The 144179-nt window shown below is 36.1% G+C and overlaps 1 long non-coding RNA gene across 13 annotated transcripts; it reads right to left on the bottom strand.

The window, feature by feature from the left end:
* Positions 1-984: 984 nt before the first annotated feature.
* On the bottom strand, positions 985-84611 carry LOC127542582 (uncharacterized). 13 transcript variants are annotated; one of them, XR_007948732.1, is made up of 13 exons: positions 84266-84482; positions 82357-82454; positions 67880-79118; positions 65895-66032; positions 64977-65109; positions 63986-64119; positions 62847-62984; positions 61926-62066; positions 61237-61379; positions 59933-60073; positions 58515-58658; positions 57539-57679; positions 985-37908 (listed from the first exon to the last, which is right to left on the bottom strand). It is a non-coding gene; the product is annotated as an uncharacterized LOC127542582 (long non-coding RNA). The 13 variants fall into 13 exon arrangements; XR_007948734.1 differs by having other exon boundaries at positions 67880-82449; positions 84309-84492; XR_007948728.1 differs by having other exon boundaries at positions 67880-82454; positions 84309-84492.
* Between the last annotated feature and the right edge of the window lie 59568 nt (positions 84612-144179).

The following is a 144179-nucleotide window of genomic DNA, read 5'->3' on the forward strand; positions in this document are numbered from 1 at the left end:
ATTTCTTGAATTTGGACTTGTTACAGTAGGGCTCTGCTCACTTCCAGGGGGAATGACTGGCCTGAGCTTCTGTCTTGTGTGTCCTTCTGCTGCTTTCACAGCTCACTCTAGGGGCCTAAAAGTTTTCAATGTTTCCAAAGTAGTGTGATCTGGAAGAGAGGGAGCGGTCACTGTCCTCCTCATCTGTGCTCTGCAAATTCCTGACTGGATTTGAATCCATTTTCTTGTGTATGATTTGAGTGTGTGTAGACTGCTGATCAACTCAGTCTCAGCCTGTTAAGAGCTTCTGCAGATTCAGAGCCATTGAACTGCTGGCTCAATCTTGGTTGTCATCACCTAGATCTGATACTGCAGGCTTACGTAAGGGATCCTTTAAAATGTTGTATGAATTTACTTTTTTTAAATCATTAATTCTTCTTTTCATTGCTTTCCTTTTTAATCCAGATGAGGCATTTCCATTTTGGCTGTGTGATTCAGGATATGAATTTTAATTCAGAGGGTCACCATTATGCTTATAGATATTATATTGACATACATGTTGCATTTCAAATCATAAATATATTTTAAGTATTTTAAAATTTAACTTACCATTCCCATAACATGGACCTTTGAGCACATAAACAAGATTCTTCCTCAGCAATGATAATATGCATTCTCAAACTCATGGGAGCTCTGCTAATCTATGTTTTAAAAGCACTTTCAGAGATGATACTGTGTAGTTTTATTCAAACTAAGACCTAACATTGTGTGTTCTATAGAATTCCTGGCTCTGCTAACGCTTCTTCCAAGTGCCCTGTCTGCTCTGCCATTCTCTCTTCTATAGCTTCCCCCAGGCCCTTCATCCTGTATGCTCAAATCCTACATAATCAGACAATTTCTATTCTATGGTTCTGATCTATCACTACCTTTCTGTGTTCTAAAGTCTCCCCATGTTTGATATTCCAAGTTCTAAGGCCCCTGTAGGCTCAAACAGTCGGTGCTAAGTTGTTTCCAAGGTCATTCTGACATAATAGGACTCTGTGTGTCCCTGATCTTTGCGGGATGGACCTGGGTTAGAAAAACCCTGAATCTCAACCCTTCCAGGTCTCTAGGAAAATTCCTAAAATGATTCCCATCCTCCTACATGGTTCCCACGGGGAAACTCCCACCTCCAATTGATCTGGGAATCTGTTTGGCCTAGGAAACGATCACTACCCTTATTGATTTGGAAATTAGTCCCTCAAATTGTTCCCTAGCCCCGAGCCATAGAAAGCTAAATAAAATCAAAACTCTGTAACCCAATCTTTGCTATTTTCCTAATCAGAAAGGGGCCCACTGAGAGAAAGAGCTCAGTGAAAATAAACCCATTTTTGCCAAATCTTGCTTGGAGACTGGGACTGCAATTTTTTTCGCAAAACCTGCAATAACCTGCGATACCAGCCTGGGAACCCCAGTTGCTGTTAAGGTATTTCCCCCCTCAACAATTCTATGTTCTATATAATCTAGATCTGGTATTTTGGCTTTCATGTCAATTCCTTCTTCTTCTTTTTTTTTTTGGCTGAGGCAACTGAGGTTAAATGACTTGCCCAGAGTCACACAGCTAGGAAGTGTTTAAGTGTCTGAGATAGGATTTGAACTCAGATCCTCCTGACTTCAGAGCTGGTGCTCTACCCACTGCGCCACTTAGCTGCCCCTCAATTCCTTCTTTTTATACTTAGAGCAAGGGTTTACTTTCCCAGCACTGGAAATTGCTATCCAACTTGCAATATATTCTCTTGAAAGGCACCTCCAAATCAGACACTACTATGGAAGGATGCTTTCATCCATGTAATTTTATAGTCAAAGTCCCCTTCCTCTTCTGATATTCTTAAGGATATATAAACTTTTCACTTATTTCTTCAATTTTATTAAACTACATACATATGTATATAAATGTATATGTACACATAGTGTATATAAGCAATATAATCATTTGAAAATAGAAAATGTTTCTCTTTCAAATTCTGTGTATTTATTTTTTCAGCAAATACTGACCATTCATTAACAACAGTAGTGATATATTTAGCAGCCTTAAACCCTTCCATATACTAAATGCAATTATTGTGCAGTCTATTTTTTCTTTTCCTTTCTTTTTTAAAAATTGGCATCAAGTTCTATTTTTTTATGAGAACCAAATTAATAGATTTACTCTCTAATATTGACTATGTGATAACAGGACTTGAAAATTAATTCAGAGGCTTTCAATTGTGTTAATATCAGTTATAATAAAATATAAGTTTCGTGTCAAACTCTAAATATCCTTAGTTACTATTGTTTACAAATCCTATCTTTCCCTGTAAGTTGCAATTCTGAGCACAGAAATAAAACTTTTCTCTAGCAATACTTTTATGAGTTCTCTAGGATCATCACAACTCTTATAATTCTTGTTCCACGAGCCCTCCCAGCTCTGACACTGTATGTTTGGATGGCCCAAACTAGTCCTGAAAGAGTGTGTCCTAAGGCCTTTTCTGAATTTTCCAGCTCTTGCTCAAAGTTCTAACATTCCCTTCTCCATGGTTCTTCCCAGGTCCAACATTTTGTGGGCTCACATCTCACAACTAGATTGCACTCTCTTACCATCTCCTACATTTTGGGTTTTAAGGTCCTTCACTCCTTCAATATTATTTGTTCTACATGCCTTCCTCACTGTAATTCTGGCTTCTTTTTGAAGACGCACTTTTATGAAGTTAAGCTTAGACCATTCTGCAGCCACTAGCATATTCTCTTGCAATGGATCTCAAAATTTACATTTTGTTCTCTAAAACATTTATTAGCTATGTTATTTTAAATTCAAAGGCTTCTCATTTTGGTAATATTCAAGGGCTTTTAATTTTTTTCCTTTTCAATTATCTATTGTTTTATTAAATTATGTATGTCAGTATAATTATTTTAAATTGCAAATGATATCCCTATTAAAATTGTGTACTTAAATCCTTATTAAAAAAGAAACTACTCCTCATTCATTATCAATAACAGAAATATTAACAGCAGTCTCTCTCACACACATATATTTTGTTTTCTTCAGATTTTTCATCCTGCTGGGGTATTTTAGTTTTCCTCAGTGACTATGTTTTGGGATCTGACTTTTTAATCAAAACATCAGCATGGTACTAATAGGAATTATATTGAAGCATATATTATATGTCATACTCTAAATACCTCTTATATATTTTTAAAAATTTAAATCTATAATATTGGACCTCTGAGCAGAAACTAGACTCCATTGCAGTTTTATAATCACAGCTAGCCCTGAAATTACTAAATTTTAAAGTTTCTACTTCTGATATTCCTTCTTCGCAGTGCCCTGTCATTCTCTTCTGTCTGGCATCTGCCAGGCCTGCCATCATATGCGCTCACATCTCTCAGAATAAGACTTTTCTATTATCAAGCTCTGAACATCCCTCATTTTCTGTATTCTAATGTCTTGCCCAAGTTTGGCGATCCCAGTGAGAAAGTTTCATCCAGTTTCAGCCAGTAAGTTATCACCATACTCAAACATTCTACATTGGGCATACCTTTTCAAGCCTCACATTGTGACATATTCTATGTCAATGTCCAGTTCTGATACTCAGATCCTGGACTGCCATTCTAACCTCAACATTCTCCATTCTAAGCTCTAATTTTGAATACATTCTTTCAAAAGGCATCTCCAAGTCAGACATTTTATTTTCTAAACAGTTTCCCAGCCTAGTTATTTTATGGTCTGCACAGCACCTCCCTCCTCTGGATTCTAGAGTATTTTTTTTTCTTTTCACTTAATCAGTATTGTATTCCTAATAAACATCTGGCATTTAGTATGTTAATGCTTAGATCATAAACTATATCTTTTCTGATTCTTGTATCCTTATAATCTTTTAATAAACAAATAATGATCCATTCATGAACAATAATAGTATTATGTAATAACAGCCTTACTACTTGAAAACACTGCAATTACGTTTTTGGTCAGTTCTATTTTTTTCCATTTTCCCCTTTACATCTGGATTAAGCATGGTATATTTAAAGTTCTACTTTGCCTGTGTACTCAGGATGAGTTTTTATTTATAGATCACCACTGTGCATATAGGTATATGGATACATATGTTGTATTTCATACCATAAATATACTTGGAATTTTTTTTTAACTTAATGCTTCATCCCCTTAGCAGAGAAACAAGAGAAGGTATTCTCAGGATCATCAGAGTTCTGAAAGTATTCTAGGAGGCCTCTCAGCTCTATACTGTGTGGTTTGATGGCCTAGGCTAGTCCTAAATGTGTATGTGCTAAGGCTTTTCTTGGTTCTCCTAGATCTTAACCTTTCTGTCAGGTTCTACCCTTTTCTTTTCTCTAGCTTCTCCTAGGCATACCTTCTACATATAAATATCTCACTCTGACAATTCTCGTTTGTAGGCATGGAACATCTTCTAACTTCCATGTTATAAAGTCCCACACCTTTGATATTGCGGGTCCCAGGGACCTTACATTGTATCCAAGTTCAGACATTCTATATTTTACATTTTAAATATTCTTATATTTCTCATGACTGAGAGTCTACTTTTTTTTAAATAAAAACCAATTTCTAACATTTTGAGCCTGGACTGGCATCCCAGTATAGAAATCTTCCATTCTAAGCTCTCCAATCTCCAATATATTATCTTGAGATACATCTCCAAGTCAGCAATCTATGCACTCATCTATTTGCAAGCTCTGTCATTTTATGGTCAAAGTTTCCTCACTCCAGTGTTATTTGAGGGAATGTTTTTGCTTTTCACTTTTTTTGTGTGTTAATAAATTGAATGACATATATATGCAATGCAATTATTTAAAAATATAAAATGTTTCCCTGTAAATCCTGTATACTCACCAAGTTTTTCTACTAAATAGGCCCCACTAAGGAACAATGGAAATCCTTGGAAAAAACCCATGTTCTTACTTTTTGTCATTTTCCCTCCCACTTTTCAACATTTTTCTGTTAATCCAGATTAGGCACTTTGCCCACTTTGGTTGTAGGATTCAGAACATGAGTTTTAATTCAAAGGATCACCACTGTGCTTATTGATAGTCTACTGCCACATAGATGTATTTTATCCTATATATAAATTTTTAAAACTTAACTTGTTTTGCCCATAAATCCCTGAGCACATGATATGTGTTCTTGAACTCTCATCATCATTGTTCTAGGAGCCCTCTCAGCTCTGATACTGATGGTGTGGCCCAAACTAGTTTTGAAATTGTATAAGGACTTTCCTGGTTTTGATATCCTTTCTTCTAAACGTCTTGCCTCTTTTCTCTGGCTTTTCCCAGACTCACATATCACACAAAATCAAACAATTTCTGTTCTCTCCTTTTCTGTGTTCTAAATCCTCTCCCACTGTTGTCATTCCAGAATTCCATTCAGCTCAGGCTTTCTTGGTTCTGAATTGCTTCCAAACTCATTTATTTCTGTTCTATACTCTCTCCCAAGTCTGATATTCTAGCTTTTATGTTGACTATTACTTTTCACACTAAGAGCCAGGACTGCTGTCTCAGCATTGGAAGTTTCTATTCTGAGCTCTCTCCAATCTCCAACATATTCTCTTGAAAAGTACCTCCAAGTCAGACACTATTATTGATGTTCTCTCTCAGCTGGGGCATGTTATAGTCAAAGTCTCCTACTTCCTCTGATTCCAAGGTTTTTTTTTTTCTACTTATTTCTTCAGTTTTGGAAAATAAAATTAGAAATATGTACATAATGTGTATCAAATTACATGCATGTACGTATATGCTCTCATTTGAGAGCATAGATTTTTCTTTTGAATTCTGTGTTCTTTATTTTTCAACAGTATTCATTAACAATAGTGATATCTACAGCAATAAGATACTGTGCAATCATAATTTTCGGGTTTTTTCCTTCTTTTCTTTCTTTTTTGTTTTAATTAGACTAGGCACCATATGACTGATATAAAACATGTTTTAGCCACAAGAATCACCATTATGCCAAAATACTCTTGCTTCTCAAAACCTAAAGAAACTTTATATATCATCCAAAATTACTCATCTATCACCATAACTTTGCAACTGAGCTCAAAAACAAAACGCCTCAGCAATGTTATTATGTATTCTCAGGCCCATCTGATTGCTCTCATTTGTTGTAAGAGTCCTCCCAACTCTGACATTGTGTGGTTTGATATCAACTAGTTTTGAACTTGTATGTGCTAAGGTTTTTCCTGGCTGTTCTAGCCCTTCCTCTAAGCTCTTTGCCAGCTCTACCCTTCTTTTTTCTCTGGCTACTGCCAGGTCTGCATTCTGCATGCTCACGACTCAATCAGACAGTTTCTGTTCTCAGGCACAGAACGTCTCCCACATTCTGTTTTTTAAGGTACCTCACGTGTTGAAATGATTTGTTCTTTCTATCCCTTCTGAAGTCAGATATTCTGGTTTCTATTTGAAAACTTTTCCAATATCCTAAGTTTAGACTGCTATAGCTATCCAAAAATCCTCCATTCTAAGTTCTATCCAGGCTCTATATTCTCTTGAAATGTATCGCCAAGTAAAATATATCTTCTAAAGAGCGTAACAGCTGACTATTTTTAAAAAAATTAAAATCCTATCACTCCATTAATGTTTGTTTTTTTCCCTTTTCACTCATTCAATTTTATTAAATTATATATAGTGTCAGCAATATCACAAATGGTATCCATATTAAAATTGGATACTTACAATTTTGTTTAAAACACTCCCCATTCATTACAAGTAGTAGAAATTTCAATAATAATCTTAACAGAGTAAGGAAGTGCATGGAACTTTATGACCCTCAGCCTATTTTTTTTCCTTATTATCACACAGCTAAGGTAATATACTTTTACCTTTCCTCATTGGCTGTATCTCAGGACCTGACTTTTAAAATCAGAGCATTAGCATTGTATTGATAAAACAAACTGCATGAAAACATCCTTCACATGCCATATATATATATATATATGTATATATATATATATATAGATAGATTTATAAATTTAGTCACTACTCCTCCCAAATTGAAACTCTGAGCAGAGAAACAGGACTCCTTCCCAGCAATGTTATTATGTATTCTTCAGATCCATCCAAGCTCTTATAACCTACATTATAAGGGCTTTCTCAGCTCTGACACTCTGTGATGTTATGGCCAAAGTTAATCCTAAAATTATAATTTTCAGGGTTTTCCTGGTTCATATCCCCTAAGTGCCCTGCCTACTCCGTCATTCTGTTCTATCTTCTCCCAGGCCCTCCATCCTATAGGTTTACATCCCATAAAAATCAAATCACTTGGGGCAGCTAGGTGGTGCAGTGGATAAAGTACCAGCACTGAAGTCAGGAGGACTTGAGTTCAAATCTGGTCTCAGACACTTCCTAGCCATGTGACCTGGGGGCAAGTCACTTAACCCCAATTGCCTCATAAGAAAAAAAACAATCAATCACGGTTTTCTTGACCACTTCCCATTTTCTTCACCTCCCTTCTGACTTGAGGACTGGAGGGTAGAGTACTAAACCCCATCCAAAGTTACTCTTTAAAAAAGCCTAGACCTGGACATTATAATTCACTCTACATTGCAAACCTTAGTTCTACTTAGTATCAACTCCAGGGAATAAGGTTTCCCTGCCTCTTCCTGTTGCCTGTTCCCCTTGTAGTCCTCTGGCCTTCCCCTAGGTTCTGTCATCTTCCAGCTTCCATTATCTCCAGGTTGGAAGCTAATTTTCTTTTTTCTTATTTGTATCCCTAATGCTAAACAGAGTGCTTGGTACATAGTAGGTACTTATTATTATTATTTCTGTATGGAATGGAATCAACCTCAAGCCCTACTGATTCTAAGCAGCCTAAATTGTCTAAGTTTGGACATTCTCTATCGGACACACCTTCTCAAGTCTCGTATTCTGGCTACCATGTCATCTCCGGCCTGCCATCCCAGCCCTGAAATTCTCCATTCTAATTTCTAACCACACTTCAATATATGACCTTAAAAGGCACCTCTAAATCACACATTGTATTCACTAAAATTTCTCCCATCCTAGCTATTTTGTTTCTCTGATATACTAGAGCATTTTTCCCTCATTTATTTTTATGTCCAATGGCATGTTTATTACAATACAAATATTTAAGATCACAAATTATTTTCCTTATGAATCCTGCAAACTTACCTTATTCTTTCCAATGAACATAGCCCATTCATGAACAATAATAGTAATATGAACTGCAGCTTTACCCCTTGAAAACTCTGCATAATTCACTTTTTATCAGTTATTTTTTTCTTGTCATCAGTTTACTTATAATTTTGATCAGGCTCTGTATATGCAAATTTCTTCTACAACTGTGTGATATGAGATGTTTTATTTTAATTATGCTAATGTAATTATGCTGTATTATATAGTGCACCTCATACACTGTAATTTTTTATTCTTTACTTTTATCTGTATTTCCTCGTAAGTAGAAACTGAACCCAGAAACAACACCTATTCCCAGCAATGATACTGTGGGACCTATAATCCAAGTTCGGAGAATCTGTGTTCTAGTAGCACTCCTAGCTTGGACCCTGTGGTTTTTCAACTATTAGTTTAAAACTTGTATGTTCTATGAGCTTCCCTGGCTCTAACAGCACTTGTTCTATCCACTATACCTGGACATTCTTTTCTAGTTTCTTCCAGACTTGACATGCTTACTTCCCAAGGAATCTCACAATTTCTATTCTCTTCCCATGACTATTTTTTACTATTGTTCTAAGCTTACCTTTGATATTTCAGGTTTAAGCACTTTTGATTCTAAATTTTCTCCCTCCCAAGTTTGATAGTTTAGTTTTTATATCAACTGCTACTTTTCATACATAGAGCCTGGATTGCCATCCCAATACTGGAATTCTCTCTTCTACGCTCTAATTTCCAATACATTTCCTTAAAAGGTACCTCTATGTCAGACATTTTATTTTCTAAAGGCATTTCTAATCCTGTCATTTTATAACTAAAGTTGCTTCCTGACTCTGATATTCTAGCATTACTTTTTTGATTTCATTTATTTATTTAATTTTTACTATATTAAAACTGCATGTGCCAGCAATGAAATTACTTAGCACAATCTTTCTCATTTTAAGTCTCTGTATTTTTCAGACAAATATTTATTTATTAGTAATAGTGATATTTAAAATAGTTTTAACCTTTCCAAGACAATGCATATAACTACTGTTTTTAGTTACTTTCCCTTTTCTTTTTTTGGAGGGGTGGGTGGAACCTAATTAAGCATGATATTATCACTTTTCTCAGCAGTACTTAAGTTTTAATTCAGAGGATCAACATTGTGCTGCCATAAATTATACTGAATTATATATTAAACACTAAATATGTAATATCATTGCCGTTTACATTTCTGGTTATTCCTTATAGTCGAAACTCTGAACATAGAAACAAAACTTGCTACTACTAACAAGGACCATCTGAGCATTGATAATCCATGTTCTAAAATCCACCTAGCTTTGATACCATTTATGGCCACAAATAATACTGAGATAGTAACTTCTACAGACTTTAATTAGCTTTCACCACTTCGGCTTGCCTGCTCTGAAGTTCTCTTCTCTATGGCTTCTCCCAGATCTGACATATTCTGTGCTCAGACACCATGGAATCAAACAATCTCTGCACTCTGTTTATAATAATCTTACTTTCTGTGATTTAAAATCCCTCTCCCCAAGTTTGATATTCTAGGTTGAAGGGCCCTAGCTAGCTCTTGCCCCACTGATTCTAAATTGCCATTTTATATTAGACATGCCTTTTCAAGTCTCATATCCCACCTCCCTGTTCTGATATGCAATTTGGACTGCCATCCTAACTAATATTCTTCACTTTAAGCTCTATCCATCCCCCAAAATGTTACCTTGGAAGATAGCCCCAAGTCATACATTGCAGTTTCTAAAGCTCCTCAGAGCTCTATCACTTCATTGATTTCTTCGGTTTAGTTATTTTAAATTCAAGTTATTTAAGAGCATAAATTGTTTTTCCTTTGAATAATGTGTTCTTTATTCTTTCAATACATACTGAGTATTCATTAACAATAACAGTGATCTCTACACAGCCTTTAACACTAAAAATCAGTGCAGATAATTACTGTTTCCTTAACTTTTTTTTTTCTTTTGGAATCAGATCAGATACTTGCATGTTCACTTTTCTTCTCTGTGTGAGGCAGAACATGAGAATTAATTCTGAGTCATTATTATACAAATAAATTATACTGAAATATGTGTTGCATGTTGCATCTCATGGCCAAAATATACTTCCTTTTATTGTTGTTTAAATTTATCTGTTATTGCCCAGAAGTTATAATTCTGAGGGCAGAAACAAAGTTAGTTCCTGGCAAAGATTCTTGCATAATTTCAGGACCATCTGAGCTGTTAATTTCTATTCCAAGAGCTTTCCCAGCTCTGTCATGGCAGGGTTTGAAGGCCCAAGCTAGTCTTGAAATTGTGGGTGCTAAAGCTTTTCTGGTTCGTCTAGCCCTTTCTCTATGTTCTCTGTTAGCTCCATCTTTCTCTTCTCTCTGGGTATTTTTATTTTTTCAGATTTTCAGCCATAGAAGGTAATATGTTTAACCATTTCTCACTGACTAGACTTTAAAATCACAGTATCAGTATGGTGCCGATATAAATTACATTAAGATATGCTGCACATTATCTAAATGAATAATTTAACAATCCTTTCTCATAAATAGGAACTCTGAACACAAAAATAAAACTCCTCCAGAGCAAAAAAATGACTGAAAGCTCTTGGGACCATCTGGGCTCTGCTATATTCTATGAGTTCTCCTTGCCCTGATATACTGAGGTTTTAAGGCCCTTTCTAGAGATGTTGCTGAAGGTTCTACAGTCTTTCCTGGTTCTATCACTTTTTCTACCTGCCTTGCCATCTTTGTCATTATCTGATTTCTCCCAGTCTGCCATTCTGTTTACTCACAATCCATAAAGTTCTTTTCTGTAGAGTCCTTCACCTATTAGATAGTCCAATAGTCCCTGTCCCCATCCAGCTCAGGCATTCTTGATTCTAAATTGTTTCCAAAACCATTCCTTTTATATGACACATTATCTCCTAGTTCTGATATGCTACCTTTTAAGTCTACTCTCTATTCTGATACCCAGAGCCCAGTCTGTTATCCAAGCCCTGAAATTCTAAGTTCTACTCAACCTCCAATATATTTATTCTCTTGAAAATCAGACATTCTGTTTTCTAAAGATTGTCCCTGTCCTTTCATTTTATGCCAAAAATCCCCTCTCTCTTGATATTCTAGGGTTGTAATTATTTGAGAGCACAAATTGTCTTTTGAATTTTGTGTACTTGATTTTTTTTCAATAGTAACCATTCATTAAAAAATAAGTGGTATCTACAGTGTTTAACACTTCAAGAACCTCATGTGATTACTGTTACTTTTTTCTTTTCATTTCTTTTTGTTGGAACTAGATTAATATGTTCACCTCGCCTTTCTAAACTGTATGATGCAGGACCCATGAGAATTAATTTACAGGCTCACAACTATGCTTATATAAATTATACACTTTATCACCGTTAATTAAGATGACCTATCATTCATAAGTTGTAACTCTGAGCAGAGAAATATAACTTGTTCCCAGCAATGATCTTGTTTGTTCTCAGGACCATCTGAACTTTGCTAATCTGTTTTAAGAACTTTTCCAACTCTGGCACTGCATGATGTTATCGTGCAAGCTTGTTCTGAAATTCTATGTTCTACACACTTTGCTGGAGGCTATCACTTATCCTACATGCCTTCCCAGCTGACCTTTTCTTATTTATCGCTTCTCTCGGGCTTGGTATATTCTATGCTCACATCTCATGGAGATGATTTCTGTTCTCTGACTGATCATCTTTTACTTCGTGTGTCCTAAAGTTTTTCCCGAGTTTGATATTCTAGGTTGGAGGGCACCATTGATTTAAAATTCCTTCCAGCTCAGATGTTCTGTGTTGAACATACTCTCTAATCACATATTTTGTCTTTAAGTAAACTTCCAATTATGATATTCAGAGCTTGGACTGGCACTTCAGTCTTGAAACTCCATTATGTTGATATAACTTGTACTGAAATATATAATACATCTCTTACACTAACTATACCTAATTTTTTTACCTGACCATCCTCATTTAAGTTAGAACTCCGAGCAAAGAAACACCTTCCCTGAAATGGTTTTGTATCAGGATCATGAGCTCAAGAACATCTGTTCTAAGTTTCCTCAGTTCTGACACTAAGTTTTTAAGGCCATTACTAGTCCTGACATGCTATGCTCTATCACTTGTTCTAGCGGTCTTCCCAATTCTGACAATTCTTTTCTTCACTGATTCTCCCAAGGTTTATGTTCTACATGCTTAGATTCTACTGAATTAAGCAATTTCACTTCTCTGCCTCTGAGCCTCTCTCATTTTCTTTCTTCTTAAACCACTTCCAAATTTGAAATTCTAATTCAAAATATCCCATCTAGCTCCTGTCCCATTGATTCTAAACTGCCTTCAAGATCGGATGTTAGATACAACCTCTCAAATTTCATATTCTGGTTTCTATGTCAATTCATTTATGATCTTCAAGCCTGGATTCTCAACTTAGCACTGATACACTATTCTAGGATCCATCCAGTTTTAAAAATATTATCCTATGACATCTCCAAGTCAGACATCATTCTCTAAGAATCACTACAAACCTGTCATTTTATCGTTAAAGTTGTCTCCTATCTCTTTTCTGGGACTGTTTTCCTTTTCACTTATTCATTCAATTTTACTACATTAAATGTCTCTCTCTCTCTCTCACACACACACATAAACTATATCTATAGACACATATATTAGCAATACAATTATTTGAAAGCACAATTTCTTTTGAATTTTTTTATTTTTTCAATAATGATCATTCATTAACAATAATGCTATCTAAAGTAGCCTTAATTCTTTAAGATACTCCATGCAACTATTTTTGTCTTAAAAAAAAAAAAAAACTGGAACCAGGTTTGGCACAGTATGCTTACCCTTCCTCTTTGATTCTGTGAAGTAGAATATAAATTTTAACTCAGAAGATCAACTTTGTACTGACATAAATGATATTGTTATGTTTTAGCTCACATTATAAGTATACTTCATAATTTTTAATATTTACCCATTGAACCTCTGAGCACAGCAACAAAACTTAGTATGTTTCCTCAGGACCATCTGAGATCTGACAGTCCATGTCCTAAGAGCGCTACCAGTCCTGACATTGGGAGGTTTTATGGCTAAAGCTACTTCTGAGATTTTAGGCTATTGGAACTCCTTGACCTTCAATATCTTTTCTTCTACCTCCTGGGCCAGCTCTGACAGTCTCTCCCAGTCTGACATACAATATGCTCATATCTCACTATATCAGATAATTTCACTTCCGTAGCTCTGATCATCTCTTGTTTTCTGAGTTCTGAAATCACTCCTAAGTTTGATGTTCTAGGTTGGAGAGCCCCATGTAATTGAGGCCTCATTGTTTCTAACTGTCTCCATGCTGAGACATTCTATATTGGACATAACTTCTCAAGTCTTCTATTATGGCTTCTATGTGAACTCCCAATTCTGATATTTAGAGCCTGGCCTGCCATGCCAGCCCTGGAATTCTCTATTCTGACTCTATCCATCCTCCAGTGCTCTTTTGGAAGGTACCTTCAAGTCAGCTACCATAGTTTCTAAAGTCCCTCCCGTCTTAAGTATTTTATAGTCAAAAACCTTTCTGGGGACAGCTAGGTAGCACAAGTGGTTAGAGCACAGCCCTGAAGTCAGGAAGATGAGTTCAAATCTGACCTCAGACACTTAACACTTTCTAGCTGTGCGACCCTAGGCAAGTCACTTAACCCTAATCGCCTCAGCCAAAAAACAAACAAACGAACAGACTCCTTTCTGTCCCATTTAATTCAGGCCTTCTTGATTCTAAATTTCCTCCAAACTCATTAATTTAATGACATTCTATGTTTTACATATCCTGAACTTATATTCTGGTTTCCTTGTCAACTACAATTTTGTCATTCAGAGCCTGCACTTAATTTTATTTTTTCAATAAATAGTGATCATTAACAGTAATAGTGGGGCAGCTAGGTGGCACAGTGGTTAGAGCACCAGCCCTGAAGTCAGGAGGCCCCGAATTCAAATCTGGCCTCAGACACTTAACACTTCCTGGCTATGTGACCCTGGGCAAGGCATTTAACCCCAATTGCCTCAGTAAAAAAAAAAAAAAAAGAAAGAAAGAAAGAAAGAAAAAAAGAAAAACAGTAATAGTGATATCCACTGCAGCTGTAAACCTTGAAGATACTTATACACTTACTGTGTTTTCAAATATTTCCCCCTTTTTTAATGGAGCAAAATTAAGGCATTGTACCTGTAACTCTGAGTTGCAGGACACAAATTTTAATTCAGGGCATCACCACTGTACTAATATTAAATTATATTGAAATATGTATGTATATACATGTATATTATACTACATACCATAAATATGCTCTATTATTTTAAAATTTTTCCTGTCCTTCTCCATGACTTAGACCTCCGTTCATATTGAGAAGACTCCTTAACAGCAATGATACTTTGTGTTCACAGGACCTTCTCAGCCCTGTCAATTTGTGTCTAAGAACTCTGTCAACTGTGACACTTTTTAAAGAGTCTTGGTATGTTCTAAATGCTTTTCTAGTATTAATTTAATGTAAAATGTATAGAGCAGCTACCATGTTCTAGGCACTATGCTAAAGTGCTTTACAAATGTCATCTTATTTGATCCCCGCAAAAGTCTTAACTCTTTCATCCCTTCCTTTTAAGTTCTCTGCCAGCTTTGCATTTCATGGAATCAGACAAATTCTCTTTTCAAACTCTTAACATCTCACAGTTTCTATGTTCTAAGATCTTTCCCACTTTTACTATTCTGGCTTTCAGAGGATTCATATTAGGCATTCTTGATTTTTAAGTTTTCCTCCAAATTCAAACATTCTATGTCCTACCTTCTTTCCCAGGTCTGAAAGTCTATATTTTAGCTCTTTCCATACTCCAATAGTTTCTTAATATGCTTCTATATCAGACATTTTATGTTCTAAAACCTCCCAGTTCCGTCATTTTAAGTTCAGACATCTCATTCCTGTGACATTTAAGGGCTGTTTTTTCTTTTCATTTCATTAATTTCTTTTGCTTTATTATAGCAAATTAAACGTCTGAGCAATACAATGGTTTAAAATCTCATTTTTCAAAGGGAGTTTTTATTGAAACAATTTGTTTCAATAAAATTTCTCATTCATTGCCAATTAAAGCAATATGAAATATAGTCTTAATGAGATTTTCTTTTGGCAAAGAATTAGTCTGACAGGTTTGTTTTGTTTTAAGTAAAGTAAATCAAATATATTTTTAACTAACCGATTTGGTTGATTCAAGGACAGTTTAATTCAGAGCATTGTCATTGTCCTTTTGTAAATTATATGTATCTTATACTAAAAATATTCTTAGTGATTGTTTTTGAGATTTATGTTTTCCTCCTCATAGTTTGGAATCCTGAGCACATGAGTCAAACTCTTTGCCAGGGATGATATCGTATGTTCCCTGGACCACCTCAAGTATAATACTCTATGTTCTAAGAGCTGTCTCAAATCTGAATGGCTGATATGGCCAAAATTAGCCCTGACATTATATAATCTAGGGGCTTTCCTAAATATATACCCCTTGTTCTTTATGCCAGCTCTGACACTTTCTTCTCTGTGGCTTCTCCCAGGCCCTAAATTCTTTGCACTCACATCTCATAGAGTTTTTCAATTTTTGGTCTCTGGCTCTGACCAACTCTCACATTTTGTTGTTCTAAAGTCCTTTCCAGGTTAGCTATTCCAGCTTTCAGGGTTCAATCTGGCTCAGGCTAACTCACCTTCAAGTTCATTCATTTTATGATAATCAAGGTCTGATATTCTGTCTTTCCTGTTTTGATATTTGGAGTCTAGACTGTTGTCCCACAGTGAAATTCTCTGTTCTAAGCTCTCTAACTTCCAATATATATTCTTGAAATGTACATGCAAGTAAAAAGTTGTGTTCTATAAACCCTTTCAGATTTATGATTTTATTTTTTAAAATCCTCTCTCCTCAGATATTCTTGGGTCTTTTTCTTTTTTTACTCCTTTATCCAATTTATTGTATTATATGTGTCAGCAATAAAATTCTTTAAAATCAAAATTCTTTCCCTTTTCAATAGTGTGTACTTACCTTATTTTTTCAATAAATACAGTACTTTCACTAACATTAACAATAATATGCAATTCAAGAATCTGTATGAAATTACTTTTTTCATTTTTTGGGGGGGAGGGGTGAGATTAGGTATTATATGGTGACCTTTCCACTTTGATTTTGTGACTCAGTATATGAATTCTAATTCAGAGCATCTTCGTGAAACATTTGGTGCCTCATGCACCCTAAATATAATTTAAAAAAATATATCTGTCCCTTACCAGGAGCACATAAATCAAGCTATTTCCCAGCAATATGTATATTCTCAACAGCATCCCTTCTCTGACACTCTCCAGTTTTCTGGCTCAGACATCCCTTGCTTAATCTTCCCTGAGGGCTAGGATATTCTCTTTTCTATGGTTTCTCTCAGGTCTGACCTTCAAAATTCTCAGATCCCACCAAATTGAACAATTTTTAAGTCCTGATCTTCTCTCACTTGGTCTCATGCAGCTTAGGTATTCTTGATTTCTAAATTGCCTCCAAGCTCAGATATTTTATCTTCTAGATGGGCTCATGTAGCTGATATTTTAGCTTCTATGTCAATTTCCAGTTTTAACAGTCAGAGCCCAAATTGGCTTCCCAGGGCAGAAAGTCTCTATTCTTAGCTCTAGCCAACTTCCAAGATAAAAATTTTATTTTGTAAAGATCTTCTCAGCCTTGTCATTTTATCTTCAAAATACCCCTCCCTCTTCTGTTTTTCCCCCTTTATTATACTGAATTATACATAGGTCTCAGAATAATGACTTAAAATTGAAAAATTGTATCCTTTTAAGTTAACTTTTTTTTCTTCCAAAAAATACTCCCTGTTCATTAAAAACAGTTGTAGCTACCGTGGCCCTGACCTTTCAAAACACTGCATGAAATTTTCTGGTCAGTTTTTTTTTTCTTTCACTGTTTTCTTTTGGACAATATATGTTAATCTTTCCTCACTGGCTGGGTTTGGAAATGTACATTTTAATATGGAGAATCAGTATGATGCTGATTAACTGTGGTGTTCCTTGTTCTATGTACGTTCCCGGCTCTCGCATTCTCTATGGTTAGTCTCAGGTTTAATAATGTCTGTGTATTCTCAGGGTCAGTCCAATTGCCATTGTATTTTCTAAAGTCCCTTCTACCTCTGGTATTTCAGGTTTGGGGACTTCGTTTACCTCTGGGATTCTAAAGTCTAGATTTCCTGCACATTCATATAGTTTATATTCTATGTGTCCTCTCAGGTCTCCTATTCTGGCTTCTGTGTCAACTCCTAGTTCTGATATTCAGGCCTGGATCTGCTATCTCTGTGCTAATATTCTCTATCCTAAATCTATCCCACCTTCAATATATTTTCTTGAAAGGACCATTAAGACTAGACACTGTAAGAATATTTTATGTTCTGATGCTGCCCCCTCCTCTCACAATCTAGGATTTTTTTCCTTTTAATTTTGTTTATTCAGTTTTGTTACATTATGTTACATATATCTTAGCAAAAATAATAATTTAAAATGAAAAATGATGCCTTTTTGAATTCTATGTACTTACCTTTGTTTTGTTTGGCATTTGGTTTTTTAAAACAATAAATAGTCCCCATTCATTAACAATAATAGTAATATCAACAGTAGTTTTACCCTAGCAAGTCACTGTATGAAATTACTTTTTTATTAACTTTTTTTTTTTACTTTGCTTTTTTGGTTTTGTTTTTAAGCCCTATTAGGCTCAGTCTATTCAACTTAGCTCTTTGTGGAGTTCAAAATTTGACTTAGTTTCCAGTATCAATATTGTGCTGGGTAAAAGTAACATTGAAATATATGTTGTATTTAATTCTCTAAATATTTTTTGCTATTTATTGTTTTCTTTATTTTTCATCGAAATACCTTACCCAGGGGCAGCTAGGTGGCACAGTGGTTAGAGCACCAGCCCTGAAGTCAGGAGGACCTGAGTTCAAATCTGGCCTCAGACACTTAACACTTCCTAGCTGTGTGACCCTAGGCAAGTCACAACCCCAATTGCCTCAGCCAAAAAAAACCAAAACAAAACAAAAAACCTTGCCCCACTGAGCATCTAAATTTAAAAAAGCAAATTTCCTTCCTGGTTTTGATAGTCTATTTAAGAACCTTACCAGTTCTGACAATCTCTTCTCTAAATTTTCTCTGAGGTCCAACTTTTTTTTTTCCTAATGGCCCACTGATTTGCACAATTTGTATTCTCAGGTTCAGATCATCTCCTACTCTCTGGGATCTAAGGTCTCTTCAACTTCTGATATTCTAGGGCTCAAGGCACTGTTGTCTAAATTTCCTTCAAATTGAGCCATTCGATGTTCCAAGTGACTACCCTGATCTATATTATTGGCTTTTATGTGGTTAACTTCCATTACTGTCATAACGAACCCTTGACTGCCTTCTAAACTCTTTAGCAGTCACTCTATTTTATCGAAAAAGGCATATTCTATGTTCTAAGGGTCCTCAAATTTTCTGGTATAAGGCCACATCCTAGTATGACAGTCTATGTTGTTTTTTTCCCTCAATCTCATTTCCTTTTATTTTATAACACTGAATGTCTCTAAACAATATGATTCAAAAGAAAAAATGAGATCCTTTTTAAATACTCTGTACTTAACACCTACCTTATTTGTTTCAAAAATACTCCCAATTCATTACCAATAATACAAATGTCAAAAGCAGTCCTAACGAAACAAGACAGATCATGGAGTTAAATTTTTTTAACCAGATGTAGTACTATAGTTCACTTTTTCTTAGTACTATAGTACTAAAGGATGGGCTTTAATTCAGAGCAACATCACTGCACTTATATAAATGATGATCCTTACAATATGTGTTCTCAGACTCTAACCTACTTTCTGTATTTGAGGTTTCCTTCAAGCACTAAAATTCCAGGTTCCCAGGCCCCAAACAGTATATCTGATTTTAAACTGCCTCCACAGTCCATGCTTTTAGTCCCCTTCTAGGTCTGATATCCTGGCTTTTGTGTCAACACCCAGTACTGACATTCAGACCCAAACTGCCTTCCCAGTCTCTACCTTCTACTCAATACCTTAACCTGAAAGGCAACTCCAAGCTCAGCTATTCTGGCTTCTGAAGATCTTCCTTTCCTGATAGTTGACATTTTAAGTTTCCTCCCTCCTCGAATGGTCTAGGGGTTTTATTTTTATCAGTTACTTATTCACTTTTATTATAACACATATCTATCTTAGCAATACAATTATTGAAAATCTCAAATGATATTTCTTTAAAATCCTGTGTACTTACCTTATTTTTTTCAATAAATATTCCACATTTATTAACAATAATAGTAATATCAACAGCAGTCTTACCCCATCATGGCAATGCATGTAATTACTTTTTTTTTTCTTTTCTTTTTTTTATTTTTATTTTGAGCCAGATTAGGCACTGTATGTTCCCCTTTCTTCTTTGGTTGTGTGGTTCAGGACCTGAGTTTTAATTCAGAGTATCACAATTGTGCTGACAGAAATTATATTGAAATATATGTTGCATCTCATACCATAAATACACTTTGTATTTTTAAAAATAAATCTACCTGTCCCTCCCAATACTTATGTCATATGGCAAATAAAAAAACAACAACAACCCTTCTTCCCAAATATGGCATTATGTGTTCTAAGGCCCTTTTCATTTCTCAGAATCCCTTTTCTATGAGCTCTGCCAGCTCTGAAATTCTTGGCTTTAAGGAAGCTCCTGGTGCTAACATTCAGTATGAGAATGGCTCTCCTGACTCTAAGATTCCCTTCTTTTAAGACCTTCCCAGCTCTGAATTTCCTATCTCTGGGATGATATGACCACTTTCAGCTCTGGTCTTGGCTTTGTTAACATCCTAATGACTTGGACAATCTGTGTTTGTAGGCTCTGATCATCCCCTACTTTCTGTGATCTAAGACAGTGGTGACAAACTCACTAGAAATCAGGGTCTCTACTAAGGATCCTAGAGGGTCATATACGAACTTGATCTTAAATGCAATGTTACCTATGTTTTACTGTGTTTTCACTGATTTTGTTTTGTAGTTCTCAATTTCATTTTAAGCTAGCTAAGGAAGCACTTGGGAGTTTTGTGGGCATGACCAATGTTTGACATATTTTAAGTTTAAACTAACCCTAAGTCTAGCTTCCAGGGCCTCATCTAATTCAGGCATTCTTGATTCTATATTTTCTCCAACTTTTGAAATCCTATGTTCTAAGTACTCTTTCAAATCTGATATTTTGACTTCTGTGACTACTCCTAGCTCTATCATTTTGAGCCCTGGCTACCCTCTCAGCTCTGATATTCTCCATTCTAAGCTTTCTGGTCTCACAAACCCAGACTTAAAGGCCCCTGCTCCCTAAGCCTGGAATTCTATGTTCTATGGCCACAACTGATATTCTGATATTTCAGATTTTTTTTCTTTTTCTATTATCTACTTATTTTTATTTTGATAAACTGAATATGAGCTTGCCAACATAATGATTTAAAAGAGGAAATGCTATGCCTTTTAGATCCTATGCACTTACCACCTAGTTTCAATAATAGCAATAGCAGACTGGATTAAAACAGTACACTAAAATTACTAATTCTGTCAAGGCTTTTCATTTTTTTTCCCTAAGTAAGGTAAGGCAAGGCAATGAATGGCCTTTTCCCTTTGACAATGTGACAGAGAATCAGAATTTTAATATGGAGCACCATCACTATGCTGATTTAAATTATACTGAAACATATGTTGCCTCTCATAATATATATTTTATTACTGTTTAAATTTACATGCCCCACCCTATAACTCAGAAACCTAAGTACAGCAACAAAATTCCTTCTCAAAGATGTTATTGTATATACTCAGGATCGCTTCAATTTTGCCAATCCATGTTCTAAGAGCTCTCCAAGGTGTTAAGGGCACTCCTAGTTCTGACAGTGTGTATTCTAAGGGCCTTCCTAAATCTCATGTACTAAGCTTACTCCATGTGTCCTCGTGGCTCTAACATTCCCTTATCTCCTGCTATTCCCCAACTTGACATTCTGTATACTTTGCTTCCAGAGAATTAGATAATCCTGTTCTCACATTCTAATCCTCTCTTGCCTTCTGTGTTTTAGGATCCCTTCCATGGTTGATCTTCTAGGTTCCAGGTTTCCATTCAACATTCTGGATTCTAAATTTCCTCTGAGCCCATTCATTTTGTGGTCTACATTTTTTCCCAGGCCTGATATTCTGACTTTCCAATCAACAACTTGTTTTGACATTTTAAGTCTGAACTGCCAGATTGCCCAAACTTCAGTTTTAGAATTCTATATTCAAAACTTTCTCCAACCTCCAGTTTATCCTTTTCAAAAGTATATCCACTGCCAGATAGTCTATGTTCTTAGGTCCTCCTTCCTCTCATATTTTGGAGTATTTTAAATTCTAACTTATTTTTTAAGTTTTATATTCTGCTACATTATATGTATCTTAACAATACAATAATTTAAAATCCCAAATGATGTTGCTTTCACATCTTGTACACTTACCTTATATTTTCCAATAAATATTCTCCATTTACTGGCAATAGGAATGCTGATAACAGCCTAATCAGGTCAAGGCAGTGCACAGAATTAGTGTTTTTCAGGGACATTTGGTGGGGGTGGAAATAGGGGTAAGGGCTATTAAAGGCACTATCTTGTCACCTTTCCTCTTCGAATATGGACCCCAAGACCTGGGTTTTATTTCAGATGTCATTACTGTGCTACTAGAAATTAAACTGAAATAAATATGCATCTCATATCATAAAGAGAACTTGTTGTTGCCTTTTAAATTTACCTGTGACTCCCAATATCTTGGACCCCTGAGCATATCAACAAAGCTCCTTCCCTGGGATGATGCTGTGTGTTCTCAGGTCCAATTCCAATCTGCTAATATGTGCTCTAAGAGTCCACCTTCCCGGCTTGGACACTCATTTCACTTGGTGACTGTTGCAAAGTGTCTCCTCACTGATATTCCCGAAAGTCCTACCTGCTCTAACATTATGTTCCCTCTGGTTACTCTCAGACAAGACATTCTATAGGCTCAGATCCTATTAAATTAGACAATTCAGGTTCTAAACACCCTCCCCCTTCCATATTCCAGACTGGAAGACCCATTCCAGGTCAGGCACTTAATCTAAACTTGCTTCCAAGCTGAGACAGTCTCAGTGCCTTCCAGATTAGATATTATAGCTTCTATTTAAACCTCCAACATTCAGATTAATAACTACTATCCAAATGTCGAATTTCTCTACTCTAAGCTTTATCTAGATGCCAGATGTTCTCCTGAAAGGCCAAACACTACATGTTCTAAAGACCCTCCCAGCTCTGACATTTTGGTTCCTGACTTTTTTTGGATAGTCAAGGGTTTTTTTCCCCTTTCATTTATTGGTTCAGTTTTATTACTTTAGATACAAATCTTAAATATAAAATTATTTAAAATCCCAAATATTGTCCCACTTAAATCCTGTGAACTTACCTTATTTATTTTTCAATAAATACTCCCCATTCATTAAGAATAATAGGAATAACAACAGCTGTCTTACCCTTCAAGGCACTGCATAGGATTACTTTTTTGTCGGGGTTTTTTCTTTTTCTTTTTTTTTTTTTTTTAGGGGGGGAGCCAGATTAGCACAGTATGTTCACGTTTCCTCTTTGTGTGGTTCATGACCTGAGTTTTAATTCAGAGCATCACTATTGTGCTGTTATAAATTATATTCAAATAAATGTTGCATCTCATGCCACAAAAGATACTTCATCATTTTTAAAGCCTAATATTTTGAAAAAAAACATCGAAACCTCCTTCCCATCAATGATGACACTGTGTTCTAAGTTGAAATAATCTATGTCCTAAGAGCCCTCACAGATTTTAAAGATGTTCCTCCTCCTGACATTGTGTTTTTAAGGCTTTCCTATTTTTCAAAGGTCAACCTGGCACTGATATTTAATGTTCTTCCTCTGATATTCTAGGGTATTTTTTTTTTGTTTAGTTATTGGGTTTTATTACATTACTTATATGTCTTATGGTAGAATTATTGCAAGTCACAAATAGTAAGTACCTTTTAAACTTTTTATATCCTGTGTACTTACCTTAATTTTTTCAATAAATACTATTTCTTCATTTACAATGATAGTAATAATCATAGCAGTCTTTTCCTATTTCTGGCATGGGATTATTCCCCCTGCTTTCTTTCCTACATTTTTTGGGAGAAGTCAAAATAAGCTCTGCGTGGTTGAGGACCTAAGTTTTTCATTCAGGATATCATCATGTTGCTAATAGATTGCATCTATACTCTAAGTAAACTTGATTTTAAATTTTACCTAACCTTCATAACAGCTTGGCCACTGAGAACATTAAAAAAACAAAAAACAAAAAACAAAAAACACTTCCTTTCCAGAAATGATAGCGTCTTCTAAGGCCCTTCCTAGCTCTGTCATTTTGTGGTTTTTAAGGTCATTGCTGGTTCTGACATTAAAGAGCTTTCCTGCCTCTGAGATTGCCTATTGTAAGGATCCAAGTACCTCTGACATTCTCTTCTCTAGTTACTTTCAAGCCTACATTCTGTGTGATGTCACAATAAAGAGGACAGTTTGTATTGTGCCTATGTCCTAAAGGCCTTACCACATGTGATATTCTAGGTCTAAGGCCACCCATCCAGCTCCTGACTTGAATTACTTTTTTTGCCAGGTTCTTTTCATTTCAATCCTTTGTCTGGACCTAGATTAGGTTTGTCTTTTGACTGGTAGTTCCAAAAATGAATTTTAATTCAATGTATCCCCATTGAACTGCTATAAATTACACTGAAATATATATTGCATCTCATATTATACTTTGTTATTCTTTCTGTGTATATCTCTGTAATATATCTATCTCTTTTCCATCCAAAACCATGGCCCACTGAACATATTTAAAAGAATAACAACAACAACAAAAAAAATTACAATCACAAAGAACTTCTTACCAGAAATTTTATGTGTTTGAAGAGCCCTCCCAATTCTGCCATTCTGTGTTCTAAGGGTTCTGGCTCTGAGATCTTCGTTTTAAGAGTCCTAGTTTTGACATTCTCTTCTCTCCCAAACTCCCAAGTTTGACATACTGTGCGTGAAGGTCACAATGCTAGGGCAACTTGTATTCTCAGATTTGTCCATGTTTCTCTGTTTTCTATGATTCCCCTCATATTTGCTACTCCAGCTTGGTGGGTGCCAATTAGCACAGGCATTCTTAATTCTGAAGTTGCTACAAGTTTGGATATTGAATAAACCCTTCCAGAACTGATAGAATGTCTTCCCCATCTACTAAAATTTCTGAATTTGGAGTTAAGACTATTCTCCAAATTTTGTTATTCTTTATTTTAAGCTTTCCTCTAAATTATTCTCCCTTGAAAGGAACATCTAAGCCAAGAAATTTTATATATTAAGTATTCTCCCAGCTCTAACATTTTAAATTCTAAGGTCCACATCTCTTATAAAATGTTAGTGTTCCTCCTTATTTGTTTTTCTTTTATTACACTGCATATTGGTGTTAGCAAAAAATTGATAGCACAAACGGTCTCCTTTTAAATAAAAACTCTTCAACTTTTAGTAATAATGATAAATCATATCATTAGTAATCCTACCTAATCAAGAAACTATGAGGAATCGTGTGTCTTGCTTTAATTTTTGGAGCCACATCTGGGGCAAGATTTTAAATTCATGCCTTTTATCTCTATGATCCAGGACCCAAGTTTTAATTCACCTAACCAACATTGTCTGATATAAATTATATGGAAATAAATACTGCATGCCTTAACCAACTGAGCACATAAGAATAATCTCTTCAAAAATTATACTACTCAGCACTAAAAATCTACTATAACCCCTCACTTTCTCAGCTCTGACATTTTTTTAAGGTTCCTCCCAAGTCATTGAACATTCTATGCTCTGATAATCCTGGCTTTAGATACCATCCCATCTCTCACACTGTCTTCTCTATGCCTACTATCAGTGTACTATGGTACACTGGTTCTTATCATTTCTGTTCTCAGCCTTAGATCATCTTCCATTTTCTGTGTTTTACTGCCCCTTTTGCCTCTCATATTATAGGTTCTAAGACTCATCCAGATCAGGCAGTCTGGTTTCCCAATTTCTTCCAAGCTCAGATATACTGTATATTATTACATCCTCTCCCAGGTCTGATATTTTTAATCAATGTCTACTCCCAGTTGTGACATTCAAGGTCCAGACTACCTTCTTTGTTCTTAAATTCTCTATTCTATCTTCTCTCTCACCTCCAGTATTCTCCCTTGAATAGTACCTTCCAACCAAGATTTTTTCTGTGCTAAGGCCTCTCCCAGTTTTGACAGTCTCTGTTCTAAAGCCCAGCCCAGCTCTGTCATACTAGTCTAAGCTCTGACATTCCCTGTTCTACAGTCTCTCTCAGCTCTGACATTCTGTTTTTATGTCCCATCCTCTTGTAACTTGTTTTTTCTCTGATTACACTGAATGTTGCACTATTAAGACAGTAAGTGAAAATACAAGTGGTTTCTCTCTGAAATGGAATGAACCTAATATCTTACAGTAGTCAATACTCTCCATCTATTATCAATAGCAGTAATTTCAACAAGAGTCTTAACTGATCAAGGAATCACTTTAAAAAAAAATAAGTTGTTTTTGGTTTTTTGAGTTTCATAAGAGAATAAGCATTTATATTGTGCCAATCATGTACCAGGCATTATGTTAACACTTTTACAAAAATTGTCTCATTTGATCCTCAAAACAATTCTTTGAGGCAGATGCTATTCTTATCCCTATTTTACAACTGAGAAAACGGAGTCAAAGTGAGGTTAAGTGATTTGCCAAGAATCAGAGATAGTTTAAGTGTGCTCTAAGGCATCTCCTACCTCTGATATTCCAGCTTCTAAAACCCCATTCACGATAGGCATTTTTCATTCTAAATTTCTTGGCAGTTCAAATACTGTATACCACATTCTGTTTTCTTCACTGTTCATTCTCAGTTCTGCTCAATTGGCTCTAATAACTCTGTATTCTAAACTCTTCTCTAGCTACATTTTTCTTTCAATAACACTTAAAGGCGCGAAGAAAGTTAAACTAAGTTGTATTTTAACTCTGTTGTTACATAATCCTCCCACACCCCGCAAAAAATCAAAATCCTATGTGCTCTCTTGTTCTGCTATCCTTTGTTCTAGGTGCCCTCTCATTCTCTCATTCTCTTCTCTGGTTTCATTTAAGATCCACAGTCTGTGCAAAAAGGTCCCAATGGTTCAGATCATCTTTATTCTCTGGCTCTATCTCCCATTTATATCTTCTAAAGTAACTCTTCCCTCATATTCAAACCAGATCTGGCAGTCTGAATTCTAAATTTAATCCAAGTTCAGATATTCTATTTTTTTCACAAACCTTCTCTGGCTGATATTCTGCCTTCAGTGGCCATTTGTGACATTCTGTCTATTCTTGTTCCAAAATTCTTTATGCTATCTCTCACCACTCTCTGCCATGACACTTTGTGTGCTAAGGACTCTAACAGTCTTAGAATATTCTATGCTTCACCTGGCTCCAAAATTCTAGGCTTTTTCCCTCATCATTTTTTTATTTTTGCTGGTTTAAGTAGACTGCGAACGTATGTTAGCAATATGATTCAAAAAAGAATGTCTTTTTAACACATTGTCCTTGAAAAGTTATTTTAGGCAAAAAAGGCTTGCTATTCATTACTGATATCAATCTTATGTCATCAAGAATCTGCATGAAATGAAATGGATGACCATTTTTTTGAATTTTACTTTTTCTATCATGCTTCTATCATACCCTTCCAGCTCTCCTTTTCTATACTCTAAACTGTCTTCCACCTGGAATATCTTTCTTGAATGGCACTTTCCAATCAAGACTTTCCATGTACCAAGGACTTGCATTCTCTGATATCTTATATTCCAAGGACAGATATTCCTGTGACATATTCTATTCACTTACTGGTTTATTTTTCTCTTCTTGCACTATCCATGGATTTTAGTATAAAGTAATAGCAAAAATGGTCTCCCTTTGAAATGCATTGTATTTCATATTCATGTATTTCACAGAGAAGGTAGAGGTAAGGGGGAAGGGAGTAAAATTTGAAACACAAAATCTTACAAAAATGAATGTTGAAAACTACCTTTATATGTATTTGGAAAAATAAAATACTACTGAGGAAAAAAATGCACTGTACTTAGCACCTTACAGCAATCAATCAATCCTCTCTATCCACTTCCAATAATAGTAATATAAATGGTAATTTGATCTGATTAAGGCTCCATAAGGAGTCATTTGTTTAGTAGGGAGGTTTGTTTTAAAATTTTGTAAGCCATTTGAGGTATTTATCTTAAATTTATACTTTTACTGTTGTGATCCATGACATGAGTTTTAATTCAGACAACTGCCACAGTCTTGATATAAATTAAACAGAAATAAACCTTATATTCCAAATAACAAATATCCCTTTTGGTTCTAAGGTTTCAGTGAACCTATTTCTTCCCATACAACTGCATCCTGAGGAAAAAAATCCCCAACTTCTTAAGGATGATAACATAGAGTTCTGCTACTCCTACTGGTTCTGAATATCTAAGTTCCCTGGACTCTCCTCCTACATCAGCTATTTTAGTTTTCTATGAACTGCCTTTTAAATGTACTATTCTTCAAAGATTATTATAGTCAATAAATATCCAAAGTCATTATCAATAACAGTACTAAGTAATCAAGGAAATGCATTGAATAAAAAGTGTTGACTAATTATTTTTTTATATTGTGCTCTTCTTCACTGTTAGGTCTAATATTCTGTTATTTAAGCTCTTTTCTACCTGGAACATTCTCCCTTGAATGGTGCCACCCAACCAAGAATTTCTATGTACTAAATTAGAGGCAACAAGGTGGCTCTGTGGGTATGGAGATGAGGAGACCTGAGTTCAGTTATAGGCTCAGACACAAACAGTCACTTGACCTCTTGTTTGCCTTAATCCACTGGAAAAAGAAATGATGAGCCATTCTAGGATCTTTGCCAAGAAAATCTCATGAATAATATTAGTGTATTATGGTCCATGGGGCTACAAAGAGTTAGACAAGACTGAACAACAACAATAAATGCAGCATTTGAAGTAACAAATATACTTCATTATTCAAATTTCAATTAACCTGTCTCTCTTCATTCCCTGGTGCCCTAAGAGTATAAAATAACTCATTCAAGGATGCCACTGAGAATTCTGTCTTCCTAGCTCTAATGAGAGTATTCTAAGCTCTCTTCTCCTTGGAAAATTCTCCCTTGAATGGCATCTCCCAACAAAGCCTTTCTATGTGCTGAAAGTTCTCATAGCCCTAACAATATATGTTCCAAGGGCAAGCCCTCATATGAGATTCTATCCATTTGTTGAGTTAGTTTTCTCTCACTGCTTTGTTCATGGGTTTGAGTTATAAAATCAAATAGCCTTTCTTTGAAATACTTAAAAGTTTATAGTAGATACTAAATATTTTCCATCCATATCCCCAAAAAGGAAATCAATAGTAGTCTTATTTGATCAGGGTACTACAAAGAATAAGGTGTCTTGTCAGGGACTGTTTTTATTTCGTGGAGCCATGTAAAGTACTAGATTATAAACTTACACCTTTAGGTTCTATGATCTTGGACTTGATTTTAAATTATGGCACTCACTTCTCTCTTGATATAAATTATTTGGACATAAATATAGCATATCAAGCCTCCAATTTCATTTGGAAGTAGGGTTTTAAATACCCCTGTCCCTCTCTATGTTTTGGTATAAGACTTACTAACTCTAGATTATTAACCTAGGTTCTATCACACCTTCTAGCTCTGTTCTTACGAAAGCCATTCATACCAGAAATTCCATGGTCTGTGTGCCCTCTAGCTCTGACACTACTTATTCTAAATGCCCTTCCAGCTCTCATGTTCTCTTCTCTATGGCAACTCTCAAGTTCCACACTCTTACTAGTAAGGTCCTACTGGCTCAGAATACTTTTGGTTCTATGGGTCTGTCCAGCTATCACTTTCTATGTTCTAAAGTCTCTCCCATTTCTCGTTCTAGGTTCTACAACTCATCATGATTGGGTAGCCCTGATTCAGTATTTCCCTGGAATATTCTCCCATGAATAGCACCTCCTATTTCAGACTACCTATGTGCTAAGGATTGTCCTAGTTCTGACATAGTTTGTTTTAAAGGTAAACACTCCTATGAATTCTATCCATTTCATAGGTTACTTTTCCTTTACTGAATTGCCCACATGTTAAGTTATGATAGTGAATAAATACTATCAATTACTTCCCAATAACAGGATATTGAGAGCAGTCTTATCTGTCACTGATATTCTTTGTTTTAGGTACCCTCCTGGATCTCACTTTTTCTCCTTTCTGGCTAGTCTCATGATCTATGTTCTATATATTGCTGCCTTCTGGCTCACACTATTTTTCATTCACTGGCTCTGTCCATCTCACAACTTTTTTCTTCCAAAGTCCCTTCTAACTTTGATAGCTCAGGTTTAGAGCTCATCTAGATCCAATAGTTTATCCTCTAATTTTTTTCTAGTTCTAACTGGAGAAAAGAGAATACTTTCATATTCTATCCATTTATCAATTTAATTACTTTTTTTTCTTACTGCATTGCCTATCGTAGCAAAGTAACAGTATAAATGGCTTCACTTTGGCATTCCTTGGACTTGAAACCTTATGGTAATGAGTACTACTAATTAATTCCCAATACCAGGGATATGAATAAAAGTCTAACCTGATCATTATGTTTCTAGGAATTATTTATCTTGGGGAATTGTTTTTATTTCTTGGAGGCATATAAGGTAATAGGTTATAGACTTATACGTTTGGCTATTTTATGTTTGGAGACCTGAATTTTAATTCAAACGATTACCACTGTCCTTATATAAATTTTTTCTTTTTTGCGAGGCAATTAGGGTTAAGTGGCTTGTTCAGGGTCCCACGGTTAGAAAGGGTTAAATATCTGAGGCCAGATTTGAACTTAGGATCTCCTGACTCCAGGATGAGTGTTCTATTCACTACACCATCTAGCTTCCCCCTCCTTGTAGAAATTATCAGGTAATAAAGGTAGCATTTCAAGCCATAAATATCTTTTGCTCCTAGAGTTTCAATTAACCTGTCTCTCTCCATGCTTTAGTGACCTAAAAACATAAGAAATCCATCTTCTAAAGTTTAAGTTACTTTAAAGTTCTAAGGCATCTTCCAGCTCTGAAAAATATTAGTTCTAGCTATATAGGGAGCTAGGTGGCACTGCAGTAAATAGTGTATCAGTCAAGGAATTAAGTAAGACCCAGCTTCCTGTGTGAAAATTTGACCTCAAATAGTGTGAACTTGTGCAAGTCACTTGAATGCCTCAATTTCCTCATCTGTAAAATGAATTGAAGAAGGAAATGGCAAACTACTCCAGTATCTCCACCAAGAAAACCCCAAATAGGGCCACAAAGAGTTGAACACAATAGAAATGACTGAACAACAACAAATACAGGTTCTGAAAATAGAGGTTCTATCATGTTAGCTCTGAAAATCAACATTCTATAGTCCCTCTTACCTCTGTAAGACTCCTATATCGTGCAGTTAGCATACATAATGTATATACTCTTTTAAAAGCAATGTACTTCAATGGTTATTAGTGGTAACTACTCCCTAGTCATCATCAATATCGTATGAAATAATCAAGGATCCACAAGGTTCAGATTGATGATCGATTTTTTTTTTCTAGTTTTACATGGTGCAGTTCTGGCCTCTCAGCTCTAATGGTATGCAATCTCTGTTCTACCTGAAATATTCTGCCTTGAATGGCACCTCCAAATGTCCAGCCTTTCTATGTGCTAAACAACTTCATAGTTCTGACACTATATGTTCTAAGGGCAAACCATTCTATGTTATTTTATCCATTTATTGATTTGATTATTTTTCTTTTACTGCACTGACCATGGGACTTAGTCATAAAGCGACATAGTCTTAGTTTGAAGTTCCCCAATCATTGATGCTTTATGGTGTACCTTAAATATTTTTCATCCATTTCCAGTCATAGAAATATCAATTTTAAGTCCAACACTTAAGGGCACTATAAGGAATCATTTGTATTAGCAGATTGTTTTTATTTTTTAGAAATATAGAAGGCCCTTGATAATAAATTTGTAAATCTGTGTGGTCTGGTACCTGAGTTTTAATTTAGAAAATTATCACTCTCTCTATATATATTGTGTGGAAATAAAGGTAGCATTTCTAGTCACAAATATCATTTTAACCAAGGATTTCAGTTAACCTATACCTTTTCATGTCTTTTCCATTTGAGAAGATGAAATAATACATATTTTCAAGAATGTCACTGAAAATTCTAAGGCCCTTTCCAGCTCTGAAAATCTAGCTTCTCTCACCTTTTAGCTGTGTTCTTTCTGAACAGTTCCAAACAAGAAATTCAATATTCTTTGTGTTTTCTTGCTCTAAAATCCCTAGTTGTAGATGCCCTCCCAATTCTAACATTCTCTTTTCTATGGCTACTCTAAGAATGCCTATTCTACATATTAAGGCCACACTGGCCCAAACTATATTTCTTCTATGGCCAAAGCTTTCTCCCACACTTTGAAACTCCCTCCTACCTTTCATATTCTAAGTTCTAAGGTTCATCTAGATCCTGCAGTCTTTCTTGAGCCATTAATAATAATCTTAAGTAATGAAGGAACTGAAAGAAGCAAAATGATGACCACTGTGGGGTGGGAGGTAGAGAAGAGGATTTTTTTTTCTTATTTATTTATTTGTTTGTTTATTTGCTGAGGCAAAAGGGGTTAAGTGACTTGCCCCAGGTCACACAGCTAGGAAGTGTTAAGTGTCTGAGACCAGATTTGAACTCAGGTGCTCCTGACTTCAGGGCTGGTGCTCTATCCACTGTGCCGCCTAGTTGCCCCAAGGATTCTTTTCTTATTTTTATATCATGTAGTTCTCCCCTGACAAATCTAACAGTCTTTACTCTAGGCTCTTATTTATACCTGAAAAATTCTCCCTTGAATGACAACCCAATCAAGCTTTTCTATGTGCTTGGATGCTATATGTTCTAAAAGCAGACCCTCCTATGTTGTACATTCATCAGTTTATTTCTTTTTCTCTTATTGCACTGCCTGTGGGTCTTCCTTATAAGGCAATAGCACAACTGGTCTTTCTTTGTTTCAAAGAGTAAGTACCTAGTACTCAGTCTATACTCTTGTTCCATTCTGAATAAAAGGAATATGTGATCAATACAAAGAGTGACTTGTGTTGGTGGATTGTTTTTACTTTTTAAAGTTATATAAGAATCTCAATGACAGACTTCTATTTTTGATTGTGTGATCTAGTACCTGAATTTTAATTCAGACAATTATACTCTCCTGGTATATACTATATATAGAACTAATGGTAGCATTTCCAGCCACAAATAATTTTCTTACTTGACCTTCAAGTAGGAAATAACTCATTTTTATAAAGGATGACATAATGTTCTATGGCCCACAATGCCTCTGAAAATCTAAGTTTTATCCCTTCTCTTTCCTCAAATTTCACACCTCTGTGAGATCAGACATTTAGCATTCCAGGCGCTCCATTGTAAATGTATCATACTTCAAAAGTTATTGTGGACAGTAACGACCCCTATTCATTACCAAAAGCAGTGCTGAACAATCAAGGATCAGCAAGGAATTAAATTGATGATCATTTTTCTTGTTCTTTTTAATATTGTATAGTTCTGAACTACCAGCTCTAATACTTTATACTCCAAACTCTCTTATATTTGGAAAATTTTCTAAGGGATAACACCTTCCAACCAAGCCTTTCTATGTGCTGAAGAATCTTATATCTCTGACATATTAATTTCTAAATGCCATTTATTTTCTCTTACAGCCCATTTAAGTCTTAGTAATAAAATGACAGTAGAAATGGCCTCTTTTGAAAAGGCTTGTACTTAAAACACTAAGGTATTTTAATTTAAGGAATATCAATAGATGTCTAACTTGATCAGCATCACACTACAAGGAATCACTCGTCTTGAGGAATAGTTTTTATTCCTTAACGGTACATATAATACTTGATTATAAACTTATACCTTTGGCTGTGTGATTGGGGACCAAAGTTTTAATTCAATTACTACTCTCCTGATAGAAATTACATCTTTACATGCTTTGGTGTCCTGAGAACATAAAAATATCCATCTTCTGAAAGATGCCATTGAGAATTCTAAAGGCAACTTCCAGGTCAGAAAATATAGGTTCTATAGTACCTTATAGTTCTGTGCTTGTGAAACTCTCTCACACCAGAAATTCCACATTCTATGTGCTCCCTTCCCTGATATCCTTTGTTCTTCATACCTTTACAATGTGAGAACATTTTCTCCTCTGGCTATTCTCATGACCCATGTTTTTTATACTTAGATCCACTGGCTCCAACTATTTTTTATGCTTCATTCTGTCCTTTCAACTTTTTTTTCCCCAAAGCCTCTCCAAATAATTGATATTCCATAATTAGGATTAATCCAGATCCCAAAGTCGGCCCTCTGAATTTTGTCCAGCTCTACCTTGAATTATATATATGGCTCCTTGAGTATATTAAAAATTCATCTTATCAAGAATGACATTGAGATTTCTATGGCTCATGTTGGCTCTGAAAATCTAAATTCTATTGTCCTTACCTCTGTAATTTCAGACACCTCTTATATCAGACATTCAGCAGTCAATGTGTTCCCTTTTAAAAGTACTGCACTCAAAAGTTACTGTGGGCAATAAATACTCTTCAATTGTTGCCAACAGCAGTAGTGAATAAATAAGGATATGCATGGAATCAAATTCATGACCATCTTTTTATATTTGTGTTTTTTAAATTGTGCCTTACCACCTCTAAAAGTCTCTATTTTAAGCTCTCTTTTCCCTGGAAAATAATCCCTTGAATATCACCTCCCAAATAATCCTTTCTTTGTACTAAGGCTCCTTATCCTAGACTTTATATGTTCTGAGGGCAAACACTCCCATGATATTCTATTCATTTATCTTTTTCTAAAAAAAAATTCTCTTATTGCACATGCCCTTAATCACAAAGTAACAGCACAAATCTCTGAAATGCCTTGTACTTAAAACCTCATAGTAGTGAGTAAACATTCTCCAACCTTTTCAAATAACAGGAATATCAAAAGAAGTCTTATCTGATCTTGGAACTACAATCACATGTCTTGTCAGGAACTGTGTTTATTTCTGGGAACTAAATAAGCTACTCAATTGTAAACTTATATATTTGGCTCTATGGTCTGAGACCTGAGTTTTAAATCAGACAAATCATCACTCTCATAATATAAATTATAGTTCCCTATAACTATATATACACAACTAAATATACCAATTTCAGTACTAAAAGATCAATTAACCTGTCTCACCCCATGCCTTGGTGTCCTGACAACTTAAAAAAGTTATTATCAAAGATGAAAATGAGAGTTCCAAGGTCCCTTTTGCTTTGAAAAAGTTTCTATTAAACATTCTAGCTCTGTTCTCACAGAACAATTCCAAACCTGAAATACCACTTTCTGTGTGCTCTCCTCTTCTGACACCCATTGTTCTATGTGCCCTTCCAGCTCTCACATTTCCTCCTTTTTGGATACTCACAGATCTCAGAATCTACTTAATAAGATCCCATTTGCCTCATCCTATTTTTGTTCTATGGCTGAAATTCTGCTACCTTCTGTCTTCTCAAGACCCTCCTGCTTCTCATATTCTAGGTTTTAGGGCTCACTGCAATCACACAGTCAGGATTCTAAATTTCTTCCATGTTCTTAGTGGAGTTTAAATTAACTATACTTTCTCTATTCCTTGACCTACTGGGAGCATAAAACTTTTCATTTTCTCAAGGATGACAATGAGATTTATATTGGCTGTACTAACTCCGAAGATGTCTTATCACCTCTCCTTCCTCTCTAATTTCAGACTGTTCTGAGGTCAATCACTATTCCACATATTCTCTTTTCAATGTTCTATACTTCAAAGTTATTGTGAATAATTAATGTTCCCTAGTCAATACCAATAGCATTTTTAAGAAATCAAAGATCTGCAAGGAATCAAATTGATAATCAATTTTCTGTTTTTCTTTTTTTTTTAATATAGTATAGTTCTTCCTTTCAAGCTGTAACAGAGTATACTTTACTCTCTCTTCTACCTGAAAAATTCTCCCTTAAATGGCACCTTCCAGTCAAGCCTTTCTATGTGCAAAAGACCTCTTAGCCAAGGGCAAAATTTTCATATTTTATCCATTTATAGGTTTGTTCATTTAACATTTATTGCCCTGCCCATGGAACTTAGTCATAAAATGACAGCCCAGTCTCTCTTTGTTAATCTTTATGATAGTGAGTAAATATTCTCCATCCATTCACAATAACAGGAATATGAATAGCAATAATATGCGAGCAGAGCAGTACAGGGGATGACTGGTCTTATCAGGAGATCACTTTTAGTTCTTGGAGCCATATAATGAACTAGATTGTAAGCTTATACCTGTAGTTCTTTGTTCTGCAATCTGAGTTTATGCAGGGAGGCAATATTCTCCTGATTACGATTATGTAGAAATAAAGAAACCAATTCAAGTTACAAATATTTTTTCTTTTTTAAGGTTTCAATTAACCATACCTTGGTGCTCTGAGAACACAGAGAAATCCAGGTTCTCAAAGACGCTATTGAGTATGCTAAGGCCCCTTTCCAGATCTGAGAATCAAGGTTCACCTTTTAGGTCTGTACTTTCAGAACAATGGGCTCTCATGCACTGTGTTTCAGGAGTTCTTTCTTCTATGCTTCTCTCAGATCCCATAATCTAGGTACTAAGATCTTATTGTCTTAGACTATTTTGTTCTATGGCTCTGTTCTCCCCATTTCATTTTAAAAGATTCCTTCTGATCTCTCCTATTTCAGGTTCTAGGACTCATCACAATCAGACAGTCTGGATTCTAAATTTCTTCCATGATTTAATGGAGTTTCAATTAGACTGTGTCTCTCTATTCCTTGCCCCACTGAAAGCATTAAAAACAAACAAAAACAAAACACATCTTCGCCAGGATGACATTGAGATTCCCTTGATCTGTGCTGACTGTCAAAACCTAAGTTCTATTTACCCTCTTACTTCTCTAATTTAAGACCCTTCTTATATGACACAGCATTCTATGTGCTCTCTTTTAAATGCATTGTTCTTCAAAAATTATTATGGTTAATACATATTCTCTAGTCAATACCAAAAACAGTCTGAAGAACTTAAAGGAATCAAAATGAGGACCCTATTTTCCCCTATATTTATATAATGAAGCTGTCTGTGCTCTCCCAGCTCTGTTTTTGAATAATACCTCCTAGTTAAGATTTTCTGTGTTACATAAGGACCTTTAAGAGCTCTGACACATTATTTTCGACTCTCTTATTCATTTATTAGTTTATTTTTCTCTTAATTCATGGCCCATAAGTCTTGATAACAAAATCACAGCTCAAATAGTCTCTCTTTGAAATTCCTTGTACTATTTAATGGTACGTGAATCAATACTCTTCCCTCTATTCCCAATAATGGGAATATCAATAACAATTTTAACTGATCAGGGCACTGCAAGAAATCCCATGTCTTGTTGGGGGGTTCTTACTTGAACCCATATAAGGTCCTGAATGAGAAATGTATACATTTAGCTCTTTGGTCTAAGACCTTAGACAATTCTTTGCTCTTTTGATGATATAAACTATATGAGAATAAAGATAACATTTCAAATTATAATTATCCTTTGTTTCTGGGATTCCTTTAACCTCTTTATGCCTGCTCTGGTGCCCTGAAAACATAAAACTAGCCCATCTTCTCAAGATAACACAAATAATTCTGTGGCCCACAATGCCACTGAAAAATCAAAGATCAATCACTCCTTTTACATCTCTAATTTCAGACCCATATAAGAGAAGATATTGAGCATTCTATGTGCTCCCTTTTAAATATATTGCTCTGTAAACGCAATTGTAAGCAATAAATACTCTTAGTCATCACTAATATCAATCTTTAGTAATAGAGCATTTGCAAAGAATAAAATTGATGACCTTTTTCTTTTGTTTTTCTTTTTTGATAATATGTGTGGTTCTCTCCCTCTTCCCCTAGCTTTAATATTCTGTACTCTAAGCTTTCTTCTTCCAGGAAAATTCTCTCATGAATTGTGCCTCCCAAGACTTTGTATGTGATAAAGACCCTCCCAGCTCTGATACATTCTCTTCTAAGAGCAGATCCTTCTGTGATAGTCTATCCATTTAGTGCTTTTATTTTTCATGTTTTGCTCTGCCCCTAAGTCTTACTTGTAAAGTGACAACACAAATGGTTTTTCTTTGACATGACTTGTACTTAAAATGTTATAGTAGGGAATAAATCTTCTCCATTTATTCCAAATAAGAGGAATATCAGTAGCAGTCTCAATTGATCAGGGCACTAAAAGGAATTATTTTTTTGAGGGTGACTGTTTTTACTTACTCAAGCCATATATGGTACTTGATTATAAACATACCTTTGGCTGGTAGTTTGGACCCTGGGGTTTTTTAAGTACAACAATCTCCTCTCTCCTGATATAAAATATCTGGTTATAAAGGTAGCATTTTGAGCCACAACTACCCTTTCTTAGTAGTGCTTCAATTATCCTGTTTTCATGCCTTGATGGCCTGAGAACATAAAGAAAACCATGTTCTCAATAATGTCATTGAGAGTTCTACTCCTTCCAGTCAGAAATCTAGATTCTATAACAACTTCTATCTTCTTTCAGAACATTTCCAAAACCAGAAATTTAACATTCAATAATAGACTTTCCTACTCTTGTCTTAGATCTCACTTGTCCTGGCCACCCAGATATCACATTCTATTTCTTATGGTTACTCTCAGGTCCCAGTGACTATATATTAAGGTCCCACTAGTTCATACAATTGTTTTAGGTATATATGTCTTTCTTCTACTTGCTGTGTTTTAAAACTCTTTCCTACCTCTTATATTCCAGGTTCTAAAGTTCATCCAGATCATTCAGCCTAGACTTCAAGTTACTTTAAAGATCTTAAGTAGTCTGACTTTTGCTATTTCTTGGCCACCTATTAACAAAAACCCCCTAGCTTCTCAAAGAAAACCTAAGTTCTATCACCTCTCTAACCTTCTAATTTGAGAGCACTTTTTTATTAATAGCTTTTTATTTTTAAAATACATGCAAAAATAGTTCTCAACATTCACCCTTGTAAAACCTGGAGTTTCAAATTTTTCTCCCTTCCTCCCTTCCACCCAACCCCCTCCTTTAGACAGCAAGTAATCGAATATAAGCTAAACATGTGCAATTCTTTTAAACATATTTCCACATTTATCATGCTGCACAAGAAAAACCAGATCAAAAAGGGAAAAAAATGAGAAAGAAAAAAAGCAAGCAAACAACAACAAAAAAGGTGAAAATACTATGTTGTGATTCACATTCAGTACCCATATTCTTCTTTCTGGATGCAGATGGCTCCCTCTATCACAAGTCTATTGTAATTGACTTGAATCACCTCATTGTTGAAAAGAAGCAAATTTACCATAGTTAATCATTACATAATGTTGTTGTTGTTGTGTACAATGTTCTCTTGGTTTGCTCACTCTTACACTAAGTACTTAGCATTCTCTGTACTCCCTTTAAAGAATTATTCTTTTAAAATTATTGTAAGCAATAGTTATTTTGTAGTCATTACCAATAGTGGCATTGAGTAATGAAGGATCTGGTTGGAATAAAATTAATAAACATCTTTTTGTGTTCTTTTTTATTTGTATGAGGTACAGTTTTCCTGTTCTATTTTGAAATAGTCTGTACTCTAAGCTGTCTTCTACTTGGATTGTTTTCCCTTAAGTGTGACATCTCCCTGAAAAGATTTTCTGTATGCTAAGAATCCTCATAGGTCTGAGATTATATGTTCTAAGAGCAGATGCCTATGATATTCTAGCCATTTATTGGTTTATTTTTTCCTTATTGCATTGTCCATGCATCTTAGTCATAAAGTGATAGGACAAGTGATATTTCTATAAAATGTCTTGTACTTAAACCTTATGGTAGCGAGTAAATATTCTGTATATATATTCTGAATAAGAGGAATATGATCAGGGAACTACAAGGAATCACTTGTTTTGTTGGGGCACTGGAGACACATAAGGCCATTATCAGTTCCAATAGTCTATGTACTAAGTTCTCATTGGTTCGGACAATTTTATTCTATGGCTATGTCCTCTCTGTAATTTTAGACTCTTTCAACATCAGATATTTAGCAATGTATTAACTCGTTTTTAAATTCGCTGTTCTTCAAAAGCTACTATGGCCAATAAATACTCTCTATCCACTCCTAACAGGAATAGCTATAGCAGTCTTCCCTGTTCAAGGCACTAAAATGAATTATTTGTCTTGTCAAAAGGTTTTTTTTTAAAAAATTCTGGGAGTCATATAAGACTCTACATGTTAAACTTACATTTTCCACTCAGACTTGAATTTTGATTCAGATAATCACCACTCTCCTTAGTAAATTATATGAAAATAAGAGCATTTCGGGACAAAACTATCCATTGTTACAAGATTTCATTTAACCTGTTTCCATGCCCTGGGGCCCTGAAACTATAAAATAATTCTTATTTCTTAAGGACTGAAAGGAGAGTTCTATATTCTGTGTCTCTGAAAATCTAAGCAGCAGCATCCCTAATTAAGAGCAGACCCTTCTATGATATTCTATCATTTCCCTCTGAGATCAGACATTCAATATTCTATATGCTTCCTTTTAAATGTATTGTTTTTCAAAAGTTATTTTAGGCAATAAATGTCCATAGTCATTGCTGGTATTAAGTAGTCAGCAAGAAATCAATTTAATGACCAGTTTTTTGTTTTCTTTTTTAATATTTTGCATTTCTTTCTTCCTAACTCACAGTCTATACTCTAGACTCAATTATAACTAGAATACTCTCTCTTGAATGGCACCTCCCAGTCAAGATTTTCTATGTGCTATGGGATCTCCTTAGCTCTGAATCAAAATATTCTAATTCTGTGATATTATATCCATTTAGTGGTTTATTTTTTTTTTTTATCGCACTGTCCATAGGTCATAGCTTTAAAGGGACATTACAAATGGTCTCTCTGAAATGTTTTATATCTAATATTTTATGGTAGTGAATCAATATTCTCCACCCATTACCAATTACAAGAATATCAATAACAGCCTTACTTAATCATGGCACCAAAAGAAATCATGTTCTCTTTGTGGATTGTTACTTGTAGCTGTATAAAACACTTAATGATAAACAACTATCTTTGGCCATGTGGTTCAGGATCTGAGTTTTAGTTCAGACAATAACCTCTCTCTTGATATAAACTATGTGGCAACAGAAGTAACATTTCAAGCCATAAATAGCTTTTGTTACTCGAGTATCATTTAACCAGTCTTTCTTCATGCCCTGGTGACCTGAAAATACAAGGCCCTGATGAAAAATGTATACCTTTGGCCCATCTTCTAAAGGATGATATGGAGGGTTTGATAACTCATATTGCCTGTGAAAATCTAAAATATATGCCCCCTCTTACTTCTCTAATCTCAGACCCTTTTGAGATGAGACATTCAAGCATAAATCTTAGTAATTATCAAAAGAAGTAATTAAGGATCTGCAAGGATTCAAATTGATGACCTTTTTCTATTTTGTCATTTTTATATCATGCAGTTCTATCCTCTCGGTTCTAATATTTTGTATTCTCCCATGAATGGAACCTTCCAACCAAGCTTTTCTAATGTGCTAAGGACCCTCAGTTCTGACACATTATTTTTAAGGAACACATGACTATGATATTCTAACCATTTATTTATTTGTTATTTTTTCTTTTGTTGCACTACCTATCCATCACTCTTATCTTAAAGTGACAGACCAGGCCACTCTTGAAATGCTTTATATAACTATAAAATTATGGTAGTGAGTAAATAATCTGGATCCACTCCCCAAACAGGCATATCATTAGCAACCCAATCTGACTAGGCATACAATGAACAAAAAACTAGAAAAAAGAACAACTTAAAAATCCTTAATTAAACATCAAATTGGAAATCTTAAAAAAAATTAAAATTAAAGATTAAGAAAATTGGATGTAAAAAAACCTCACATTGAATTAATAAATAAAAGTGTTGGTTTTATGAAAAACTATAAAATAGATAAAATATTAATTTGGTTTAAAATAAGTAAGAAGAAAACAAAATTACCAGTATCAAAAATGAAAAGGATGAATTCATTATCAATGAAAAGGAAATTAAAGGAATTATTAGGAGCTATTTTGCTCCATTACATGTCAATAAATCTAAATAATCTAAATGAAATGGATGAATATTTACAAAAATATATATCGCTCAGAGTAAGAGAAGAGAAAATAGAATATTTAAATAACTTTGTTTTAGAAAAAGAAATTGAACAAGCCATCAAAGATCTCCCTAAGAAAAATCACCAGGACCAGATGGATTCACACATGAATTCTACCAAACATTTAAAGTACAATTATTTCCAATACTATATAAATAATTTGGAAAAATGGCCAAAGAAGTCCTGTCAAATTGTTTTTATGACACAGATATGAGCTGATACCTAAACCAGGAAAGGCAAAAACAGAAAAAAGATAGACAATTTCCCTAATGAATACTGATGTAAAAATTTTAAATACAATACTTGCAAGGAGATTACAGTAATATATCATAAAGCTCATACATATATTATGATCAGGTAGAATTTATACCAGGAATGCAGAAGCAGTTCAAGATTAAGACAACTATCAACATAACTGACCATGTCAATAACAAAACCAACAAAAATCATATTTCAATAGATGCAAAAAAACTTTTGATAAAACAACACTCATTGCAATTAAAACACTAGAAAAAATAGGAATAAATGGAGTTTTCCTTAAAATGATGAGTAGTATCTATGAAAATCATAAGCAAATATTATCTATAATGAAGATAATCTAGAAATTTTGCTAATAAGATCATGGGTGAAGCAAGGATATGCATCATCACTACTATTATTCATTATTGTCCTAGAAATGCTAGCTATATGGTGAGGAGGATACTCTTAAGGAAAAAAAAAACCTGGAAAGTTCTCCATAAACACAAGCAAAATGAATTGTATGTATACAAAGTAATAGCAATGTCCAGGATGACCAGTTGTGAATGGCTTTGCTATTCTCATTAGTATAATCATCTAAGACTATTCAGAAGGACTTATGATGAAAAATCCTATCCATTCTCAGAGAGGGAACTGATTGTGTCTGAATATAGAATGAAGCATTCTCTCTCTCTCTCTCTCTCTCTCTCTCTCTCTCTCCCCCTCTCTCTCTAACAATTTTTCTTGAGGATTTTTATTTCATTAGGGTGAGATATCTATGTTTTTCCCCCCCACAACTTGATTTTTATGGAAATGTTTTGTATAACTTTACAAGTAGTTTCTTAATTGTGGGTGGGGATAAGGGAGAGAACCTAGAATTCAAAAATTTTAAAAACAAATACAATTTTTTTTATTTTGACTATAACTGGGAAAAATATTAAATAAATAAATAGAAATGCTAGTTATGGTAATAAGAGAAGAAAAAGAAATTGAAGGAATTAGACTAAATAATAAGGAAACAAAACTATCACTCTGCAGATAATGATGGCATATTTAGAAAATTCTAGAAAAATCAACTAAAAAAACTGGCTGAAATGATTTAACAGCTTCAGTGGAGCTGTTGAATTTAATACAAACCATTAGCAATTTTATATATACATAAAACCAACAAAGTCCAGCAAAAAGAGATAGAAAGAGAAATTCCATTACTTAAAATAACTACAGACAATATAAAATACTTGGGAGTCTACCTGCCAAGACAAACCCAGAAGTATATGAACACAATTGTAAAACACTTTTCACACAAATAAAGTCAGATAAACACAAATGGAAAAATATGAATTTCTCATGAGTAGGCCAAGCCAATACAATAAAAATAGCTATTCTATCTAAACTAATTTACCTATGCAGCACCATACCAATAAAACTACCAAAAATTTTTATAGAGCTAGAAAAAAATCATAACAAAATTCATCTGGAAGAGCAAAAGGTCAAAAATATCAAGAAAATCAATAAAAAAAAGTAAAGAAAGGTGGCCCACCTGGCATCCCAGATTTCAAAGTGTATTACAAAGTGGTAATCATCAAACAATCTGATACTAGCTAAGAAATAGAGTAGAAATAGACTAGGTATGCAATATATAATAGCAAATTACCATAGTGTTCTAGTGTTTGATAAACTCCAACTTCTGGAACAAAAACTCACTATTAATAAAAATTGCTGGGAAAACTGGAAAGAAATTTAGCAGATATCACACATACGGTACACTAAGATAAGCTCAAAATGTGTACATGATTTAGAAATAAAGGGTGATATCATAAAACCATTAAGGAAGCATGGAAAACTTTACCTGTCAGATCTATGAATAAATGAAAAAATGGAATTAGGGAATGAAAAAGGCATAATTTTGATTATATTCAATTAAAAATGTTTTACATAAACAAAATCAATGAAGACAAGATTAGAATGAAAGCAGAAACTGAGGGGGGAGAAAATTCACAGTAAGTGTCTCTGATAAAATTTCTCACAGAGAGAAATTAATCAATTTAAAAGAATGCCTATTATTCTTCAATTGGTAAATGGCCAGAGAAAATGAAGAGACAGTTTTTAGAAGAAATCAAAGCTTTCTGTGGTTATATGAAAAAAAAATGCTCCAAATTATTACTGAATAGAGAAATGCAAATTAAAACAATTCTGAGGTACCACCTCACACATATCAAATTGACTAGTAGGACAGAAAAGGAAAATGACAAAGAGGTGGAGGGAATGTGGAAAAATTGGGACAATAATGCACTGTTGGTGGAGCTGTGAGTCCAACCATTCGAGAGAGCTACACCCAAATCAAATTAAAAGGAAAAGTGGTGCCAAAGAATTGGAAATTGAGAAGATGCCCATGAATCTGGGAATGGATGAACAAGTTGTGGTATGATTGTAATGGAATACTGCTGTGTAAGAAATGATGAACTGGATGGTTTCAGAAAAAATTGCAAAGACTGACACAAAGTGAAGTGAGAAAAACTAGAAGAACATTGTACACACTAACAGCAACATTGTATGTATACCTGGGAATGACTTAGCAATTCCGAGCTTTACAATGATCCAAGACAATTTCAAATGCTGTTTGATAAAAAATGTTATCCACTTCCAAAGAATGAATGTGATGGAAGCATACTTTTTTTTTTTTTGCTCTCTTTTTTCTTTGTCTTTTTTTTTTGTCTGTGTTTTCTTTGGCTAATATGGAAATGTTTTGTATGACTTCACATGTATGATCTATATCAAATTACTTGCATTATCAAGGAGAAGGAAGGGGATGAATGGAAGGAGGGACAGAATTTGGAACTCAAAACTTTTAAAAAACAAATGTTAAAAAAAAAAAAAGTACAAGTATTTGAGAAAAATAAAAAAAAATAATCTAACCTGTTCAAGACGCTATTAATTTCTTGAAACAAATAAGATACTTGATTGTAAACATATATCTTTAGCTGTATAGTTTGAGACCTGAATTTTAATTCAGACAATCTCCACTCTCCTAATATAAATATGGAAATCATGGTAATATCTCACATTTTCTTTTCTCAAAAGTACTTCCTCCCTTTCATAATTCAAGTACTAGGGCTTATCCAGATCCCACAGTCTATATTTTAAATTTCTTTCAAGATCTCAGTGGAGTGTCTATTAACCTGTCTCTCTCTCTCTCCTTTGGACAACTAAAAACAAACCCCAAACAACCTCACATTCTCAAGGAAGACATTGAGAGTTCTATGACTCATCCTGTCTCTGAAGTTCTGTTGCCTCTTTTACCTCCCTAATTTCACATCTACTAATAGCTAATTTAAGTCATAAAAGAATTGAACAGAATTAAATCGATGAAAAAAAGTTTTTAAAATGATATTGTTGTGACCTCTCAGCTCTAAGAGTATATATTCCATAGTATAAATACACTATACTATATACTACAGTACATTATGTAGTATAGTATAAGATCAATTCTATCTGGAAAATTCTCCCTTGAATGACACCTCCCAATTGAGACTTTCTTTGGGCCAAGAGACCTATGATCATAACTCTGATACTATATACTCTAAAGACAGATTGTCTTATCATATTCCATACATTTATTGGTTTAGTTTTCTCTTATTTCACTGTCCAGGGATCTTACTTGTAAAATGACAGCACAAATGGACTCTCTTGAAATGCCTTGCACTTAAAAACTTATGGTAGTAAGTAAATAATCTGAGTCCATTATGAATAACAGTCACATAACATTAGAAATTCAATTTTTACTTCTTAGAGACAAATAAGGTACAGAATTATTAACTTGTACCTTTGGTGATATCAAAAAAACCTAAGTTGAATTAAAACTGCTACTCTCTCAATATAAATAATATGGAAAGAGAGGTACTATTTCAAGTCATGATCATTCTTTGTTAGGGTTTCATTTAATCTGTCTCTTTTCTCTGGCCCTCTGAGAACATAAATATGGTTACCTTTTGAAAAGTGACATTTAGATATCTAAGGTCTATACTGACTGTGAAAATCCCAATTCTATCATCCCTTTTCCCTTATCATAATTTCAGACCTCATCAACATCACATATTCAGTATTTGATGTGGTAAAATTTTATTGGCAATAAACAATTACCAGTCAATACCAATCATAATACCAAGTAATTAAGGATCTGCATAGAACAAAACTTATGACCATTATTATAGGTTTTTAAAATATGGTTTCTGTCTTTCTACATGTTTTGTTGACTTAAGAAAATAAAATAACCTATGTTCTCAAGGATGCACTGAGAATTCTAAGGAACTGAAACTCTGAAAATCTAGGTTCCATAAGACTTCTCTATTCCAAACAGGAAATTTAATATTCTATTCTTCTTATTGCTTTGATATCTTCCTGAGTTCAAATCCAGACTCACTTACTACTTGTGTCACCCTGTCATTTAACCCTGTTTCCCTGTTTCTCCATCTGTACAGTTAGACACAACTAAAACAACTGAACAACAACTCCAAAATGTATTGTAGGCCATATATACTCCCTAGTAATTTAAGGAAACTGAAAGGAATCCAATTGATGACTGTTTTCCTATTTTTCTATTGGGTACTTTTGGTCTCCACCTATAATGCTCTAAGTTATCTCATGCTACTAAAATTTTCCCTAGAATATTCTCCCCTGAATGACAGTCAAGGTTTTCTTCTCATTTTCCATGACACATCCTAAGGGCAGAATCTCACTATGATAGTCTATCAATTTATTGATTTGTTTATTTTTCTCTTCTTGTACTGTCAATAAGTCTTAGTCATAGAATGACAGCACAAATGCACTTTCTTTGACAAGACTTGCACTTACGGTAATGGGTAAATATTCTTGATTCATTTCAAATAACAGGAATGTTAAAAGAAATCTAACCTGATCAAGGCACGACAAGGAATTACTTGTCCTATTGGGAGATTGTTGTTACTTCTTAGTGCCATATAAGGCTTTTGAAGATAAATTTATATATTTGGCTACATGGTCTGCTGCCTTAATTTTGATGAAGATAATAAACATTCTCCTGATATATATTATATGGAAATAATAGTAACATTTCAAGTCATATAATTTCCTACAAGGCTTTAAACCAATTTGTCTCTTTCCATGACTTTCTGACATGAGAACCTAAATGTTCTCAAGGATGCCATTGAGCATTCTGAGTTCCCTTCTAGCTCTAAAAATCTAGGTTCTATTATACTTCCTAGTTCTATCCTTTCAGAATAGATCCAAACCAGAAATACAGCCTTGGAGTGGGCTCTGCTATTTTGTCATTCCTTGTTCTACATGCTCTACACATCTACCCCACTGCCAATCTCATATCTCTTAACTCTGAATACTTTAAAATCCCATCATTTGTGTACTAAGTTCCCATTGACTCAAACCATTCTGGCTCCCTGGTACTGTCCATCTCCCACTTTCTGTCTCCAAAGTCCCTCTTGCTTCTCATATTCCAGATTACTATGGCTTATCTAAATCCCACAATCTGGATTGTAAATTTCTGCCAAGAACTCATTGGAATTTCAGTTAACCTGTCTCTATTTGCCAGTGGAAAACAACAACAAAAATTCTGGAGTCAGAAAGACTCTAAATTCTGCCTCAGATATTTATTAAGCTGTGTGACTCTGGACAAGTCATTTTACTTCCATTAGCCTTTATTTTCTTATCCATAGAATGGGGATAGGTAATTATTACCTACCTCCCAAGGCTGTTGAGGATAAAAATCAGTTAATATTTATAGAATTTTTTTTGCAAACCTTGATATGTTATAGAAATACTAGCCATTATTATTGTTTTGGGGCCTCAACAGTTTCTTATCACAGAGATGACACTGAAAGTTCTATTACTGGGGCAGCTTAGCAGATAGAAGACCAGCCCTGAAGTCAGGAGTACCTGATTTCAAATCTGGCCTCAGACACTTTATACTTCCTAGCCGTGTGACTTGTCACTTAACCCCAACTGTCTCAGCCAAAATAAAAAAAAAGTTCTATTACCCATATTGCCTCAGAAAATTTAAGTTCTATTTTTCCTCTTCACTAATTTCATTCATCTCCCACTGAGATGAGACTGTATTCCCTGTATTTCCTTTTAAATGTACTAGTCTTCAAAAGTTATTGAAGGCAATAAATATTTCCTAGTTAGTCCCAAATAGAATTTAGTAATTAAGTATCCATATGGAAGGAAACTGCTGACCATTTTTTTGTAATTTTGATTTTTTTTAATGGTAAAGTTCTGCTCTCCCAGATTTAAGAATCTGTACTCTAAGCTTTTTTTTTTTTTTGTCTCCCAGGAATAATCTGCCTTGGAGGGCAACTCTCAAACTAGTCAGTCTCTCTATGTGCTGAGGACTACCACAGTTCTGACTCTCTATGTCCCAAAGGTATCTTTCTAAGATGTTCCATTTGTTTAATTGATTTGCATATTTTTCTTTGATAAGAGGAATATCAAAAGAAGCCTAACCTGACAGGTCACTACAAGGAAACATTTGTCTTAAGGGAATATTTATACTTTTTTTCTTTTTTTTTTTAATTTTATTTTATTTAATAATAACTTTGTATTGACAGAATCCATGCCAGGGTAATTTTTTACAACATTATCCCTTGCGGGAATATTTATACTTGATAGACACAAATAAGGTATTCCATTATAAACTTCTACCATGGGCTCTGTGGTTCAGGAGCTAAGTTTTAATTGAGACAATCATCATTCTCCTGATATAAATTATATGGAAATAAAGGTAGCGTTCTAAGTCATAAATATTGTTTCTTACTCATTTTAACTATTCTGTTTCTCTTCATGCATGTTCTCAAGAATGTCACTGAAGTTCTATCCCTTAGCTCTATTCTTTCAGAACATTCTATGGGTTTTCTCTTGTTTTATGTGCATTCCCAGCTCCAATATTATTTTCTCTATGGTTTCTCTCAAGTCTTCTAGAGTGTTTACTAAGATCCCACTGGCTCAAAGTAGTTTTATTCTAAGGCTCTGCCCTTCTACTTTCTTTTGGTGAAATTCTTTCCTACTTTTCATTCAGAATCTGCAGTCTAGATTAGAAATTTCTTCTGTGATCTTCATGGCAACTCAATCTGTCTCTCTATTCCTGGGTTAACTGAGAATATATTTTTTTAAATTGATCTTCTCAATGACGACACTGAGATTTCTAAGGACAATGCTGGCTCTGAAAATCTAAGTTCTATTGCCCCTCTTTCCTCTTAAAATTCATACTTAAAAATTTATTATAGGCAGTGAGTATTCCCTACTCATTAACAATAGAAGTAGAATAATTCAGGATATGCACAGAGTGGAATTGATGGCCACCATTTTATGTTTTTCATTTTGTTTTTTATATGGTGTGGTTTCTGCTCCCCCAGATTTAACAGTTTGTATTTCCTGGAAAAAAATCACCAATAGATGGTATTTCATAAGCTTTTCTATGTGCTAAAGATCCCTATATTTCTAACAAATTACCTGCCAAGGGTGAACCTTTCTTTGATAGTCTATCTATATTTGTTTTTCTCTTATTGTACTATACATAGATATTAGTCATAAAGTGACAATACAAATGGTTTATCTTTGAAATACCTTATATTCAGGACTTATGATAGTGAGTCAATACTGTCTATCTATTCCTGACAACAGAAGGATCAGGGCACTACAAAGAACCACTTGTACTGTCAAAAGGTAATTTGACATCATATAAGATACTTGATGATAAAATTATATCTTTTGCTTTATAGTTTGGGACCTGAGTTTTAATTCAAACAACCTGATTAAGTAGCATTTCAAGTCACAAATATCCTTTGTTACTAAGGTTTCATAAATGTCCTGTTACTCTGAGTACATAGAACAATTTTCTCAAGGATAAAATGAAGAGCTCTTTGGCTCAAACTGCCTTTGAAAACTGAGTCATATCAATCTCCTTAGCTTTCAAATTTGAGATCCCCCCCCACAAGACCAGATATTCAGTATTCAATGTGCTCCTTTTTAAATGCACTCTTCTTCAAAAGTTATTCCTAGTTACCAATAGTAGACTTAACTAATCAAGGATCTGCAAAAAATCAAATTGATGACCATTTTGATTTGGTTTTCATTTTAATTTTTTGTTAATTTACTACTGTGTAGAGTTCTACCCTCCCAACTTGAATATTCTGTAGTCTTAGCTCTCTTTTTCCTGGAAAATTCTTCATAAATGGCACTTTTTGGTCTAGATTTTTTTATGTTTTAAGGATCTCCAGAAGAACCCTCTGATATTATATTCTAAGAGAAGACCCTTCTATTATATTCTATTTATTGATTTTTCTCTTATTGTACTGACCATAGGTCTTAGTCATAATATTGCAGCACAAATGATCTCTTTTTGAAATTCCTTTACTTAATACCTTATGGAATTGAGGCCGCATTTGAATCATGTCAGAACTGGAATAGTATTAGATATATTATCAGAAATCTAATCTGATCATGGCACAACCAAGAATCATTTATCTTGTCAGAAAATTGTTTTTACCACTTAGAAATATATAAAGTCTTTGATGATAAACTTACACATGAAGCTGTGGAGTTTGATAGCTGAGTTTCAATTCAGATAATCACTACATTCCTGAGATATATTATACAGAAATAATGATAACATTTCAAGCCATAAACATAATTTAAGGTTCTGATTATCTTGTCCATGCCCTGTCAACCTGAAGACATAATGTAAGTCATGTTTTCAAAGATGCCACTGATCATTCTAAGGCACCATCCAGTTCTGAAAATCTAGGTTCTACAACACCACCTAGTTCCAAACCCCAAATTCAAGATTCCAATGTATTACGACCCCATTAATCCAAATTATTTTAATTCCTTGGCCCTGTACATCTCCCATTTACTGTCTTCAAAAATCCTTCTTCCTTCTTATATTTCAGGTTCTAGATCTCATCTAGATTCCACAGTATGGATTCTAAATTTCTTCTAAGCTCTAACTTGAATATTTATTAACTTGTCTCTATTCATTGTCCAACTGAGAATAATTTTTTTTAAAAAAATCTATGATATCAAGGATAATATTCAGAATTCTATGGCCCATACTGTCACTGAAAATAAAAGTTCTATTGCCCCTTTTTATCTAGTTTCATTCCCTTCAGAAATCAGATATTCAGCATTGTAGGTGTTCCCTTTTAAATGCACTATTCTTCAAATTATTGTAGGCAATAAATATTCCCTAGTTATAACCATAGCAATCTTAAGTATTCAAGAACTAAAAGGAATCAAACAGATGGTCATTTTTTATTTTGGTCTAACCTGATCAGTGTACTACAAGGAATCACTTGTTTTTATTTTTTAGAGTCATACAAGGTACTCGGTTATAAACTTAACCTTTGGTTATGTTGTTCAGAAGTAAAGTTTTTATTCAGACAATCACCACTTTCCTGATATGAATTATGTGGAAATAAGGATACACTTCAAGTCACAAATATCATTTCTTACTAGGATTTCAATTATCTTGTTTCTCCCAATGCTTTGTTGACCTGAGAACATAAAATAACCTATATTCTAACGTTCCTCCTATTTCTGAAAATCTAGGTTCTATGACAGCTCCTAGCTGTTCTTTCAGAAGAGTTCCAAGCAAAACACTCAACATTCTATGGGTTTTCTTGCTAAGATAGATATTTTCTTGCTAGGAGTCCTCCTACCTCTCACATTCTCTTTATTCTATGGCTACCTCTCAGTTCTCAGATTCTACATACTAAGGTCCCACTGGCTCAAACTAAATTTTGTTTCCTATGGCTCTATTCTTTTCCCACTTTCTTTCTGTGAAATTCCCTTCTAACTCTCATATTCCAGATTCTACAGGTTATACAGATCTAAATTTCTTCCAGGATCTTAATGAAGTTTCAATTAATCTCTCCCTATTGTTTAAAAATAAAATATAAAATACACATCTTTTCAAAGGTGAAATTAAGATTTCTCAGGCCCATTCTGCGAAATCCTATTGCCCCCTTACCTCTAAAATTTCAGATACCTGTATATTCAGCACTTGATGGGCACCTTTTTAGAGAAACTTCTTCAAAATTTATTGTAGGCCATAAACGTTCCCTAGCCATTGTGTACTGTGTAATTAATAATTTTCAGAGAATGCCATTAATAGCCATTATGTTGTGGGTTTGATTTTGTTTTTTATATGTGACTTTCTGAAATTTCAGCTCTAATAGTCTATACTCTATATTCTCCTCCCATGAATAGTACCTCTCAATCCAAACTGTCTGTGAGCCTCAATAGTTCTGTCACTTCATATTCCAAAGTAATCCCTCCAATGATGCTCTATGTATTTAAAGGTGCATTTTTCTCTTATTGCACCACCCATGGTCTTAGTTGTAAAGTGACAAGATATATTGTTTCTATTTGAAAAACTACTTTGTATTTAAAAACTATGATAGCAAGAAAATACTCTTGATCCATTCTGAATAACAGGAATATTAATAGAAGTCTAATGTGATCAGTCCACTAAAAGTAATCAGTTCTCTTGTGGGATTTTTTTTTAACTTCTTGGAGCCATAAGAAGTACTTGACGAGAAATTTATACATTTGGTATGTTGTTCAGGAAGTAAATTTTAATGCAGACAATCACCACTCTCCTGATATAAATTATATGGAAATAAAGGTAGCATTTCAAGCCAAAATGTCCTTTGTTACTAGAGTTTCAATTAATCTGTCTCTCAGCATGTTTTAGTAACCAGAACATAAAAAAACCATGTTCTCAAAGATGTCACTGAGAGGTCTGAAGCCCCTTCCACCTCTGAAAATCTAGGTTCCTGAGGGGGGAGCCCTGAAACTCTCTCTAAAACTCCTTGAAGGAGAGATTCTCCTTGAATTCTGGTTTCTGTAAAAGACCCTACGCAAGGGAAACAGGACAAACAACTTTATTCTGTTATTGAGGTGGGGCTAGTTGAGTCCAGAGCTGGAGAATCCCAACCCTATTAAATTAAAAGATAAGCTCAGAGACTCATTCAGTTCTATTCAAATTCCAGCTCAAGCTGAACAGCCCCCATCAAGGGCAAACCGCAGCTTGTAGCCATAAAATGAGCCAACTTGGGGCTCAGTCCTTGCAGAGGACCTAAGATGCCATGCCATGCATAGCAGCAACCTCTGCCCACTGAAATGATATTCTCTTTCAGTGTTACCCTCTTTATCTGTCTCACTTATTTCCCTAACAAGACTTTATACCTCTCTGTTGGATTTCTCTACTAGAAACTTTACTTCTCTGCTGGGATCTTGCCACTAAGGAATTCAGTCTTTCTATTCATGCATAGCAAAGGCAAACTTCCCAATGCCAATAATAAACTTCTTTTTATCAATCTAGCTTTTCGGGTTCGTAAATTCCTTTATGAAGGACCTCTGTGCCGCCAGAAGGGGATTCCTACAACTCCCTGCCCTGTGCCGAATCCTAAAAAAAATCCTAAAAAAAAAAAAAAAAAAAGATTTAGGGGTTTAGGGGAGCCAAACTTCTTCATTTGGTTCCCTGAACCCCGAACATGCCACTAACCTCATCATTTAACTCCCTGACCACCAGAAACCCTAATCTCATCAATACTTCCTTTTTTGTTATCAGTTCCAAAGTAGAAATTCAGAATTCTATCTTCTCTCCTGATGTTATCTCTTGTTCTAGATTCCCATCCTCCTCACTCCTTTAATCTCCTTCTCCCCCATTGGCTCAGATAAGCTCTTATTTATGTCTTCCTTCAAGTATCAGAGTCTATGGACTAAGATCACATTGGCCTGGAGGATTTTAGTTCCCTGGCACTGCCCCATCTCCCACTTTCTGTCTTTGAAAATTTTTCCTCCTTTACAAATTCATGGTTCTAGAGCTCATCAAGATCCTGTAGTCTGGATTATAAATTTCTTCCAAGATCTCACTGGAATTTTTACTAACCTACCTCTCTCTCTCTCTCTCTCCATTGGTCATCTGAGAATAAAACAAAACAAAACAAAAATAAAACAACCAAAAAAAACATATTCTCAAGAAAGACATTGATTCTACTGCCCATACTGCCTCTAAAAATGCAAATTGTCACCCCCTTGGCTCTCTAATGTCATTCCCCTCAGAGATCAGACACTCAGTTTACTATGAACTCCCTTTTAATTCATTATTCTTCAAAAGTTGTTGTGGGCAATAAATATTCTCTAGTTATTACTACTACTGGCAGGCTTAAGTAATCAAGGAACTGATTCATTTGTCTAACCTTATTAGCATACTACAAAGAGTTGCTTGTATTCAGAGTGTTTTTATTTCTTAAAACCACATAAGGTACTGGATTATAAATTTTTGCCTTTGGCTGTGTTGTTCAGGGGCTGTTACCATGCTTTGTATATACATTATGTGGAAATAAAGGTAGCATTTCAAGCCACAAATATCATTTCTTACTAAGGTTTCACCTACCTTGTCTCTCTCTCCATGTCTTATCAACCAGAGAATATAAAACAACCCAAGGTGTACGATTTAATGTTCCAAGGCTCCTTTCAGTTTATAAAATCTAGATTCTAAGGCATTTCCTAGTTCTGTTCTTTTAGAACAGTTCCAAACCAGAAAGTCAACATTTCATGTGCTATCCTGATACGATATCCTTTGTTTTAGGTGCCCTCCCAGCTCTCCCATTCCCTTCTCTATGGCTACTCTTAGACCCGTCAGTCTATTTACTAACGTCCCAATGATTAATACTATTTTTTCCTATCGCTCTATCTTTCTATCTAAATGGGGGCAAAATGCCTTCTAAAGTCTCTCTTACCTCTTCCAGGGTTCATCCAGATCCAACAGTCTGGATTCTAAATTTCTTCCAAGCTCTTACTGGAATTCTAATTATCCTGTCTCTCTCTTCTTCAGTCTCCTAAGAATATTACAAAAAACTGATCTCAAGGAATTCATTGAGAGTTCTTAGACACTTTTCAGATCTGAAAATGTTGGTTCTATATAAGCTTTATTTTTTCAGAACCCTCTCACACTAAAAATTTAGAACCCATTGACTGGCTCAGTCAAGTGGCTCTATCTCTCACTCTCTTTCTTGTAAATCCCTTATACCTCTCATATTATAGGTTCTTGGTCCCTATTGAGATCTGGTAGTCTAGATTATAAATTTCTTTCAAGTTCAGTTATTTTATAATACCCTCTCTGATCTGATATTCTGTCTTCAATGTCCATTCCTATTTGAGATATTCAAGACTGCTTTCCCTTTTCTGAAATCCTCTTCTCTGTCCCCTTCACTATTCTGCCTTGAAAGACTATGATGCTCTATGTGCTAAGAACCCTAATAACTCTGACATTCTATGTTCTATTGCCTACTCTACTCTAAAATTTGAGGGTTTTTTCATGTTTATTTTTGTTTTTTCATATTGCAAATGTCTTAGAAAATTGATGACTGATTTTTCAGTCACCAATGTTAGATCTTTTAAACGTGCAAATTCACAATTACCATTTTACTATTACATATTCTCTATGACCAATAGCAATATTATGTAATTAAGGAACTGTCTTTAATCAAATCAATGCCTCCCTTCTTTAAGTAGTTATAACAACATTATCTGATTAATGCCCTATCACTTCTCTTGTCAGGAGATTTTTATTTTTTGGAGCCATACAAAGCTCCAAGATTTTAAACTTATACCTTTGGCTCTATGGTCTAGGACCTAAATTTTAATAAGTTCTGCATTTAAACAACAAATATCCTTTATTACTGGGTTTTTAGTCAAGCTATCTCTGTTCATTCCTTGGCCTTCTAAGTACATCAAAAAACTTCCAAGATTACACTGAAATTTAAAAAAAAAAAACTCCACATGTTTTAGTTCTCTCTCATTTCCAACATCTATTTTTAGTTTTTTAAAAAGCACTTTTTAGATGAAACATTCTGTATTCTTTGGTTACTCTCTCATCTGATAGTCTATTTGTTAGGCTTCTATCAGCCACAATTTGTGTTCTCAGCTTCTCACCGTCTCCCACTTTCTGCATTCTCAGTCCCCTTCCAACCTTAAAAAAAATCTATATTTCAGGTTACAGTACCTCATCCACCTTGGATATTCTCTATACCATTTATCCATCTCCATTTTTCACTCCCAAATCTGCTTAGCCAGCTCTAAAAATCTGTATCCAAATGTCTTCTCCACTGCCAACAGTTTTCCTTAAATGACACTTCCCAGGCAAGAGTCTCTCTCAGACCTGACAATCAATGTTCTATATCACCATCTTCCTCACAAATTTGGATCTTTTTCTTTTCATTATTGAATTTATTTTTATCTTATTGCAGTCTAAATATTTTAGCAATGGGATTATTTAAAAGCAATTTCTATTTTAGCTTTAAGTACAGTACTTAACACATGATGGAAATTGGTGAATATTTCTCCTTAGGAGTAGTCATTTCAATAGCAATCTTATTATATCAAAAATTGCATGTAATATTTTTTTTTTGCCTTTCTTTTCAAGCCACATAAGACACTTGTATTTTCATCATTTCTTTTTAGCTATCTGGTTTAAGATTTTAGTTTCAATTCATGCATCACCTTGACCTTAATATAAATTATGTTTAAATAAATATTCCATTTTATAAGATAAACTTTTGGTATTCTTTTGTAACTGAATCTCTCTCTCCCTCCTACCTTTGTTCACTTTGTCTCCCTGAGGACAAAAAACATTCTTTGAAGCTCTACTATGTGTTTTAAGGTGCCTCTCAGCTCAGAAGAGCTACTATGTTTTAAGGTTCAAGCCAGTCCAAGTATTCTGAGATTTGGGGGGCTACTTCTACTTTAGACATGTTTTAGTATAATTTATCAGTGTTTTTAAACTTAACCTGGGTTGCTCAATAAGTAGGTCCACTGAGTACTTTTATAAAAACAAACTCTCCATCCCAGCTATGGTACTGTGAGCCTCGGAAGTCTGAAGAGATATTATAAAGGCATTGTCGTCTGTGATATTCTGTGATGTCCCGGCCATTCTTACTTTTAACATCCTCTGTGCTGCTAGCTCTGGTTTCCCTTCTTCTCTATAACCCTAATGGTTCAGATATTTTCTTCCCTATGCCTGACATTCTCTTTTCCTACACCCTGATAATATGTTCTCTTAAATTCACCATCACCTACTTTCTGTGTTATAGGGTTCTCCTGAAAGCCCACTTCTAATATTCCAAATTCTAGACCCAGTTCACACATTCTGCACTGGAACATTCCTCCCAGCTCACAGGAGCTCCCTTCTGAATATTCTCCCTGCTTCTGTTCTGACTTCTCTGTTTGCCCCTTGTATATACTATCACCAATCTACCAGCTCTCATAATCTCTATTCTAAGCTCTCTTTCTTACCGCTAACTTTCTCTTTGGAAATACACCTCCCATCTTAGGCATCTATGAGCTAAAGCCCTATATCCTAGGAATTTTTTTCTATTAATTTTTTTTATTTTATTACAATACATATATGTATATGTATGTATATATGCATATATATATATATATATATATGCATATATACACACATATACACACACTCAAACATGTTTTAGCAACACAGTAATTTAAAAAGACAGATGGCTTCCCTTTTAAAACTTAGGTACTTAACTCTTTATTGTTCTTAACAAAGACTTATCATTCATTATCAATTAAAAGTAATATTAATCAGAGTCTTACCAGAACAAGGCACTTCTGCAATTACTTTTTTGCCCGTTTTTTTTCTTTTTGTGGAACAAAATAAGGCACTTCATTTTCACCAATCCCCTTTGGCTGTATTGGTTCAGTCCCTGAGTTTTAATACAGAGCTGCACCACTGTGCTGAAATAAATTATATGAAAATTAATTTTGCAGATAATATCAAAAATATAGCAGTTTGCTATTTTTAAACTTTATTTGTACTTTGCAATATATAGACCCATAAAGCATATAAAAAACTTTTCCCCCACTATGATGCTGTTTCTTCTAAAGCTCATCACAGATCGAAATGTTATAAAAATCCATCCATCTGTAATATTCTATGTTTTGAAGGCTTTCTTTGTTCTGACATCCCTTCTTCAAAATGCCCTAGAGGTTCTGACATTCTAGTCTCAATGCAACTCTCAGGTCTGACATTTGGAGTGCTAATAAGGTTGCCTTGGCCGTGACAATCTGAATTCTCAAGTTCTGACCATCTCCTACTTTCTTTGTTGTAAGAATCCTTTAGTCTCCCTCCCTCTGTCCCAGACATTCCAGGTAATGGGTCCCAACAAACTGTGGATTTTAAGATACAGTTCAGATCAGAACAGTTTTGTTCTAAATATTTTCCCATTCAGAGCCGGAGTTCCCCTCTGCCTCCCCTACCAGCACATAAATTCTCTATTCTAAGCTTTCTCTCATATTAAAAGTTTGTTTTTACAGGTACCTGCCAAGCTAAACATCCTAGGTTCTAAGGACGCTCCCAGCACTGTCATTCTTTATTTTGAGGCCCCACTCATTTCTGATATCTAAGGCTATTTTTTTTCATTTATTTTTATTATGTTCTATCACACATGGGACTTAGCAAGACAATGCTGTGAAAATATAAATGCGGTCCCTTTTAAATCCTATGTACTAAACATTTTTTTTTTCATTAAACAGCCCCCATAGTAGCAGTTATCAATAATGGTAGTCTTACCAAATCTAAGCGCTGCATGGAAATAATTTTAATACCCGTTTTGTTTCCTCTTTATGGAGCCTGAGAAGGCACTGCATTTCCCCCTCTCCTCTTTGGCTGAATTGGTTTAGTACCTGAGTTTTAATTCAAAGGATCATCACTGAGCTGAAAGAAATTATACAGAAATTAATATCATGACACCACTGTTTTATTGTTTTTCAATTTATACTTTAACACACGAAGCACACTAAAAAATTTCTTCCTCTATACAATAGTTTGTTTTGCAGTCCCTCACAGGCCAGAAGATCTGTGTTCTAAGGGCTCATTTATCTCTGAATTCTTTGTTGTAAATACTCTCCTATCTCTGATACTTTTGTGCATGCCTACTCCCAACCTAAAGTGTCCTCACGATTAGCATTCATAAACTCTGCCTATCACTCCCTTTCTGTGTTACAAGGTGTTTTGAATGTCCACCTCTAATATTCCATGTTCTGGGCTCCATTCTAGCTCAGACATTCTGGATTTGAACATAACTCCCAGTTCACAAATGCTGGTTCTAAATGTTCTTCCCATTCCACTATTCTGGCCACTCTGTGTTACACATGCATACACTTTCATTTAGAGGTAGGGCTGCACTCCAGTTCTCACATTCTCTATTCTAAGTTCTTTCTCATCTGCACCATTCTCTTTTGAAAGGTACCTCCAACCTAGAAATCAAGAATCCTTCCCAGTCTGACATGTAGGGATTTTTTCTTTTCATTTTGTAATATTTATTTAAGTACACTGCATATGTATTTTACTAATACAGTATTTTAAAAGCACAACTGATATCCCTTTTAAAACCTACATTTAGAAAAACCTTATTTTTAAGGATTAAATATGAAATGCTCTGGCATATGAAACACTTCATAACCTAAGCCCTTCTACATTTCCATCTTCTAAAATCTTATACTCAAACATGAACTCTTTGAACTAGTGGTGCCAGCTTCCTGGCTGTTCCATCACCAAACCCTCCATCTCTAGTGCCAAGGGATGGCACTAGACATTATCTCTGATTGCTCCCCCAGGTTTAAAATGGTCTCCCTCCTAGGCCCTGACTCCCAATTTCCTTGGCTTCTTCTAAGTCCCAACTAAAGTCTCACAATCTATAGGAAGTCTTCTTTTAACCCTTCTTCATTTCAGTGCCCTTCCTCTGTTAATCATTTCCTATTTATCCTACATAAAATTTCCTTTGCTTACATGTATTCATCTTGGCTCCCCCAATAGATTTTAAACTTCCTAAGGGCAGATACTGTCTTGTGTCTCTTTTTTTATTCTCTTAACTTAACTCAAAACTTACAACAGTGCCTAGTACATAGTAGGCATTTAATGTATGTTTACTGATTATTTTTCAACTCTTAATTCATTATTACTAACGATAATATCAATAACATTCTTACCAGATAACGGTACCGCATGAGATTACTTTTTTGCCTGATTTTTCCTTATTTTAGAGCCACAGAAGGCACAGCATTTCCCTCTTTGCTCTTTAGTTGTATTGGTTTAATACCTGAGTTTTAATTCAAAGGTTCACCACTGAGCTGAAATGAATTATATGGAAATTAACATTAAATAACATGGCATGATTATACTTTCTAATGATTTTTCAATTTATTTGTATTTCCCAATACCCAAACCCCACTAAACACATTTAAAAAATAAAACCAAAAAACGTGTTCCCCAGTATGATATTCTTTCACCTCTGATCACAGAGCTGTCCTGTGGATGAGACATTCACTCTGGCTTCTGATATGCTGCATTCTAAGGGCTCACCTAGCACTTCTATTCCTTGCTCTAAGCATGGTCTTAGTTCTAACATTCACTTCTCTGCAACTTGCAGGCCTGTCATTGTTCTAAGCTAAGGTCCCCGTAGCTTTGACAATCTGTTTTCTCAGACTTGAATAGTCTTCCACTTTCTGAGTAATGTTGGAGGAGACTGAATTCAGTCATTTCAGTTTTGTCTACTCTTCATGACCTCTTTTGGGGTTTTCTTGGCCAAGATCCTTAAAGTGGTTTGCCTTTTGCAGCTAAGGAATTAAGGCAAACAGGGTCACACAGCTAGTACCTGTTTGATAATGGATTTGAACTCAGATTTTCCTGATTCCAGGCCCAGAGCTCTATCTACTTTGACACCTAGCTGTCTCTTAAAGCACACATGCATGGGCTGGATAAATAATAAGGTTGAATAAAATGATACCTTCCCCCTCCAAAAAACAAAACAAAAAAATCCCATCACTTCTGATATCTGAGGTTCTAAGGTCCCATCCAGACCCAGCATACACACACACACACACACACACACACACACACACACACACACACACACACATGCATGCTATGAATACTGCCTATTCTACCATTCATAGTCCAGAGCCCTCACAGCTATCAAATTCTCTTTTCTCAATTTTCTCCCACATTTAAAATTTTGTGTTGAAAGGCATTTCCCTCCCTTACTAACCTAGACCTATTAAGTTCTACAGAACCCTGTTATTCTATGTTCTAAGGTTTCACCCTTTTCTAATATCCAAACGTGGGTTTTTTCCTCCCATCTATATTTTATTATGTTCCATTGTACGTGGGACTTTACGTAAGACAATAATCTAAAAGAGCCAATGATGTCCCTTTTAAATTCAATCTACTAAACAATTATTTCACTTTCATTAAGCACTCCCCATAGTAGCAAAAGCAATAATATCAGTCTTACCAAATCAAGGCACTGCATGGAAATATTTTAATACCCGTTTTGTTTCCTGTTTATGGAGCCAGAGAAGGCACTAAATTTTTTCCCTTTCTTCTTTGGCTGTATTGGTTTAATACCTGAGTTTAATTCAAAGGTTCACCACTGAGCTGTAAGGAATTTTATGAAAATTAAAGTTACATACCATGGCATAATTTCACTTCCTTATTGCTTAAAAATTTACTGGTGCTCCCCAATACCTTAACCCACTGGGCACATTAAAAATAAACACCTTTCTTCAATATGTTATCTGTGTTCTAGAGTGCCTCCCAGGTGTTCTAAGTGTTCGCCTAGTTCTAATGTCTTTTGTTCAAAATATCCTAGAAATTCTGACATTCTTCTTTGCATGCAACAATCAGGACTGATATTCAAAGTGCTTAGCTTGCCTGGGCTCTGACAATTTGTGTTGTCGTCTCCTACTTTCTTTCTGATAAAGTTCAACTCATTCTCTCCACCTCTGACATTCCAGGTCCTTGAATCCTATCCCCAGGTCAGGCATTTTTTGTTAAATTTTCACTTATTCTTGATATTCATATTTTAAAAATCTGAGTTCTAAATTTCCTCCCATTCTTCCACCACCCCTCCATTGAAAAGGCAAGCAACATGATATCAATTATACATGAAAACTCATGCAGTATTAAGAATGGCAGTCTTACCAAAAAAAGGCACTGTATGGAAATAATTTTAATACCCGTTTTGTTTCCTAGTTATGGAGCCTGAGAAGGCACTGCATTTCCCTCTTTGCTCTTTAGTTGTATTAGTTTAATACCTGAGTTTTATAATTCAAAGGATCACCACTGAAAGAAATGATACAGAAATTAATGCTGAATATCTTCACAGAATTGCACTTTCTCATTATTTTTAAATTTCCCGCTTCCCAATACCTCAACCCAATGTGTACATTAAAAAGATACTCCTCCTCCAACATTACAGTTTGTTCTAGAACCCCTCACAGGTCAGCTGCCCATCTCTTACATTCTGTGATTTTAAGGCCACTCCTATCTGAAATTCTCTTTTCTAAGGACTCTCCTTGCTCGTCCATCCTCCTATCTATTCTATTCTCAGACTTGATATTCTCTGTGCTAAGGTCTGTAGATCCTGACAATCTGAGTTCTCAAACATTCACCACCACCCCCCCCTTTCTGTTTTATAGGGTCTTCCTGAATGCCCATCTCTGATAGTCCAAAGGCCACACACAGCTCATACATTGTGCACTGGAACATTCCTTCCAGCTCACGGTGCTCTCTTCTGAATGTTCTCCCAGCTTGGTTGTCCTGGCCTCTCTGTGTGCCCCGCTGCATAAGCTGCCATTCAGAGGCAAGACCATCTACCAGTTCTCAAATTCTCCATTCTAAACAATCCCCCACTCTAACATTCTCCTTTCAAAAGCAGCTCCCAAATGATCATCTAGGATCCTAGGGCTTTTTTCTTCTCCTTTCTTGATATTTATTATATTACGTTACTTATGTTTCTTAACACAGTATTGCTTTTAAAATCTACGAACTTAATATCTCATTGTTCTCCACAGATTCCTCATTTATTATCCAATAATAACTCCATTTCAACTGCAGACTTACCAGAACAAGGCACTGAATGGGATTTTTTTGCCTGGTTTTCCTTATTTTAGAGCCACAGAAGGCACAGCATTCCCCAGATTTCCTCTTTGGCTGTATTGGTTTAATACCTGAGTTTTAATTCAAAGGTTCACCACTGAGCTGAAATGAATTAGGTAGAAATTAATGTTGCATATCATGGCATAATTTCACTTTCTTATTTTATAAATTAACTGGTGCTTCCCAATACCAGTACTTAACCTATTGAGCACATTAAAAAAAACAACAGAAGAACATTTCTCACTATAATATTGTGTGTTCTTTAAATCAGTCCCTCATAGGGCAGAATATACATATAGCAAGTGTTTAATAACTATTATATTTATTATATTAACTATAATTTCAACAATAATGTTTATTGATTGATTTGGAAGACCTATGTTCTGGGAGCCTCATCTATGCCATTCTGTAATTTTTCAAGACCACTCTTTACTTCTTACATACTGGGTTCTAAGGGCTCTTCTAGAGCTTGTTCAAAAGGTCCTAGAGGTTCTGACATTCTCCTCTCTAAGCAACTCCCAAGCCTGACATTCTCTGTAGTAAAATCTTCTGAGTTTTCTCTGTCAGTTTGTGTTCTCAGGCTCTGACCCCCTTCCACTTTTTGTGTTATAAGGTTTCCTGAATATGTCTGACATTCAAGGTTCTAGGACCCCATCTAGTCCCAGCATTCTGGATTCTAAGATATCTTCCAGATCAGAATATCTTTGTTCTAAATGCTCTCTCAGATCTGATATATTCTGGCTGTTGTGGCTATTGCCTATTCTGCCATTCAGAGCCCAGAATCCCTCCAGCACACAAATTCTCTGTTCTAAGCTCTTTCCCACATCTAAACCTTCTGTTTAAAAATACCTGCCAACCTAGACATCCTAGATTCCATGGACCTTCCCAGCACTGTCATTCTTTGTTCTGAGACTCTACTAATTTTGATATCCAAGACTTTTTCCCATTTATTACTTTTCATTATACTTCACTACAAAAAGCAATGTTCTAAAAGAACCAATGATGCCCCCTTTTAAAATTCTATGTACTAAATTTAAATCCTACGCATTTGGCTTTCATTAAACTGTTCCCCATAATAGCAAAAACAATAATAGCCATCTTACCAAATCAAGGCACTGCATATTTTACCCGGTTTTTTTCCACTTTATGGAGCCTGAGAAGGCACTGTATTTCCCCCTTTTTTCTTTGGATATATTGGTTAAGTACCTGAGCTTTAGTTCAAAGGATGACCACAGAGCTGAAAGGAATTATACAGAAATTAATGCCATATATTGTGGCATCACTTCACTTGTTTTCAAATTTACTGGTGCTTCCCAATACCTTAACCCCCTGAGCACTTCCCCCATATGTATTATTTATGCTAAAGTTCTACGCAGGTCAGAAGATCTTTATTCTAAAGGGCTAGCCCATCACTGATATTCTGGTATTTTAAATTCACTCCGACTTGATTCTAAGGGCTTCATGAGCTCTGTTATCTGTGTTCAGAGTGCCTTTGTAGTTCTGCCATTCTCCCCTCCAAGACTAGCTGCAGGTCTGATGTTCTAAGTATGAAGATGCTGCAGGCGCTATTATTTTGTTTCCTCAAGATGGTCACCGTCTTCTACTTTCTAAGTTACAGGTTCCTCTAAATGCCCACCTCTGATATCCCAAGTTCCAGGGCCCCACCCAGCTCAGTCATTCTGGACTGGGACATACCTCCCAGCTCACAAATGTTATATCCTAAAGGCTCTGCCAGATTCACCTGAAGACCACTCCAAGTTTCAACATTCAAAGGCAGGACTACCCTTCAGCTCTCACATTAGCTATTTTAAGCTCTTTTCTACCTCTACTAATATCATTTGAAAAGCACCTCTTTGCCTAGCTAGTTAGGATATAAAATCCTATCAACTTTTAACATGCTCAGGATTTTTTCATTTTTCAGAGTGTGTGTGTGTGTGTGTGTGTGTGTGTGTGTGTGTATCTTAGCAACACATTAATTTCAAAGACCACATGCATAAGGTATCTGTTTTAAGCAGATGTACTTAACTATGTATTGTTTTCAATTAAGATTCCTGATTCATTATCCAATAATAATAACATCAGTTGTGGACTTACCAGAACAAGGCACTGCATGGGATTTTTTGCCTGGTTTTCCTTATTTTAGAGCTACAGAAGGCACATCATTTCCCTCTTTGCTCTTTAGTTGTATTAGTTTAATACCTGAGTTTTATAATTCAAAGGATGACCACTGAAAGAAATGATACAGAAATTAATGCTGAATATCTTCACAAAATTGCACTTTCTCATTGTTTTCAAATTTCCTGCTTCCCAATACCTCAACCCAATGTGTACATTAAAAAGATACTCCTCCTCCAACATGACAGTTTGTTCTAGAACCCCTCACAGGTCAGCTGCCCATCTCTTACATTCTGTGATTTTAAGGCCACTCCTACATCTGAAACTCTCTTTTCTAAGGACTCTCCTTGCTCTTCCATCCTCCTATCTATTCTATTCTCAGACTTGATATTCTCTGTGCTAAGGTCTGTAGATCCTGACAATCTGAGTTCTCAAACATTCACCACCACCACCACCCCCTTTCTGTTTTATAGGGTCTTCCTGAATGCCCATCTCTGATAGTCCAAAGGCCACACACAGCTCATACATTGTGCACTGGAACATTCCTTCCAGCTCACGGTGCTCTCTTCTGAATGTTCTCCCAGCTTGGTTGTCCTGGCCTCTCTGTGTGCCCTGCTGCATAAGCTGCCATTCAGAGGCAAGACCATCTACCAGTTCTCAAATTCTCCATTCTAAACAATCCCCCACTCCAACATTCTCCTTTCAAAAGCAGCTCCCAAATGATCATCTAGGATCCTAGGGCTTTTTTCTTCTCCTTTCTTGATATTTATTATATTACATTACTTATGTTTCTTAACACAGTATTGCTTTTAAAATCCACGAACTTAATATCTCATTGTTCTCCATAGATTCCTCATTTATTATCCAATAATAACTCCATTTCAACTGCAGACTTACCAGAACAAGGCACTGAATGGGATTTTTTTGCCTGGTTTTCCTTATTTTAGAGCCACAGAAGGCACAGCATTCCCCAGATTTCCTCTTTGGCTGTATTGGTTTAATACCTGAGTTTTAATTCAAAGGTTCACCACTGAGCTGAAATGAATTAGGTAGAAATTAATGTTGCATATCATGGCATAATTTCACTTTCTTATTTTATAAATTAACTGGTGCTTCCCAATACCAGTACTTAACCTATTAAGCACATTAAAAAAACACAACAGCAGAACATTTCTCACTATGATACTGTCCTTCACAGGTAAGATCTATATATTAAGATTTTCAGGCCATTCCTATTTCTGATCTGCTCTATTCTATGTGTTCTTCTAGCTCAGACATTCTCCTCTCTATGCACACACTTAAGCCTGACATTCTGACAGTCTATTCTAAGATTCAGATCATCTTCTACTTTTTGTGTTGGAATGTATCCCATACCTTACCCAGACACTCCGGGTGCTAGAGTGCTAAGTTCTAAATGCATGCTCACATCTGATATTCTGGCTTCTCTATCCCCTTCTTAGTCTGCTATTCAGGCCCAGGACTTTCCTCAGTGCTCAAAGCTCTCTTCCACTTCTAACAACCTAGAGCTTGGGCTACCAAATGTACCTCCCAGCTTAGTGTATTATTTAAGGTCTTACCTCCTCTGACATGCTAGGAACTTATCTTTTCATTTCTTAATATTTATTTTATTTTATTACATTACATATTGTCAGTCAATAAACATTTATAAAGTGTCTACTTGACTATGTGCCAACTCGTACTAAAAAAACCCAGTTCCTTTCCTCAAGGAATTTACTATCTAACTAAGGACAGTAAGCAATCTGATACATACAAAGAACTGTATACAGAATAAATAAGATGTAATTGAGGGTAAGCACTAGAATTAAGAGAGGCTACAAAAGATATCCTGTGAAGATAGGATTTTAAATTGGACTTAAAGGAAGCCAAAGAAGCCAGGAGGTGAGGATGAATGGAAAAAATAGGCATTTCAAGCATGGGGGTTAGTCAAAGCCAGAAAAAATTCTCAGAACCATGTTTTGTTTATGGAATGGCAAGGCGAGGAATGTCACTGAACTGATTTACACCAAAGTGTAAAAAACACTGAAAGGCAAGAAGGGCGAGGGGAGATTGTGAAGGGCTTTTGGCATTAAACAGGATTTTGTATTTGATTCTGAGGATGACAGGGACCTACTGGAGTTTATTGAGCAGAGAAGTGACATGGTTGTATCTGACCTTTACCACAGACACTTTTGGTGACTGAATGAAAGATGGTTTGGAGTGGGGAGAGGCCTGAGGCAGCCAGATCAACCATCAAGCTACTGTAACAGTCCAGCCTTTGTCAGAGTGGGTACAGAGGCAGAGGAGAGACATGTATTTGAGAGTGCAAAAATGAAATTGATAAGCTTTGTCAATGAATTGAACTTGGGGGGTAAAAGAAAAGGAAAAGTTCAGGATAACTCCAAGGGTTTAATACTGAAGGACTGGGAGAACAGTGTTATACTCTACATCAGGGGTCCTCAAACTATGGCCGCGGGCCAGATGCGGCAGCTGAGGATGATTATCCCCCTCCCCCAAGGCTATGAAGTTTCTTTATTTAAAGGCCCACAAAACAAAGTCTTTGTTTTTACTACAGTCCGACCCTCCAACAGTCTGAGGGACAGTGAACTGGCCCCCTATTTAAAAAGTTTGAGGACCCCTGTTCTACAGTAATAGGGAAGATGGGAGGAAGAAGAGGAGGAGGAGTAAGGGGCAAAGATAATAAGTTCAGTTTTAGATATGTTGAATTTAAGATGTCTAACTGGACATCCAATTGTCTTATCAATATGGTATTTTAAAAGCCTAAATGGTGTCCCTTTTAAATTTTATGTACTTAACACCTTATAGTTTTCAACAAAAACTTGTCAATCATTACCAGTAATAATGACATGAATAGCAGTCCTTACCAGATCAAGGCACTGAATGGAATCACTTTTTTGCCCTTTTTTTTTCTTTTATGGATCTGAATAAGGCACTACATTTTCACCAATCCCTTTTGGCTGTTAATTCGGTCCCTGAGTTTTAATACAGAGCTGCACCACCTCACTGAAATAAATTACATGAAAAGTAATGTTTAATATTTACCATAAACAAACTTTTTAATTGTTTTTTTTTTTTAAATTTACTTGCAGGTGCCAATACAATGACTCACTGAGCACATTAATAAGAAAAATACTCTTCCCTGCTATACCACTGCTTCTTTTAAAGTCCCTCGCAGGTCAGAAGTTCTATATTCTAAGGTTTATTCCATCACTAATATTCTGTTATTTTAAGGCTCCTCCTTCTTTTGCTATTCTCTGTTCTACATGTCCTAACAGCTCTGATGTTTTTGTAGGCTCTGACCACTGTCCACTGTCAATGTTATAAGGTCCCTGAATGCCCAGGCTCTGATATTCTAGGGTCCCATTCAGCTCAAGCACAAGATCTGAACATACCTCTCAGTTCATAGATGCTTCCTTCTAAATACTCTCCCAATTCTGCTATTCTAGTTTCTCTGTGTGCTCACAGTATATCTGCCATTAAGAGGCTCTCAAATTTAGCTCTCTAGCTCTCAAATTCTCCATTCTAAGTTCTCTCCCACCTTCAACTTTTTCCTTTGACAAGCTCTTCCAGCCTAGACATCTAGAATCTACTCGGCTTTGACATTCTAGGGAGTTTTTCTTTTCATTTCTTAATACTTATTTTGGTGTACTGTATGTTTCTTAGCAATACAATATTAAAAATGCACAACTGGTGTCTTATTAAAACCCAAGTACTTAACACCTACTTTTTCCCCAAAAAAGATCTGTTGCTTCTTAATAATAACAGTAATATCTTGCCAGATCAAGGCATGCCATAGAATTACTTTTTTCATCTTTTTTTTTTTTTTGGGGGGGGGAAGGAGGAGGTCAAATAATGTACTACATTTTCCCCAATCTCATTTGGTTGTTTAGGATCTGAGTTTTAATACAGAATACCTCATCAAGTATGGAATTTCAATATGGAAATTTTATATAACAAATCAAAATATGCTTTTTGGTTTTTAGATTTACTTATGCTTCCCAATACCTTGACTCACTGAATACATTAAAAAACCAAAACCACAAAAAACCTTTCTCAGATCTGTATTGTCTGTTTTAATGCCATTCACAAATCTAAGAATCTTTAACTCTCAGCACTCTAAAATCTTCCTACCAATGCCCACTTCCAGGCTTCAATCTGTGTGCCACAGTTCTATCAGCTCAGTCTATCTCCCATTTTCTTCTAAGACCTCTCTCGCTTCATTCACTTCCTATATTCTAGTATTCTGGACCTCATCCAGCTCAGAATTATTCTATTTTAAGACAACATAGAGCTTGTTCTAAGGGAGCTACCAACTCTGATATTTTGACTTTACTTCAAACTTTCTTTCTGATACTCAATACCCAGAAAGAACTCCCAGCTCTGAAATTCTGTATTTTAAATCATCTACCAAATCCAACATTTTCTGTTGAAAAACACCTCTTTGTCCAGGCATCCTATGTGCTAAGTAGATCCTGGTCTTTTATGCTTCGATACCCTATCCAGCTCTGCTCTGCCAGAATTTTTTCTTTTATTTGATTTTATTCTATCATAACACATTAACATTGTTTAATAAAATAATAATTTAAAAGGCAAATGATGTTCCTTTTATGTCTTATGTATTTTTCCAATAAATACTCCCCTTTGTCAACATCAATAATAATAATATCGATAGAAAATCTTATTGGATCCAAGCATTGCATGATTTTTTGTAAGGTGTTTTGTTTTTGCCATATAAAGCAGTATATTTTCACTTTTTTTTTTTTTTTTGGCTCTGTGGTTCAATACCTGATCCTAATTCAGAGCATCAATCTTGTGTTGATATGATGCTGAAACATTTAGTTGCATAAAGCATCACATACATTTCAATTATTTTACAAATTAACCTGACTATTGCATTATTTTCACTTACTGACCCCCCCCCCAAAAAAAAAAAATCAACGAAAAAACTCTCCATTTCTAGCTGTGGAAAGTGTTCTAAAATAGAAATGTCAAACTCAAGGCAGTAAATTCCTGAGCATAGAGCCACAATCAGATTCAAATGTCACTAAGTCAGTATGTGGCCAGCAGAAATTAATTTTTGCATTTGGTGTCACTGCTCTGAAGAACCCCACAAGTTTAAAGATCTACATTCTAAGGTCCATTCCAGCTCTGCCGTTCTGTGGTCTAGCTCTCCTAGCTCTGATATCTCTAGTTCTAAGCACCTATCAGTCTGACATTCCCTTCTTTCTGGCTAACTCTAAGACTTAAATTCCATGATCCAAGCTCCCCAGACTCAAGGTGTGTGTTCTCAGGCTCTAATTAGCTCATACATCATGTTACAATTGCCTTCTTACCTCTGTAGGGATCTAGCTAATCACACAACTTATTGATTCTAAAACAACTCCTCGCTCAAATATTCCCTATTTTAAGTACCCTCCCAGATCTGATATTCTGGCTTCTTTATTCATTCCTATTCTAACACTGAGGTGCTTGGATGGGAATCTCAGCTCTGAAATTCTACATTTTAAGTTCTTTCCTCCTTCCAACACTCATTCTCCCTTGAAAGGTTCCTTTCAGCTCAGTCATTCTTGATTCTAAGGGAAGTTTTGTTAAGTATCTTTTATATGCCAGTCATTTTGTTAAGGGCTTGACATATCTCATTTTACTCCATTTGATCCTTACAACACTCCTATCAGGTAGCTGCTATCGTTAATCAAACTGAGGAAACTGAGGCAGATATTGACTTTGCCCAGGATTGTAAAGCTAGGAAGTTTGTGAGGCTGTATTTGAACTCAGGTCTTCCTAATTCTATCTAGTTGTCTCAGTTCTGATAATCTAAGGACCCTCCCCATTTTGACAATCTTATTTTCTACGTTCTAATCTTGCTCTGACGTAGTAGGCTATTTTTTTCTATCATTTTTATACTGAATATTTCTTAGCAATAAATTGATTTAAAATAGTTTTAATATCCTATGTAGTTAAAACCTTTTTAAAAAAACTAATAAATACTGCTTCTTTATTACCTATAATAGTAATATCATTAGCAGTTTTCCCAAATTAGGACACTTCCTAGAAATTGCTTTTTTGGAGCTTGTTTTGAGCCAGAAAAGGTACCACACACCTTCTTTTCCTTTCTAGCAGTGTGGTTAAGGACCTAAGTTTTGATTCAAAGAATCTCCAGTGCACTGATATAAATTCCGTAAAAATAAATGTTGCAGAGATACCACAATGTGTTCCCAGCTCAGAACATCTGAGTTCTAATACCCTTCCCATCTCTTGCATTCCATGCTTTTTAGGTCACTCCTACTTCTGACAGTCTTCATTCTAAGAATTCTGATATCCCATATTCTAAGTGCCCTTCTAGCTGGCACATACTGTATAATAAACTTTCTCCCAACTTCAACTTTCTTCTTTGAAAGGCATTTCCCATTCTCTGTCTCATGACCCAACCTGCTCAGGTCTTCTAGGAATTATTTATTTTCTTGTATTTCATAAATATCTTAGTAATATAATATCTTAAAAGTGCAAATGATGTTCCTTTTAAATCCTAACTTAGCACTAACTAACTAGCACTACTTTTATTTTTCCTTTCTTATGTGGTTCATATTTATTGTTAATTTGTAGCATGAATATTGTACCAATATAAATTATACTGAAATGTTGTATATCACACCATTGACTTTATCGTCACAAAATTAAACAATTCCTTGCAATACTTTAGGCCAGGGGTCCTCAATTTTTTTAAATAGGGGGCCAGTTCACTGTCCCTCAGACTGTTGGAAGGCCAGACTATAGTCAAAACAAAAACTCTGTTTTGTGGGCCTTTAAATAAAAAAATTTCATAGCCCTGGGTCAGGATAAACATCCTCAACTGCTACATCTGGCCCGTGGCCGTAGTTTGAGGACCCCTGCTTTAGACCACTGAGCAATTTTTTTTTTTCTTTTGCTGAGGCAATTGGGGTTGAGTGACTTGCCCAGGGTCACACATAAAGGAAATGTTAAGTATCTGAGGCCAAACTCAAGTCCTCCTGACTTTAGGGCTGGTGCTCTATCCACTGTGCCACCTACCTACGCCCATTAAGCAAATTTTTTAAAGACTTCTTCCCATCCACAATATTGTATTCTCAGGCTCCTCCCAGCAGTTATAAAAGCCTATTCAGCTCATATTCTGTGGTTTTAAGGTCATCCCTAGAGCTGACTGTTTTTTAAGATCTCCTATCTATGATATCCCCTTGTTCTAAGTGACCCCCCAGTTCTTGACATTCTTCTCTCTAGAAATATGCCTGAGTGGAATACTTTGTATGCCAAAGTCCCATGGGGACAATTTAGATTAGTATAGAAATATGATCTAAATAAAGCATTAGATCAAATTAAATACTTGCACAGTACCTGGCACAAAGCAAGTCGAAAAAATAAACAATTTGTTTCCTTCCTTGCAACTCTGGCCATCTTTCATTGGCTATATTAAAGGGTCCCTTCATATCAGTGACAGTCCCTACTACTACTGTTTTGCAACAAGGCACAGTATGAATTTAAGGTACTTCATTTTCTGACTGACTCAACACCCAAGTTTGAATTCAGACCATCACCACCTTGCTGGTATGATACTGCCTTTAAAAATTATATAATACTCATACTTTAGCACACTGAGCAAATTTATAAAAACTTCCCAGATAACAGGATATATGCTAAAAGTCTTAGTACTGTCATTGAGGTTTTAAGATCATTCCTGTTCCAAAAATTGGGTAGGAAGGGCTCTCCTAGTTCTGACAGTCCTATTCTAAGTGCCCCTTTGACATTCTATTTTTGATGGCTATTCCCAGGACTGACACTCCATTTACCCAGAACCCACTGATAATTTATTCTTTAATTCTGATCATCTCCCATCTCACAAGATCTTTGCTATCTAGGGCTCCATTTAGTTCAGACATAGTTGTTTCAGAGGACTTCTGATTTGAACATTCTGTAGGTTAAGATCCAAAGCATTTTGACAATTTATAACCTTTTCTACCTTTGTTTTTTGCATTCTTTCTCCCACTGACATTGCTAAAGCAGCTCCTTCCAGGTCATGCAATCTTAATTCCTCGATGCCTCTCAGCTAAATTCTGTTCTAAATATTCTCAATTCTGATATTCTGGATCGGGTGGCTCACTCACATTCTGGAATGCAATTCTAGATCTGAATATTTTCTCCTAAGAGCCAGCATTTTCCAAATGAAGCTTTTGTTCTTTGCATTTTAAAAAATAATGCTGTAATGACTTAAAAGCACAAATAGTGGTAGCCCTGATAAATTTTGTATTTTTTCCAGTAGATATGGCAAATTTATTATTAATAAAATGAAAGATCAACAGCTGCCTTACCTCATCAAGGAAGTAAACAGAATTTTGTTTGGTCTGAATGAAGCTCTTTATTTTTACCTCTCCTCTTTATATGATTACAGAACGCAAGTTTTAACTCAGCATCAAAACTATGCTGATAAAAATTATACTAATAAGCCTATCTATATCATATATTTAAAAACCCCATAACTCCTTCTCAGCCATGGCACTGACTTATAAAGTCCCTTTCAGCTCTGACTACATTCTAAGGGCTTTCCTAACTCTTGACAACCTGTGCTTTTAAGGCTACTTTAAATGTTAACTCCTGCTCAAAGTATCCTCAGCTCTGATATTAACCTATTTAAAGCTATGCCCAGACCTGATGTTCTGAATTCTAGGTCCCACTTGGTCCACTGAAAGCAAGATTCTGGATACTCTTTTTTCAACATCTGTTTTTTGAGCTTTAAGGTACCTCCACACTTCTACCATCGAGGTGGAGTTCCTTCCAACTAAGGCATTCTAGATGCCAGGATACCTTGGACATTGTATTCTACCGATTCTGAGATTCTGACTTCTTTGCCCATTCCTAGTTCTATTTAATGTCTGGATTTTTACATATATGAAAGTCTATATTCTAAGTGCTCTCCCACTTCAACATTCTCCCTGTATTCAATAAACTTGTCTCTGCTCCAATCTTATTTTTCCCTTTAAATTTAAAAATTTTATTACACTCCATGTAATTTAACAATCCAATTATTTAAAACACAAATGAAGCTCCCCTTGAATCTTGTTTATACTCAATTTTTTTCCCTCAATACAGCCAACTCATTAATAAGCCTATTAATGGCAGTGTTACAGTTAAAAGGCACTGCAGTTAGTTTTCTTTGGGTATTCAGTTAAGACTGCATATATCACCTTTTCCTTTGTCATTATGGTTCAGGATCAGATTTGTAATTCAGTTTAAGATGGTGCAATAGTGCTGACATAAATTATATTAAATATTTAATATTAAAGAAATAACTTGCCCCACCCAGTACTTTGGTCTATGAATTAAACAAAACCATTCTGCCCCAGAGCCCTCCCAGCTCTCACACTGTGAGATTTTAAAGTTATTCCAATCTCTAATATTCTGTGTTCTGAGGGCTCCCTTAGACTTATTGTCTCTTGTTTTAAATGTGGCCTCAACACCGAGACACTCCCTTCTCCAGAGTTTTTTCCTTGCTTAAAAATTCTTTGTTCAAAGGTCTCATGGGCTCTGACAGTTTAGATTCTCAGAGTGACCATCTCACATTTCCTGAGTTATAAGGTGCCTCCAAACCATAGGGTTAAGGGTTCCATCAGCCCATTTTTGTTGCTAAAAGACAATAGATATGCTATTGTCTCCTAAGGTCCTATAAGCTCTAACAATTTCTGTAACCAGAGGAAGATCTTCCTACCTTCTAATAATCCCTGTTCTACTGACAATTTCAACTTAGTCATGCTGTACTAGAAGATGCTTCCTAGTTCATACATTCCTAAGTTCCCCTTTGAAATTCTATATTCTTCAAAGACACCTCCCAATTCTCATCTTCTAAGGCCCCATGAAGCTGGGATATTTTCTGTTTATTTTGTGACATTAAATATGGTTCACAGTCATCCAGTAATATAAAAAAGCATGTTCCTTTTAAATTTTGTGTACTTAATAGTGATTTGCTCTAGCCAGCCTGTCCTGGATTGTGAAAGCCTAATATTAAAATCTTTACTGTAATCATTTACATCTTGGAAACTGATAAAAGCTAAAAATTAAAGCTTCATTTATTTTGTTTATTGTCTAGATTTAAAGTGATAGAAAAAAATGCTATTAAAGCAGATTAAATGTGTCATGTGTCAACCCCCCCCCCAGTCTACTGTTAAACATGCATAAATACACCCTTGCTTAACATTTTATTTCTTCAATAAATATAGTCAATTAAGTACAAATAACTATTTCTCTCAAGAACAGTCTTATCTAATCAAGAATCCACATGACACTATTTTTCCCTGGTAGCCAGATAAGGCTTTTCATTTTATTTTTCCTTTTAGCATGGTCCAACCTCTTTTAATTCAAAACATTATAACTATTCTGATATAAATTATATTGAAATAAATGTTGTATACTATGCCAAGAATGGACTTTATTAATTTTTAATTAACCTGTTCCTTCCCAATTATCTTAGATGATGTAATACAAACAAAAGTTGTTCCCAGCTATAATAGCATTTTAGGGCCTCTTCTAGCTTTGATAATTTGTGTTCTAAGTCTGTTAAGGCATTGCGTGGAATCATTTCATGTGTGTGTTGGCAGGGGCGGGGAAGAATACAACTAAGGCATTATATTTTTCTCCTTTAATTTTGTGGCCTGAATTTTAATTTGGAACATCATCATTCTTTACTGATATAAATTTTATTGACATCAATATTTCTTATCATTCTATCACTGCTTTTTTTAAAAACCCACCTGACTATACCTTGGTTCAATGAGATTAGAACAAAACAAAACATAATGCCTTCTCACCTTTGCTATTGTATGTTTTGAAGATCCTACTTACCTCTGGATTTTAAGCATTAAGAGCAATCCTATCCCTGAAACCTTCTGGTTTATGGCCACTCCTAGTTCTAATGTTCTGTCTTGGAAGGGTTCTCCTACCTCTGTGATCTCTTTTGTGTTTACTCCCAGACTTGGCATTGCGTGCTAAGATATGCCAAGCGCTTGACAATTTTATCTCTGGTCCTGAACATCTCCCACTTTTATGTATTATAAGGTCCTTTCTACATCTGATATTCCATGTTCTAGAGACCCATCCAGCTTAGGCATTCTTGATTCTAAGATGTTGCTTTGCTCACAAACACTGTGTTCTAAGTTTCCTCCCAGATCTGATAGTCATTCTTCTATGTCAATTCTCAGTTTTGACTGTCCGAACTCTGAAACTCTGTATTCTAAACTCTCCTACTTCCAAGATACTCTCTTGAAAGATACCTAGGACATCCACACGTTCTGTGTTTTAATAATCCTTGGTCTCATCTGGATCTGACGTTGGAGATTTTTTTTCCTTTTTTTATACCTATGCTGCACATGGATCTCAGTAATATGATTCAAAAGCACACAAAATGTCTTTTAGATCTTGTGCAATTAACATCTTTTTGAAGAAACTCTATATTCATTACCAAACACCTTTTAATGACACCAGCAGTCTTTATGTAATTAAAATACTGCATGAACTAGTCCTTTTTATTTAGCCTAATAAAATAACTGAATTTTCAAATTTTAACTTTAGTCAAATGCTTTTATATTCTCTAAGAACCTCCCAAACTGGACATTCTATATTCTGAGGCCTCTCTGACCTCTTAGGGGTTTTTCTTTTCCTTTTTTTTGACACTGCATATGTTCTTTGGCCATACAGTGATTTAAAAGCACAAACAGTGGTGCTTTTAAATACTGCTTACTTCATACTTTATGTTTTCAATAAAAACAACCAATTATTGTCAACAACATTATTATCAATTTCATTCTTACCCAATCAAAGCAGTGCACAGAAATAATTTTTGAGCCTCACTCTAACCTTGTCATCCCGTGTTTCAAGACCTCCTTAATTCTGGTATCCTTTTGTGAAAGGGCCTACCAAGCTATGGGATTCATGTTCTAAGGTCCTACTAGCTTTGACATTCTGGATTCTCACCTGCTCTTCATTTCCTACTGCATGATCCCTTCCACCTTTAAAATCTACCCTCTTCTTAAGATCCTTTCAGTTTCTTAATTATAGGAGGTTTCCAGGCTCAGACCTTTTATATTCTAAGTGCCCTCCCAGTTCAGATATTTTGACTTCTGTGGCCAAAGTTCTGATATTCAGTATCCAGACTGCTCTTCTGCTCTAACATTCACCCTTCAAAAGGCACATCTAGTACAGACATTCCATGCTCTAAGGACCTTCTTGCACTAACAGTCTAAGTTTCACTGCTCCACCCAACTCTGATCTTCAAGACTTTTTGTTCTTTCCATGTAACAATTTAAAAACACAACTTGGGTCCCTTTTTGAATCTTGAATATTTAAAACTTTATTTCCTTCAATAAATTCAACCAATTCATTTCCAGTAACACTGGTATCAATAGCACTCTTACCTGAACAAGGTCATATAGAGAATTACTTTTTTTTGGCAGCCAGATATAGCAAAATATTGTTACTATTCTTCTTTGTGTCTGTGGTTCAAGCCCTGACTTTTATTCAGAGCACCAAAACTGTGCTGACTTAAATTATGTTGAAATGCATGATAGATCACATACATATCATAAATAAGCTTTGTTGTTGTTCTTTCTAAATTAATCATTCCCCCCCAATGATTTAGCACTGAGCAAATAAAAAACCCACTGTACTCAACCTTTTGAGACTGTGTGTTTTAAGTCCCCCTTCAGCACTGAGATTCTCCTCTTTAGTGCTATTTCCAGATCATATATTCTATGTCCTAAGATCTTACAGGCTTCCTATGTTAGAAAATCCCTCCAAACTGGGATATTCCAGGTTTCTGGATGCTAAGATGCTTCCATCATGTTCCATCATGTTTTAGTCCCTTCCTAGGTTTGATATCCTAGCATCTGTGTCCAATCTCAATTTGATCATGCAAATTAGGTTGTAGCGTAAACTCCCATCTGTGAAATTGTTAGCTAAAACTATCTCTCACCTTCAAAATTCTACCTGTCCCTTACTCCTTCCACAGTATTCTGGACTATGACCCAAACTCCGACCTTCTAGGACTACTTTTCTTCTCCTTTGCCTATTTATTTTATGATATTGAATATGTTTACAATGATGTTAAAGCACAAGTGGTGTCCTTTTAAGTCTTGTGAACTTAAGACTTTACATTATTCAATAAAACTAATTCATGTCCTGGGTCACACAGCAAGTAATTGTCTAAGGCCACATTTGAATTTAAGCCTTCCTGATTCCAGGTCAAGCTCCCTATACACTGCAGTATGTAACATTAACATCCAGAGCAATCTTACCTGATCCATACTTAGAATTTTTTTTGGTATCCAATTAAGGCATTATGTTTGCCTTTCCATTTTGGCAGTGTTGTTCAGGACCTGACTTTTCATTCAGAGCATCAAAATTACGCAGAAATAAATTATATCAAAATAAATGTTATCTCATACACATACCACATATTATCTTTAAAAATTTATCTGTCCCTTCCAATACTTGGGGTCCTCTGAACACATCAAAAAAACTTCTTCCCAGTCTTCCCAGCTCTGACAATCAGTTTTAAGGGCTCTCCTCACTCTGACATTCTGTGATTAAATCATTTCCACCTCTGAAATCCACCATTCTAAGTTATATCCAGCCTTCAGTGTATTGTCTTGAAAGGCACCTCCAAGTCAGACATTCCATATTCTAAAGAACCTCATGATCCTGTTCCTTCTCTGATAACATAGAGTTCTCTTTTTACATTATTTTTTCATCTTTATTACATTGCATATATTTAAGCAATACAGTGATTTAAAAACACAAATGATGTCCTTTTTAATAAAATCTCATATATTTAACAATTTATATTTTTCAAAAGAATGCAACCAAATCATGTCCTGGGTCACACAGCAAAGTAAGTGTCTGAGGTCAAATTTGAGCTTAGGTCTTCCTGATTGCAGGTCCAGTATTCTATGAACGGCATCACACAATATTAATATCCATAACAATCTTACCTGATCCACGCTTATAATTTGGTTTTTTTTGGGGGGGGTCCAAACAATACAACTGTATGTTCACCTTTCCACTTTGGCGACGAAGTTCAGGACCTAACTTTTAATTCAGAATGTCAAAATTGTGCAGAATTAAATTATATTGAAACATATGTTAATAGTATAAATATACATTGTTACCAGTTTTTTTTTTTATTTACCTATTCCACCCAACACCTTTGCTCACTTTCTTTCCCAATACATTGACCCATGAACATATTTTAAAAAGCTTCTTCCTTGCTATGATATTATGCAATGGAAGGCCCTTCCCAGCCCTCACAATCTATGTTTTGAGAGTCTTCCCCACTCAGACATTCTGTGATTCTTAGGTCACCCCATCTCCAAAATTTGTTATTTTAAACTATAGCAAATTTCTGGTGTATTCTCTTAAGAGGCATATCTCCAAGTGAGATATTTCATGTTCTGAATCTAAAGAATCTCAGCCTTGTTGTCTTAAGCCCCTCCTCACTCTTTTAATATTCTAGGCTTCTTCTTTACCTTTAATTTACATATTCATTTTAATTTTTATTAAATTATATATGTCTTAGCAATACAGTGATTTAAAATCCTGTGTACTTAAAAATCTAAAAAAAAAAAGCAATAGGAGTTTTTCCAGGTGAAGTCACCGCATGGAATTATGTTTTTATTTATTCATTTTCGGTTTGATGGGAAGCCAAAGAAAGTTACTTCTGCCCTTTGGCTACATGATTTGGAACATGTTTTAATTCAGAATATCACTATGTTGCTATAAATTCTAATGAAATAAATATTTCACCTCATACCAAATAAATCATTTGGTACTGTCATTCCTAACACCTTGCCTCTCAGTAAGCACAGTAAAAAGCAAAAAGCAAAAACAAAACTAAACACCACACTAAAACCCTTTCTTCTAGTTATATTTCCTGTTCTCAATACCTTCTTAACTCTGACAAGTCAGTTATAAGGGCCTTCCCTGCTCTAATAGTCTGTGATACAACTTTCTGTGTTCAAAGGCCTCTCACTGTTCTAATATTTTTTCTAAGATTCTATCAATCTGGGTTCTCAGGCTCTTACTGTCTTCTGTTTGATTAGTTTTATAGCTCCTTTCTATTTCTGATATTTCCTGTTCTCAAGATCTTTTCAGTTAAAATCAAGTATCCTTGATTCTAAGATGCCTCCAGACTCAAAAATTCTACTTTCCAAGAATAGAGTCACGTTTGATATTCTGTTTTTTATAGTCACTCACATTTTTGACAGTGTCTCAACTATTTTCTCAGTTCTAAAATTTTGTATTCTAAGCATTCTTCCACTATTTTCCCATACAGCGCCCTTCAAAAGAACCTCCCTGGGACTTTACCCAGCTTGGATCTATTAGGGATTTTTTTTTTACCCTTGATATTTATTTATTCATTTTGATTTTATCACAATGCATATGTGTCTTAGAATTATCATGATTTAAAAATATGAATTTTGAAGATTTTTATTCTTTATTTCCTTCAATGGTAGCCTTATCTGATCAAGGTCACAGAGGGAATTATTGTTTTTGGCAGTGAGATAAAGAACCGTATTTATTACTGTTCTTGGTCTCTTGAATCTCTGTGATTCAAGATCTGGCTTTTGATTCAGAGCATAAAAACTATACTGACATAAATTATGTTGAAATGTTACATCACACCCAACAAATATGCTTTGTAATTCTTTTTTTAAATTAACTAATCATTTCCAATAATTCACTCAATGAAGCAAATAAAATAATCTTTAGTCCAGCTAATGATACTGTGTATTCTAAGTGTCCTACCACCTCTGAGATTCTCCTCTCAAGGGCTAGCCCCAGGCCTATCATTCTATCTCTTAATGGGTTATGGGCTCTGATAGTTCTGATGATTCTCTGATTAGCTTCCCCTTCCTTTCTTATAAGGTTCCTCTAAATTGATGTCTCCTAGGTCAGAAATTTTATGTTCTATAGTCCCACTGGCTCTGATAATTTTTGTAATTAAACTATGACCATCTCCCTACTTTCTGTAACATAAAGTCATACCTACTTCTGACATTCCCTTGTCTAGAACCCCTTTCAGCTTAGTCATTTTAGATGCCAAGATATCTCCCAACTACAGAAGGAACATGTATATTCCATGTTCTAAGTCCCCTCCCAAGTCTAATATTCTGGCTTCTATTCACTCTCAATTTAGCCCAACTCTGAGATTTTCTATTGTAAAGCGTTTTCTCACCTGCACTGTTTTACTCTGAAAGGTACTTCCATTCTTCAAATTCTATGTTTAAAAGCCTCACCAAGCTCTGTTTTTTTTTCTTTTCTATGACAGTGTAGATTTTTCTTAACAATCCAGCACAAATGATGACCCTTTCAAACATTAATTCTTTATATTTTAAAATAAATATAAACAATTCATTATCAATAGCATTAATATCATTAAAAGTGTTAACTGATCAAGGCTAAGCTAGGGAAATTTTTTTTTTTTTGGTATTTAGAGAAAGCACTAGACTTTTATACACCTTTCTTCAAGTTTAAGAGCTGCCTTTGAATTCAGAATATCAAAACTGGGCTGGTATAACTAAGTGAAATAAATTTTGCATATCAAAAAATGTACATTAGTATTTTTAAAGGAACCTATCCCTTTCAATAACTTGCTAAGCAAAATTATACTGTGTATCCCGAAGGTCCTTCTGACTTATTTAAAGCTCTGATATTAAATGGTTTGAAGGACACCCTTAGTTCTGACATTCATTGATATTTGAAGGTCCCACCAGCTCTGTCATCCTGGCTTCTCAGTTATGATCTCCTACTTTCTGAGTTTTAATTTTCTTCCTATTTCCAATTCTTCTTGTTCTCAAGATCCTTTCAGGGCTGACACTCTAGATTCTAAACATCTACCACCTCAGAAATTTTAGGTTATAAGAGTCCAACTGGATCTTGTATTCTGGTTTCTATGTTCATTCCCAATTCTGACATTTTAAGAGCCTCAATTGCCTTTTCAGCTCTGAAATACTATATTCTAAATTTTTCTCTTCACACTCTAACATTCACTACTCAAAAAACACCTTCCAGCTCTGATATGCTATGTTCTAAGGATTTGTCAGAGGTCCCACTCAACTTTAATTTGCTAGGATGTTTGTACTTTTTAATCTATTTATTTTTATTTTATAGCACTATATATTTTTCTTAGTAATCCCTTTAGATTGCTAAAAGCACAAATGATATTTCTTTTAAACCTCATATATACTTTAATATGACCCTCCCCCCCAATAAACAGAAATTAATTATTAATTAAATCTTACCTGATCAGGGCCATGCAAATAATTACCTTTTTTTCCCCCCAACATATGACAGTGCATTTTCATCTTTCCTCTTTGGCTGTGTGGTTCTGGAACTGAGTTTTAATTCAGAGCATCACCCCCTGTGCTGATACAAATTATATTAAAATAATGTTTCATACCAAAACATCTTTTATTATTTTTCAAAATTAAGGCGTGAATCCCAATACCTTGTCCAATTCAGCACATTCAAAAAAAAACACAATACAACCCAGCTAGGAGATTATGGGTTTTAAGGACCCACCCTGCTCTAACCTTTCAGGGTTTTCCCCTTTTCAATTTTTATTCATTTTTATCTTATCACATGGCTCATATACCAACAATCCAATGATTTAAAATCACAAATAGTATCCCTTTTAATTCCTATGTGACACCCTTAAGAAAAAAAAAAGTCCTCAATTCATTCCCAATTATAATAATAATTATCACATTAAGGCTGTCCAGAGAGTTAAATTTTCGTTTTCTGAGATGTAACTAACGAAGGCGCAGTTTCTCTTCTCCCACCCAAGCAGTTAAAAGATGCTTTACCTCAAAGACGACAAAACTGACTCTAGGTTCTGATTGGCTTTTGTCTCGGCCTCACCTTCCCCGTTAGCTCTCTTCCACCTTTGCAGGTAATATAGGAGATAGGCCAAGGACTCGGAGGCTCCTACGACCTGATTGGTCTTGGATTCTATGACATAATTTCCCCGCCCCCCTCTCCAAGCTCCGCAACAAATACTGTATAGGCTGAAGACTCTGCCCCTCCCGCGTTCAGATTGGCCCCGGATTCTATGACGTAACTTCCTTCACCCTTTCGCAACTTCGCTGCAAACACAGACAAGGTTTAGAATAAAGCTGCCACTCTTCCCCCTCTCCCTCCCCCTCTGCGGCAAACACTGGCTAGGGCGAGGACAAAACTGTCTCTGAAACATGATTGATTCTGGATTCTCTGACGTAAATTCTTTCCCCTCCCTCCTTCCACCTTCGCAGCAAACACTGTCAAGGACTAGAACAAAGCTACCTGAAGGACTTGACAGGCTCAGGATTCTATGACGCATTTTCTTCCTCTCTTCCCTCCCTCCTTCCTCCTCCCTCCCCCAACCCCCCGCTCCGCCACCTTCCAAGTCCGCAACGAACATTAAAATAGACCTAGACTAAAGCTGCCTCTTAGGATTTGAGAGGCCTCGGAGTCTCCAAAGAATTTTCTTTCCTTCCTTTTACCTCCGCAATGAATATTAAATAGGCCTGGAATAAAGCTATTTCTGGGATCTGACAGACCCCGGATCCTATGACGCATTTTCTTTCGCTTGCTCTCCTTTCCCCTCCGCGGCCAACAACGGCTAAGTCTGGGTTTAAAAAAAAAAAAAAAAACTGTTCCCGAATTCTATGACGCACTTTCCTTCCATTGCTCTTCTTCCACTTCCGCGGCCAACACAGGCTACACGTCTGGGGAAAAAAACTGACAGGCCCAGAATCCTATGACGCACTTTCCTTCCTCTGCTCCCCTTTCCCCTCCTCGGCCAACACCGGCTAGCTCTAGCACAAAACTGAAAGGCCCCGAATCCTAATGATGCACTTTCCTTCCCTTGCTCTTCTTCCACTTCCGCGGCAAACACCGGCTACACGTCTGGGGAAAAGGAAAAAAAAAAAAAAAAAACAACTGACAGGCCCAGAATCCTATGACGCACTTTCCTTCCTCTATTCCACTTTCCCCTCCTCGGCCAACACCGCTAGGCCTAGCATAAAGCTGCCTGTGAGACCTGATTAGCTTCCGGCTTTCTTGGCAAAGCTTACTTTACCCACCCACCTTCCAATTTCACAGCAATAAGGCCGTGGACAAAACTGCCTCTCAGACCTGATTGACGCAGATAAGTGGCGCAGATTCCTTTCCCATCCACCTTCCACCTTCCACCTTACCAGCCAACATGGGATAGGCCGAGGACAAAGCTGCCCCTGGTACCTGGCTGGCCCTGGATTCTCTGCTGCACTTCATTCCTCCCCCCCTCCACATTCATGTTGGATAGGCTGAGGACAAAGCTGCCTCTGGGACCTGACAAAAGCACATCAGAGGAGCTGAATACTAGCCCATCCACCTTCACAGCAAAAACTGGTTAGGCAGAGGACAAAGCTGCGTCTGGAACCTGATTGGTGCAATCGGTGCTGCAGTTTCCTACCCATCCACCTTCCAACTTAGCAACAAACAGGGGATAGGCCAAGGACAAAGCTGCATCTGTAACCTGATTGGCGCGGTCAGTGCTGCAGTTTCCTACCCACCCACCTTACAATTTAGCAATAAACATGGGATAGGCCAAGGACAAAACTGCGTCTGAGACCTCCTGATTGGCGCAGTCGGTGCCGTAGTTTCCTACCCATCCACCTTCCACCTTAGTAACAAACATGGGATAGGCCAACAATAAAACTGCGTCTGGGATCTGATTGGCCCTGGATTTTCTGACGAGTTCCTTTTCCCACCCCCTTTCTGCCTTCAAAGCTAACATGGCTGCCTCTAGGATCCGATTTCCTTTAGCTTCCTTTCCCCACTCCCACACCAACCTCTGATAGGCTAGGACAAAGCTGTCCTTGGCAGTTGATTGTTTTTCTCCCACTAGGTTGGTCTCTCGCTGACCCTGTTGTTTTCCGTGAGAGCGAGGGAGGGGAGGCAAAAAGAAGCTGTATCCAGGGAACCGATGCCCCTTGGCCTTGTTGCATGTTCTTGTATTAGGGCAAAATCAGATCCTTGGGTCGCTGGTCGAATGGGGTTATCGCTGCCTTCTCTAGCTTGGGGAACTCTTTGAGATTCCACTTTTATAATCAACTTAAATTACCAGAGTTTCCAGCCAGGAATGCACTTCGTCTTCTTTTAAGTGACTAAGATGGAGATATGTTTGCACTTTTAAAGATGAATTCCCATTGCAGCTGTTATGCCACAGTTCTCTTTAACTGTCCTGACTCAGTTTCCTTGTACAAGTTTCCCTTATCTCAGTCTCCCTAATTACTCCCCTAATCTGTAAATATCCCTCTGGTCTATTAAGGCTGAGGACCATTTACTCTAAGGTTATAAATTGTTAGTAAGATAAACAAGAGAGCAGACCTCCTGACTCTTTTCTGTCCTCAAGAATTTACAACATCCCTCTAAAATATTCCAAGATATTTCACTGACATCTTTATCTCTGTGTATTCAGACATCCTGTCTCTGGGTTTTTTGGGGTTTATGGCCTCTTCCATCCTGACAGTTTTCCTGCGCTTCTCACCCCTTTCTTTGTTCAGAGAAAAGGGATTTAAGAAGTTGGGCTTCCTACATTCATGGCTGGAGGCTGGACACTGGATTCTTTGGGATGACAGTCTCCTCCAGCGCTGGGACCAACATGGATTCCTTGGTCCCAGTATATCTTTATCTCTGTCTGGATAATTTGAGATGAGAGTGCTGTCCAGTCAATCTTACTCTCCCATTAATAAAATATTAAAAACTCTCTAATCTCTCTCCTGCCTCAGTTTCTCTGGCATTACACAGTAAATTCCCCCATCTGCATAGGAGGGACCCAGTCAATAAGCATTTATTAAGCACTTAGCTTATGCCAGACTTAGATGGATACAGTTTCAGCTTCCAAGGAGCTTACTACATAATGAAGGAAAACAATACAAAAGAAAGATGACAGGAGTAGAGGGTGGTAGAATCCAGTCCAAGGAGTACATGCTGATAGAAAATGAAGATGAAAGGGATGACGTTTTAAAAGAAATGGGCTTAATAATTTAGATTTATGAGGTTCTGCCCCCCCCCCAAACAGCTTGCAGCCCAATAACACTTCAGGCTCAATGTCAGTTAGATCTGGGTAAAGCTGTACCTTAATGGTTTCAGACTTTAGCCATGGATTTCCAAGACAAGCAATCATGCAAGTGTGGGCTGATCAATTGGTGACATTTGAGCAGGAAGTTGGGACAGTGGTGGTTTAGGTAAATACTGATGTTATATGAAACAGGCACTATGGGAATAGAGAGAGGGGTTACATTTAACCAAACATTTAGCTGTTTGGCAGAAGGGAACAAGCCTTTATTGAGCACCAAATATATGTGAGACACTGCTACGTGATTTATAAATGTGATTTAATTTGAACCTGACAACAATACTATGAGGTAGATATTATATATGATCACTGTTTGACTTGCCCGGGGTAACAAAACTAGTGTCGGAGATAGTATTTGAACTCAGGTCTTCCTGACTCTCACCTGTAAGGAGTTAACACTTAAAGAACACCCATTTTGCCTGTTTAATCTATGGTTCTGCTGAACCAAAAAGGACCCTGTAAGTTTCTCATGAGAAGCTGAACTTAGCCTCACACACTAGATCAAAGTGACAAGCATAACTACAGAGTGACCTTGCCTATTTCTGTTCTTCTGCTTACTTGGGCATCACACCTGTGAGGTGCTTCTACAGATAAGATCAATTATTGTTCTCCTAAAATCCTGACCCTGGAAGGTTCCCTTAAGACCATTCCCATCATTGTATGCATCCTGTTATTCCCACCATTGTATAGATCCCAAGCCCATTCCCATCATTGTATGCATCTGGTTATTACTTTAGGCTTTGCTAGTTACAATCCTATATAAACGCTGTGCCACAGTCACTCTATACTATATGTTTTGAACATGAGTTCCATTTGGTTGGCTAGTCTAAACTCTCCACATTAAAAGAGTAAAAACCAATCTCTATCTTGCCTCAGTTTCTCTGGCAGTTCTACCTGCTACAAGAGAGAAATATGCAATTGGAGTTCAATTTCCAATAATCCAGTAACAAGGTGTGGTAGGACCAGTGATTTCCCTGCCAATTTCCTTCAGCCTCAGGTTCCCAAATGTAGTTTCCTCCCCTCAAACGACCTGATCAATCCCAGCATTCCTCATGGACCTTTTTGGTTATAAAGCATAAAAAATTCCAGCTGCATGTAGTGTGGACTTTTGGGACTTAATGGGTGCCCAAGACCATGAGAATCACTGTATCCTGAAGACCTGCTATCAGATATTGGGGAGGCCTCTTCTACCAAAGCTAGAGATAAGTGCCATTGTATCCCTCCTATATATCCTTGCTTGTTTGGCAAAGTAAACTTCCTTTGATAAATTTTCAGTGATTTGCAGTGCCTCATCTCATTCTTAAATTGAGATTGAAATATGTACTGAAATTGGAGATATACCTAAAATATGGGAGATAGTCAAGAGAATGGGAGTCCTGGCAAGTCCTTCCAGTGGGTGGAATTCCAAGCTGTATACTAGACATCTAAAAGCCTTGAGGTAAGGAGCATAGAAGATCTTCATCTGTAGTAATTCCGGGGCAGGGGCCATAGGTCTGGCCAATTAATCTGGGATCTAGATCATACAGGACTGTCTACTGAAAAGCCGCCCCTTTGGGATTGACCAATGGAAGAATTATTCTGATGCCTCACAGTGCATGTGCTTATTTGTGGGGCAAGTCAAAGAGCATGTTGAAACTGTTTCAAGAACAGAAGTTTGCTTCTGCTAGTCAACAGCTGCATCATTATGCATCTGATAGTCCAGATGAGCTTCCAACTTTATAGAATCCATGTCTGTGACAAATCAATGCCACAATGGGAAGGGAAAGGGTTTTCTAATCTAGTGGTTTCTGAGATCATCTCCAGTTAGATTTATCTGATAAGAAAGTATTATTTTTGGATATAGTTATAGCTGATCCTCTCTAGCCATTTCATTTCTTTTGGCAATGCAGAGTTCCCTTAGCTTAGAAACATCCCCCCCCCCCCCCCCAAAGGGCTCTATATGCTCTGGAGAAGTATCTGAGGTTCTCCACAACTGGCAAACTTCCTTTCTTTTGGGATAGTTGGGACAACTTCCACAAAAGGGATTGGGGAATCAAAAGGCTGTATTGTTGGAAGGTGCCTTACTTTTTAATTGCAAGGGAGAAAAAGAGCTATCACTATATAATTGTGGTGGGCTTTTTTGACCTGAAAGACAAGGGATTTCTTAGTTTAGTTCATAGTATTTCTGAGTCACTGGATGATCATGAGAAAGAGTCTATAAAACCCCTGTGGAAGAAAAGGTCAGCCCTTCCACAAAGGTTTCTAAAGGGGCAGATTTTGTATCATTCCACTGATGTGGTTTTCAGGAAGGGGATAGTTTTGGCATGTGGCCAGGAAATGTTCAATGGATAATTGCTCAAAAAAAGTCTATTTAGATAGGGACCTGGACAGGTTGAATATAAGAATACATTGAATACAATGACCTCTTAACTAGATATGTGAGGAAGAACTGCTGACTAGGACCAAAAATGTCAATGATGTAATTGTTAGAAAGGTACTTGATTCTTATTCTCCACAATCTTGTAGGTTTTTTTTTTCTCTTTTCCACTTTCTACCCTTTGTACTCCCCATTTCAGCAGGACTGTCAGCCCTGTAAGCATTTAAATTGTGGAAGGTCTGATATCAGATCTTTAGGATCTTGCCAACAAAGGGTGACAGGTGTTAAGCGCATTTCCCTAAGTCAGTTTCTTTCCCCCATTCATAACATTGGGAAGATTTACCTAAAATTAGACAAAGCTGTCCCCAGGATCTGATTGGTCCCAGTTTCCCTACCCACTCTAATCTCTAGCCCCCATGGGGCAGGTTTAAAACAAAACCTTCCCTAAACTTGCTGGTCCTCTAAGGGCCAGGCTTATAGAATCTAAGTCCCTTGGACTAGTCACCTTATCCAACACATCAATATGGAGATGAGGGAGATTGTGTGAAGAGTAACTAAGTGTCATTGTATCCTTGTAACTTTGTTGTGTTAGAGCAAGGTAAACCTATTAAATGGTGAATGATTTTCTAATGTTTCATTTCATCCCAGGATTTAACCTGAACTAAGAGGAATGCAGGCATTAGAGTAGTATATCTAACACTAGCCTTCCCCATGGTGGACTGAGCAAATTAAAAACAGTGACAAAAACTTCCCAGCGATGTGTTCTAAAGAGACCTTCCAATTTTGAAACTCTGTGGAAACATACTGTGATTTTTAAGAACACTGCTATTTCTGACATTAAGGGCTGTCTTAACTCGGAAATTCTCTTCTATGTCTGTTCCCAGTCTTGACAGTGTATGTGCTAAGGTTCTAGGACCCAATTTGTATTCTTCAGTTTTAAAACTCTCCCACTAACACAAGGTTTTGCAAAGGTGAATGTTGAAAATTATCTATGCATATGTTTTGAAAATAAACAGCTTTGAGTTACCACCTCAAATCTCTTAGATTGGCTTCAGGAAAAGATTATGGAGGGGATGTGGGAAAACTGGTACACTAATTCATTGTTGGTGGTATTGTGGAATGAGTCAACCATTCTGAAGAGTAATCTAGAACTATACCCAAAGCACTATAATACTGTGCATACCCTTTGACCCAGCAGTGCCATTATTGGGTCTGTAAACCAAAGAAATCATAAAGGAGGGAAAAGGACCAACATGGGCAAAAATGTTTCTAGCAGCTCTTTTTGTAGTAGCAAAGAATTGGAAAAGGAGTGAATGTCCACCAATTGGGGAATGGTGAGCAAGGTGTGGTACACAGAACTAGTGGAATATTATTGTTCTATAAAAAATGATGAACAAGCTGATTGAGAAAAACCTGGAAAGATTTACCTGAATTGATGCTGAGCAAAACAAGCAGAACTTGGAATACATTGTATACAATAACATTAAGAATATGCAATGACCAACTAACTATGAAAGGATTAGTTCTTTTCAGTGGTTCAGTGATCTGAAGCAAGCCCAATAGATTTTAGACAGAAAATGCCATCTGCATCTAGAAAAAGATTTAAGGAGACTAAATGTAAATCAATACATGCTATATTCACTTCTTTTTTCTGTTTTTCTGTTGTTTTTTTTTTTTTTAAATCTCTTCCATGTATGGTTTTGCCCTTTTGCTCTGATTCTTCTCTCCCAACATGATTTATAAAGAAATGTGATTTACAAATAAATCTTACTACACAATAAAAAAAGAAAATAAACAACTTTAATCAAAAATCAAATAAAATTCTCCCACATTCTGAGTTATAAGGTCCCTGTCAAGTCTGATATTCCAAGTTCCAGGAGCACATGCAGCTTGGCAATTATATGTTCTAAATGCTCTTCCAAAACTGATGTAAGCTTCATATTCTGCTCCAACTTTTGACATTCAGAGTCTGAATTGCCCTCCAAGTTCTGAAATTCTGTATTCTAAGCCCTTTCCAACTCCAACATTCTCCCTAAAAAGTCACCATCCAGCTCTGACAGTCTATCTTCTAAAGAACAACCCTGTTATAAGTTTCATGTCTTTAATTACAATAATTTAAAATGAATGGTGGTTCCTTTCATTCTTAAGTATTTAACATTATTTTTAAAATATTCAGTGTTTATTATCATTAATATTAATAGCAATAGCAGTATTACACAATGAAGGAATTGGAGAAATTACATTATTTTCTGTGTGTATGTATTTTTTAAAAGCCAAATAAAGCACAACACTTTCAGCTTTCCTATTTAGCTGTGTAATTAAGGATCTGAGTTTTAATCAAAACATATTCATTGTACTGATATAAATTATTCTGAAATAAATGTTTTATCTCCTGCCAAAATAGTTTAGTTGTTATTTTTTTAAAATGAAACTGTTCTTCCAAATACTTTGAATTCATAAACATTTAAAAAAATGTTTTCCAAGAGCATTGTACACAATAACAGCAAGATTATATAATGATCAACTAGGATTTAGCTCTTCTTAGTAATAATATGATCCAAGACAATTCCAATAGACTTGGGATGGAAAATGCCATCTGCATCCAGAGAGAGAACTAGGAAACTGAATGTGGCTCAAAGCATAATATTTTCATTTTTTGTTGTTGTTTGCATTTTCTTTCTCATGTTATTTTCTCTTTTTGTTTGATTTTTCTTGTACAACATGACACAAATGTGAAAATATGATTCCAAATACTGTCAAGTATAAGCTATTCAGATTGTTTGCTATCTTGGGGAGGAAGAGGTAAGGAAGGAAAAAAATTTGGAACTCAAGATCTTACAAAAATGAATGTTGAAAATTATCTGTACATGTATTTGGAAAAATAAAATACTACTGTCACTGGAAAAAATTTTTTCAAGCTATAATATTGAGTATTCTAAATCCTCTCTTAGCTCTGAAGATTTATGTTCTTAGAGCTCTCATGGTCTGACACTATATAGTTTAAAGGGTATTCTTGTTCTGATAATCTGTGTTCTAATGCCCAATCTTGTTCTATCATGATAGGCATTTTTTTTCCTTTTCACTTTTTTCCTCTGCTTTTTTAAATTATAGCTCATTAGTGTCATTAATTTCAAAAAATTAATAGCAAACAAACAATGTCCCTTTTAATTACTGGTCAACTAATACATTTAAAAAAATGTTCCACATTCATTATCAATACTAAAATTGAAAAGGAAGTCTTAGTTGATGAAGGAATTAGGAAGAAATATATTTTGTGTTTTGGTTTGGTTTTTTGGTGACAAGATTATGTGCATAGAATTTACACCTTTTGCTTACATTACAGTGTGATTCAGGAGATGTTTTAATTCAAGCATTACTACTATGTTAACATACCTTGAAATTTTTATCTCAAATCAAATTCATACAATTAATGCTTCTCAAGTTAAAGTGCCCATACAATTATTTTGGCTCAATGGGTACATAACAAAACATCTTCATTCTGATAGGGGTGAACCCTGAAACCTGAATCCTAACCACTAGACCACCAGGGAAATGATGGGGGTGAACCATGAAACTGTGTCCCCCTTAATCTGTAAAAGAAGGTGACTCAGGGTCTCAGGCTCTCCCCTGGGAAAAACATTCCTTTCCCAAACAGCACCCTCCTTCCCAGTTAAGTAATTTTATTCAGTTGCAAATCTCTGCCTGATAGCCCTAAACTCTAAGATAAATTAGCTCTTTTCAACTGGAAATCTAAGCCCCAGGTATTGATAACATTGAAGGAATCTCATTCAATTTTGAATGGAAGCCCAAGCCTCAGACGGATAATAAAAGACAACTCTGAACTCCAAATCTTTGCAGAAGTCCAAAACAGGAATTTGCTTTGCCAAGGAATCTCTTTTCTTGGCAAGGCTGCCTGCCAGGACTTTTGCCCACCTTTTGCCACTAAGAAGTCTGTCTTCCTAGCAAAACTGGCTTCTCAGTGCCAATAAAAATCCCTTTTGCCACACAGACTTTTTGGGTTTGTGAATCCTTTTGCATTAGACCTGTGCCAATCAGAGAGGATTCCCCATCCCAATTCTTGAACCTCTTCACTACCAATAACCTCATCAATTCTACAGACCATCTCAGTTGGGGAAATCTATGTTCTAAGACTACTTAATTAGGGCATTCTGGATCATAGGACTCTCTCGTCTCTCTAATATGCCTTTTTCTAAGAGTTCTACATTTCTCATTCTCTTTGTTGTGCCACATTTCCCTTTTAATGTCCTGACTCAGTTTCTCCATTGTCCTATTTAGTTACTTTGCCTCAGGTTATGACTTTTCCCTCTTAATGTTTGATGAGATAAAGATTTTATATCTTTAGGCTATTCCTTTTTAATGTTTGACAGGATAAAAGTCTATCCATTTTAGATACCATTAAAATATCAGTAACCTCTCCAGTACCTCCCTCCATTATGCCATCCTAGGTGCCTCCCCCCATTAGGTTATCCCCATCCAGGTACCTCCCCCATTATGTCATTGTTCTTGTTATTCTATAAAAGAGTCTTGCTGTCTGATATTCAGGGCTGGATTCTTTGAGATGATATTCTCATTCAGCCCTGGGACCAAACATGGATCATTTGGTCCCAGTAAATCTCTCCATTTAATAAACTATTAAATTGTTCTCTAATCTCTGTCTTGCTCAGTTTCTCTGGCATTATATCTTCTCCATGGCTACTCCCAATCCCCCTGACTCTGACACTTTCCATTCTAGGGTTTTGAACATTGTTCAATTTAATGATAACAAAGTCCCAATTAACATTTTAAACTCCTCCCAATCCAGCTGAATATTCTCCGATTAAAAATTTCATACAAGCTCAGATATTGTATATTATAAATTCCTCCCAGGTCTTACTTCTATGTTCAACACAAGTTGTGACATTTATAACCAGTACTTACCTCCCAAATAGAAAATTCTGTATTTTAAACTCTTTCAGCTCCAATATTCTTCCCTGAAAATTACCTGGAAAGCAAAAAAATTTATGTTCTAAGGTTTCACCTAACTATGACATATTAGAATTAATTTTTTTCATTTATTTGTAATTCATTGTGATGCAAATGTGACTTACTGATGGAGTACAGTGTCTATACTATATATATATATATGCACATACATATACATATTTTTTATATATATGCACATACATATACATATTTTATATATATATGCACATACATATACATATTTTATATATATATGCACATACATATACATAGTATATATATATACAGCAGTAAGGCGGTTCCCTGCCCCCACCTTAGAGTGCTACTGTTCTAATAATCTGTTTGTTGATAATTGTAAAAGTTTTCTGGCCTAGAAATATAATAATATTTCTTCCCTTAGACTTTAGGAAAGATATATTAGTGCTCCTGATTCCCTCTTACCTTAGAGTATTATTCTGACAATCTGTCAATGATTCTAAAGTCTTCTAGCCTTAGAATAGTCCTAAAAACATTACTGGCTGACAGATAATCTGTTGGTCAATGATAAACAAGTTCCTGAGACAATAATGAATACACCACCCCTCAAACCTACCTGAAAGCCATAAAAATAGCAAATAAGTAAGCTCTGAGCTAACTCTGTCCTATAAATTATCTCCTTTCTCTCATTCTTTGTTAAATTCTTTTGGAACTTCGCCTGCTTCAATTGGTATTACAATTACAATAAACTTTGCCCCTTGACTTGAATATGGGTTCAAGCCTGCAAATTCTTTTGAGATACCTCGCAACATTGGTCTGCAAATCCCCAACCTTTCGGGGTCTCCTTTTGAACCTCAACATTATTAATAAAATTATGTAAAATCCTATGTATTTAACAGCTTAAGAAAAAAAGCAACATATTAGTTATTGTTAATTGTGATATAAATAGCAGATTTTATTTTATTTTAATTTATTTGGAAACGAATATATTACACTTTTGCTGACATAATGATTTTAAAGTGGTGTCCCTTTGGGATCCTCAGTACTGAACATCTTATTTATTTGTGAAAAAGACTCTATACTGATTATCATAAATATAAGTAATAACAATAGCAGTCTTTATCAAAGGACTCTTGTTACTACAAAAAGGGCTGCCACAAACATTTTTGCACAATTGAGTCCCTTTCCCTCCTTTATGATCCCTTTGGGATATAAGCTCAATAGAAACACTGCTGTGTCAAAGGATATGCACAGTTTGATATTCCTTTGGGCATTGTTTCATATTACTCTACAGAATAGTTGGGTCAGCTCACAACTCCACCAACAATGTATTAGTGTCCCAGTTTTCCCATATACCCTCCAACAAGCTATTTTTTAAAAAGCAATATGAAAGCTGATTTACTGGGGAACCTTACTCAAACTCTACTCAGTCTTAATCAGTACATTATGATTTTACAGAGGGATGATTGTTAGTAATTACTTATTTAGCAATAATTACCTAGTCAATTATCCAATCGTAAGTAAAATAACATGGAATTCATAGTTTGTAAAAGTTACATAGGAATAATGACTATCTACTATATAATAGAAATTATTTATGTACCAGACATGAGACCTACTTGCAAAAACTACAGTAGCATAAGAATGCTGACACAAAGTATTTCTATCCTGTTTCTTCCATATTCCATGCTGACTTGATGGAAAGCCTCTAAGTTCCCCTCTAAAATATTTTTAGGAATGTGCCACCTCCCCTTGCCCAACCCAAAAGGTGGATCATTCATTGTCCATCTCAAATCTTGTGACCCTGATGGTATTCATATATTAGCCTAAGTGTTATATGGTAACCTGTGATGTTCTCTTCTTTTTTAATATATAATGGTTCTCTAGAGAGCAGGTTTCTTGGGGAGGTTTTCTGAAGGCAGCCTTAGTTTCAGTTCAGATCAATAATCACTTCAAATGCAGCCAGCTGATAAAATCCAAACATTTATTTTCTCCTTCCAAGTCTTGTCTCTTTCCTTGGGCTTGGGTAGCTTTCTTAGAGGTGTATCTCCCTCCTTGGTTCCAAGAGCTCTTGCAGCTTGTCTTTTAGCTCTTCCAGCTTCTGCCTCTAGCTCAATTCCGACTCGTGACTTCTCAATCTCCAACTGATGCTCCCCTCTCAATCTTTTCAACTGAACTCTCCTGACTGAGCTTAGCTGTTTTTATGCTCTTTTAGAGGTGTAAACTCAAAGGCTGACTCCTTCTCTGGGAGTGGGATTATAGGAGGTGTGAATTTGGATATCTCATACTGAACCCTGAAATCTCTCAAATGTGTGAACTAATGTGTGAGCTAATGGGTGAACTCTCAAAGGTGTTAACTTAAGCATTGTTTCTATCAATATCAGTGACTTAAGAACTTGTAAGCATTTGCTCTAATGTGTGAACCAATAAGCATTGTATCAATTCCATTGAGTTAACACTAGGATTCTAACAGTAACCAATGAAATGCTTTTCCTATTTTAGCGTAATTGTAACCCTATAAAGAGAGAGCCCTGAGAGAAAGTGGCACTTTAGATTGAGAGTGAGGTTTTGGATCCACTTGGTTGGAGGGGAGCCAGACTTCTTTAATAAAGTGTGTTTTTGGCTCAGAACTCTGCCTCAATTTCTCCTTTGGGTCATCCATAGTGATTTTTCCCCCCCATAGCATCACCATTGCGCTAATACATATTTTAGTTGTTGTTGAGTCATTTTCATTTGGGTCTGATTCTTTATGATCCTGTTTGGGGTTTTCTTTGCAAATATACTGAAGTGGTTTGCTATTTCCTTCTTTAGCTCATTTGGCAGATGAAGAAACTAAAGCAAATATAGTCAAATGACTTGCCCAGAGTCATACAATTAATAAGTGTCTGAGACTAGATTTGAATTCAAGTCCTTTTGACTCTAGGGCCAGCACTCTCTCTGTTGCACCACCTAGCAGCCCATAGTGGTTTTTAAGATACTTCAAAATATGACTTTCTGTGTTCTAAGGGCTTTTGCTCTGATATCCCTTCTTCTAAGCTCTCCTACCTCTTTCATTGCCTTCTCCATAGTTATTCTCAGGCCTGATATTCTATCTGCTAAAATCTACTGCTTTTGACAATTTCCATTCTCAGTCCATGAACATCTCCCAATAGTCTCTCCCAGCACTGACATTATAGCTTCTACTGCCTCATCTAGTTCTTGATTATGGATTAGAATTAGAATTCTAGATAAGAAATTTCATTTATGCCAGATATCCTAAGTTTTATGAACTCTTCCCCCATCTAATACTCAAGCTATACTTTCTACTCTAAATTTGGAGGGATTTGCCTCCTACCTAGGAAATTCTAAATTCTAAGCTCTAGGAAGCTCCAGCTTCCCTACTTGAAAAGTACTTGGAATCTCTGACATTCACTGTTCTAAGGACATTTCAAGATGTGACATTTTTGGTTCTAAAAACACAGACTCTGATAAACTATAAGATTTTTTAAAAACCTGTTAATTGAATTATTATTACAAAGGCACATGTGTCTTATACTGATTTTGAAATGTGAATTGACGTTTTCATAAGTCTTTTGTACAAAATAAATCTTTTTTATTTGTCCTAAAATAATCTATATTCATAGTAATATCAATTGCAATCTTTATGAAAGGAGTGACAGAATTGCATTTGTTTTTGTACATAGGTATTTTGGGGTTTGGTTTTTTTAGGTGAAGTTTTTGGCAATGTTGCTGAGAATATAAATTGTTTTTTTTAAACATCATTTAATGCCTAATATAAATTGATCTCATACAAAAATATTTATTTTTCAAATTATCTTGAAATGCCCAATATTTGGCTCCCTTAGGAATATGTATGAAAATAAATTGTTGCCATTTGTAATATTTTTCATTCTGTGGTCCTTCCAGAGCAAATGATTTATGTTCTTACAACTCTAACAGCTAACATATATGGTGGTTTTTAGGACACTCTAAGATCTGACCTTGTGTATTATTGCAGGGTCTCCCCTCGTTCTGATAACCCTTCTTCTCTCATTCTGTGCACCAAAATCCTACTGTTTCCGACAATCTCCATTCTCAGTCCATTTTCTCTCTTCTATTCCCTCCTAACACTGATAGTCTAGCTTCTATAGCCTCATTCAGCTTTGGATTCTGGATGTGAAATTTATGTCAAGCTCAGATGTTCTAGGTTTTAATTCCTTTCCATGATCTAATATTCTGGCTTAATTTTCCATTCCAAATTGGAATATATAGAAGTGAAATTTACCTCCTAACTATAAAATTCTATATTTTCTGTTCTCAGCCATCTCCAGCTTTCTACTTTGGAAGGTAGCTGGAATCACTCCCTAATAATCATTGTTATAAAGACCTTCCTAGCTCTGACATTTTTGGTTCTGAGGCCACACCCTCTTAAGATTTATAAAGATTGTTTTTAAATTTTAAATTGATTGGATTATTATTAAAATATATACAGAGCTTACAGTTATAATGATTTAGAAAAAAAATTAGTATGTCCTGTATAACTCCTTGGTAAGCAACAACTAGGTTTGGGAGTTCAAAAATACTCTATTTTCACTATCATTAATAGTCATATTGATGTAATATAGCTTCTAGATGAGATAGCAATGATTTTGAGGTCCCTGACCTTGGAGAGCTATTGTTCCAACAATCTGTCAATGATTGTAAGGGTCTTCTGGTCTAGGAATGTAATAATGTTTCTTCCCTTAGATTTTAGGGAAGATATGTTGATGATCCTGAGACTCTCTAACCTTAGCATACTATTGTACTGACAACTTGTCTGTCAATGATTCTAAAGTTTTCTGGCATTAAAATAGTCCTACAAACATTGTCGACTGACAGACAGATAATCTGTTGGTCAGTGATAACCAAGTTCCTGAGAAAATAGTGAATAAGACCATCCCTCAAACCTACCTGAAAGCCATAAAATTAGCACATAAGTACATGAAGCTCTGATCGAATTCTGTCCTATAAATCTATCTCCTTTCTCTTGGTTCCTTGCTAGTCTCTTTTGAAGTTAGCCCACTTCAATTAATATTACAATACAATAAAACTTTGCCCCTTGACTTGGAATGGGTTCAAGCGTACAGATTCTTTTGAGATACCTTGCAACACCAATCTGTGATCCCAAACTTTTGGAGTGCTCCTTCCCAACCTCAACAATATCAATAGCAGACTTTACCAAAGACAGAATTGCATGGATTGCATTTGCATTGATGTGTTGCTGTTTTTATTATTGTTTTAATTTTTTAGTTAGCCAAAACATAGACAGTATGTTCACTAAATCCTTTCAGCTATGAATGAGGATTTTCTTTCCCTAAATATCATCAATGGGCTAATATATCGTAATTTGGGATAAATGATTTATCTCATATAAAAAAGTCTACTTTCCTTTCATTTTTCAAATCAACTAGAACTGACTGATAATTTGGCTCACTAAGAAAATATGCATGAAAATAAATCTTTGCCCTTTATCAATTTTTCCAATTTCAGGCTCCTTCCTGAGCTGATTGTTTATATTCTCAGCTGACAAAACTCCCCATTTTGATCTTTTGTCTTCTCTACCTTCTCCTATAAATGCTATCCAGAACAACTGTAGAGAATTTCTTGATTGGCTAACAAGTCTTTAATTATTCTTAATAGTAAAAATAATAGCAATCTATTCCACAGAAGAAACTACATGGATTTGCATTTTAAATGAAGCAAGTATTTTAGTTATAGGGTAATTACTTTTGTAGCCAAAAAAAGAGAAAAAAAGTACTTTCACCATACCATTTTTGATGGGGAATAGTTTCTGGGGAGACAGCATAAGGAGGACCCCTAACCTTGGAGTGCTTCTGTTCTAACATTCTGTCAGTGATTCTAAAGTCTTCTGACTGTGGAATCAGTGATCCTGAGGTCCCTCTAACCATAGAGTGCTATTCTAACAATCTGTCAACAAAATTTACTGACTGACAGAGAGATAATCTGCTGGTTAATGATAACTAAGTTCTTGAGACAATAGTGAATAAGCCATTTCTCAATTCTACCTTTGGGCCATAAAATTAGCATATCAATGACCTGAAGAACTGGATAAATTTGTCTTCTTTCTCTTGGCTTGAAGTGGAAAAGCGGTGAGAAACATAATCTTGAAACTTTGTTAGAAGTTTATTACTAGTTCTTCACGCCCTAAGCAGATGGCATTTTTACACCCCTAGATGTGCTACCCTAAAAACCTAAGACCTTGACAACTTGATAAACATAAAGAAATACTGTAATGGGAATGGGACCCTTAGTGTGATAACCTTTGCCTCCTGTCTAGGATAGAAATTCCTTTTATTATGACAAATCTATCAAGAAAGATTTTGATGTCTCTCTTCTTTCTATAAATATGTGGCTCATTTACTGACCCCTCCTGTACTGGTGGTGGGGGATCAGTCCTGGCCAGTAATAAACTTTCTTAAAATTTCATTATTTTGGCTGTCCTGAATTTTCTCTGGCGTGGGCACTTCATTCTCTTTGCTAAATTCTTTTGGAACTTAGCCCACTTCAATTGGCTTTAAAATTACAATAAACTTTGCCCTTGACCTGGATATGTGTTCAAGCCTGGAAATTCTTTTCAGATACTTCTCGATACCAGTCTGTGACCCCAACCTTTTGAGGTCCCTTTCTGAACCTCAACATTTTTCACTGTATGGGTGAGAATTTTTTTTCTGAAAGTATTACCACTAGGCTAATCTATAATAAATTTCAATAAATTATTAATCTCAAAGAAAAAGTATATTTTCTTCTTTTTTAAAAAAATTAACTAGAATTGCTCAATACTTTTGGTCACTAAGAGCATATATTTAAATAAATATTTTCCATTTATATCATTTTCCTTCATAAGGGTCCTGTCAAAGCTGATGGTTTATGTTCTTAGAATACCTCAGCTATCACAGGTGATGACTTCTGACACATCCATGTCCTGACCTTTTGTATTCCAAGGATTTTTCTTGCTCCTTCTGAGAGCTCACCTCTCCATCATTCTTTTTTTCAATGTCTACTTCCAGGCCTACATCCTGTGTGCTAAAATCCCACTGGTTCTGACAATTTTCATTCTCAGCCTCTGAATTTCTCCCACTTTTTTTGTTCTAAAATCTCTCCTGTTCTGATACTGGAGGTTTTTTCCTTTGGTTATTTTGGGCTAATGAAAAATTAGATAGCACTTTCAACATACCCTTGAGTCTTTGGAGTTGTGAATGTCAGAATTTTTTTTTTTTAATCACCATTATGAGTATAGCTTGTAGGGGAGATAGAGATGATTTTGAAGTCCCTTAACCTTAGGGGGCTTCTGTTCTAACAATAAATCAATAATTCTAACACTTCTGGCTTTGGAGTCTGCCTCAGGGAACTCCCACACCCAAGCTAAAAATGACAATCTGTCTGATTCTGATAATCTATTGGTCAGTGAGAACCAAATTCCAGAGACCACTCCTTGGTTCTACCTCTGGGCCATAAAATTAACATATCTATAACATGAAGAACTAGATAAATGTATCTCTTTGCTTCTGTTTTTTGCCAAATTATCTTGGAATTTAGACCACTTGTAATGGCATTACAATTACAATAAACTTTGCCCCTTGACTAGGAAATGGATTCAAGCCTGCAGATTCTTTTGAGACACCTTGCAACACCAGTCTTTGACCAAAAACATTTGGCATCCATTTTCCAACCTCAAAAATTGTGCTAATAACATTAAATTGGAATAAAACATTGCCACACACACACAAATCTTTTTTCTTCTTGTTTTATGAAATTACTAGTATTAAGCAATACTTTGGACAACTAAATACACACCCACTTTTACATACACACACACAGAGGAATGTAAGTCCATGCTATTTGAGATCTTCTGTTCTAAGGTCCCTTCCAGAGCAGATTATTTATGTTCTCAGTGCCCTCCTACCACATATGGTGCTTTTGACTTTTTGTACTTTAAGGGACCTCTTTATTCTGCTACCCCACATTCTGAAGGCTTTTCCCAAACATTCTCTTCCCCATCTACTCCCCCCTCCAACATATTCTATCATTATCATTAAAAAGGATATAAGTACCTATCTTACTTGATGAAGGGACTGCAGGCAAATTACAAGGTTTTCTTTTCTTGAATGGAGTACAATATTTTGGTATGCCTTTGGGGTTTTGCTGGTTTAGCCCTGCCTAAAAAACCAAAGTACTCATTTGTAATCCCAACTGTTGTAAAATGTCTCTTCCCCACAGATTGATGGGGATTTTTTCAATTGTAAAAGGAGTAAAAACTCCCATTTAACCCTCAACTGTTCATCTCAAAGGGGTAGCACTAATTTCAATTGCTATTGATCTTCCTATGCCAGACATGTAGGTGTCTGCTTTAATCTTTGGCCAGTGACTGGGCCAGTTGGCACCTCTAATGACTGTATAATCTGTGCCTGTGTCTACCAATCCTTCCAATAGTAGGCCATTTATATAGATAGTGAGCATAGGTTGGTCAGCTGTCACAGCTGTATATTCCTGGATTTTGTTGCTTGGAGTCAAAATCTGGGCAACTATCACCAGATTGCTTATTAGGATTCTGTATCAATAAACCTGATGCTACTTCTCCCCAGTGATAAGTCACACATTGTCTACCTGTATTAGTGACTGGGATATTATCTACACATTCCCCAGTTTCCCACATTAATGTGTGGATAGACACTGTTTTGTAAGTACTCTCTGGAGGTGAAATGGTCAAGCCAGAGGCAAGGGATCCCACCTTGGGGTGGGAGTGGGGGTAGGGGTGGGGGAGAATTTTTTCCCAATATCTGCCCCATTTCAGCTAGAAAAGGAAAGTTACTAGTTTAGCTCTTAACAAAGTAAGTTCCCTGTTTGTCTATTTTAATACTCACCTTATTTCCTGGTCACAGGGACTTCTTCAGTGAAATTAGGGTCCTTGGTTCACATTGGGTGCCAAATATAAAGTACAAGCTAGTTCCCTGGAGGGCCTCAGGATCACCCAGAGTCAGGATAAATCAAAGTCCTTGGTTTTTAGGGGGAGAAGTGAAGGAGACGGGCAAGCTGTCACTTGACTTGCCAAAGATGTATCCTGGATTCTGAAGTCTGGAGTCCCCAGCTTCTCTCCTCCAATTCTTACCTATGATTATCTCAACACCAAACATTCAGCAAGCACCAATGGTGAGGAGAGCCATCACATCATCATTTCATCTAAATATGTATATAGAGCCATTGTCTCACATCGAATAGGTAATTTGCCTTAAGTGCTCAGTTGTCTGATTCAAACATACTTTTTTTTTTGGCATTTCAGCCCTCTACAATTAAGTATATTTTCCCCTTCTTTCCCCCTTTCCTGAAAAGCTGCTGTAGCCAAAGGCAGAGGGAGAGAAAGAAAAAAAAAGATTATCTTACCTTAAACTATCCTAATCTTTTTTTTTAAATAGCTTTTTATTTACTAGTTATATGCATGGGTAATTTTACAGCATTGGCAACTGCCAAACCTTTTGTTCCAATTTTTCCCCTCCTTCCCCCCACCCCCTTCCCTAGATGGCAGGATGACCAGTAGATGTTAAATACATTAAAGTATAAATTAAATACAATATAAGTATACATGACCAAACTGTTATTTTGCTGTACAAAAAGAATCGGACTCTGAAATAGTGTACAATTAGCCTGTGAAGGAAATCAAAAAATGCAGGTGGGCAAAAATATAGGGATTGGAAAGTCAATGTAAAGATTCTTAGTCATCTCCCAAAGTTCTTTCGCTGGGTGTAGCTGGTGCAGTTCATTCCTGCTCCATTTGAACTGATTTGGTTCATCTCATTGCTGAGGATGGCCAGGTCCATCAGAATTGATCATCATATAGTATTGTTGTTGGAAACTATCCTAATCTTGAGGAGCCCCAAATTAGCTCCAAAATTACCTCACCATGATCAAAGACCAATACACTCTGAGCCACTCTGAAAAAATTACTACTACTCTGAATGAATTCCAACAATTCTGTCTGATATGTTTCCAAGCCAGTAACACAGAGGCTTTCTTATCTTACACAAACTTGCTAACTTTTAATACAGAACACAGAATGCAAAGCAGATATACACACACACTGACACACAGAGAAATCTACTCCCAAATTTTACTTACACATTTAAGCCTGACATAATTAATCCTGGGAGCATCCTAATTTTCTTCCCTTTACACTTTGGTGCTTCAAAATCAATTTCAGAAAGAGGAAAAGAAAAGGGGTGAGGATGGCTTTTTTTTTTTTTTTTTTTTACTACCATGAGGTCTCCTCTTTTCAACTTTTTCTCTCTTTCAAGGGAAAGTCCCAAATCATGAACGAGCCAAACGAAAGCCACCAGAAATTCTGGTGTGGTATCTGCTTTCAGGTTTGGGTTGGGGGACCCCTAAGAAAAAAGTTAAAAATCCCACATAAGCCCTATTTTCTTATTATTTCCCATCTTCCTAAATCTAGGGTTCCTTTTTTCAGGAACTAAGGGGCAACAATGTTCAACACTTGCAAGAAATTCCTTCAATTGCTCTTTAGTGGTGCTAAACCATCTCTCCCTAACTAATTGTTTAGGGACCTGTAAGTACTGATCTCCATCTTTGAATTGTATTTGTCTCCTATCAGTAAAAAAATGAAAGTAAAGAAAATCCTGGAATAAGTCCAGTGAACAACAAAATTTCCTTACCCTTCATAATTCGTGGAGCTGTGGGTGGTAAGGCTCTGCCTTGTCTCTTTCTCCTTCAATGTCTCTCAAGTCTCTATTCGAGTACTAATTGCCAGCAAATGGCATGGGGTGCAGAGTGAGGCAGTGAGGAAAAACAAGTAGAATAAAGAAAAAGCTTGGGCTAGGTGAGTTAAGATGCAATACTAGACTTGACTAGTTTATTCTAGTAAGATCCTTATATCAGTAGAGAAAACTTGTTCTTTCACATGGGAAAAGCAGTAATGAAAGGACAGCATATTATTTTGTTAACATTCCATATCATTATTTTGACCCATTACTGGCAGTCACAATATATGGAACTATTCTTCTGAATTCTGGTTATTATTATTTGCTACATATCTGGGAGAGTGTCCAAGGACTTGTCTGTGGGACATTGCACCTTCCTTGTATCCAAGCTAAGCTCAAAGATTTTCAGACATAGCCCTCCACGTCTTTCCCCAGAAGCTATATCCCATGACTGGGACAAATAATCGCCACAGCCCAAATAAAATTTGTAGCTTTTAATATATATCAGCTCTTTAAGGAATTTCAAGAGCAAGTGAGAAAGCATCCAGGTAAGATTTGTATCTTGCATGTCCACTCACATAGTGGACTTCCAGGTCCTATTTTTCATATTTTTCAAGCAGATAGCGTTCTAACCATGTTAGCCAATACTCCTTTATTTCAGGCAGCCCAAGAATCTCATTCTAAATATCATCAGGCTCCTTGAGCTTTACATTTGCAATTTGGGATAACAAAAGAGGAAACTAAGAGCATAGTAAAAGCCTGTACAGCTTGCCTTCTTTTCCACACTCCTACACTCTCTCCAGCAAAGAACCCTCATTGTTTGAGACCCAATGAAGTATGGCAAATGGATGTGACCCATTATCAATCTTTTGGTCATCTGTCTTTTATCCATGTTGCAGTAGACACCTTTTCAGGATTTACTTTTGCAATACCAGCAGCAAAAGAGACAATCTGAGTGGTCACAGAATTCCTTATACAAGCATTTGCAATTATGGCTGTGCTACAAGCAATAAAAACAGATAATGGACCTGCATAAACTTCTTTTTTTTTTTTTTTTAAATTTCCATTTCTTTTTTATTTTATTTATTTATTCAAAATAACTTTTTATTGACAGAACCCATGCCAGGGTAATTTTTTACAACATTATCCCTTGCACTCACTTCTGTTCTGATTTTTCTCCTCCCTCCCTCCACTCCCTCCTCCAGATGGCAAGCAGTCCTATACATGTTAAATATGTCATGGTATATCCTAGATACAATATATGTGTGCAGAACTGAACAGTTCTCTTGTTGCAGAGGGAGAATTAGATTCAGAAGGTAGAAATAACCCGGGAAGAAAAACAAAAATGCAAGCAGTTTATATTCATTTCCCAGTGTTCTTTCTTTGGGTGTAGCTGCTTCTGTCCATCCCTGATCAATTGAAACTGAATTAGCTCTCTTTATCGAAAAGATCCACTTCCATCAGAATACATACTCATACAGTATCATTGTTGAGGTATATAATGATCTCCTGGTTCTGCTCATTTCACTCAGCATCAGTTCATGTAAGTCTTGCCAGTCCTCTCTGTATTCATCCTGCTGATCATTTCTTATAGAACAATAATATTCCATAACATTCATATACCACAATTTACTTGACCATTCTCCAATTGATGGGCATCCATTCATTTTCCAGTTTATGGCCACTACAAACAGGGCTGCCACAAACATTTTGGCACATACAGATCCCTTTCCCTTCTTTAGTATCTCTTTGGGGTATAAACCCAGTAGAAATTTGACCTACATAAACTTCTAAACATTTTGCACACTTTTGTGCACAGTATCAGATTTTACACACCACTGGTATACCTTTTAATGCTCAAGGAGAGGCAATAGTAGAGAGGAGAAACAGAGACATCAAGATACTCCTCCAAAAACAGAAGCAAGGGAGAGCCACAGGTAACCCTAGAGAACTTCTAAATTTAGCTCTTTATGCAATTAACTTCTTGATTTTTGACAAAGATTCACTGGCTCTGGCAAACAGGTTTTATAGTCCACTGGAAGGGCAGTGTCCAGTGAGAGCAGCTTCACTATCTTTAGATAATCGCCAGGTGATATGGAGAGATCCAGAAAGTGGTGAATGGAAGGGACCAGATAGGTTAACTGCTTGGGGGAGATGGTTTGCTTGTATCTCTATAGGTGGAGAGGGAATCAGATGGGTGCCAACGAGCCCTGTCCATCAGAGAGCAGATCTTTAACTCAAAGGAAAAGACCCAAGAAACATCGGGTAGTTCCATTGCTGACTGTCCCCACCACTGAAAAAGCATGGCAGTTATGGCGTTTGACTCATGGATATCAAAAATTGTTAATGAGACTGTTGCAGGACTTCAGAAATTTGTAGGGATCATTAGATTCCCTGATACAAAAAATAATGGACAATAGATTGGTTTTAGACTATCTCTTGGCTGCTGAAGGAGGTGTATATGTGATTGTTATTTACATACCCTCCTTCTAGGACTTCTGGAAATCTTTTACAACATCATGTTGATTCATATTGTTTGTTATATCACTACTCCCTGATACTATTATAATCATGCCCTTGCTTTTTTCCCTTATAGCAAATTTCTATAATCAGAGCAAGTAGTCAAAAGAAGTCATAAGTACAATTCAAGTACGTCAGATCTTATAATTTTTGATCTGAAAATATGTGGTCATTATGGTCTAAGTACATAAGAGAATATTTGGTTCGGTCATCTATTTATTGCTAGATGCATATGTTTGTATGAAATAAGGTCCTTAAAGTTTTCAAAATATTGCAAGAACAATTTATAAAACTGTCTTTTGTTCATGTCACAGTAGACACTTATTATTCTTTTACTTTTGCCTCATTATGAATGGATAAGGCTGTCAAACATATTATTGATCATCTCTTTATAGAATTTGCCCTTATAAGTATTCCTAAACCGATTAAAAACAGACAATACACTTACTTATATTAGTAATACATTCTCCTCTTTTTGTTTCCTCTATAACACTACTTGAATTAAAGGAATCCCCTATAATCCCATAGGTTAGGCTCTTGTTGAACAATAGAATACATATTAAAACTATTCTTTTTAAACAAAAAGGAGATACATAAGCCACTACCCCTCAAATACAACTGGCTAGAAAAATTAGCTATTAATTTATATACTCTAAATTTTTTGAATTTCAATAAGGATGGGTAAACCCCTGCTGAAAGACATTTTAACAAACATAAACAGCCAGAAGCCCCAGTAATGTGGTAAGATCCAATGATGGGAAAATGGGAGGGTCCGGATTTGTTATTAACCTGAGGACAAGGATATGCTTGTATTTTTTCAGAAAGCTTCAATAAACCTGTATGGATTCCAGAGAAACATATCTACGTTGTTTGCCACAACTTACTACCCAGATGCAGAAACTGAGAATTTGGAGAAAGAAGACAACAAGATTTCTTGTACCAAGAGAACCCAAAAAGAAGTGGCTTAGCATCTCTACATTTACAACCCCATTGCAAACTTGGAAATTTTAATTACTGGACTAATTGCTGTAGCCTTCTTCTTAATATCAATAACAGTGTCCTCTATTTCTTTACAAAACCAGATGCAAACTGTTCAATTAACAAATGAATTGGCAAAGAATGTTAGCCTGGCTTTAAAAACTGAAGAATCTTTAAAGACATAATTTATAAAATCAATCTGTTGGAATAATCAGTTATGTATTTATGTTGTCAGAGACTTTCCAACTATCGGCTGCAATAATTTTCAAGATACTCCAAGTTCTGACCTTTTGTTTTCTAAGAAATCTTCTCTAATAATTACTTCTAAATGATCTTTTTACCTTTCTCACTTTCTTCTTCATGTTTACTCCAAGTCCTGTCATTTTGTTTGGCAAAATCCCATTGCTTCTGACAATTTCCATATTAAGCCTTGAAACATCTTTCACTCTGTTCTAGTCCCTCCTAAGTCTAATGTTCCAATTTTAGGGCTTCAAAGATTCTGAATTCTGAATTTCTTTCTAGTGCAAAGATTCTATGTTTTAAGGGACCTCTCTGATCTAATTCCAGCTTTACTTTCCATTCCAAATTAAGACTATTCCATGCTCTTTTCCATGACTACTCTTAGGCATGACATTCTATGGAGCAAATTCCCACTGTTTCTGACAGTTTTCATTCTCATACTCTAACATATCTCAAAATGTTTCTCTTAGTCTTTTCCAGCACTAACATTCCAGCTTCTCAAGACTCAATAAACTCTGGATACAGGATTAGAAATTTCTTCAGGATCAGATAATCTAGGTTCTATTGTTGAGGAGAAAGATACCCCAGCAAGAATAGGGTCCCCCTGGTTGATGTCCTGGGTTTGGGGAAAGAATTTGTACACTGACCAGGAAATCTGCATCATAAACTCTCAGCCACCTCTAACCTTCCTTCCTAATGTGTTGTGCCACATTTCCCTTTTGATGTCCTGACCTAGTTTCCCTAATTGTCCTATTTAGTTACTCTGCCTCAGGTTATAAACTTTCCCTCTTAATGTTTGATGAGATAAAGGTCTAACTCAGTTGCTCTGCCCCCAAACCCCAGGCTATAATCATTCCCTCTTAAATGGTTGATGAGAAAAAGGTTTTATATCTTTAGGTTACAGTCATTCCTTCTTAAAGGTTTATCCATTTTAGATATCATTAGAACATCAGTAACCTCTTCAGTACCTCCTTCTATTGTGTCATCCTAGGTGCCTCCCCCATTATGTCATTGTTCTTCTTATCCTATAAAAAAGCTTGCTCTTTGATACTTAGTGCTGGATTCTTTGAGATGATAGTCTCGTCCAACCCTGGGACCAAGATCCATCTGGTCCCAGTATATCTCTCTATTTAATAAAACTGTTAAATTGGTCTCTAACCTCTGTCTTGCTCAGTTTTTCCGGCATTACAAATGGTTACCTAGAAGCCCAGACATTCAGTGTTCTAAGACATGATAATTTTGGTTCTAAGCCATACCATCACATGACACAATAAAGATTCTTTAAAAAAAAAAAAAACAGCTTTTACAGCAGTCATCAAAACCATCTGGTACTGGCTAAGAAACAGACTAGTTGATCAGTGGAATAGGTTATTTTTACAAGACACATGTAAATGAGTGTAGCAATCTAATGTTTGATAAATCCAAAGACCCCAGTTTCTGGGAAAAGAACTTACTATTTGACAAAAATTTCTGGGAAAATTGAATAATAGTATGGCAGAAAGTAGTCATTGACCCACATCTAAACTCTATATCAAGATAAGTTTGAAATGGGTTTATGATTTAGAAGAGTGATGCTATAAACAAATTAGAACAAAGCATAGTCTATCTCTCAGATCTGTGGAGAAGGAAGAAATTTGTGGCCAAAGAAGAACTGAAGTACATTATGGAATGCAAAATGGGTAATTTTGATTATATTAAGTTTTAAAAATGTTGTACAAACAAAACTAATGCAGACAAAATTAGAAGGGAATCAGTAACTGGGAAAATTTTTTTACATCCAAGGGTTCTGATAAAAGTCTCACTTCTAAAATATATAGAGAATTGACTCAGTTATAAGAATACAAGCCATTCTCCAAATGATAAATGGTCAAAGGATATGAACAGCCAATTTTCAAATGAAGAAATTAAAACCATTTCAAGTCATATGAAAAGGTGCTCTAAATCACTATTGATGAAGGAAATACAAATTAAGACAATTCTGAGGTACTTCTACATACCTCTCAGATTGGCTTAAGATGACAGGAAAAGGTAATGATAAATGTTGGAGGGGATGTGGGAAACTGAGACACCAATACATTGTTGGTGGAGTTGTGAATTGCTCCAATCACTATGGAGAGCAATATGGAACTATGCCCAAAGGGCTATCAAAATGTACATATTCTTTGATCCAGCAGTGTCTCTATTGGGCTTGTATCCCAAAGAGATCATAAAAAAGGGAAAAGGATCCACAATGCAAAAATGTTTGTAGCAGCCCTGTTTGTAGTGACAAGGAACTGGAAACTGAATGGATGCCCATCGGTTGGAGAATGGCTGAACAGATTATGGTATATGAATGTAATGGAATATTATTCTCTAAGAAATGATCATCAGTATGATTTCAGAAAGGCCTAGAGAGACTTATAAGCTGATACTACATGAAGTCAGTAGAAACAAGAAAGTATTGTATACATCAACATCAAGATTATACAATTCTCGATTCTGATAGACATGACTTTTTTCAACAGCAGGATGATTCAGACCAGTTCCAATGGTCTTGTTGAGGTTCAGAAGGGACCCAAAAGCTTGAGGAATCACAGAACAATGTCGTGAGTTGTTTCAAAAGAATTTGCAGGCTTGAACCCATCTCCAAGTCAAGGGGCAAAGTTTATTGTAATTTTACTGTACTAAATGAAGCAAGCTAAGTTCCAAAATAATTTTAGCAAAGAACCAGGAGCAAAGAGACAAATTTATCCAGTTCTTCATGAAACTGATATGCCAATTTCATGGCCTAGAAGTAGAATTGAGGAGTAGTGTCAAGAATTTGGTTATCAAACAAGTAGACCTAGGACCATCCTAAGACCAGAAGACTTTAGAATCATTGACAGAGATTGTTAGAATAATAGCACTCTAAGGTCAGAGGGCCTCAGGATCCCTAATATATCTTCCCTAAAGTCTGAGGGAAGAAATATTATATTCCTAGACTAGAAGACTTTTACAATCATTGATGGAGAGATTGTTATAGAACTTATATATAGTTATAGCAGTTTAAGTTATAGCACTTTAAGACTGGGGGGACCTTGGGATCACAAAGCCAGAAGACTTTAGAATCATTGACAAATTGTTAGAACAGAACCTCCCCAAGGTCAGGAGGGACCTCCTTACTGCTGTCTCCCCTAGAAGTTATATTCCATCAGTCTTGTGATGGAGTCATCTGCTCCCCAAAAGATGACTGTAGGGAGTGAGTGTGGATCACAACATAGTATTTTGACTTTTTTGTTCTTGTTTACTTGCATTTTGTTCTTTCTCATTTTTCCCCTGTTTGATTTTTCTTGTGCAGCATATTTGTGGAAATATGCATAGAAGAATCACACTTGATTAACATGTTTTGGATTACTTGCCATCTAGGGGAAGGGATGGAAGGAAGGGAGAAAGAAAAAAATTGGAACACAAGGTTTTGCAAGGGAAAATGTTGAAAACTATGCATATATTTTGAAAATAAAAAACTTTAAAACAGCTTTTAAAATGAATTATTATTATAATGCACATAAAATCTTTCTGATAATTATATTTTAATTATAATTACATATTTTGAAATACAAGTTGTGTCTCTTATGAGTCCTTGGAACTTAATGGCTTGTTTTATTTGGGAGAGGGGCAAAAAATTAGATATTTTTTATTATTAATACTAATGATGGGAACTCAAAGCCAGCTTATTCTGTTCCCTTGTCAAGAGTCACTAAATTGAACCTCTCCTGTTTCTATTATCAATCATACTCAGGTCGGCTTTCCTAGACTGTCTTACTAGCTTAGTTAAGACAGTCATGATATGAATTTTAAACTATAGCTCATTCTGTTCCCTTTGTCACGAAATGCTAGAGGTCAATTTTCCTAGACTGTCTTGTTAGCATGACAACTTGAATTTTTGATCAGTTCACCCAGACTCCTTTGTAAGTAACTCTAATTCATACATCCCCTCTTCAACCTCAGAGATTGTCTTGATTAGTATACCTTTAGATGAGTTTTGGACCTGGTCAGTCACACCTGGCTCCTCCATGATCCCTCCCTGGCCTCTCCCAACTTCTCCCACACTCTTCCTCTTACTCTTCCCTGCCCCTGACCCTCCTATCCCATGAGACTTAAAAGTCAATCCAAAATTAAGTTGTTAAATCTGTATGATTCTGCCCTGTTAGTTATTTGATTAAACCCATGAGGTATTTCATGTAATAAATTGCAAATCTTTGGGATTTATAATAGATGTCCCTGATGTAATTTTTTATGTTGATTGAATCATTATGCTCTCCCAAATCTACTTCATATTTCTGTATTATTGATGCAGATGTAGTCCCTTTAAGATTCTTATCTTTCTGATTCCCAACCCCTCCTAGTTAATGTAATTACCTTTTGATTCACAAACTCTGGTCCCTTTGAATTCCAATAGAAGATCTGGACTTGTCCCAGCCCCCATCTGATCTGAGCCAACTCGGGGCTACACCCAAAGGCCCCTCTAGCTAAATCTCCCATTATAAAAGGGAAGCGCTGGGACCCCCTCTTTGCAGAAGTCCCAAACATGCTAGCCATGTCAGGACTTTCTGTCCACTGGGCTCTCCGTCCTGTGCCCTTCTTATCTCTACCTTCACCTATCTCCTTACTTCCAAACCCAATAATAAACCTCTTTTATCAATCTAGCTTTTCTGGCGATACTGGGGATTCACGCCACTACTAGACTTCACTTACCGCCGTATCCTTGTACCAAATCCAATGGAGTTGCAGGGGAGCTCTCTTTGACTCCCTGTACCCCAAACCTACCACTAGACCTCAACTAAACCCTAATTTCATTTAGGTACTGTGGTGTTTTTCTTCTTTTGTATAATGTGATGGTGCTCTCTGGGAGTAGGTTTCTTGGGGAGGTTTTCTGGAGGCAGCCTTAGTTTCAGTTACAAGTAATAATCACTCCAAATACAGCCAGCTGATAAAAGTTCAAACATTTATTTATCTCTTTCCTTGGGCCCAGTTAGCTTAGAGGCCTATCTCTCTGCTTGGTTCTAAAAGTTCTTGCAGTTGTCCTTTACCTGTGCTTTCTTCAGCCTCCAGCCAGCACTAAGATGAAAGTTGGAATGAATCTGACTCCACCTCCGAGAGTGGGCTTGTGGGCTTCCTCCCAGAGTGCTCCTCTCTGACTCCTGGCAATTTTCCAAAGTGAACTGACTTGAAGCTCTAAGAGCTTCTATATATATGATCTCCCAAAGGTTGACTCCTCCTTTTGGAGGCAGGGATTAAGGGAGGTATGAATTCACAAAGTTACAAAGCTAACTTTGTGAATCTCCCACACTTGTGAACTCCAATGAGTACTTAAATACTTCTTGATCATATGAGCTCTCTAAAGGTGTGAACACAAGCATTTTTTCTATCAGTTTCACTTAGTACCTTGTTTTAAGTTCTGGCCCATAACACCTCCTTGTAAGATCAGATCAATCATACTGAACCATGCTAAATTAGATAATTATTGTCTCTATCAACTCTAATCGCTTTATACTTTGTAAGGATTCCAAAAAAATACCCCATATCTAGACCTCATCATTATCACTTCAGTACTATTAATATCAATACTGTCTTTAGAAAAGAATGCACTTGGTAGAATTGCATTTGTTTCAGTGTGCCAGTGTATTGGGATGTCTGTGGGTATTTTTAGCTTGCTAAAAATAGTAAACATTTTAGACTTTTTGTTCAAGGAGGTGAGGTTTTTTTTTTTTTTTTAACCTTGACCACTGTTTAAATTACATTGACATTACTTATCTCATAAGAAAAATCTAAATTTTCCTTGTTTCTTAATTTTTCTAGACCTGGTTAATATTTTCATTACTAACATATACTAAAAATATAAATGAAAAAATCCTTGTCATATATAATAGTTTTCATTAAAACCCCTTGTAGAACAAATGATTTATATTTACAGAGTCCTGCCAGTTATGGATATGGATATTATTAGGACACACTAGATTAAACCTTTGTTTGTCCTCTCCTTGATCGGATATCCTTTGTTTAAAATGCTGTCTTAAATCTCTTCTCTTCTCCATAGCTACTGTCAGGTTTGACATTCTCTTTACTAAAATCCCACTACTTTTAACAATTTTCTTTATCAGCCTCTGAACATTTTCCACTTTTTCTGTTCTGGTGTCTCTTATTGCTGACATTCTACTTTCCACTCCAAAGTGTATTCTAGGCTCTGAGGCATCTCCAACACAACTCCATTAAAGATAAATTCCAAGGTGGGCAGACCCAAGATGGTAGAGAACTTTTTCTGAGCTCTTCCCATGACCCTCAGACTAACTAGCAAATCCAGCCTCTGAATTAATTCTGGACTGACAGAGCCCACAAATATTGGGAGTACAATAAATTACCAGCAGAAGATAATTTCAAAGATCTCCAGAAAAGGTTTGTTTCAATCAGGCATGGAAGGAGGTAGGCTAAGTGCAAGCAGGACTAGCACAGATGCCAGTGCATGCTGTACAGACTTGGGTGGTGTGCGCTCCATGCCAGAGAACCTATGAGAAGGAATCTATAGCAGTGTTGGCTATTCTGCACTGGTTGCAAGCCAGTAGATCAGCAAAAAAGTTATAAAATATCTAACACAAACACAAAAAGTAAATAGTAAAACCCAAAACGTCAGAATTTCATAGGACCTGTCCATGCCCACCCAGCACCAGAAGTCAGTCAGCAACTGACCCAGTGCAGCTGCTGCCACTTATAGAGGAAGCTTGGACAATCCTCCTGGCCCTAAAAGCAGATCTCAACCTTTAAAAAAAATTAGAAAAAAGCAAAAAGAATTCTGACCATAGATAGTTTTTAGGGTGAAAGAGAAGAACAGAATTCAAACCCTGAGGTCACTAAAAGCAGATCATCTCCAGATAAAGCCCCAAAGGGTGATACAAGTTGGTCCCCATCTCACAAGGCTCTCTTGGAAGAAATCAAAAAGGATCTTAAAAGAGAGCTAGAAGAAAAATGGGGAAAGAAATGAGAACTTTGCAAGAAGGTTTGGAAAAGGAAACACAGAAATTATCTGAAGAAAATTCCTTATAAAATAGATTTAGTGAAATGGAAAAAGCATATAACATCTTACAAATAGATTTGGTTATTGGAAAATGGAAATGAAAAAAGAAAACAACTCCCTGAAAAACAGAATTTGTGAAATGGAAAAAAAAAATCACAGAACAAAACAACTCATCTAAAAATCCAATTGGCCAAATACAAAAAGAATTGAAAAAGGTAAATGAAGAAAATAATTCGCTAAAAATAAGAACTGAAGAAGTGGAAATGAGACATTAGGGATCAGTCAAGCAAAAAAAAAAAAAAAAGAAAGAAAAAATAGAAGAAAATATAAAACACCTTTGGAATGCGCAACCTGTGAAAATGCCAGAAATCAGACCATATGTTCTGGTTCTCACAGAGATCATGAAAAGCGAGAGAAAAAAAGACAAAAAGTCACTAGTGTTCTTCCAAAAAGAAGTCAATTAGCAAAGGAAAAATTTTTATTATTATTAATTCTACCCTTAAATGCTTTCTAACCACAACGTTGCCAAGGAAAACAAAAAGTAGATAAATCAGTAAATGTACAAAGGGATTATGTGAAAGTTGGGTTCAAGGAGAAATTTTGACATTCTCAGAAAAACTGTCTCTCCTCTTATCTGGGCAGGTGGCTTATCCCTTCTGCAGATCCATTCCCATACAGCTTAACATCTCTGCTCCCAAAGCTTCCTATCCTCTGCTGGCCAATGAGCAGACTGAAGCAGGGGTTTGTACAAGGTTAGAATGATACAAATTACTGCAAACTGAGTGCAGACTGAGCAGGCCAGAATGCCTGGGAAAGTACAGCTTAGAAACATAGCAAGCTATGCACAGGCTAGGCAGGTGTGATTACATTATTAACCAGGTGTGATAACCTTCGAGGTCACAAATACCTCCTTGGGAAACCAACTGACTCGGAAAATAGATCTAGAAGAGACAATTTAAAGATTGTTAGTCTTCCTGAAAACCATGATAAAAAAAAGACTGTTCAATGTTTTCACCATTTAGAATATACATGAAAATAATTCTTTGCTATTCATATTTTCCATTGTAGGATTCTTCCAGAGCCTACCCTGCAATGGCCTATGGTAGTTTTTAGAATATACCAGGTCTGATCTTGTATTCTAAGAGCTCTTTTTGCTCTGATAACCCTTCTTTTAAGTACTCTCCTTACTCTTATTCTTTTCTCAATGGGTACTCCCAGTTCTGACATTCTATGAGCTAAAATCCTACTGTCTGACAATTTCCATTCCCAGACCTTGAATATCTTTCACTCTCTTAAGTTCTAGTCCCTCCCAACACTGATATGCCAGCTTCATCCTTCTCCAGATTCCAAATTAGAAATTTCTTTCAAGTTCTGTTATGGGCCAGAACTCTTATACTTAAAACAAGGATTCTTACAAGGTGCTAACTAAGTGGAATTAATGACAATGGTTATCTAGTTTAGCATGGTGATTAATAGTTCTCTAGTTCAGTATATGTACTTAGTACTTAATATAGTTCCACAAGATTCACACCTATGATAATGTAATTATACCAGCCAGCAAGGACTGGACGAGGTTCAGTCCATCTTCAGTCAGGCTCTGGTGGCTCTCCTGGGGGACTGAGGGACTGAGAGACAGATTCATTCCATCGTCCACCTTTGTGGTGACTGGAGGCTGAAACAAAAGTCTGGGGACTCAGAGCCAGATTCATTCACTTCATCTCACATGACCCTGGTGGCTGGCCTGCACTTCCCCCACTGAGACCAAGGCCTGTCTGAAAGGCTCTCCAGAAAGCTGCCCAGCCCCAAGTAAGGAGACAATAAAGAATTTGGACTTTATCCCTGGCTATTTTTGTGGTGATTACCTGCTGAAACGAAGGCTGCTCCAAGACCTCCAGAAGACCAACTATGAATACTAAAACATTTATTCATTAGTCTCCTAGCTAGGAAATTCATTTTCTACTTTCAGCTACCTCCAGTTTTCCTCTTTCAAAAATAAATTATTCCATGATTATCAGTGTTCTAAGGACATCCTCAACTTTGACAATTTTGGCTTAAGGCCAAAATCTTCTATGAGTTATTTTTCTACCTTTTTATTTCCAGGATTGTTATTACACTGCAAACTGATATACTGATATTGAAACAGAAGTCCCACCCTTATATAACTCCACTTTATGTAAGATAATATTTTGGCAGAAAAACTCTATTCATTAATAAAGAATAAACTGCATGTAATTATATTTGTTTCATGGGGTTTTAGGGGACAGAGTGTGGGTGGCCAAAAATAAGCAGTACTTTCACCCTTTAAGTTCTGTGACTGAGGTTATGATGAAAACCAAAAAACAACATAACAGCTCTATGTAATATAAATTAAATTGGAATAAATGAATGCTCTCATAAGAAAAATCTAACATTTTAAAAAAATTACCTAGAAGATGTAGAGGGCTGAAACTCCAAAAAGGTATGCTTGAATCAGACAACTGAGTACTTAAGGCTAATATCCTATTTGATGTGAGACAATGAATCTATTAGCATATATTTCGATAAATGGCTCTTCTCACTGTTGGTGCTTGCTGAATGTTTGGTGTTAAGATAATCAGAGGCAAGGATTGGAGGGCAGAGGGAGGGAGGCCAGAAGCACTTGGTGGCAGGACAAGGAAGAGAGAGGCTGGTGATTCTGGACTCCAGGATCTAAGATTTTCCTTGTCTGCCTCCTTCACTTCTCTCCCTAAAGACCAAGGACTTTAATTACTCCTGATTCTGGCTGAGCTTGAAGCCCTCCAGGGAGCTAGCCCATACTTTACAAGAACTAATATTTTGATTCAGTGATATCTGGTCTTTTAAGGGATCTTCAGGCTCTTTCATATTCTTCTCCATGGCTACTCCCAAGTCTAATCACCTATGCACTTAATTCCTACTATTGCCATACTCAGGCTATGAATATCTCCCACTTTTTCTGTTCTCATCATTAGTCACATAAAGACTATTATATATTAGCTACATTTCAAAAATAAGAAAAAAGCAAGAAAAATGAAGAGTATACTTCAATCTGTACCCAAAGTTCATCAGTTCTCCTGTATATGAATAGCATTTTTTCTCATGAGTCCTTTGGAATTGTCTTAGATCATTGTATCGATCATCATTACAATGTTGTTGCTACTATGTACAGTGTTTGCCTGGTTCTACTCATGTCACTTTGCATTAGTTCATATGAGTCCTCCAAGGTTTTTCTGAAACCATCCATCTTCATTATATCTTATAACACCATAGTATTTACTACATAGGGAAGTTAGGTGGCACAGTGGATAGAATGCTAGGTCAAAAGTCCCAAGTTCAAATCTGGCTTCAAACATTTACTAGCTGTGTGACCCTGGGCAAATTACTTAACTGTTTGCCTCAGTTTCCTCATCTGTAAAATGAGCTGGAAAAGGAAATAACAAAGCACTTTAGTATCTTTGCTAGAAAACCCTATGTGGGGCCATAAAGAGTTAGACATGACTGAAAATGATTGACAACAACAACAAATTCCATTACCATCATGAATCACAACTTGCTCAGCTGTTTCCCCAAATGATGAGCATTCCCTTAATTTAAATTCTTTGCTGCTATAAATATTTTTTTCCACAGAAATTCTCTTCCTTTTACTTTTATCCCTTTGGGGTACAGAATTAGTAGTGGTATTGCCGGGTCAAAGGGTATGCACAATTTTATATCTCTTTGGGTATAGTTCTAATTGTTCTCCAGAATAGGTGGACCAGGTCACAACTCTACGAACAATGCATTAGTGTACCTGTTTTTCTAGATTAGTCCCTCTGCAATTTGTTGTTCTAACTTCATTTTCCATTCCAAATTCATAAGCAAGACTTATCAGATAGCTAGTAAATTCTGTATTCTAATCTCTATCCCACTTCCAATATTGCTCTGTGAAAGGTATCTGGAAGTACAGCATCACGTTCAATGCTAAGGACTTTCCCAGCTCAAACATATTTTGTCTGAAGTCCTAATTATGATGTGATCTAGAAGCAATTACAAAAAAAGAATCTATTTGGATAGTATTATAATAAACATGTATCTTTCATATAGAATGGTTTCAGAGTATTAGTGTTGAAATTCTTGATAATAAACACCTGCTTTATTAGCAAAAAGATTCTATATTGTTTATCATAAATGTAACAATAGCCGTCTTTACTAAAGAAGGAACTTCATGGAGTTGAATTTAATTGTGCAGGAATTTTGGGGGGTTTGTTTTCCTAGTTAAAAATAGACAGACTTTCACTAGACTCTTTAAGTATCGTTAAGGATGTATTTTTTAATGTATCACCACTGCATAATATCAATTAAAATGGAAGAAATGATTGATCTTATATGAAAAATCTATATTTATCTAAATTAATTAGAAGGGTTAATATTTGGGTCCAGTAAGAATATATGCAAAAATAAATCTTTGTCATTTATGAGATTTTTTCATTTTTAAGGTTCCTTCCAGAGCAGAAGATCGATTTTCTCAGAGCCCTTCAAACTGTGGTATTTTTTAGGATAGGCCAAAATCCAACCTGTTGTATTTTAAGGACTCTTCTCCTTCTGATATCCTGTCTTCTAAATATTTTATTCTCTTCTCCATAGCTACTCTCAAGCTTGCCATTTTGTTTCATAAAATTCTTCTGCTTTGTACAGTTTCCATTCTCAGGCTCTGAACATCTCCCATTTTTTCTATTTGTTTTTCCCAGCAACAACATTCTAGCTTCTAAGGCCTCATCCACCTTCAGATTCTGAATTTGAAATTTCTTTCAAGCTCAGACATATTGGGTTTTAAGTATTCTCCTTGAACTAAGAATATTTGAGCTTCACTTTTAATTCCAGATTGGGACAGTCAAAGCTAAGAATTATCCCCTAGCTAGGAAATCCTGCAATGTAAGCTCTCAGCAACCTCCAATATTCCATCTTGAAAGGCACCTAGAAGTTTTCTATAACATTCAATGATCTATGGACCTTCTCAAAACAGAAATATTTTGTTCTAAGGTTTCACCCTGCTATAAAAGACCAGGTCCTTCATAGCTAGGTGGGCCATAGTGATGTAAATTGTATCCCCTTTAACCTTTTGGGGGAGCTGAAACTGTGTCCCCTTTAATCTGTGGGGGAAGGGTGATTCAGGATCTCAAGATCTCCCCTAGGAAAAGCACACCTTTCCCAGACTACACTCTTTCCAAGTTAAGTGGTAACAGTTCCTTCTCTTGGCTGCTGACATTTCCGGGAACCACAGAGGTTCGTGCTTTAGGTGTCATGGAAACTATCCGAGGAAACTCCCCACTCCTTGCCCTGAGTTTGAGCAGGAGGAGCACTGGAGGAGGGACTGCCTACAGGGAACAAGCTGCACCCCCCTCAATGTCCTGCTCTCCAGCAGGAGTTTGGGGGTTGGTCAATCTCCCCCTTGCTCCACCAGGACATTGACATCGGGACGCTGGCTATCCCCAGATGTGGCCAGTAAGACCATTGAATTTCTTTTTGTTGTGGGAGGGGCTTCTCCTTCACTCTTGCTTTGGCATCTGTCTCACTTACCCCTCCCCCCATAGAGTGGGGATTGAAGGGGAATTTAAAAGCTGTTTTGAGACCTCTCCTCTGCCTTGCCAGCTTGGTGACCTGTCATTTAAACGCTTATTTCTTATTATTCCCTCCTATCCTGCTCCCTTATTGGGGCATGATTTAATGGTGAAGTTGGGGACCCAATTTTCTCTTCTTAGACCTCCAGAGTCTCCCTGCAATACTCCAATTCTTTCTGTCAGAAAACCAAATTAGGAGTTTCACATGGGGCAGGATCTCAGGACAATTAATGAAGCAGTCACAGAATAGTTCTCCACCCTAGACCTTAAAGATGCTTTCTTTTATATTCCTTTGCATAAAGACTCACAATTTCTCTTTGCTTTTGAATGGGCGAAGCGAGGGGAACATCCCCATCAACTAACATGGGCAGTCTTGCTGCAAGGCTTCTGAGATAGCTCCCATATATTCAGACAGGCACTGGCTAAAGATTTAAGGGAATTGGAGCTGTTTAACAGCAGCCTCATCCAGTATGTGGACGATATTTTAATCTGCAGCCCCACCAGAGAGGAGTCCCTCAATGCAGCCATGAAAACCCTAAATTTTCTAGCCTTGAGGGGCTACAGAGTCTCCTTACCCAAAGCCCACATTATCTGCCAGTCTGTCAAATATTTGGGCCACAATCTTACCTCCACTTCTCACTCTCTAACTGAGGAGAGGAAACAGACCATTTTAGGCCTTCCAGACCCTGCCTCAAAGAAGTAGCTGAGCACTTTCCCGGGCATGGCTGGTTTCTGCAGAATTTGGATTCCTAATTTGAGGATTATTGCCAAGCCTCTCTACAATTCTATTCAAGGCTCTGATAATCTTCCCCTTGAATAGGGACCCGATCAGGTCAAGGCTTTTAAAACCCTGAAGGCCAAACTGATCTCTGTCCCTGCCCTGGCCCTACCTAATTTAGAAAAGCCTATCATTCTGTATGTATGAAAGGTGAGGTCAAGCTTTGAGGTGTCTTAACTCAAGCCCTGGGACCTGACCCCAGGTTGCCTACTTCTCAAAGAAACTGGACTCAGTTTCCCTAGGATGGCCCTCCTGTCTTAGAGCAGTGGCTGCCACGGCCCTTTAATTGAAGAAGCCTCAAAACTAACTTTGGGACAGCCATTAGAGTGTTTAACCCCCCGGCCCCACTGGGTTCAGAGCATTTTAGAAGCCAAAGGGCATCACTGATTTGCTGGTGGGAGACCTGTAGGTATGAGGCCCCCAACCTGACTCTCCTGGTGTGCTATACCCTTAACCCTGCCACCCTGCTCCCTGACAACACTTAGTTAGGAGATGTTATTCTTTGAGACTGCTGTTTCTTAAATGAAGGGGAATTCACTCCAGGTGAAGGGAAACAGGCTTACAGATCACCTGCCCATGTTGATGATTGTTTGCCCCTGACCATGGCAACTTTAATTCCCCAACTCCTGACTCCTGCAAAGGGTTTGCACATGCGCCCCTTGCAGGGGATTCAAACTGCTTTCAGTTTTGTTGACACTTTTATTAACTGGGTAGAAGCATCTCCCTGAAGGACTGAGAAGGCTCAGGAGGTATTAAGACACTTGCTAAAAGAGATCACATCTCACCTAAGCTTCTAAGTCTTTTTTACTCATATTTGGCCCCTGCCAGCAGTTAACGCCTTCTTACCTTTTCAGCTAGGGAGCTCCATGGGTAGTGGGGGCATTCAGGATTGTTGGGTGTGCCACCAACACCCTCAAGGTGGTGCACAGATAGGACCTGATACATTTTTTGCAAAAGCCCCATTCTCAAATGTCACCATCTCCACCCTGGATGACACCCCACTTTTAATTTGTGCTTTGAGATTTGCTTCCTCTAGGCTCCAAGCTACAGACTTCTAACTGCTCCTTCAGCCTGGAGATTATGGGATGACTGACTGGGACACACAACACCCCTTAGATACCCAGCTGCTGTTGTTAGATCTCGCACTTCCCCTCCTGGCTTGGACCTCCAGTGAAAGTATGGGCAGCTCTACAGCCCTTGTCAGCTTGAAGCAGTTATTGAAGCTGAGATCTTTGTCCCATTACCTCAAATGAATTTGGGTCTGGACTTTTTGAGGGGGGAAATAATGTAAAGTGTCTTCTTTAACCTTTGGGGAGGCCCTGAAACTGTGTCTCCTTTAATCTGTGGGGGAAGGGTGATTTGGGGTCTCAAGCTCTCCCCGGGAAAAGCACACCTTTCCCAGATGACATCCTTTCCAAGGTAAGTGGTCTCATTCAAGTGGAAATCTTGGCCAGGGACATAATCACCACCCTCGAATTGGAAATTAGTTCCTGGGAGCAGTTGCTTCCAGCTCGGGGCCTGGTAAAACCCAGAAAAAGCCTTAGAAGGCTAAATAAAAGGTGACTCTGAACCCCAAATCTTTGCAGATGTTCTAAACAGACTCATACCCACTGTTAAAGACATTTTCTTTTCAGTGTAACCCACCTTTGCTATATTCCTTGCCCACTAAGAAGTCTGTCTTCCTAGCAAGCTGGCTTCTTAGTGTAATTAAAATCCCATTCTCTGACACAAACCTCATGCCTGTATTCATTGGGGTTTGCAAATTCTTTTGCAAAGCCTGTCACTAGTCAAGGAGATCCCATTGCTGTTAGGGGATCTCTTTCTCTCTGTTCTTGCACCTCATCATTTCAATTTCATCGATAAGGAGGAATATTGTGTCTAAACAGAAGGTCAAGCTATAGATGTTAAAGCCCTGGGTTATTTCTCTACTATATAGTAGAAGTCCTCTTCTGCTCCTCCCTTATTAATTGCTAATTCATTAGGAATTTAGCAGCCTTGTGGTGTTTTACCCCTTGTTAGTGGTGAGTGCTAAGGAACTTAGCCTGAGTCATTTCCTTTGTTAATTACTAACCTCCCTTTTAGAACTTAGCCCACTGGCAATGGTATGATAAAATCTTTGCCTCTTGATTTGGAGATAGTCTAAATCTACAAATTCTTTTGAGACACCTCACTGGGCTTGAAACCCCAATATATTTCTGGAGTTCAATTCTTGTACCTGATCATTACCACTGGACTAAGATATATTAAATTTGAATAAATGACTAATCTCACATGAAAAATCTATTTTCTTAGTTTTTTATATTGACTAGCACTGACAATACTACATTTCATTTGTGCCTGATCACTACAATGATTTCAAAGTACAAATCATTTTCCTTTAAATTTCACGAGTGTAATACCTAAGATTAGTGTCCAAAAATCCTCTACAATCATTGTCATGGGGAGGAACGTCAATATTTGTCTTACCTGATGAAGGCTATTAGAAGTCTTTGTTTTCTTTTTTTCTCCTTGTAATTTCGAGGAGAAAATGCTATGTTCTTGGGCCCTGACCCTTTGTCTAGGCCTTTGAAGAGCTGGGTTTGCATTCAAGACACCATTGCTGTGCTTATGCGAATTAAATTGAGATGAATGATTCATCTCTTCCTCAAAATATACTTTCTTCTTTGTTTTTAAATTATCTGGTGGTTCCCAATAGTTTGGCCTGAGCACATAACCTAGAAAACTATTACTAGAGATAATGCTTTGTGCTCCAGAGCTGATGATTTACTCTCTTTGGGCACCCCAACCCTACCATTCTCTAGTTTTAAGGCCACTCTGATCTCTGACAGTCTGTTCTAAAGGTTCTCCCTGCTCTAACTTTTTTCCTTTTTTATTAATAATACCAGCAGATTATTAGTAAAAGTATGCTTGCTGGCTGTCTCTTGTAGGCCAAAGACCCCTAATGGTGGTGGGGTCATAGTTTATATGCCCTTTGAAGAGTAAGTGTTCCTGAGGGGTGGCACTCAACTTTGGATAGGTTAACATAAAAAAATGGGCTATATATTAAAATGAGGTCTTGGGGTATTGTGACTTGGTTCACTCAAATCCTGGTCAAAGACACATCAATTTCCATATCATGTCTTCATAATAGAAAGAACCAATCATTTTCTAGGCCTGTCTGAGCAAGCACAGTGAACAAAAATACATTCATTAGCTCACACTTAGAATTTCTTTTACTATCTGATTATATCTTGGCCTGGGTTAATCTTTAAGAGACATTTCCCACAATGGTTGGTTTCTGGATAAGGAAGTAGAAAGGGGGAAAAAACCTTGGTTCTAATACAATAGTTATTAAATATAAGAGAAGTTTTCATTTCTTACATTTCCCCATTTCATTCTAATTGAGAGATGAAGTCTCCTCAATGAATTTATTAATTGGTATCGAAAATACTTAATCAAAGGTTCTTAATTATGAAACTTATGGTGAGTAATAGTGAGAGGAAAAAAGGGGAGAAATTGATCCACACATTGACAAAACCAAAGTAAAACTTGCAGATCAAAAAGACACAAGAGGAAAAAGGAAACAGTTGAAAACCATGTTCATTTAAGTCTCAGAAGTTTCATCTCATATAGTGGTATGATTCTCTGAACATCATCTGATGTAGTTCTCTGGTCTGGGTGTGGTCTCTGAGTAGTTTGCAGCTGACTGTCTTCTTAGTCTTAGACCTTCTAAGGATCCTCTACCTTTGTTAATCTCTACTCTGTGGCTCCTACCAGGGTCCCACTGGATTTGAAAATTTCTTTTCTTAGGTTCTGAACATTTCTCATGTAACTCCCTCCCAAAACTGTTAGTACAAGTTATAATTGGGGAGATTCCACATCAAGCATTCTCGATTTCAAAATGACCCAAAATCCAGCCAATTTTTGTCCTATGTGACATCCCAATTCTGACATTCGTACAATCCATGTTTTGATATTCAGAACTCATATTGTCAATCCATTCTACTTGCAATCTTCTCCCTTAAATGGCATCTCTAAGACCAAGCATTCACTGTCCTAAGAACCTTCCATTTCTGACTTTTTATGTTCTAAGACTTCATCCTGCTATATGACCAGCCAGGTGTCTCCCCTTTCTTATAATAATTCAAATATGCTTTATTCAGTCAATGATTTCAAAGAACAGTTGACTGTCTACATTCTTCAGTTGTTTTCCAATTGGGTTCAACTCTTCATGATTCCCTTTTTGAAAACTTTTTGGCAAAGTTACTGAAGTGATTTGCCATTTCATTCTCCAATTGGTGTCCTTTTAAAACTTATATACATAATTTTCCCCACTCCTCCAAATATACATTAAATTGATTATGATTATAAGTAATTTCCAGAGAAATCCTTATTAATGAAAAAGCCACATGGAATTTCATTGTGGTGAGTGTGTTTGGGGGTTATTTGGCAACCAAAAAATCAACATTATTTTCATTTGTACCCTTTGGTACCCTTTTTGAGGATATAAGTTTTAGATTTGTTTTTAGCATTACCACTAATCTATATTAAATTGTGATAAATTATTATCCTCATATGAACAAAAATCTATTTTCTACTTTTAAATTTAAATGTAACTGGCCAATATTTTGGCCTACTAAATATATATGTATATATATTTAAAAGGTCCTTGCTATTAGAAACTGGAAACTGAGTGATTGTCCATCAGTTGGAGAATGGCTGAATAAGTTATGGTATACGAATGTTATGGAATATTATTGTTCTATACGAAATGATCAGCAGGATGATTTCAGAAAGGCCTGGAGAGATTTACATGAACTAATGCTAAGTGACATGAGCAGAGCCAGGAGATCATTGTACACAATAACAAAATTATATGATCACTTCTGATGGAGGTGGCTCTTTCCAACAATGAGATGATTCAGGCTAGTTCCAATGATTTCGTGATGATGAGAGCCATCTACACCCAGAGAGAGGACTGTAGGAATTGAGGGTGGATCACAACATAGCATTTTTACTCTTTTTGTTGTGGTTTATTTGTATTTTGTTTTTTCTCTTTTTTTTTTTTTTTACTTTTTGATCTGATTTTTCTTGTTCAGCAAGATAATTGTATAAGTATGTATGCCTATATTGGATTTAACATATATTTTACCATATTTGGCATATATTGGATTACACACCATCTAGGGGAGAGGTAAGGGAAAGAAGGGGGAAATTAGAACAAAGGTTTGTCAAGAGTCAGTGTTGAAAATTTATCCTTGCATATATTTTGAAAGTAAAAACTTCAGTTAAAAAATCCTTACGATTTGGGATATTTTACTTTCCAAGGAAACTTACAGAGCAAATAATTTATGTTCTCAGAGTTTTCCCAGCTATAACATATGGCAGTTTTAAAGATATTCCAAAATCCGATTCTGTGTTCTAAGAGCTCTCTTTAATTTGAAAATTTTTCTTATAATTGCTCTCACTCATTTCCCATGGTATTCCCCCAGGCCTCATATTCTTTGAGTTAAAATCCTCCTACTTCTGACATTTCCACTCAATATCTCTCACTTTCTCTCTTCTAGTCACCTCCAAAACTGTCATTCCACTTTCTGTGGCCTTATTCAGCCCTAGATTTTGGATTTGAAATTTCCTTGAAGCTCAGGCATTCTAGGTTCTAAGTACCCTTCCTATTTTAATATTCTATCTTTATTATCCACTAAAAATGTAGACGGTGAAGAAAGATTTACCTCTTATCTAGAAAATTTTGTATTCTAAATTTTCAACTACCTCCTATTTTACCATTTGATTGGTACCTGAAATCTCAGACATTCAGTGTTTTAATGAACTTTCAAGTAACTTTTTTGACTAAAGAAACAATCTCCTTTTATCTTACTGGTCTTACTGAAGTGAAGAATTCACTTACTGAAAGTCATGTCCTTTATAAGTTCACAGAATAAAATTGCCTAAAAATAATCCATATACATTAGCATTAAGAATAATATCATCAACAGTCTTTACCAAAGAAAGAACTTCCTAGAATTGTCTTTGTTTTAGTGTGAAGTTTTTGTTGTTGTTGTTGTTGTTGTTTTGGGCTGGGGGGGGGGGGCAGAGCAGATTAAGCTAGCCAAAAAGTCATTAGTATTTTCACTATACCCTTTTGGCTTATATGGTTGAGCATGTGAGTTTTTTTTAAGGCATTGCCACTAGGCTAAGAAACATTTTAAAATTAGAATAAATTATTAGTCTTTTATGAAAAATCTATTCTCTTCTTTTTAAAAATTACCTATAAATGGCCACTATCATGCCTAACTAAGAATATATATGAATATATATGCCATTCATGATATTTTCCATTTTAAGGCCCCTTCTCAAACAGATGCTATATTCCCAGAGTCATTTTAGCTATTAAATGTAGGTGGGTTTTTTAGGATACTTCAAGATCTGATTGGCTTTTTTTACTCTGATAATCCATTTTTCTAAATAATCTGATAGCAGCTCTCTTATTCTCTTCTCTCTGACCACTCCCAGGTTTGATATTCTTTGTATTAAAATCCTACTACTTCTGACAATTTCCATTCTCAGTCCCTGAACTTTCACTTTTCTAATTCCTCCTAATACTGAAATTCTTGTTTCTATAATCTCATAAAGCTCTGGATTCTGGATTAGAAATTTTCTGCAATTTCAGATATTCTAGGTTTTCAGTGCCCTTCCTGATTTAATATTCTAACTTTACTTTCCACTCCAGATTGGCACATTCAGAGGGCAGGACTTAATTCCTAATTGGGACATTTTGCATCCTAAGCTTTCAGCTACTATCAACATACCCACATGAAGGGTACCTGGAAGCCTAGACATTCAGTGTGTTAAGGATCTTCGAAGATGTTACATTTTTGGTTCTAAAATCACACCATCCTATGATCTAAAAAGTTTTTTGTTTTATTACTACAGTGTACCTGGGTCATACTGTTATTGAAATATGTCATTGATGAGGCCAGAAAGCAATTACTGGTTTGAAAGGCAAGGTGCAAGGTAAAAGGCACTTGAGACAAAATCACTTTGGATTTTTCTTTGCCAAGAGGTACCTTTATTTATGAGAAAAGGTCACAGGAAAAATCTAAAATGATTTTTGTGATATGTTTTTGGGAGAAAGCTGTGAGAAAAGAAGTTCTGGGGAAGAATTGGGAAGATAAAGAATGTTTATTCTTTTTTTTTTTTTTTTTTTTTTTTTTTTTTTTTGTCCATTTGAGCAGGTTTTATTTTCAGTTGACAAAAAAATAAAACAAAAAGAAGTTAACTTGCCCTTCTTGAGAATTGAATAAAGCATGGCATATTATTTTGTAAGCCTAAGACTTAGCAGAAGGTAAACCTGTTTTATTTTTTATTTTTTGCTTCAGCTTTCTTTTTTTCTTTTTTTCTTCTTATTATTATAGCTTTTTATTCACAAGATATATGCAAAGGTAATTTTTCAGCATTGACAGTTGCAAATCCTTTTGTTCTAACTTTTTCCCTCCTCTCCTCCACCCCTTCCCCCAGATGGCAGGTTGACCAATACATGTTAAATATGTTAAAGTACAAGTTAAATATGTATATGTATATTATATACATGTCCATAGTTATTTTGCTGTACGAAAAGAATCGGACTTTGAAATAGTGTACAATTAGCCTAGGAAGGAAATCAAAAATGCAGGCAGACAAAACTAGAGGGATTGGGAATTCTATGTAATGGTTCATAGTCATCTCCCAGAGTTCTTTCGCTGGGTGTAGCTGGTTCAGTTCATTACTGCTCTATTGGAACTTGATGTGGGAAAGATTCCTTTCTGGATTCCCACCCCCTCCTAGTGAATGTAATTACCCTTTAACTCACAAATCCTGGTCCCTTTGAATTCCAATAGAAGATCCTGACCTGTCCCAGCCCCACCCGGATCTGAGCCAACTTTGGGGCTACACCCAAAAGCCCCTCGAGCTAAATCTCCCATTATAAAAGGGAGACACTGGGACCCCCTCTTTGCAGAGATTCCAAACATGCTAGCCATGTGAGGACCCTCTGTCCACTGGATCCTCTGTCCGGTGCCCTTCTTATCTCTACCTTTGCCTATCTCCTTACTTCCAAACTCAATAATAAACTTCTTTTATCAATCTAGCTCTCGGGCCAATAAATGCCTTTAGTGGGGACTCACGCCACTACTAGATCTCATTTACTGCCAAATCCAAGGGGGTTGCAAGGGGAGCTTTGCTTGACTTCCTGTACCCCAAACCTGCCACTAGACCTTAACTAAACCCTAATTTCATTTAGGTACCCCAAATCTAGATCTCAACAAACTGTTTTGGTTCATCTCATTGCTAGAGATGGCCAGGTCCATCAGAATTGATCATCATAGAGTGTTGTTGTTGAAGTATATAATGATCTTCTGGTCCTGTTCATTTCACTCAGCATCAGTTCATGGAAGTCTCTCCAGGCCTTTCTGAAATCATCCTGCTGGTCATTTCTTACAGAACAATAATATTCCATAATATTCATATACCACAATTTATTCAGCCATTCTCCAATTGATGGGCATCCACTCAGTTTAAGAATGTTTATTCTTAACAAAACAGAAGTCTCAGAGTGATCTGGGACAAAGGAAGCTGATAGAGAGTTTCACCTACCTATTGAGACAATAGATGCTGATTAAGGTCTCATTTTCTTAAGGCAACAGCCTCAAGATTCAGATTCTATTGTGACTATACAAACTGTATGGTGGTGGTGGCGGGGAGACGAGCTTCCTTTTAGGGTTTGATAATAAACTGGTTTTCAAAGTTCACATCATCATGACCCCTTTTTAGTCCAAAAATACTCTACATTTATTATCATTAATAATAAGATCAATAGCAGTGTTTACCAAGAAGGAATTGCAGGCAATTGCATTTGTTTTGGTGTGCTTGTTTTGGGGAATGGGTGATCCTTTATTTGTTTGGTTTTATTTGGTTAGGAAAAAAGTGAATAGTACTCCCTCCAAATCCTACTGGCAAAGTGGGAATGAGAAGTGTGTTTGTTTTTATTAGTACCACAATGCTTAATTATAAATGAAATTGAAAGAAATTCTCTCATTCCAAAATTTTACCTTCTTATTTTTTTTTATAATTATCTTACTGTTATTGAGTCCTTCAGTTTGGCATTTTGTGACCTTATTTGGGATTTTCTTGACAAAGATAATAGAACAGTTTGCTGTTTACTTCAGCTTGAAGAGGGGGACCCAAAACTCTGAAAATCCTTGAAGGAGAAAATTTCCTATTGGAATTCAAAGGGATGCTTTTGACCAGGATTTGTGAATCAAAGGCTCTGGAATCCAGGAAAGACAACTTTGTTGGGGGAGGATATGCCTCAGCCAGAGGAGTTGGGAATCTGAAAGGAATCACGGATCAATAGGAAATATAGTTTCTTAAAGGGACCCCAACCCACTTCATTCCCCCCCACAAGCAGTTAAAACTTCAATTCATTTAAGGGAAAAAGGACAAAGATCTCAACTTCATGTAGCTGCTTCAAGCTGACAAGGATCGTAGAGATTTTGGGGGGTTCATGCCAGGAAGGGAGGTGTGAGGTGTGGGGTCTGGAAACTGCAGCAGGGCATCTGGTTGTGTGTCGTGTGTCCCAATCAGTCCCTGTGTGCAGGAAGGAGGGCAGTTGAAAATTCACAGTTTGAAGCCTAGAGAAAACAGATCTCAGGAATGAAGCTATATTTCCTATTGATCTGTCATTCCTTTCAGATTCCCAGCCCCTCCTGGTTGAGGCATATCCTCCCCAGACAAAGTTGTCTTTCCTGGATTCCAGAGCCTTTGATTCACAAATCCTGGTCAAAAGCATCCCTTTGAATTCCAATAGCAGATTTTCTCCTTCAAGGATTTTCAGAGTTTTGGGGTTCCCTCTTCAAGCTCATTTTACAGATGAGGATCTGAGGCCAACAGAATTAAGTGATTTGCCCAAGGTCACACAGCTAGTAAGTGTTTGGGGCCAGTTTTGAACTCAGGAAGATGAGTCTTCAGGTCTGGCACTATATCCACTGCAGCATCAGCTATCTATTCCAATGAAATTATATAAAATTGATCAATATATGGGAATACACACACATAGAATGAGGTGCTGAATGATGTTTTGGATGTAAATAAACTAAAGAATTGATCCCTGAGGCAAGCAGGGAGAAGACACTGATAGAGATCAATTTAGCTCCATGGTTGGACCCTCTTGATGTGGTCCTGAATCATGAGTATGGTGGACAGAGAGAACTGATAAAAATTATTCTTTGGGGCAGGCAGAAAGAAGTCTTTGATAATCGAGATCGTAACCACCCACTGGAGGTAATCCAGTCAGAAATCCAAGTTATGTCAAATCAGGCTTCCTATAAGACAATTTATAACCCATGCCATAGTTATTGCCCTTCTTTGTGTCAGTCCACCATAACACTCTTCCTTGTGGTGTCCTGTAGTTTGTGTATATATATACACAGACATATGTACATATGATTGATAGGGGTAAACCCTGAAACTGTGTCCCCTTTAATCTGTAAAAGAAGGGAGATTCGGAGTCTCAGGCTTTCCCTTGGGAAAGCATACTGTTGGAATCTTTACAAACTGCTAACTCATTAGAGTTGATAGATTATTGATCTGATCTTACAAGAAGATGTTTTGGGCCAGAACCTGAAACAAGGTACTAAGTAGAACTAATTGATACGATGCTTGTGTTCACACCTTTACTCATTGGAGTTCACACGTTTGGGAGATTTCAGGGTTTAGAATGAGATATCCAAATTCTCACCTCCCCTGAAGCTCTTAGGGCCAGAGAGCATGCTGGGAGATATCCCATAATCCCATTCTCTCAGAAGAGTCATATGTAAGCCAGTGAAGAGTGATTCATTCCAGAATATTTTCCACTTGGTTGGCTGGTGGCGGAAGAAGAGTTTTCAGAGGAAGAAGCTACGAGTCGAGAGTTCAGTGAAGATTGAGAAGGCTCTCTCAGAGGCATAACCAGATTCATCTTCATCTCACACCACTGTAGTTGGTGGCTGGGCTCCTGCACTTCCCCCACTGAGACCAAGCTGGTCTGAAAGGCTCGCTAGAAAGCTAGCCGGGCTATATTAGAGACACCTGGCTGCATTTTGGGTGATTATTACTTTCAACTGATACTAAAGCTGCCTCCAAGAAAACCTCCCCCAAGAAACCTCCTTTCTCCCCCAGAGAGAACCATCATCTTATATATTATATTTTAAAGAAGAACAAGAACTCCAACAAGAAAGGATTGCAAGTTGAGTGGCAATTCCTTTACACTTGGGCATCTGCCCTCATCTGAGAAAGTGGAAAGAATGAATCAGATTCTTAAGAAACTGACTACTATCTTGATGTTAGAGACTAAATTGCCTTGAACCAAATGTTTGCTTATTGCTTCGTTATAGAATTAGAACAGTTCCCAGAAGTGATCTGGGATATTCCTCATATGAGATTGGTTTATTTGATTTGGGAGGAGAAAGGGAAAGACCCTTTTCTGAAATAAATGATAAGTTTTTAAAGAATTATATACTGGCAGTGTTTTTGTCCCTTTTTTTAGCCCTTTGGAAACAAGGACTGCTTACCCAGACAACACCTTAGGAGTTTGTAGTTTGCAGGAGAGTGGGAGCTTACTAGATGACTGAGACTGCAATCTGGAGGCTGAAGAAATATGCCAAAAGCTACTCAGAAGAATATGATCCTGAATTGTTAACAGGTGGAAGTTAGTATCTGGACAAGAGTTGTGAGGATGACTTTGGCTTCTGCTTAAGGTAAGACCCTTCTGACTCATTTTCCCAGTAGTGTTCTTTGAATAAGAAGCCACCTAATTATTCTTGAGTCTTGGCTTAAGGTGGAATTGTTACGATCATGTATGTGCTCTCAGGCCAAGGCCTGAAAGACTTGTTTTGATGCTATTATAATCATGTCCCTGCTTTTTTCTCTTATGGCAAGTTTTTATAATCAGAGCAAATGGTCAGTAAAAACCATGAGTACAATTCAACAAAAATGTGGTCATTATATACTAACGTAGGGAAGTATTTGGCCTAGTCATCTATTTGTTGCTAGGTGCCTATATTTGTCTATTTAGTTTAGCATTTCTGTTTTAGCTGCTTTTTTTGTGGTAGGCTTCTTTATTTGTGAAAGGTTATCTAGTCCAATTATGGGGGTCATAACTGGTGGGATGATAGGTGGCCCTGCTACCTGAGCCCAAGAAGAAAACTTCAATCAACTAGAAGGAGATGTCTGTGGAAGGTTATCCTCATAGCACTTTGTGGGATCCTCCTATTCCCAATCTCCATTATCCAAGATGATTAGAATGAAGGGCAAGCAAGGAAGGAAACTGTCTGGGTGATTTCATAGTTAATATTCCCATGAAAAAAGACTATGTTACCAGGAGAAAATACATCAGAAAATTAGTACATGTTCTGATTCAAACTTGGACCTTACCTTTTAACACCTCTTGGTGGTCTTGGTTTGGAGGAGCCTATTGAAGACAGGCTTTATGATTTCTCCTGACAGCCCTCAGTGGAGTTATGTCTCCCCTGTATGATGCAACTTATTACCAATATGGTTCAGAAAACTCTGTCCAAAATCATTAAGATAGAAGGTACAGTCATGGGATTAAAAAAGAACATAAGGTTTTTCCCCTCTCTGCCAGAGAACTGAAAATTGATCATTAAAATGAAGGTGGTTCCAGGCAAAAACAGAAGGACAAAATGCTTATAGTAAAGGAAGTAGTCCTTTCCATATTCAGAGGCAATCAACTAACTACATATTTCATAAGCTTAAGATGGTACTCAAGAGGCAAGGGTAGGAACCAGAGCCTGGGAGGATAGGTCAGACCCCCAAAATGAAGTCGATGAGGAAGTTGAAGAAATGTATAAACTCTGGTGTGAGAAGCTTTCACCTGATGAAAGAGATGGGGAATGAATGAAGTGAACTGTGAAAGTTGTTTCACAAGATGGAGACAGTGTTTTAAAAATTGAGTGAAGGTCAGCTGTGCCCCAGGGCCAGGTTTCTTTCTCCAGAGATCATGTAGTTTACAAGGAGTGGGATGATATAGCTCTTTTCTTTGTGAGACTAAGTTGGGGCCAACCTGTCATTGAAACTCCCACATAAGGTAATTTAGTTATCCTGAAGATGTTGTTGGGTTAGAAGTTTTTCCTCATTTCTGGCTTAGAATGTGAGGTCATTTGTTTTGACTAATCAGAGCAAAGGTCCAGCCTATAGGCAGTGTTACCCCAGACCCATATATAATCCTTGTCTGTTAACTGTGCCCCATCTCTTCTTGTAACTTCTTGTTGGGAGGAAGATAGCCTTTCTTGGGAGATTGTAATAAAATTCCTTTTTGCTTTTACCTTGAGAAATCTCCTTGATTTATTTGAGCCAATGGTCTTTGTCCCCACACACATAGAAACATCATAAATATTTTAGACTTTCAAATTAATTCTGAAAAAAAATTGTTTGATTGAAAATTTAAAATATTTAAACTCTTTCTGCTTAAATCATTTAGAACTAATCTTAATTAAGCTGTGGATTTAGGATCCTTAATGTAGATTTAGCTAATTTATCAGTTCATTTTAGCTTTGAGTGAATATTTCTACTCTAACCTATCTCCAGTATTCTCCTTGAAAAGTACTTGGAAGTATACCATACTATTCAAGATTGTTAGGACCTGTCCAGCTTGAACACATTTGCTTTGAAAGTCTTAATGTTACTGTGCAAGTATTACAATGCATAGGTGTCTTATTGATATAATGATTTAAAAGTATGAGTGTTGCCCTTTTAAAATCTTCATTACAGAACACCTGGTTTATTTGCAGAAAAAAATCTATATTGTATATCATAAATGTAATAACAATAGTAGTCTTTATCAAAGAAGGAACTGTATGAAATTAAATTTGTTTTGGTATACAGGTGTTTGGGGTTGGGGGGGCCATTGTTTTGCTAGCCAAAACTAGACAGTAATTTTTTTGAAAGTTTTTTTTAGTCTTTTTGTGTTTTTTTTTTTAATTAAAGCTTTTTATTTTTCAAAATATATGTATGGATAATTTTTCAACATTAACCCTTGCAAAACCTTGTGTTCCAATTTTCCCTCTTCCCTAGTCCTTCCCCTATATGGCAAGTAGTCAAATATATGTTAAACATGGTAGAAATATATGTTAAATCCAATATATACATATTTATACAATTATCTTGCTGCATAAGAAAAATCAAATCAGACCAGAAAAAAAAATGAGAAAGAAAATAAAATGCAAGTAAACAATGACAGAAAGTGAAAATGTTATGTTGTGAACCACCCTTAGTTCCCTCAGTCCTCTCTCTGGGTGTAGATGTTTCTCTTCATCACAAGATCATTGGAACTGGTCTGAATCATCTCATTGTTGAAGGGAGCCACGTCCATCAGAATTGATTGTCAAATAATATTGATGTTGCCATGTACAATGATATCCTGGTTCTGCTCATTTCACTTAACATCAGTTCATGTAAGTCTCTCCAGGCCTCTCTGAAATCATCCTGCTGGTCATTTCTTACAGAACAATAATATTCCATAACATTCATATACCATAACTTATTTAGCCATTCTCCAATTGATGAGCATTCACTCAGTTTCCAGTTTCTTGATACTACAAAAAAGGCTGCCACAAACATTTTTGAACATGTGGGTCCCTTTCCCACCTTTAAGATCTCTTTGGGATATAAGCCCAGTAGAAACACTGCTGGGTCAAATGGTACGTACAGTATGACAACCCTTTGAGCATAATTCCCAATTGTTCTCCACAATGGTTGGATCCGTTCACAATTCCATCAACAATGTATTAGTGGCCCAGTTTTCTCACATCCCCTCCAACATTCATCACTATCTTTTCCTTAGACTGTATTTTTCAATAGATTTTTTTAGATGTGTAGTTGAGCATGTAAGTTTTTTTTTAAAGCATCACTATTGCATAATATGAATTAAATTAGAATCAGTGATTGATCTCATAGAATCATGATCTCATATGAAAAAAATCTACCTTCTTATTTTTTGAAATTAATTGAAAATGGACAATATTGGGCTTACTAAGAATATACATGAAAATAAATGCTGGCCATTTGTGATATTTTCCATTCTTAAAGCTTCTTCCAGAGCAGATGATTTGTGTTTTCAGAGATCTCCCAGTTGTTATATATGGTGTTTTTCAGGACAATTCAAAACTGGATCTTTTGTATTCTAAAGGCTCTTTTTTCTCTGATATTTGGTATTCTAAATGCTCTCCTTAAATCTTTCACTCTCTTCTTCATGGCTATGTGAAAGTAACATATGCTAAAACAAACTAACTAACCAAAAAATCCCTGCTTCTGACAATTTTCATTCTCAGGATTTCAATATCTCCTACTCTCTGTCCCTATCCCTTCCATCTCTGACATCCCAAGTGTCAGGCTTTATTGGGATTCTGGATTTGAAATCTCATTAAATATTAGATATTCTAGGTTCTAGATGCTTTCTCTGAGATATCATTCCAGCTTTGCTTTCCATTCAAAATTGGGACATTTAAAAGCAGGAATTATTCCCTAGCTGGGAAATTTTGAATTCTAAGCTCTAAGCCACCTCCAGTTTTTCTCTTGAAAGTCACCTGGGAGTAAATTCAAAATATTCAGTGTTTGTTCTAAGAACCTTCCCAACCCAGACACATTTTGTTTTAAGTCTGTACACTGTTAAAATCTTGAAGGTTTTCTTTTTTCAATTTTTTGTTTATTTGGCTATTATTATAATGCATATGTGCTTTGCCAAAATGTCTTTGAAGTACAAGTGTTGTCCCATTTAAATACTCTATATAGGACAAATTATTTTGCTAAGACATTTTAATATTCATTCTCATTAATAGTAATAAAAGTTGCAGTCTTTCCCATAGAAAGTACTACATAGAATTATATTTTATTAAGTTGGCAGGTTTTATGTTGGAGGGGGATTAATCTAAATAGCCAAAAAATAGCACTTTAATTATATCTTTTTACTTCATGGTTCAGGATATTAAATTTTTGAAAGTATCACCACAAATCTAAAAAAATTGGAAAAAATTATTACTCTCATATGAAAAAAATGTTCTTTATCTTTTAAACTTTTATTCAAACATTTCGGAGGTTGAAATTTATAGATGGATAGATCTACAGATATATCTAAAATAAATCTATTTATATCTCTGGGAACCCTCCAGAGCTGATTATTTATCTGTCAAAGTCCTACCAGCAATCACATATCATGGTATTGAAAACATTCTTGTTTCTCATATGCTGAATTCTAAGGAATCCTCTCTCTGATATCCTTTGTTCCAAATTTCCTCCTACTTCTTTTATTTTCTTCTCTATGACTACATGTAAACCTGACCTGCTGTGTGGTCAAATCCTCCTGTTTCTGACAATTTCCATTTTCAGCCCATGAACATTTCTCATTTTGCCTGTTCTAATCCCTCCTGACACCAATATTTCAGCTTCTACAAACTCATCCATTCAGGACTCTGGTTTCTAAGTTTCCTTCAAGCTTAGACATTCTGGGTTATAAGTGCTCTCCCTGATCTAATATTCTAACTTCCCTTGCCTCTCTACATTAATACAATTGGCAGGAGTTAATTCCTAGTGAGAAACTTTGATATTTTAAGGTCTCAGCCATCTGCAATATTCCCCTCAAATGTCACCTGGAAGCCCAGATATTGAGTATTCTATGTACTTTATAACATATGACAGTTTTGGCTCTAATGCCATTCCAACCAAAATCTAGAAAGTTTATTTTTTTTATTATTATTACAATGAACCAAGGTTTTATTGATATACAAATTTTAAAACATGGGGTGTGTCCTTTGTAAGTATTGTTTATGTAACACCTTTTTCCTGGATTAAAAAGGCTTTATATTTATTATTTAATACAAGTTTTTTAAAAAAAGAAGGAACTGCATGGATTGCATTTGTTTCAGCAAACCAATGTCTTGCAGATTTGGATTCTTTTTTTTAAGCTAACTAAAAAATAGTCCTTTCACAATACACTGTTAGCTGACAGATTGAGAAGGTAAGTTGTTTAAAGTTTCACAAGTGTTTGATATAAAGTTAAATTATATGACAGTTCATAAAAAGGTACCTTCTTTTGAAAAATATTAAAATTGGCTAATATTTTCACTTACCAATAATATCTGAAAACATGTAATATAATAATAAAATATGAAAATAAATCATTGCCATATATTTGACCTTGTCCACTATAAAACCCCTCTAAGACCAAAAGATTTATATTCTCAGAGCCCTTTCAGTAATAACTTATGGAAGTATTTAGTACAATTCAGGTTTGACCCTTACCAAGAGTTCTCCTTGATCCTTGTTGACTTCTTCATTCTCTTCTCCATGGCTACTCCCAAGATTGACATCCTGTATGCTAAAAATTCTTCATATTCTGACAATTTCCATTTTTAGCCCCTGAACATGTCTTATTCTTTCTGATCTAGTCTTCCTAACACTGACATTCCAGTTTCTACAACTTCATCCTGCTTCTGATTCTGGATGAGACATTTCTGTCAAGCTCAGGTATTCTAAGTTCTATATTATATTCCCAGTCTAATATATCAGCCTCACTTTCCAATTTAAATCAAGACATTCAGAGGTGGCACTCACCTCTAAGTTGGGAATTTCAATACTCTGAGCTCTGTCATCTCCAACTTTGCCCTTGGTACCTGGGAGGCCAGACTTTCACTGCTCTAAGGACCTTTCCAGTTCTGACATTTTTGATTCTAAGGCTATACTCTCCTGTGATTTAAATTTTTTTTAGCGTTTTGGATTATTACTAAAATGCACATGTAATTACTGACAAAGATTATGACTTACTGATACAAATGATTTCAAAATATGTCTTCTGTCATGAGTCATCAGTATATAATACCTTATGTTTGTGACCAAAAATACTGTGTATTCCTTAATAATAACAGTAATGTAACTAGAAGTCTATATCATTAATAATCATATCAATAGCAGTCATTACCAAAGAAATAACTGCACGGAAAAGCACCAGTAATCTCAGTGCCAAATTACCTCCAACTTTCCCCTGGAATGGTACATGGAGGGCAAGATATTTATTGTTTCACAAGGACCTTTCAACAAACCACACATTGCAATGAATTATAAATTATTTTCCTACTGCCTTATTTATCAGATTATTATGAAGCTGTCGGTGTATCATTGCTGATAGAATAATTTCAAAACACAAGTCTTCGGTCCTTCACCTTGTTTTTGTGACCAAAAAAACTCAGTATTCATTATCCTTAATAGTAATATCAACAGCAGTCTTTATCTGAGAAGGAACTACATGGAATTGCATTTTTTTGTGTGTGCAGCTTTTTGGGGGGTGGGTGGGTAGGAGTTGCTTTGTTTTTTAGCTAGCCAAGAAATAGAGTCCTCTCATCTAACTTTATGGTAGGGTGGTTAAAGATATGAGAGGTGGTTTTTTTGGTCGGTTTCTTTTTTTAAAGCAAAACTGATGCTTAATATGAATTATTTTGGAGTAAGTGTATGATTTCATATGAAAGAATATTCCTTCTTATTTTTAAAATTACTTAGAACTAGACAATATTTGGCCCCATTTAGAATATATATGAAAATAAATCCTTGCCAATTGCAATGTTTTCTATTCTAAAGCACGCTCTCCAGCAGATGATTTCTGTTCTCTGAACTCTACCACCTGTAGAATCCACTGTTTTCCAGGACACTGTTAAAAACGGACCTTTTCTGCCATAAGGGCTCTTTATTCTGAGATCCCTTCTTCTATAGGCATTGCTAGCTCTTCCATTTTTTGTTTCTATGCCAACTCCCAGGTCTGACACTTTCTGTGCTCAAATCCTTCTCTTTCTGAAAATGTCCATTCCCAGAACTATCTCCCTTTCTCTCTTCTCTAGGCCCTCACAATTCTGACCTCATAGCTTCTACAGTCTCAATCCAGCTGATGATCCTGAACTCCAAATTTCCTTCAAATTCATACTTTCTATGTGCCATGAGCCATTCCATATCCCATAGTCTCTAAGCTTTCCACTCAAAATCTAAACTGTCAGAGATAGGACTTACCCCAGCTAGGAAATTCTGTATTCTAAGGTCCAGGACCCCAACAGCATAGATTCTTGAAAGGTCCTGAGCCAGTGTTCCAAGGAGCTCCTTTATTTTCTTTTTCCCTTCCTTAGAACAATATACATGTACTTTAACAATACAATGATTTCAAAGCACAAGTGTTATCCCTTTAAATTTTGTGTATATAACAATGCAATTTTCCAAAAATTCACTATATTCATCATGATTATTAGCAATATTAAGAACAGTCTTTCTCAAGGAAAAAAAGTATATGAAATTGCAGTTGTTAGTGTATCTTTGGGCGTATATTGGTAGCCACAAAATAATACTTTCACCATATCTTTTGGGTGTTGTGGTTGACGTTATAAGACTTTTTCTTTATCATCACTAATCTATATTAAATGATCTACTTTCAAATTTTTTAATTAACTAGAACTGGTCCATATTTTGTCCCATTAAGAATAAATATGAAGTGGATGTCCATCAGTTGGAGAATGGCTGGAGAATTATGGTATATGAATGCTATGGAATCCTATTGTTATATAAGAAATGACCAGCAGGATGATTTCAGAGAGGCCTGGAGAGACTTACATGAACTGATGCAAAGTGAAATGAGCAGAGCCAGGAGATCATTATACTTAGCAACAAGACTATATGATGATCAAAAGTGGCTCTCTTCAACATTGAGATGATTCAAACCAGTTCCACTTGTGCAGTGATGAAGAGAGAGAACACCCAGAGAGAGAATCGTGGGAACAGAGGATGGAACACAATATACCATTCTCACTCTCTCTGTTGTTATTTGCTTGCACTTTTTTTTCTTTCTCACTTTTTCTTTTTCTTCCTTCTTGATCTGATTTTTCTTGTGCAACCAGATAACTGTATAAATATGCATACACATATTGGATCTAACATGTATTTCAACATATTTAACATGTATTGAACTACCTGCCAGATGGGGGAGGGTGAGAGGAGGAAGGGGAAAATTTGCAAAAGATTATGCAAGGGTCAGCATTGGAAAAATCACCCATGGATATGCTTTGTAAATAAAAAACTTTAATTAAAGAATGGAAATAAAGAATAAATATGAAAAAAACAATTTTGCCATTTAGGATATTTTACATTCTAAGGAATCTTTCAAAGCAGATAATTGATGTTCTTAAAACCCTCCCAGCTATCCAATATGGGTACACTGTAAGGATCTAAAATTTTGTGTTCTAAGACCTTTCTTTGCTCTGATATTCCTTTTTTCAAGTGCCATCCCAACTCACTAATTCTCTTTTTTATGTTTTTTTAGCTGGCCCAAAATATAGACATTTGTATTATTTTCCCTTCAAAGACCCCTTCCAAAGTAGATAATTTATCTTCTCAGAGCTCTATTAACTACCTCATATGGTGTTGTTTTTTTTTTTTTATTTGTTTCATGTTTCTTGAGTTCTTCTACCTCTGCTATTCCTTCTTCTAAGTTCTCCTTTATCTTTCTCATTTTCTTCTCCATGGTTACTTACTTTCAAGCCTGAAATTCTCTGTGCTAAAACCCTGGTGTCATTCTTAGCCCTTCAGCATCTCCAACAATGACATTCCAGCTTCTATAGTCTCATCAAGCTCATGATTCAAGATTTTAAATTTCCTTCAAGTCCAGTTATCTTAGGTCCTATGTGCCCTCCTTAATCTAAAATTCTGGCTTCATTTTCTAATACAAGTTGGGATATTCAGAGGAGGGCAATTCTGCATTCTAAACTCTCAGGTATCTTCAGCAGTATCCAGGTACCTGGAAGTATAATATAACATTCAGTGATCAAAGAATCTTAGTTTGTACTTAAAAGAATTTAGCTTGGAAATTCTGTATTCTAAACTTTCAGGCACTCCCAATTTTCCTGAATTTAATGGTATCTGGATAGCCAGACAATCAATGTTCCAAGGACCTTCCAAGTTATCATAATTTTTGGCACTAAGGCTAGACACTATATATTTTTTAAGTTTTTTATTTATTGGATTTATTACAATGCACATGTCTTGCTATTACAAGGATTTTGAAACCTAAGTCTTTCCCTCCTCTGTATATAGCACCTTGTTTTCATGATCAAAATTACTCAATATTCATTATTATTAATTGCAGTCTTTATCCAAAAAAAAAAAAAGAACTGAATAGAATTGAATTTGTTTCAGTGAGCAGGTGTTTTAGGTTTTTAAGGCTAGATAATCTACTGTACTTTTCACCATACTCTTTTGACTCTGTGGTTGAAGATGTCAGGTTTTCTTTTTAAAGCATCCCTGCTAGGCTGATATAAATTAAATTGAAAAAAATCTACTTTCCTCTTATTTGTTTTGTTTTTTCATTAACTAGAATTGGCCACTATTATGGCCCACTCAGAATCATATAAATCTTGGCCCTTTATAAAATTTTTCACTCTAAGGCCACTTCCAGAGTAGATGATTTTTTTCCCCCTCAAAGTCCTCCCATCAATTCAATATTATGGTTTTTAGGGTATTTCAAGTTTTGACTTTTTGTATTCTAAGGGTCTCTTTGCTCTGATAGCACCTCTTCCAAGTGCTGTATTATGCCTCTTATTCTTTTCTCCATGTCTACTCCAAAGACTCTTTGTGTCTTCTGTTTCTGACTGTTTCCAGTTTTAGCCCCTGGCACATCTCCCACTCTCTATTCTAGCTTCTCACAATTTTGAACTTGTAATTCATGTTAAATTTTTGTATTCAAAATTTCCTTCAAGCTCAAACATTCTGGGTTCTATGTCCTTTCCCCAATCTGATTTTCTGGATTCATTTCCATTCCACATTGGGACATTTAAAGCTCCTAGGTATGAAATTTTGTGTTTCAAACTGTTATGAACCTCCATCATTTCCCAGTGAAAGGTAACTGAAAGTACTTTTGAAAAATCAAACTATCCAAACTCCTCCATAAAGAGGAAGCGGTTAGCAGAATGGATTAAAAGCCAGAATCCTACAATATGTTGTTTACAGGAAACACACCTGAAGCAGGGAGATACATACAGAATAAAGGTAAAAGGCTGGAGCAGAATCTACTGTGCTTCAGGTGAAGTAAAAAAAAGCAGAGGTAGCCATCCTGATATCAGATCAAGCAAAAGCAAAAATTGATCTAATTAAAAGAGATAAGGAGGAGCATGATATCTTGCTAAAGGGTAGCATGGATAATGAAGCACTATCTATATTAAACATATATGCACCAAGTGGTGTAGCATCTAAATTCTTAAAAGAGAAATTAAGAGAGCTGCAAGAAGAAATAGACAGTAAAACTATAATAATGGGAGATCTTAACCTTGCACTCTCAGAATTAGATAAATCAAACCACAAAATAAATAAGAAAGAAGTCAAAGAGGTAAATAGAATACGAGAAAAGTTAGATATGGTAGATCTTTGGAGAAAACTAAATGGAGACAGAAAGGAGTACACTTTCTTTTCAGCAGTTCATGGAGCCTACACAAAAAATTGACCTTATATTAGGACATAAAAACCTCAAACTCAAATGCAGTAAGGCAGAAATAGTAAATGCACCTTTTTCAGACCACGATGCAATGAAAATTACATTCAACAAAAAGCCAGGGGAAAATAGACCAAAAAATAATTGGAAACTCAATAATCTCATACTAAAGAATGATTGGGTGAAAACACAAATCATAGACATAATTAATAACTTCACCCAAGAAAATGACAATAATGAGACGTCATACCAAAATGTGTGGGATGCAGCCAAAGT

The sequence above is a fragment of the Antechinus flavipes genome, chromosome X (assembly GCF_016432865.1).
Source record: "Antechinus flavipes isolate AdamAnt ecotype Samford, QLD, Australia chromosome X, AdamAnt_v2, whole genome shotgun sequence".
Classification (NCBI taxonomy): domain Eukaryota; kingdom Metazoa; phylum Chordata; class Mammalia; order Dasyuromorphia; family Dasyuridae; genus Antechinus; species Antechinus flavipes.